This window comes from Aplidium turbinatum, chromosome 1 (genome assembly GCF_918807975.1).
Source record: "Aplidium turbinatum chromosome 1, kaAplTurb1.1, whole genome shotgun sequence".
In the NCBI taxonomy this organism is placed as follows: Eukaryota; Metazoa; Chordata; class Ascidiacea; order Aplousobranchia; family Polyclinidae; genus Aplidium; species Aplidium turbinatum.
The window spans coordinates 39075272-39219450 of NC_137472.1; the positions used below are offsets into that span (position 1 = coordinate 39075272).

At 36.4% G+C, this 144179-nt stretch overlaps 8 protein-coding genes and 1 non-coding gene across 9 annotated transcripts; 4 read left to right on the plus strand and 5 right to left on the minus strand.

Annotated features, from left to right (window-relative positions):
* Positions 1–8745: 8745 nt before the first annotated feature.
* Positions 8746–34551, plus strand: LOC145778576 (cytoskeleton-associated protein 5-like). Its single transcript, XM_082590096.1, has 43 exons — positions 8746–8879; positions 9052–9242; positions 13908–14111; positions 14232–14403; positions 16473–16608; positions 16888–16988; positions 17449–17565; positions 17822–18016; positions 18675–18839; positions 19062–19190; positions 19750–19875; positions 20042–20118; positions 20449–20605; positions 20771–20922; positions 21113–21239; positions 21481–21633; positions 21873–21998; positions 22465–22604; positions 23066–23240; positions 23823–23936; positions 24175–24306; positions 24443–24649; positions 24863–25048; positions 25174–25305; positions 25554–25703; positions 25919–26122; positions 26466–26601; positions 26835–27028; positions 27479–27660; positions 28729–28896; positions 29186–29294; positions 29561–29664; positions 30074–30182; positions 30417–30604; positions 30689–30758; positions 30902–30982; positions 31291–31434; positions 31589–31708; positions 31856–31945; positions 32261–32402; positions 32749–32837; positions 32975–33145; positions 33715–34551. The coding sequence occupies exons 1-43, from the start codon at positions 8823–8825 to the stop codon at positions 33841–33843; spliced, it is 6051 nt and encodes a 2016-aa protein (XP_082446222.1). The 5' UTR covers positions 8746–8822; the 3' UTR covers positions 33844–34551.
* Positions 34552–36305: 1754 nt separating this feature from the next.
* LOC145765546 (uncharacterized) lies at positions 36306–68859 on the minus strand. The gene is made up of 29 exons (XM_082577386.1): positions 68676–68859; positions 68056–68211; positions 67433–67583; positions 59196–59281; positions 58409–58576; positions 57387–57533; positions 56685–56816; positions 56477–56593; positions 51706–51822; positions 50271–50435; positions 50055–50177; positions 49111–49227; positions 48105–48221; positions 47231–47395; positions 47015–47137; positions 45883–45999; positions 44933–45055; positions 43478–43677; positions 43063–43279; positions 41106–41264; positions 40718–40917; positions 40303–40371; positions 39831–39908; positions 39374–39484; positions 39032–39146; positions 38749–38832; positions 38441–38571; positions 37536–37632; positions 36306–37457 (listed from the first exon to the last, which is right to left on the minus strand). Exons 1-29 carry the CDS (start codon positions 68857–68859, stop codon positions 37396–37398), a joined length of 3831 nt encoding a protein of 1276 aa, XP_082433512.1. The 3' UTR covers positions 36306–37395.
* Trnai-uau (transfer RNA isoleucine (anticodon UAU)) lies at positions 62223–62306 on the minus strand. The gene has a single exon. It is a non-coding gene; the product is annotated as a tRNA-Ile (tRNA).
* A 2176-nt stretch (positions 68860–71035) lies between the features above and the next one.
* Positions 71036–90918, minus strand: LOC145778878 (uncharacterized). The gene is made up of 7 exons (XM_082590472.1): positions 90743–90918; positions 79303–79496; positions 78893–78961; positions 76271–76385; positions 76061–76141; positions 75713–75837; positions 71036–72443 (listed from the first exon to the last, which is right to left on the minus strand). Exons 1-7 carry the CDS (start codon positions 90855–90857, stop codon positions 72363–72365), a joined length of 780 nt encoding a protein of 259 aa, XP_082446598.1. The 5' UTR covers positions 90858–90918; the 3' UTR covers positions 71036–72362.
* Positions 90919–98690: 7772 nt separating this feature from the next.
* LOC145765556 (uncharacterized) lies at positions 98691–102822 on the plus strand. The gene is made up of 8 exons (XM_082577394.1): positions 98691–98877; positions 99394–99413; positions 99777–99904; positions 100286–100411; positions 100769–101018; positions 101471–101622; positions 101738–101860; positions 102627–102822. Exons 1-8 carry the CDS (start codon positions 98691–98693, stop codon positions 102820–102822), a joined length of 1182 nt encoding a protein of 393 aa, XP_082433520.1.
* A 2077-nt stretch (positions 102823–104899) lies between these two features.
* LOC145765566 (uncharacterized) lies at positions 104900–108322 on the plus strand. Its single transcript, XM_082577404.1, has 6 exons — positions 104900–104907; positions 105380–105511; positions 105777–106026; positions 106585–106736; positions 107104–107232; positions 108051–108322. Exons 1-6 carry the CDS (start codon positions 104900–104902, stop codon positions 108283–108285), a joined length of 906 nt encoding a protein of 301 aa, XP_082433530.1. The 3' UTR covers positions 108286–108322.
* Positions 108323–112195: 3873 nt separating this feature from the next.
* On the plus strand, positions 112196–117860 carry LOC145781655 (uncharacterized). The gene is made up of 6 exons (XM_082593333.1): positions 112196–112641; positions 113396–113524; positions 115080–115329; positions 116051–116202; positions 116463–116591; positions 117400–117860. The coding sequence occupies exons 1-6, from the start codon at positions 112253–112255 to the stop codon at positions 117608–117610; spliced, it is 1260 nt and encodes a 419-aa protein (XP_082449459.1). The 5' UTR covers positions 112196–112252; the 3' UTR covers positions 117611–117860.
* A 3590-nt stretch (positions 117861–121450) lies between these two features.
* Positions 121451–121930, minus strand: LOC145765576 (protein CFDP2-like). The gene has a single exon (XM_082577415.1). The coding sequence runs from the start codon at positions 121928–121930 to the stop codon at positions 121451–121453; it is 480 nt and encodes a 159-aa protein (XP_082433541.1).
* A 3388-nt stretch (positions 121931–125318) lies between these two features.
* LOC145778657 (uncharacterized) lies at positions 125319–137325 on the minus strand. Its single transcript, XM_082590197.1, has 5 exons — positions 137125–137325; positions 131327–132241; positions 130647–130691; positions 128566–128650; positions 125319–125797 (listed from the first exon to the last, which is right to left on the minus strand). The coding sequence occupies exons 1-5, from the start codon at positions 137195–137197 to the stop codon at positions 125710–125712; spliced, it is 1206 nt and encodes a 401-aa protein (XP_082446323.1). The 5' UTR covers positions 137198–137325; the 3' UTR covers positions 125319–125709.
* Positions 137326–144179: the final 6854 nt, after the last annotated feature.

Genomic DNA, 144179 nt, shown 5'->3' on the forward strand with positions numbered 1-144179 from the left:
TGCAAGTAATAACTTTACTGCATGAGGTGGGGGTTACTAACTGGACACCTGTTCAAAGTGTAGGTGCATAAAACATGACATATAGAGCATATACTGTAGTTGGTAGACGTAATTGGTGATGGGTAGACTGTGATCTGCCATGAAATCATTGTCAAGGAAATACCAGCACACAGGTTTGATATGATCCATACTGCTGCATGTGCAATGGATGGTAGCCTACTGGCTTATCTGTAGCAAAAGTGTGCTGCAGGAAATTGCAGATACTGAACTTCATGACAAGCTCGCACTCGTTGGAAACGATAGTACTGCTGCAATGACTGGAAATGAACAATTGAACATGGAGCACTTCGTCATCTGAAAGAGCAACTCAAAAGACAAGTGCAGTGGGTTATTGGCTTTCTGCATTGCAACGATCTCCCTCTGCGACATATATTTACAAACTTAGATGGGACAACAAATAACCCTTCATCTTTTTCTGGAATCATAGGAAAGGAATTGGGAGCCAGCGTTTCTGCATAGAAAATTGTCCAAATCAAATCAATTCCAAATTTTCTGTGTTGCCCAACAGTGTGATCGATAACCTTAGTTCTGACTAGTATTATGGCTACAGAATATGTTGAGCTCTTCTGCTTGGGCATGTTGATGAAGACTTGCAATTTTTGTCAGTCGGGTAATTATGTCATTCAAGGTGGCAAACACTTGCTTGTAGGCTACTTAGTAAATACACATCTGCGATCAACCCTTTAAAAAGTTTCATGATCTTGTCTGAGTACTGCACCAAGGTTTGCTTCACATCTTAGTTTAAAATAAAACACCACAATTCATTATCTGATGAGTCAAAAAACTTCTTCAACATGTTGCAAAGAAATCTGTCCTTCCCAAACCAAGAAGTAAAAGAGATTTCTGGAAGGTTTTGGAAGCAATGCATTTTTTATCACCCTGAAAATGTCATTGTTGGTATGCTAGGTGATGAAGACTGCCAATTATAAAGAGAAGCAGTCCAACAAATCCATCCGTTACGTTCACAAGAACAGAAAAAGCAAAGCAAGAATAATGTTGGCTGCTCACAACAAGCAGAAGATGAAAATCAAAAGCTGAGAAAGGAAATTTCACCAGCGGTGCCACCTGCAATACGCAGATTACTTGTGCCATAGCTACTAAAGCAAAATCATACCACCAACTTGTGAAGCTTGGCTTAGTTCATAAGTCTGAGCCACCTATCATGAGATCGCTAACAGATCAACAGCTTGACAGTGTCATTGGCTAACCTCTGCGGCTCGATTATCCTTGCCACATCCAAGTGGTGGAGCATCATGTCAAGCTTGTGACTGAAGCAAGAATCTGTTGTAGCTTTTGGATGAAGGTATTGGCTGATTCGTCAGAAGGTGCAACCTCATCAACTTATGAAAGAATTCAACAGCAAGAAGGAATTCCCACAAGATTGACATGTTCACCATTTTGGTTGAAGTCTCAACGTAGTACTGGTGGCCTAGCACGTGCAGCAGTATGGATCATATCAATCTGCAGGGTTGCCAGATTGATAAAACAAAAAAGGCCAAATGCATCCCCAAAAAAGGCCAAATTATAGAAAAAAAGGCCAAACCTGAGGTTTTGTTCTCTTTGTTGAAATCAGTGGTGTTTTTGCACTTACTTTCAACAACAAATTAGATAATATTTACCCAGTTTCTATTGTTGTACATGTTATCTGTTAAAGAAGAATCGCTTAGTAAAATTCCTGAAAAAATACAATCCATAAAATACAAACAGATAGGTATGGAAACAATTACAATACAACTGAAATATGCATACAACATTAGGCTAAGCGTCATCCTGTAGACTAAAAAGCCATTAACGTCCACCAGTGAGACCCAGGTGACTAGTGAGAAGGAGTTAATATTGGCATATCACTTAATGCAATATGAAATAGTATATATCTACAATATTTATACCCAATATAATTACTTGTAGGCTACATTTATTATTTATTTGCAATCAGACTCAAAGTCCATAGAATTCAAATTTTTAACAGTCATCACACAAAATATCAGACTAACACAACATCAAGCAGGCTACATCAAACAACGTACAAAATACTGTTGTAGTGAATATAAAATGTAGAATTAAAGTAGCAATCAGAAGACATAACATTGCGCAAAAGTGGATTAATTGATCTTTTGCAACGTTCTACAAATGCATAGCAATTTTTTCTTAATAGAGCATCAAATGTTAACACGTCGTTCTGTACCTGATACACTCTAGCACTGTCGCATCTTGACAAATTGTGGATAATTATAAACCCTTATAAAACATTAAACACCCAACACTGCAAAATCAGAGAAATCAATTGCATTTATGTCCAACATCTTTCCACAATGAACAGTTGAACACTCCTTATTATAGGAAAGCTAGCGCCTCTGCCATTTCGTTACTGCTAGTTTCACCATAAACAATATCAGATGTAAAACGTCTTATCATTATGGCACTGCCATCAAAGTTTGTGCAACATTTTCCATTCAGCAGCCTGTCCGTTTGTATTCGCAAAATCGTTTCCAAAAGCTCAGTCTGCATTTTGTTTCGTGTTTATTTTCACTGCAGTAAGCAATGAAAAAATCCTCTCTACTACTGCATTACTGACAGGGATGCAGAGACATGTTAAAGCATAGCTAGCAAGGTCTTTGAAATGGCCATGATGTAAAGTCAAGTCAAGTCAAGTCAAGTCAATTTATTTTGTTTTAACAGCGCCATATATTAACAAATAATCAGAGTAAAATGTAATTGTCAAAACAATGCATTGTACAACTGTTGGTTAGATTATGGCGCAAACGCTTCACCAAAACTTTTCACTGTTGCTAGGGATAACCAAAAGAACTATGAAAACCAAAAGAAAAAAAGGCCAAACAAATGCCAATCGTGAAACTAAAAAAGGCCAAAAAAAGGCCAAGCGGCCAAACAAAAATTGTCCAGCCAAACACTTTTTAAAAAGGCCAAATTTCTGACATTTGGCCGTAAAAAGGCCAATCTGGCAACCCTGTCAATCTGTGTGCTGGTATTTCCTTGACAATGATTTCATGGCAGATCACAGTCTACCCATCACCAATTACAGTATATGCTCTATATGTCATGTTTTATGCACCTACACTTTGAACAGGTGTCCAGTTAGTAACCCCCACCTCATGCAGTAAAGTTGTTACTTGCAAGTGTGTGTATACATGACATGAGCACTATTTTGTATTACCAGTCCGCAGTCACACTACTGTACCGTTAGACCATGGTTGCCACTGCCAACATGCTCTCAATTAACCCTTGTATTCTTTATGTCATGTGTATCATACCATATATTATGCATACTATGCTGTATATTTATTGCAAATAAAATAAGCCAAAGTATCCAAGTTATCTGTAACCTGCATAGTGCATATGCAGTACACATTTACCCATTACCTTGTGCCTGCGCTACCGTTTTTGTCCAAAACATGGTAAAATATACATTTTTTGTCATAACTTTTTTTCTAGTGAGATTAAGGCAAAAAGTCCTCTTAGAGCAGATAGAAATATGATGATTCTGCATCATTTGATACCAAACTCATGTTCCTAGCACCAGCAGTTCCAAAGTTACAGCCGATTTGAGAAATTTGGGGGTACTCCCCCATAAAATGGGGGGTAGCACGGCCAATAGGAGGTGCAACTCCCCGAAACCAGTTTTGTTGTTGTTTTTTGCCAATTTGTCAGGGATCTAGACCCCCCTTTTTTTGAATTTAAAAAAAAAGTTTTTTTCACTCCACCCTATCCAACAGGGCGTCTTGTGGAAGAGCACCCAAGAGTGTTCCCTTCAAGACCATCAACACTTTTGATAACCTGCCAAGGTCGATAAAACAAAGCAACTATCTTTTTGTCTTGTTTTTTTTTATTTATTTTTACTCATATAAATCGTTAATTAGCGTCCGCGTTTTGTCGCTTCTACCTTTTTCTAGATCCCTGCTATGTTTGACATAGGTATTGTTTTTCGTTGCGGTGGTCAGAAATAAAAACAAACTGAATTACTGAACTGATGCAGTGTTGCCAACCACACTTAATGAATGAGTACCGATTTTTTTCTAAATGAGTACCAAATTGATAAACAAAGTACCAAATTTTTTTCACCTTTAAAAATAACAAATTTTTATCCACTTCATTAGCGCAGAACAAAATCATGACCATAATTCTTTCCATCGAGTTTTTTTTTTCTTTCAGACAGAATTTAACTTTTTGTGTGCATTTCGCTCTTATCGTATCTAGCCAAGTCAAATCAATGTGGATTGACAGGAAAGGAAGGTTACAAACTTTACAGGAGATGAAATCTTTTTTGTCTTTGTTATTTACCAGGCTAGATTCAGGTGGGCTGCACGACCAAGTGAATTCAACTTCCCATGTTTCAAATGCCTACGATTTTTATGATAGCATTTTGTGATAGCATTTGAAAATTGGTATCTTTATACAGTACTAAATTGGTAACCCTGCCTGATCGAGGCCTCCTAAAACGCTGCTCCTCCATAATATAACTCCGAATCACGTAAAAATCCTAAACATGATATAATTTTTACATAATTAAAAAGTTATATTTTATTTAAAAAAAAGTAGCCCAATTGGGCGCCAGCCAAGCAAAGAGCGCTCAACGCAAATTTTTGGCGCCTAGAGAAATCAAAAGTAGCCCAATTGGGCTTGAAAGCGCCCAATCTGGCAACTTTACTGGATAGTGAATGTGGATTTGATGAAGAAAATGTTTTTCTACCCTCTAGTGGCAGTGTTACAATAAACAAAAGCCAGAAACAAAACCCTCAAACCATAAAAAGGGGATATGCCAAATTATGTTCGAATCGGTTGAGTAGTAGTCAAGAGAACGAAACGAAAGAAGAACGAAAGAACATTTTTTAAAAGTTCATTTATTGATATAATTTTAACACAGCGCCCACTAAATGCAAAAGAGTTAATTTTTTCACAAATTATGTCACAAAACTGCCCGTGTGGGTGATCGAGGCAAACGTTGATGAAATTTTTCAAATTTTGGATTTGTCATCAACACAATGATCTTGTGATGAGTCCTTATTTTATGATTCATTAACACAAAACCAAAAAAAGTCAAGATGTTTTTGGGAAGATCGGGGTGTGTGCAACACCCTAACCCCCATTCCTTGCAGTGCTGCATTGGAGAGATTTTCTCCGCCAGAAAAGACGTGCTGAAGCCAGGGGTATCTAAAGAAGGGGATGCGAAGGCTTTTAATACGTCTGAAGTAGAAGGGCTTCTGTTTATCATAAATAATCTCTGTTTACCATAAAATGGCAATTGGCACCGATAGTAGTTTAATAAATCTTGCCATGATAACCTGCATTGCGCTATTAGCATCAGGCCTGGATACTCACGTGGATACGTCCTGGATACGTCAGTGAAGCAATAAACCATCCTGTTTATTGTTCAATTGTTGCTTTTTCTTTCAATTTCATCAGATGAACGTTGCAACTAGTGCTAGAAACGACAATTATTATTGAAGCCGCTGCGCTAATTCATACATTTTAATTTAACCAGTAAGAAATCTTCACTGGATCACGTGATCTATAAAAATCGATTTCAATTTTATCAGTAGGGTTGCCAGATTGGGCGCTTTTACGCCCAATGGGCTACTTTTGATTTCTTCAGGCGCCAAAATTCCGCGTTGGGCGCGCTTTTTTGGTTGGCGCCCAATTGGGCTACTTTTTTTACAAATATAATATAACTTTTTATGTAAAAATTGTATCATGTTTAAGATTTTTACCTAATTCATAATTATTTCATTGAGGAGTAGCGTTTTTGGAGGCCCCGGTCAGGCAGGGTTACCAATTTGGTCCGTATAAAAATGCTAATTTTCAAAAATGTGCATGTTTAGGCTTTAATATCTGGCAATCCTGGCAACTTAAGTGATCCAGGTTTTCATGAAAATGCAGTGGACATCAGTTCAGCTTGTTTTTATTTCTGACGATCACAACGAAAAACAATATATTTCAAACATTGCAAGGGTCTAGAAAAAGGTAGAAGCAACAAAACACGGACGCTATAACGTGCATGACGCCAAAGCAGGACAATCAGTTATGGCATGGTCGCAACACCTTAATAAAGTTTTTACGAATGTAGAAAGATGAGAAAAGAAAGGCTAGTGAAATTTTTTTTAACAGTTTATATGAGTAAAAAAAAGATAGTTTCTACGTTAATCGACCAAGGTGGGTTATCAAAACTGTTGATGGTCTTGAGGGGAACACTCTTGATGCGTTAGCTCATCACGAAAAGCAATTAAATCATTTTTTGTGTTGCTTGGTGTGGAACCGGTACTTGTTTGTAGTTATTTTAACAAACAGTTGAGTGAATGCATGGTTGCCAATCTGTCTGAAAGATGTGAAGAACTGGAAAAACACTTATAATTTGGGACTGATGATCAAGCGTTCTTGAAGAATTTTGTATAATAGCCTATTTCTTTGCTTGGGCTCCAATTTGGGCTCTATTTTAGAACCACAAAAAAATTGGGCTACTTTTGGGCTACTTTTTGCATAAGCTTGGGCTCTTTTTTATATTAACCTCTGGCAACCCTATTTATCAGTGTCAGAGTCAGTCAGCAGTCAGCACCAGGGATGTCAGATTGGAATAATTGATTCCAGATCTGGAATCAAAACGAACTGTCTAGTAGGAAAAAAAAATGTCTGGAATCTGGAATAATTTTTAGAAGCAAATTGGGATTGTTTAGACAAGTCTAGATTGTTTCGGTAATTGTCTTTTTTTCATTGCATTTAGTAGCTACAACGCGTGCGCATAACTTTCTGCCATAGTTCCGTCTCTTTGTTTGAAACTTTGTTCCTGAATTGCACGCTCTCTGGCGCGAAAGCCTGTCTGTGAGAAGTGTGACGCAACCTAGTTAGCTGACAGGACTTTCCGCACACTTAACACTGGGTTATATTTCCATGTATGTTAAGTTTACTTTTAATCTGTTATGTTTTTAGGTTGTTACAGAATACAGTTAAGTACCGGTACAGTACTTACTGATTTTCATATTTTGTTGCATCGAAGAAGTTGGATAAGAAGTTCAAAAACCCAAGCGTATGTGAAGTTTATTGTAGGAAGAATATGGCTCTACACAGTGGCGTATCCTGGTGGGTTGAGCAAGGGATTTTGAAGGGAAGCAATAAAGCTCGTGGGGGGTAAGAACGTTTCGAAGGCACGCGTATTCTAGGGGGTCCGAGGGCATGCCCCCCGGAAAATTTTTGCAAAATTACACTCAAATAATGGATTATACTGTAGTACTTTCTGGAAACACTTTTAGGGTAGGCTAATATTTGTATGTACGGTATGTATATGAAATTTTTTAGCAGACACCGTATACAGCGGTTAACTTATTAAAGGTAGCTCTTACACAAACGGGAAAAAACTGGGCAAGGCTTCTCAGCAGGAGGCAACCCTACGTACATTTTTCAAGAATTTTAATGATATAAAGAAAAAAACAGTTGCTTTTTCACTTGCTGTGTTCATTTGTTAGCATAGGCTACATCGTTTACACTGCCAACCATTTGACAAACTTTTTCAACAAGCACGCAGGCACAGATATAAAATTGGGGTGAACAAAGGCTACAAAACTTGATAAAAAATGTGCTGGCATCATCTTATCGTAGGAATATTTTCATTTCAACATGAAGATTCTCACCACTACTTATTGTAAGTTATATCATATTTACAACATACACTGCGTATTTAATGGTATTTTGTTTTAGACTTAAAATGAAATGTCTAGAATAAATTTAGAATAATTTAGAATCAAACTGACATGCAATCTGGAAGGGAAGGCTACAACTAATCTGACAACCCTGGTCAGCACTCAGCATTCAGCTACATTGTTGGGTACACTGAGGGCTTAGGCTAGGCTTAACGCTAAGTCACACGTCCGCGCTAAGAGTTGACGCCGAGATTCAGGAGGTTTAGTGAATGATGAAGTTATGTTTTGGGAGAATAAATCTTCCTTTTTATGCAACTACTTTGTGCCAAATGGTTTTGAACTCACACCACACCCACAACAGTTGGTGTCACAATTACCGGTACGGTAACCAATAAAGATCATTAAACATAGTTTGTGGGTATATATTATAGCCTTTCTTACACCTTTTGTCTATAAAGTGAGTAGAATTTTTTTTTATTATATTATTTTCTTTGCATATTTGAACTAAATCTAGTACAGTACTGTAGTTGAATATAAATTTAGTCCAAACGCTACCGTATGTTAGCTACGGTAGGCTACCATATTTATCTAGTTTAGTTTTTGAGTAACCGGTACTGTATAGCAATTTTACTAAACCAAATTTAGGGGGATGAGGAGGTGATGGTAGAGTGGTCCACCGGTCCAGTCACCCTCATATTTTTTTGGTTAAATCTGACCTGGAATGGTCACCATTTTTTCAACGGCACAAGTCGAAATACCAAAATGAAGGGGAAATGATGCACCCTACTATTTGGTTGAACATATGTACTTCATTCTCAAGTGATTGTGGGATTATCATAGGGGATATTTAAGGATCATTTGCTGAATGTGAGTTTGATTAAAAACTTTTAATTCAAGCATAGGCCTATTACTTGTTTTAAACCCACTTCATAGAATACAATTTTATTTAACTCAATTGAACATAATTTCAACAACTTAAGCATTTGACAAACCTGTGTAAACAAAACTTGCTTAAAAACCATATTTCCATCAAGGACAATAAAAATAAGGTATATATATATATATACTTTTGAGTTGATTAACTGCATTTTTGAAAGTATAATACCGTACTGCATTATGGCAGAGGAAGATGAATGGAAGAAACTTTCAACTGAAGACAAAGTTCAACATAAGGTGAGCAATGAGCATGGACATTGGACAATGTATAATGGTACATTGTTACAATAGTGAAGCTTGCTTAAACAGTTGTAGCTTGTAAGTAATGATAAACTTATTTATAAAATTATTTTGTGGATTTTGTGATATGATTTTATATTATTTCATGTTTATATTTTCTACAATATAGGCTTGGAAGGCCAGGGCTGAAGGGTATAAAGAATGCATACACAAATTTCCGAAGTATGATGAAAAAAGTTCGGAATTCGGCAAATACCTTGGTCTAATCAAAAAGTTTGTGATTGATTCTAATGAGTTGAATCGCATTCAAGGGTTGCAAGCCACTCTTATATTCGTTGAAAATGCCTCAGCTGCTGGAAAGTGAGAAAACAATATTTACATTTTTTGGTTTTAATATTTTTACTCTGAGGCTCACAAACTGTATCATATAGTGCAGGGGTCACCAACCTTTTTTGCACTAAGGAGAGCTGTGGCGGGCCGCACTAATAAAATGTTAGGAGGTTGACTTTTATGCTAGAAAAGACCGCATTTCGTACCCATTATCCAGCATTACATGTTGTTCATATTTATGTTAGAATACCGCAGCAACAAAATTAATCGAACAATGCTATTGCCAGGCCAAGCTCCCTTTACAACACTTTTGACTTTTTAACAATGCTTAACAAACGAGGCCGCTTGTTTTGCGCACTTATATCAAGGCGAGCGGTTTCATCAGAATATTCATCGCCAAGCAAGAGTGGTGTTGTCACTTCGCTTCACAAAAGATATCTTGCAATTAACAGTTTCAGTAGGCTATACAAGGAAATGTTTGACACATCGCAATACAGGCAACAATAGTGACCTGCAAACATATCAGCAAAAATAAGCTCCAATAACAGGGAAAAAGAAACCAGGCACCATGAAACAAACGCTTGTGGAAATCACCGAAAAAAACGTTTCTATCGTAATTCATGAACAGTCTTCCCTCTAAAAAAACAATAAGTTGTTTTTCATCCTTTTTGTGAGAGTCTATAAAACCGTTTTTCTTTGATTATAGACAACTGTCACTTGCGGTGCTTATCAGCATGGCAAGAATTGTTGATTAACAACATTTTGCAGTAGCCTACTAAGCTAAATATTTTCATAATACAAGAAGACAAAAGTCTTTAAATTGTATAATACATAATATTTTGCCAATTTATTATAAATTGAGTTGGCACACCAACCTATTTTGCCAACAAAACTTGCATAAACGGAACACTGCTCATGAAACACAATAACTGTGAAACCCACACTAGTGTTTACATGACATTTGCAAACTTAAAATAAGCAACCTTATGCTCGCAGACAATTTCGAAATTCGAAAACAGACGTTTTAATCAACTACTGGGACAGTGTGGCTGGACATCGCATTGGAATAACTTTAAGCGACCCCTGCCTAGAACTACAATCTGATTGGTCGGTCTGTGAAATCATATGCAAAGCGAAAATATGCTTCCCGGAAAGTATTTTTTGCTTTCATGCTGTTTAACTCCTCAAGAAACGTATTTTTGGTTATATATACTTGTATGCTGATACCTTCCGTGGGCCGCACGTAACAGCGTGGCGGGCCGCCAGTTGGTGACCCCTGATATAGTGCATATTATAATATATAGAAGAAGAGTAACCTTGAGTGAAGAGTAACTTAGTTTTCCGTCAAAATCCCGACTAGGTTTTGCCAAAGCTGAGCTCATAAAATCTGCGGACTTTACTAGGAACAGCACCTAAATGAATAGGCGCCACAGTGCTCTGCACCTAAATATCCAGACGCCACAGTGTGCGCGCCTATTTGACCGGCGCCTATTTGACCGGCGCCTAACTGTCTGCGCCTAAAAGACGTGGACCCCAACTAGGCTGTTAAATTATAACATTAAATCTTCCCACAAAGTTCTTATCGTTGCAAAAAGGAAACGAAAGATACATGTCTGGAATGTAGGACAAAAAAAAATTAATATTTCTTTTCTGATGATGTAACCTAGAAATTTGAGTTGCATTAAAGTAATGCTGTTCAATAATTTATTATCTTGATGTACACTGTTTTAAACTTCTGCATTTATGGTATGATAAACTGTCTAGTATATATATAAAATCTGGCACATTCTTCTGTAAAATCACATGTTAGCTGCCTAGTTTCAATGGAATGCCTAGTTTCTGCAGTAAAAAACTGTATCAGATGTTGAATGGTCTTGGACTCTTGGTCACATATAAATAATCTATCTATCTCCAGAATTTATTCAAGTTTTATTGTGAAAACGTCATGCAACTCAAAATAGTTAAGCATGGCCATTGGCGACTAATCACTTCTGACCTGACATGCATTTGCTTGTTTTTGTGTTTTTATTTCATTATTATTATTATATAATATATATATATCAAGTTTACGGTGATCAGCAGCCTGCTTTAGCGCTGTCTGTTAGGGAGGAGTGAAAAAAATAAAAATCACTAATTCAAAAAATGTCCCCTCTCAATAGTTGCCTTTGGTCCCAAAACTAATTTTAAAAGTGTTTTTGGGAAGTTGGCTCGAATACTCAGGTGACAACCTTGACGCAAAGGTCATGCGGGGATCAAATCCCATGAAAATGCCATAACTATGTGAGCGGTGATGCTAGGGAGCTAATTTTGATGCCAAAAGAAGTAGAATGTGCACTTTCCTATCTGTCTTAAAAGAAGTTTTTTTTCGAAATTTTACTAGATATATGGTTATTTTCACAAAATGTAATTGTCAGGTCAAATATGAATAACACATAGCATTATGCACAGTTTAACATCACCATTATATCTCTAACCAATGAAACACACATTTGAGTGGTTTTAGAGCAAGCACAAGCACAGGATGGTAACAACAAACAAATATGAAATTGGGTTTCATAATATTACAAAAGCCTAGACGACGACGTTAAATGCCAGTTTTATGCAGGGGGAAATGGTATCGGCAGGAGGACCTAAGATTGAAATTGCTTTTTGGTATTGAATTGCTTCATCAGTTTTCGTGACCGAATCTTTAGCCTGATTAGACCATCACGTCTGTTGAAGCCAGCTACTGCTGATGAAGCTTCGGCTACAAGCTTTATGTGGCGCTCCACAGCTTGATTGTGGCATGGGTGGTGCAATGGCGCATAATGAGCTTTTCTTCTCTGATTTTTCGATGTCGCAGTTACTCAGGTGTCGAATTTCTGGTGGTTTGTTGGTTTGGTCAGAATTTAAGTTCACAAGTTTGTAGTAAGATTTAGCATGAACGTTGATTGCTGGAACATTGAATTTTCTCACATGGACAGAAGCTATGGATTCTTTCCCATTAGATGGCTCGTTTTGGACTGGTGCTGCTTCGCTTTCAGGCACTTAATTTTCGATGGAAAATTGTTCAATGACCCCTCTCAAACTAAGGATTTAGTTCACAGCTAAAGGACGAACTGTCTCATCATCATCTGCCAACCAAGAGAATGTTTTCTTGGTGCGCAAAGAATGCATTTCGCTTTAAGGACATCCCAGTGCAATTTTCTTGACTTTATTGTTTGGAAATTTGACGACTCTTTGTAGATGTTGAAAAAGTTTTTCAGTCCATCTGTGATCGTGTGGTAGTGCTTGATTTCAAACCATGCCGGAAAGTAAACTCTAATGCAAAATTCTACAATTGTTGTCAATGTTGTGGCTGGTCGTTGTAGCGTACAGAAACATAGAAACGGGATATGCGACAGGCCAAGGTCAGCCACCTTGTATCTGAAAGTCCTCCAACTTCGAGAAGCTTGAGATCTTCATCAACAGTGCGCAACATTGTGGCCATGCAGATTCTGTACCCATAATATTCGTCGTTTAGCTGTGAACTAAATCCTTAGTTTGAGAGGGGTCATTGAACAATTTTCAATCGAAAATGAAGTGCCTGAAAGCGAAGCAGCACCAGTCCAAAACGAGCCATCTGATGGGAAAGAATCCATAGCTAGCTTCCATGTGAGAAATTCAATCATGCTAAATCTTACTACAAACTTGTGAACTTAAATTCTGACCAAACCAACGAACCACCAGAAATTCGACATCTGAGTAACTGCGACATCGAAAAAATCAGAGAAGAAAAGCTTATTATGCACCACCCATGCCATAATCAAGCTGTGGAGCGCCACATAAAGCTTGTAACCGAAGCTTCATCAGCAGTAGCTGGCTTCAACAGACGTGACGGTCTAATTAGGCTAAAGATTCGGTCACGAAAACTGATGAAGCAATTCAATACCAAAAAGCAATTTCAATTTTAGGTCCTCCTGCCGATACCATTTCCCCCTGCATAAAACTGGCATTTAACGTCGTCGTCTAGGCTTTTGTAATATTATGAAACCCAATTTCATATTTGTTTGTTGTTACCATCCTGTGCTTGTGCTTGCTCTAAAACCACTCAAATGTGTGTTTCATTGGTTAGAGATATATCATACTCATTATGCTGATTTCTTGTGGAGTGATTATGTTATGGTGATGTTAAACTGTGCAAGTGTGCATAATGCTATGTGTTATTCATATTTGATTTGACAATTACGCTTTGTGAAAATAACCATATATCTAGTGAAATTTAAAAAAAAAAATTTAAGACAGATAGGAAAGTGCACATTCTGCTTCTTTTGGCATCAAAATTAGCTCCCTAGCATCACCGCTCACATAGTTATGGCATTTTTATGGGATTTGACCCCCGCATGACCTTTGCGTCAAGGTTGTCACCTGAGTATTCTAGGCAACTTCCCAAAAACACTTTTAAAATTAGTTTAGGGACCAAAGGCAACTATTGAGAGGGGACGTTTTTTGAATCAGTGATTTTTATTTTTTTCACTCCTACCTACTGTCTGTTACTGCAAGCTTTGAAGTTATGTGGAGTTCTTTTTCCACTTGAAGTTCCATTGGTGGTCCACTCAAGTTGCCGCACTAGAATTAGTAAAGACCTGATACTAGAATTGCCAAATGACAACGATTTGTTAAATTTGCATGTATGATGCTTTAGAAATCACATCAACTGCTGTACAACATTTTCAGGACTTGTGGAGAAGTTTTAAGTGGAATTATTGCCAAGTGTTTCAATACCAAGCCAAGGTTAAGAGAAATGGGTATTGATGTTTGCCTTATGTATGTTGAAATTGATAAGAATGAACAAGTTCAAGAAGAAATGATGAAAGCATTTGACAACAAGCAGCCAAAAATTGTCCATGCTTGTCTTGATGTGATCACAAAGGCATTAAGGTTAGTTTCTTTTCTACTGATACAATATCACAAAACTTGGTATTAGTGATTACATCTACAAGCTCCAGTGTTTCTTGATTTCTCGACATATAGATATTTTATCAAGTTATTACTTTTCAGTTTGTTTGGATCAAAAGTTATTTCAGTCAAGCCACTGATTAAGCAAACAATAAAACTACTTGACCATCGGGACAAAAATGTGCGAGAAGCTGCAAAAGGTTTATTTGTGGAAATTTATCGTTGGATAGGGCCAGCTATTCGTGCTCCATTGCAGAACATAAATGCTGTTGTTGTAAGTACCGTATTAAGTGTGTTTCAATAATAGAAGATTTTTATGGGTTAATAATGACAAAATTTTTGAATTGAAAATAATATTGTATATACTGTATATATATATATATATATATATACTGTATGAAATATATCAGTCTTATGTCCTTCTGTCAGTGTTGTTTTCCTGACTGTTCAAAAGTTTCAGATGTTCAGACATTTTCAGATTGTTTGAAACTGTGAAATGTTATATTATTATATATATTAATATTATTACTTGTGTTCACCTATTTTATATAAATAAATGTATTGAGATATATTTAATAGCGGTGCAAATCATTAATGTGAAGTTTCATTTATTTGTCTTCATTACCTCTGTTGAAGCATAATTGAAACTGTTGTGGAATATTAAATGACACATTTTTTTTTATATATCATTACTTAATTTGACCTCCAAGCAGTGAAATCGCTTCCATGTCACCACAAACATCTAATACTTTGTATTGTGGCTTCTGAATATTTTATAAGATTACTGCTCTTTCACATAAATGAGAAGAAGACATTGTTCTTTTGCCTTTCAATGTATTACTTACACTTAAATCAAAACTTTAAATGCCGCTACAACAACACTGTGTTTCATTCATGTGCGGTATGTGCTTTTCGTTACTCACAGAATAGTTTCATAAACAAACTTGAAATCTGATCTCTATCTGCTACCACAATATGAGCTGGGCAAGAGACAATAGTCACTAGTCAGTTGCTGCTGTAGCACTGGTGGTGCTTAGTCTTCCACCGTTTCAAGACAAGAAACCAGCTAGTGACAGTATATACATTTAGAGCTTGCACCTTGCAGTCAAGAACGTTTTAAAGAGTTTATTAAATATAATAATCAGCTACTACGTACAACAAAGAGAGGTCCTTTTAAACTATTTTCTATAATAAAAACTTTTTTGTCGCTATTGTGCTTCAAGGTTTGCTGAAAAGAAAGTGTTTGTTAAAACCTGAAAGAAGAAACGAAGCAATTGTTAACCTTCTTGAATATGTAGTATATACCTTTCTTATATGCACAGAAGTAACAGGAGCAAAATGACAAATATTTGAAAAGAGATTATCCACATAAATAAATGTAAATAAAGCTTACCCACCAAGTTATTTTAATAGCAAATGTACATTTTATGTTAGGAAGTAGATGTTTTATGTGCTTTGATCAGCATGTATTAATAATTGTAGTTGATGAGCCTGTTAACTTCCGTAAAGCTTCGGTATAAAAACCAGCATGAACTTGACCAGTTGTAACTTGACCGTAACGATAAAAGAACACTCTAGATTTGCTTGGTAACTGTGACTAAAACGTATTTAAACTGAGCCTAAAAATGATAGAAAGTGATGCGGGAAACTTGGGGTCCGTTATGGCCATTCAATGTGTTGTTCCTATGAGCGAAGTTCACGAGACTGACTCACAAACCTTAAAAGATTCAGAGGTAACTTTTCACGAATCATCTATATCCGCTAAGGATGATGCTCTCAAAGTCCAGTACCCAGGCTCTGTTGAACAGAAAGTCACAGCTAAAGAATCCGCTTGTGAAGCCGCGGCTCGAATTTTGCAATTGGATAAATTTAGCAGCGATGGAAGCTCGTCCACTCAACCGAAATCACCCTTCGGAGAAAACGTACCTTTGACATTTTCGAGACAAAGTTCAAATGAAGTTAAAAGAAAAAAACAATCTAAGCAAGCGAATCTAAAGCCAGCCAGACACAATTTACTATGTGCAGCTTCAGGTCGCAAAGTTTCTTCACTGGTGTGTATTTTAACACTAAATCGTTGGGTATTGCCGTGTGATCACTGTACTTTACTTTCGTGCTGCTATTTTATTTAGTGGGTTGCTTGTGGTTTGTTTTAGTTCAAGATTCACTACCCCACTTGGTTATTGTTTTGTTTCTACGGACAAGTTAAGAGTGATTCAAGTGCAGTCGCAGAATGAGATACCTTTCTTCCAAAACCAACTTTTGAGCGAAGAAAGCAATTTCAATCGTTGACGGAAACTTCAATAATAATTTCATCTAAGTTACTCTAATGTTTCATATTTTAAGCTCAAAGATTTGGAGGATGAATGGGAAAAGGTTGGCCCAGGAGGGCAGTCAAAACAAACACGCTTTATGAGGTCACAACAAGATCTTCGCGAGAAAATGGAAGCAAAAGAAGCAGAAGCGGCAGACACAGGAGGAGGTTTGTTTGGAAGTTTCTTCACAGTGTTTGGCTTTATGTGCGCTAGGCTATTTAAATGCAGGACTTTTAAAATCGTTTATTGTGCTGATTTTCATTGTTTCGATGCCATTACTGATACAGTACTACATATTTTGTTTGAAGTTTTGTTGGTGGTGCTGATCTTTTTAGTGATGGTTGTCTTTATAACCATAACCAAATGCGGATTCACGTGTGATGGTCTTTTCCAAAAATTCGAGAAATCTGCACTTTGACCAATAAATGTCATGTTTGTGTTATCAGGAGATGCCGCTGCAGAAGAAACTCAAGAAGTTGACCCTTACGATCTACTCGAACCTGTGGAAATTCTATCAAAATTGCCAAAGACTTTTTACTCGCAAATTGTATGTTTTCAGATATGTGTGTATAAAATAAATCGCTGTCATAGAATGTTATATAGTTTGTGTGCTTAGATTGTGTATTTGTATAGTATTCTTTTAAACGTTTATCTATAGCAGCTGTCCTGTAGATTCTATTTTAAGAAGAACTTTCTGAGCATCCCAATAGGGGTGAAACAGACTATTAAGGTTTTTAGGAGAGCAGCAACTATATTTGCATTTTTATATATACGACATACGTGTAATACAAGTTATTTCAGGGTTACATCATTAATGAATCAATACACGTCGTACGATCGTACGGGTTAGCAGACATTGGTGATTCTCAAAGTTTATGTGAAAAATGTGCACTCTCTGTTTCCACTTTCGAGTTTTGTAATTCTTTGAATAGTAAGAATTCTTAGATACCTCTAGCAAAGAACTTAAGTTTTGTTCATTAACTAACTTCATATTGATTTCTCTTCAGGAAGAGAAGAAATGGCAGGAAAGAAAAGCGGCGTTGGAGGCTTGTGACAAACTGTTAACAGAAAATCCTAAACTGGCACCCGATGATTATGCCGACTTTGTGAAAGCATTAAAAAAAGTTTGTGATTATTGAAACAAGTCGTTTACTGATCTTTTATATCTATATATTAGCCTGCATCGTACAGAGAGTACAAACAAAAATTTTTCATTTTTACACGTCTACTGAGAGACTTTACTGTTGAATACACATACACAGTTCATCTAAACAAAATGACAAAACGTAATTGTGTATGGGTTAGTTGCATTAATTAACCTTCTGTGTGGTTTAGATTTTTTCCATGCACAAACTTACATTAACCTGTTTGTTTCATTAGGTCTTATCGAAAGACACTAACATCATGTTGGTGGCGATTGCGATCAAATGCATCGGAGCTCTTGCTAGCGGATTGCGCAAAAAATTTCAGCCTTACGCGTTAGTTTGCTTGGAAGGAATGTTCGAAAGGTTTAAAGAAAAAAAGCCAAACGTCGTAGCAGCTTTACAAGAAGCTGTGGATGCTATTTACCTGACAGTAAGTTTTGATTTTAAAGCTTGCTGAGTGTTAGTGCAGAACGTCTTGCTGACAAGAACAGTTTGAGTTTGCATCATGTTAAAGCGACGTTTCCGATTTTCTAAACAGTTTTATTATTGGTTAAATCTTCATTGCCTATTTGAATTCAGATCTTAAGATTAGTTTAACCAATTGCTAGTTCAAAGTCGTTACGAGATAATGATTCCGTAACTTCGCTGATTTGATTTGGGTTATTTTTTAATCGGCTGCTTGGCAAAGTAGTTTGAGCGTTTCTACCCAGTCAGCAAATCTGCCCTTTTTACATTGATTCAACGTTTGAAGAGTACATGAGTTAGTTTGGCGCTTACCCGGTACATGTTGTTGCATTTTTAAGACATTCATGGAATGTTTATTGTTTATATAAGTCCAAGAAATGGAAACGAAAGTTTTTGCTTTCCTGCATTCCAGTCGATTTAATCTGAATGTGCAACTACCACGCATAAACCTAGACATGACTCCTGAAAAGTGTTAGAATGAATGGTTAGAATGACGTCAATACTCATAAACGTCCGGGCGTTGTCTTACTAGACTTATAATACGGCAACGATTTCGTCTGCCAACATTTTGTATTTCTGTATGATATTACTTGTACGCACACACATTTCTATATCTTGTTCAGACGACCATCCAAGCTGTATCTGAGTCAATTGTGGAAGCACTAGGTCACAAGAATCCATCAATACGCGCTCAAGTTGGTCTCTTCCTGACTCGTGCCCTCGCAAAAACAAAGTCTGCTTCCATCAATAAAGCTCTGATGAAAATGTTCGTCCAACCTCTATGCAAGGTCTGTTGATATTAATATAAGCTCGTTATCATTCAAAGGTTGATTTTTTTGAAATTTTTGCAACATTTAGCATAAATACACACACACACACACACACCAGAACTCCAGAAGAATGTGCACCCATGGTTTCAACTCGTGCTCTTGTACATTACAACTTTTATTTTCGTGAATAACCGTTGAACTGAATGTTCAGCCTATTTTCAATTTCTTTATGTTGCTCAGAATATAGACCACAGCTCACCTGACGTCAGAGAGGCGGCGTTCCAGGCCATCGGTACAATGTTGAAGTTGGTTGGAGAGAGCAAGCTGCAGCCATTCATTGCTGATCTAGACAAGTTAAAGATGGACAAGGTGGTTCGAGATCATCAGTTTGTTTTTAATTGAAGCTTTCATAATTTTGTACATTATTTGCAATGCAGTAAAAATGTTACAGCACCTAATGTTATCTGTGGTAACCAGTAGCTACCGGATACCCATATGTTTGAGCCTGTTCTGTTTTTTTTTTGGTCATTTATCGGTCATTGACCGATTTTTTAGCAAAATGTCCGAAAAAAATATAGTCAATTCGGTCAAAATGTCCGAAAAAATATATAGTCAATTTGGTCAAAATGTCCGAAAAAAACAGCGTTTCTCTGCGAAACTTATTGTTGTAGCTAGTCAGGAAGTGCAAATTTTGGTTTGTATCAGCTACTTGAAAGAAAATATTTTCATCAGAAAAAATGACTGAAATAAATAAAAAATGACCGAAATAAATAAAAAAATGACCGAATTTTTTCAAGTCATTTCGGACAAATGACCGAAAAGTCTCAGCGAAAAAAAAACCAACCGAAGGTGGCGTGTGTGAGGATGACAATTTCGTGCCTCTTTCTCATTTGTGGCTTTTCAGTTTTGTTCGTTTGCTTGATTTCAGATCAACGACTGCGCTGGCAAAGCAAGCGTTGGTTCTTCTAAAGGTGGCTCTGCTGCTCCAACCACCAGCAAGTCTGACGTGAAGCAAGCTCCCCCCGAGAGCAAGGCCAAGCCAGCCAGCAAGCCGGTACTGTGCCATTTTCGATTTATTGTTAACGGATCAATGTAGTACCACATACTAGCAAAATTGGTAGTTGTACGTTGATTTAACGTCTCCAGTAAACAATTTGGCTGGCTTGGGCAAGCAGGTCTTACTCAAATAAAACATCTTTGTAACGAAACCGTGTTTTTAGAAACCTGTAGCTCGAGAAAAGAAAAGCTCAACCGATATAAAGACCGTTAAAGGAGGCAAAAAGCCAAAAGCCTCAAAGTAAGTTGAGTTTCTCTGATTTTGACGACCAGGTTTTTCACTAAGACCCAGCTCATCTAAAATCGCCATTTTTGTTGTGTGGCGATTTATTTATTTTTATTTCTTACGGGACCACAATGGTAAAAGATTAGTTTCGGATATTGGTGGCTTAAAAATTTCTGACATGAAGCCACTTGCAAAATTGATTCGTTTTCCATAAAAAAAAAAAATTCCCATGAAGTGAGCGTTTGATGATGATGGGTTATGGTTAGCACAATTCAAAAATCTTGTTGCCAAGAAGTCAGTGGGTACTTAGCTTAGCGTTTTGTTGAATAAAATGTCATTTTTTAGACCATCATCAACGAGTGTGGGTCCTCCACAAGAGGCAGAACTCAGTGATGAGGCGGCCGAAGATTTGGTTGCCAAGGTGATCACGGGAGAGGAACGAACGCAAATTTTGAACAACAACTGGAAGGAAAGACTGGCCGGACTTCAATCTACAGCGCAGGTTAAAAATCGGAAGTTTTCTGGAGCAAAAATTCACATTGGAATCCCTCACTTTCTTAAATTTGTACATCATATTTTGCTATTTGTTTCTGTCATTATCGAACATATTCACTGAAGTATATTTTTTATGAAATTAAGCCTTTCCTCATGAGAGTCTCGCTTGCAGAAATTAAAGTTGCTGGAAAGGAGTGACGTCCATTGCCAGGCCTTCGTTAAGTTACTGACTATCAAGCCTGGGTGGAAGGACAACAACTTCAACTGCATGATTGAAAAATTCAAGCTGTTAGCGTATTTGGCTGAGAGCGGAACTTTCAGCAGGTTCGTTGAGACAAATAAGAGCAAAAAGCATTATCAAAGTAACCTTCGACGAATTAGCTATGCGGTTATGAGTCGTTCAATACGGACAATTAACATGGACATTGGACATGCAAGTAGTTATTAAAATTTAAGTGACTGATAGATGCAGATCAGCAGAGGTAGTTGGATAGTGGATACTTTTCCTTTCTAGAACATCTGCAACAATATGTCTGCTTCCCACTGTCGACAAGATTGGCGACACAAAGGCGGGTGGTGTCGCGAAAGATGCTCTATCTGCCATGGCGGAGGCCGTGGGAATGCCGTGGGTGGCTGAACAGGTCGGTGAGAAGTATTGAATCTGAATTTGGTTATCAGTCGACAGACCAACTAAATGATTTAGTTTGCAACGAATAGATTTTTTTCTATTTTCTTGATTTCTGTGTTGTGTAGAGCGATATTCACGAAAGTCAAATGTAATTTAAGTGAGAATTTCAATTTCATATAATGAAATCTCAAGAGCACAGTTGTTCCGGGCGAGACTCAGTTTGCATGTCGGTGTTTTTCTGCTTCTTATCGCAGGTGCTAGAACATTCAATGGCTCAAAAGAATCCCAAAATCCAGAGTGTCGCTCTATCATGGCTGTCACAAAGCGTCACCGAGTTCGGAATATCGGGTCTCAACATGAAGTTGATGATTGAGAAGATCAAGTTCGCGCTTGCTGCAACTAATCCGGTAAGTGTTCGATGGAATCACTTGTTCCATCGCGCGTGTATGTTCCTCAACAAATTATAATTTTTGTGACCTCGAGCTGTCAGACTCCGCACACACTCATCTTTTCTCGTGGAAAAAAGAATGAGGAAATTCGCCTGCATTAAATATGCTATCTGTCGTACAGGTTAAACTGGCTGCGTGAGCGTGTGTTTGAAATGATATGTTGTGGAATACGTTTGCAGTTGTATTTTCCTTCACAGGCCGTACGGACATCTGCGCTCACCCTCATTGGAAGCTTGACACTTTTCATGGGAGAAAAACTGAGAATGTTTTTTGAAAGTGAAAAGTCAGCTCTTCTCCAACAGATTGATGCGGAGATGCAGAAGGTATTAAATGAAATTCAATAAATTAAAAAAAAACGCCAGTTCCTGAAATACAAACGAATTTATTTTCACATAGAATAAGCTTGTTCTATTTGAATAAGCTTAATTGAAAATGATCTAGCTGCTAGCTGTTCGAAATAGATTTTTAGATGTTTATGATTGAACTCTCGTGAAAATAAAATTGTTTGCATTACAAGACATGTAACCGAGTCGTTCATATCAAGCATTGTTGTGGATTTGACACCTGTCAGAAGATATTTTATTGTTTTGATCAGTGCCTGAGATTAGAAAAGTTATAATCTGTCTCGCTAAACTAATGTATTTGTTGCTTTTGTATATTTGTCATCTTTGCCTTGAAATGTCATAGCCTACTGAAAGGAAGTCAAAAGCTCTGGTGATTGTCTTCGCTCCCCACAAAGCTCATTGCAAAACAGGTCGCCGCTTGACTTGTTTTGTGTGTGTTGCTAAGGTCAAGGGTCAGGCTCCTCCTGCTCCAACTCGAGGAATACGAAAGCAGTCAGACTTGGATGACGAGGAAGCTGATGAAGAGGAGCCTGAGCAAAGTGGAGGTTTCAACTTTGATGACATGGTCACTAGGGTAGATATCAGGTGGGTACTGACCTTCTTTGATGACTAATGAGAATTTGAGTTGTTTGGCAAGACGTTTCTCATTGACTTGACTGTTTTATCATAATGCTCATGTCGGGATGATTACAAACGACGAGAATAGAGAAAAGTTTTTTTGCTTCGTCTCTGTTTTGATGTTTCACTCCCTATGAACACTTGTTGCCGTTTACTACTCAATTAATATTCAATTAGTTAAGTAGATTATGTAATAGATTGAGTATATTTTATTTGTTGTGTTGACGAAATAAGGTGTCGTGATATACTTAATTACTTATTATGCATTTACGCAGATAGCTGCTATGCTTTGTCATTGACTTGTCATGTATCAACAGCATTTCTCTTCTGTCTATTTCTGTAACGAATCAACAATTCAACATAATACAACAGAAAAATTGCTTGCTGGTGTCAGAATTTATTTCAACTTGTCATATTTTGTGTTTTAGTGGCAAAATTACCGACAATCTAATCGGCCAAATCAATGATAAGAACTGGAAGTTGAGAAAAGAAGGTCTAGAAACAGTTGCTGAAATTTTGAACGAAGCCAAGTTTGTTTCAGCTGAGCTTGGAGATCTTCCTGGAGCGCTGAAAGCAAGACTGTCAGATTCCAATAAACTCCTGGTTAGTATTCTATTTGTTTCACTGGGCCACCGCCACCAATCGTACATGTTGTGGTTCAACCTAAGTTAGGCCAATAAAAACATTGCTATCTGCTGCTTGCGTATATTCATTCAATCTATCATCAGTATTAGGTCAGTAGGTCATTGCATGAAGTAATATTGGTTGACCTAATGTTTATCGGTGGCTGACTATAGAAAACGGTAGACAGCTGTTTTGACTTAATGGACCCAGTAAGCGAAAATGCTGCAACCCGTTTTGTTTTTTTGTTAAAATGCCGTCTGCGATGGGAAATGTCACAGCCAGTGTCAATACTGCATCTACTTCTACAATTGTACATGGTTAGTAATTTGTGAATGTTGGCTGTACTAGTCAATGCTCATAATTGGACAGAAGTGGTGCTTTTTATACAGGTCAACGGCAACGCTGTTAAGTTATGCAGTTTGTATGATGAAGTTATTAGCCTGTATTGAAGCAGGATTGGCCCCTTTGCCTAGACGTAATGCCAATATACGGTCAAACCCCAACAAACTTAAAAACATGATGAACGGAACCATAACTGTTCATCTACTCATTGTTTTTCAGATCACCACCACCTTGAATATATTGTCGCAACTATCTACAGCTCTTGGTCCGCACAGTGGAAAGCATTTGTCTACATTATCTTCAGGCATTGTCAGCGTTTTAGGCGACAGCAAGGTAATATTGTCCGTCTTTTATTAGTATTTGTTAGTGAAATGAAATACGCTTGGATGAGGGTTGTGGCATGATTCTTGTTAATTTAAGCTCGATGCGCATGCTTCGTATAGTCTGATCTGCTTCATTCCGTTTCTTTCTTGTAGCGGATATTTAAAACATTGTTCATTTTCTGTCATTGTTACTGTGTTGGTATTTTGACTGTGTGCAGATGTAAGGTTTAGTGTATATTTTTCTCCAGCCTCAAGTACGCCAAGCTGGCATCAAGTGCATGGACACGTGGTTGGAAAATTCCAAATTGTCGATATGGTTGGAAGGCGATATGATGGCTTCCGCTTTGTCGAACCCCAAACAAACTTTGATAAGAACTGAGGTACCACAATTTCACTCTACAGCTGTATTGCAACGTTGTAACAAGGCTGCTGTAACACTTTGGTGGGGCTTTTAATCACTCAGTTATTAAACCTTCGCATATGGATAACGTAGACTAACTCTTTCACATCTCACAGCTGCTGAACTGGCTGAGTGAAAAGCTCTCAACGGCGTCGAAGTTGCCACCAAATGCACGCGAGGGCTTGGAGTTGTGCATACCTCACGTTTATTCCTGCTGTGAAGATCGAAGCGGTGAAGTTAGGGCCAAAGCACAAGCATTTCTCCCTTCAATGATGCGGCACTTGTCTTTCGACAAGATGGTCCGCGCCACCGGAAAGCTCGGAGTAAGTCCATGTGCAATTTTGTTGCGCACATTTCTTTCAAATTTATTTTCTGTAAATGAAATTTTTAGGATATCAAGTACAAGCTTTTATCAGCAAGTAATTAGCTCCAAACGAAGTGAGGCTTGCACTGACGTTTTCCTCCCCATCTATACAATTAGTGTGTTTGAGATTTATCTTTCAAATGGTTTCAGTGGTTGTGTACTGTCTTGCCAGGCATCATCCAAATCGACTGTAATAACGATGCTGGAGAAAGTTCGAGAACAGATGCCTCCACCTGCTGCTAAAGCGTCAAAGACGTCATCGAAATCGTCAGCTTCGTCCGTACAAGCTGACCCGGCCTCGGAACCTCCAGCACAGAGCAAGCAAGCTCAACCTACAAAAGAGAAGCGTGCTGCCGCGGTTAGTTCTGATGTTCTATCGCACCCTATCATACCTACTACCTAGTTTGCTGTTTCAATGTCTGATGTCATTAAACTAAGGTTGTCGTCAATAGAATTTTTTTTTACCTTTTTGTTTCATTCTAGAAAAAAGAAGACTCTAAAAAGCGAGCACCTTCTGCTCAGCGCAAAGGCAAAGTCGAGGAAGACACCACTCCAATGTTTCTGAACCTGTCTAATGGTAAAGAGCAGAGAATGAAAGATGAAGCAAAATTGAAGGTCGGTTTGTTTCTTTGTCTGCATGTGAGATCAAGGTGTATCGAGCCCACGGAAGTGTCTCTGTAATGGAAACTTCAAAATCAACAGATCTTAATACTTTATTTTATTCTAGCAATTATTTCCATTAATTATTTTACTGCGTGGCTGCGATTATTTCAATCAGCTTGGTTTCCCTCGCTCCAGTTGCCATGTCGCCCTCAGTGCGGCCTTGAGGGGTTATGCTAATACACCAGTCATTGCTTTTTCAGACAGTCAAGTGGACCTTCACTACACCACGGGAAGAGCTGGTCACTCAACTACAGCAGCAGCTTGCCACGTGCATTGGTTCGTCACTGCTCGGGGAAATGTTTCACGCCGACTTCCAGCATCACATCAAAGCTATATCTATGCTTTCACAGGTTGGTTAGAAAGCACTCGTAGAGACGCAAAACTGAACAACTTAAGACGTTACTTTTTAGCAATGTAATCCGAATGAGTTTTCACATCTAAGATTTTGTTATAAATTGTCATGTTTCAAATAAGTTTACAAGGAATGTATAGTTTTGTCAGAATTTCATTTTCGAGCTCCATTTTGTTTTGAGCTCGACATGAAATCTTGAACCCCCATTTTCAGGGATTGTCATCTGATTGGAATTCAACAGTGAACTGTTTGGACGTTCTTCTTCGGTGGTTCACTCTTCGATTTTATGATAAAAACACGACAGTCCATATCAAGTCGCTGGAGTACTTGAAAAGTTTATTCGATAAACTGATTGAAAACGACTATAGAATGAACGATTATGAAGTGTTCGCTTTCCTACCTCATCTTATCATAAAGGTGACCAACATTTACATACGTACTTTAAGTAGATTTTTGTTGACCCCTTTGTTCTGCATCGAATATAATCATATACGGCGAGATAATGCGTTATTTCTATTTCTTACATCAGACAAACACTTTAGATTTATTGTTGAATGATCGTAATAGCGATAAAATGTCATTGAGTTTTAATGTAGAAGCTTCAAATACACGAGCCGGATATTTTCTACTATCCGGCATGTCAAGCAGAGATACATTGTCTTCCGTTCTATTATCGTTATGTTTCTCTAACTTTATTCGTTCTTGTAAAGTTTTTGTAAGATTTTATAACTTTATAATTCCATCTTTATAATTTTTGTAGATCGGTGAAAGCAAAGACAACATTCGCAAAGCCGTCCACGGGATAATCAAGCAAATATCTTTGGTCTACCCCGCCAGCAAAGTTTTCAACTACATCATGGATGGGATTAAGTCGAAGAATTCCCGTCAGCGCTCTGGTAAACCAAATCTGTCTGCTTTGTAATTTAATGGTTTAAGTATTCATGATATAGACGTTGTTATTCTTGTTGTTTGCTGGCATTGCTTTCACGACAAGCAGCGTTCATTTGAATGATTTTGTGTGAACAAAATTCTACTATTTGTGCCTGTGCTTGAGCACTGGAGATTACTCAATAACTTTCCCCAAGAATCGCTCACTTCGGTGAGACGATTAACTCCTCCTGTTGTGCAGAATGTCTGGACGAAATCGGCCTCCTGATCGAGACCCACGGCCTGGTGGTGTGCCAGCCGACTGCTGCTAAGGCTCTAAAGGAAGTCGCCGCGAACATAGGCGACCGTGACAAGGGCGTCCGTTCGTCAGCGCTCAATGCGATTGTCGCTGCTTACAATGTTTCAGGCGACATCGTTTACAAACAAGTTGGTCGGGTGGGTAGTTTCGTGTATTTTTACACTATTTTGTGCTTTAATTTGAAGTTCATGTCGAATCTCTTTCGATATAATTCTCAAAGCAGATTAATACCTCATTAACGAATTCTTCCATTCTTCATGTGCAGCACTGGGCTAAGGTTTAGTAACGGAGTATGAAACTAAATTGCTTTGCGACAATTCACAAGATGTAGCAGAGTAGCTGCTGTTAACATGGTCATATTTCATTTCATTTATTTCCTGAATGTTTTTATTTCAAACCGTTTATTTACATAAAGTAGGTATTTATTAAGTTTAACAACTTTTTGCGTCAAACGTGTAATTTGAAGCAACTAGTTTGAGCACTCATGCTATGAAATCTGCTTCAAGCGTTCATCTGAAGGATGGAGTAAGTTTCACAATAACGCTGCTGCCACGCAATTTACTATCAAATGTCTTTTGTTTTCTCAGTTGAATGAAAAGGACATGAGTATGCTGGAGGAGCGCATCAAGCGATCCGGGAAGTACTCGGAACAACCCGCTCCTCGCATCCAGGAGCAGCCACCAGCCGTTGCCAAACCAACCAAGACAATAAAAGAAACGAGATCGATGCCAGCCAACATGGCAAAGCAAAGTGGGCCAACCGTCGACAAGTAAGTTGTAATTTATTTTACAGTTTACTGAGAATCAGGAAAGTTACCCGATTTGTAAAAGTGTGGTTGGTCAAAAGAAAATGATCGGCCATCTTTCTTTTTTGTTATTTTTTTGTTTGAAGCTATACCATCGCACTTTTGGGGCTTATAAATCTGTGAAGTGTGATAATCATTCGCTATCTCCGCTTGCAGCAGATTGCGCATCAACCAACATGGGTTATTTGGCAGGGTTCCATGTGATTTTACGAGCCGTACTGCTTTCATGCGTGCTCAAGGCAGATTGGAAGAGGGTGATATGTCACCAGATTATTACCCGATTTATCCTCACTGCGTTATGCAAGAAAGAACACAATCGGTACCCTTTTTAAAGTCTTTGGTATGACCCGACCTGGAATCGAACCCAGGGCTACCAGAACCAGAGCCGAAGGCGATAACCACTGAGCTACGGGTGCTGGTGTTATTGACTTCAAAACACATATATGTCTACCATCTTATTTATTGTTCTCAGACAGGCACCATTCATGAATGGAAGGTCTATTTGCTCTGTTTTTCATCCTTGCATTTTCTTGTTTATGTTTTTCATCGATATGTTATTAATATCAATAACTTATTATTACTTATGCTACAGTGAATAGCGGTGGGATGGCGCAACGGATAAGGCGTTGGCTTTCAAATTATGCAAACTTGGTTCGACTCCCGGCTTCAGCTGGTTGTTGAAAACACCGCTCACCTCTACACAGGGTGTAATAAATTGGGTGGGCGTAGTTGCTGAAGTAAAGGCGGCCGAGAGAAAGGAACTGGTCATCCTACTCTCGTTAGTGCCGAAAGCTTAGTACAATGAGAACCTTATCTTCTCATACCCGACACTTGAATCAAGTATGGGACCCCCTTTACATTGTACAGTGAATGAACTATTTTTACATGTACTATCGATGCTGATAAAAAAGGTCTTGTGATGTCGATTTGCTGATGGCGATTTAGCCCAAGCACAAACTGTTCTATCATCACAACTTGAAACTACATAAAACACAAACCTACTCGCTTTACAACTATATTAAACTTTAACAGAAGCAACACTCTAAGTTCAATGCGGGAGCTCCATTCCTCCTGCCAGCCATCAGATGACGGTCCTCTGATCCCGGAGCACATCACCAGAGGGATAGCCCAGTTGCAACAGATCAACGTCGATCATTTGCTCGATCCACTGCCAGTTCCAGAGTTCATCAAGGAACACGAGTACGTGTGAAACATTTTCAATCGATGTGTATTTCATCTGCTTTGAAATGAGTCCAGTGTTTAGTGAAGGGTGTGTTGTCATTTATCGTCGCATCAACGAAAAACGAGTGTGTTTCATGTGGAGTTTCTTAGTAATTGACATGCAATGGTATATCATCCATTGCCTTACAAAGTAAGTTACTCTGCTTGAGAGTTACTTGCAATTAAACGATTTGTATCTTGGCTTACTCTGCTCAGTCAGTGTAGTATCTTCGTTAACCATGTTTTAAAAATATCACTTCCTTTTCAGCCAAGGAACCCTGTTGTCTTCATCGACGAACGCTAGTGCAACCTTAGATCTCGTCATCTCCCAAGTGTCTAGTCCACAGCTTGACACAAGCATAACGGCCATTCATGAGGTAGGACATCCAACTACACTTGAGCGTTCAACGCATCCCTGGATTAGCCCAGTGTAAATTACATTATATTTAACGCTTGCCAAAAAAACTTGCTAACGCATTTGGTCTAGGCCTGTAACTTTCAAATGAAATACCTTTCACCATTTTGTAATACAATAAGTAATTGTTGCGTATTGCCAGAAATATAGTTCACGTTGTTTATTTTATTGTTGGTGATCAATGGTTTTTGTGGGCAAACTTATTTAACTGTTATTGACGTCATGCAGCTTTATGAAGTGTTGAAGCACAAGGAGAAGCTTCCGCTCCTGAAAGAAAAAATGGACCAATTGCTGACGTCATCCACCACTCAAGTTCGCATGACGTCAGATCGGTATGTTATTTCAAGTTTGTTTTTGAACGAAACTTTATGCAGTTTTAAGCATCATGTCATTTTTTACTTTTAGTACTTGAGAGTGAAACAGTAGGAACTGAGAATGCTCGGTTTAATCTGAGTAGAAAGTACACAGCCCAAAGTATGGAAACTAAATTCACGTTCAGTAAATTTAAACTCAATTTAAAGTTTGAAGTTATATCTATAATATCTACACGATTTTAACGTCTCTTGTTCCCGTATTGCGAGAGTTGAAGCTAACGTAAACCAACTAACTTATAAACTAATAGCCTACATTAAATTCAGTTATAAACTGAAGTTGTACTCTCTTGTGAGTTTGTAACACCCAGTCTCCCTTTAACTTTGTACAACGTTTACGTCGATATGACAACAGAGCTCCATGTTGCAGGTATCTCCCTCTGATTGTGTCCACGGAAAAGTCAGTTGATGGCGACAGTAACATCAACGAGACCAACTTCAAATCGCTCTGCAAAAGCCATTTTGCTTTCTTACTCGAGGTAGCCTACTCACATCTTGTTACCAAGAAATTCATTATATTGTTTGTTTATTAACAACAATAGTGAGGGAAGTTGTTTCCACTCCCAGGAAGTAGCTTAGGGTCCAGCAATGAAACTACTTTCCCGATGCTCAAGCGCATGGCGGTATACCTGAACATCTTGGCATAAGATGGATTTTATATACTTACCTCGACGTGCTATGTTCGCCAACAGATCCTCATCTGTCAATTGCAGATCTTCGACTACAACGTGCTTGCCTCCCAAGCGTCAGCCTACGCCTTGTTCGACTTCCTCCGCGCTGTTCTCCAACTGATGATCAACGACCAGTTCCGATTGCTCTCCTACACATCGAAGCTGACCCAGATCCTGAACATGCTCGTGCTGCGAATGTTCGAACATTGTGATCCGACCGCCATCATGTGGTAGGTGGTGTGCGTGGTAACGCTTCGTGTGGTGGCGCAATGTTTCAGGATGTTGCTAAACACGAACGATGTTTTTTTTAACAGCGCTATTCTCAAGACATTAGGAGATAGTTTGGATGGAGGGTCGAGCGCCTACGTGGACCTAGCTGTCAAAGTAAGTTGATATCTTTGATATATTTCTTTAAATGTTGTGAAGTAAAATCAGATATATATATACTAGTTTTCATTTGCTTTCAAAACGATTTTTATTATTTTTGACTTTACAATAGCAAAATAGCGTTTATTTGTACAACGCAGTGTATATGGAAGATTGGTCGTCTTATTCCCCAATTTCTATCTCCAGAAGAAGCAAATGGATTCACTCACCAACCGCTCAAAGTGAGTAGTTTGTAATTACACAATAAATACCTACCCCCATTTCAACGTGGCGTTTAAACAACTCCCACCCCGACAGCAAATCAGCCGTTTTTTACATTGTTTTTACTGTTTGTAACTGCCGTCTGCAGACGTTGAAACAATGTAAAAACGGCTGAATTGCTGTCTTGGCAGTGACGAAGGGTTGCTATGGATAAACGAAGAGTGCACAATGATTTGTGTCTTGATTTGCCTATGATTCTGCCAGGCTTTGAAAATATGGAAGTTGTGAAGTAAAAATTTTCTTCTTGACGACATTGCGTTCATCTCAGGTCGCTCCCACCCTGGCTGAGCTGGACAAGTGCTGGTCCGCCTTCCCTCGCGGACATGCAACGTATGTCCGACTAAACAACGATGTTCCTTTGCGTTCCATGAAGACTATTTTGATGATTATTTGCAAGCAACCGAATATCAACGTAAGTTTTAACATCAATCGACGCTGACCTGATGTAAAATCAGGCTTCGTAATGTAGTTCCGTCGCCAATTTGACAGACAAGTGTTGTCTCCATAATGTTTTTGCTTATTAAATGGTTCGAATATTTTGCAATTAAAATATCATGCATCATCAGATCATGGATGAACTTCACATGATATCCAACCCCGAGGCATCGGAAACTGTTGCAACCATCCAGAAGTTCCTCGGAAGTTCCGCATCCAAGATCCCACATCCGTCTTTGTCGGATAAAAAGGTGAAGAGAGTTCAATTTGAGCGCCATATTTTTTCTTGCGGATGTTGTAATTACGTTTCAAAGTTGAAAGGTAGTCACAGTTATGCAATATACTTGCATTGCCCACTCGTGTTTGAAAACGCGTAATAATTGAAATGTGTTATTCAGGAAAACATCGGCTCGGTGACTGGAGTCAGCCTTGAGACAAAACTGTCCAACATATTCAAGAAGATCGGCGACCGGCAGCTCACTAAGCAGGTGAGTGCAGCAGGAAACAGCTTTCATGTTATTTATCGGCTGCTGTTGGCGGCTATGCATCTGCAGGTTGCTTCAATGTCTTTTGCGTTACTTATCCCTTTCCATTTTCTGGTAATCGTGCTATGAGTATTTCTCTTCATCTATCAGCACGTTGTGTAGTTTGGTGCTGGTATATCGCCGCTTGTTGACATACAACGTCTAACACTTCGTGTCCACCTTTCTAGTTCACAACGGGCGTTTTCTGACCACGCAGCTTTATGTGGCTGTTGATGTTTGTGTGCTGTTCAAAGCTTACAATGCCATGTTTTTATGCAGGGACTGCGCGACTTGCACCAGTTCAAGCTGGACCATCCATATTATGACGTCGACCCGCAGATAGAAGGTTTAGAAGTTGAATTCTTCAGGGATTATGTAAAACGTGGATTGAAGAAAATCGAAGAAGAAAAACGTTCCAATGGTTCGAACCGAATCGTCAATATTTATCGCAAGTTTGGCGGAAGCCATTAGGCAGAATCTGATTTTCCAGCCAGCAAATCAGTCTTCGCTTGCACTGAATCAACATCTGTTAACGTCTAATCATTATTAACGTCCAATCAACGTAAATTGTAAAAAAGACTGATTTGCGGGCTTAGTGAGTTTAGCATTTGGCCAAAACTTCTTTTTTTACTTTGAACAACTGACCTTTATTGTAAACTTTTTAGTATCTTATATATTTTATTCCTTGTGCCTCCTATGCGTGTCCTGGAACGTTAACTAATTATTTAGATTCAGTGCTGAAAGTTTAATTTTCAAACTTACTTCAGGTGTCGACGTGAACGGCACTCAGAAGGCCATGCGACCCGCCTCAGCGCAGCCTAGTATGTCACGTCAAGAACACTTGGATCGGTTGAATGTAAGTTTTGATCACGTGATTGACTGAGGACTTGGACTACAGATTGCCGCCGAAGCGCTGAGGCTTCGTTTGCAGAAATCCTTGCATTCTCAATACGTTTTTCACATTAAAAGTTGTTTAAACGTAATGCAATGCAGAAACTTCGCACTACTTGTGGATTGGAGCCACTGAAACGATCAGAAGCGAGCAGCAAGCGCGACATCGATCCCTTCAAGTCGGATTCGCTTGATGCCGGGAATAAAGTTCTTTCGTCCACCACGAACTCTTTGAACCAGATTGGTCTTCCCGCACCTCGCCCTGGTATCAAGGTGAGGATATGAGGCTGTTATCAATCATGCATTGCCGGGAAAGTTTGATGATTATGCTGATTTCGTTTGTTTCAAGGTGCTATTTGTGGGTTACACAACTGCAAATGACTTACTATTTGCGATATTTTTATATGTCGTTATTGAAAACACAGGCTTACGTGTGTTAACGGATTAAAAGAAACATGATACAGTAGCCACTTTTTAACATTTCTAAAGTGTGTTGTGCTATTATTGTAAACTTGGTCGCTAGTCTATAAGACGTAGTAGCGTGATGGCGTGACTTTCGATACAAGCTCATGTACGCTATGAGGTGAGTAATAAACTTGTAGCAAGTTTCCTGAGACACCGCTTCTGATGCCTCGGCAAGGAATCGAACAAGAATCTTTTGTTTTAGCTACCCAGTTCGATGACGTTTTTACTACGGTCGTGGCTTTGTCATGTTGATTGACAGTTTGCCTGATTCCACTGCGAGCTGTCGAGCGGTGTATTTCGCGAGCCATGCATAATTTAATGGTGCTCTAATGAATACAAGATCCTGTTTGTTTTCAATGAAATCTTTTACTTTTCAGACCAGCCGCTCTGATACTTCCACCAATATAGCGAGCAACCCTAACGCACGCGCACCATCGAATTCAACGAGCCTGTTAGACCTTAAACGACGACTCGAAGAGATAAAACAAAACTCAGCTCGCAGATGAACAAAACTGTTGTTTCTTAGCCTGCAAGTCGTGACTTTGAACGCAGTCGATCGTGGAGCTGTCAGCTTGTGAACTTGCTGTTAAGCCAACGTATTAAGCTGTTTAATGTTTTATACCAAATGCCGAACACACTGCCGTATATTGTGTGCCGCAGTTATATTTCTATTGTTTTTCGTTTGCGATTGTTGATGGATGTTTTCTTGTACATCCACATTTTTGTTCAAGGATTAGCACAAATCTAAAACATTCATAAACCTTTTCAATTTTGCATTTACGTTGACTGAATGTAGATTTTCTAGAATATTTTGTATATAAAGCTTGTCGTGCTGTTTAACTGTGACCAAGATATGACACACGTGCTGTTTCGCTTTGCGCACCCAGCCAGCGATAATCCAGCAAATGCAAGTTACTTTTTTTTCATCTATTGTATTTCTGACGCTATGGCAACTTGCGTTTGTTGGAAATCTGACACTGAAGTTTTTTGATTGTCAGGCGATATCGATACAACGCAACCTACCGAATTTCGCAGGTTGCTTTTGCTTGTAATCGAAATAAAATACTTTTCTGCTGATCATTCAACTTGACAATATGTGGCATCGTTGCTCCCATCTGGTGCGAGCTCTGGCTCGAGGAAGCGAAAGGTTTTTGATGCAACTCGAAACAACAAATGTTCTAGAACTGAATATTACTTTACTTCCAACTAACAAAACGCTCATTTTACGTCGTTTCAACGTCAGACAAATGCATAAAGCACAAGTTTTGCTGACCCAGTTGCGATTTGGATAGATTTGCTATCAGCAACAGGGTTTTTGCTTTCGCACGTTGGAAAAGCCACATTCTCCACTTGGCTGTGAAGATGGGTCAGTAGGCCTAGTCAGTGGTAGCCACTTTAACAAGTCGAAATTCTGCCACTGAAATTGACTACAATGCAAGCGCCAACCAATCAGAAAGTGTTATAAGAGGCTACCGTCCAATTGTGACCCTTCTAGCACTCACCCAGAGAGTTAATGCTTGTTTTGAACTTTATTTGGTAATTACAGAAGAAAAAGAGCAATAGCAGTGGTGAGAATCGAACACGCGTCAATGAAATTATTACTTTCTATCCCTAACCCCTAAGCCAACCAGCTGACAAAAAATCCATCACTTAATTTGCTTTCTATGATCTTCTTTTCGCCATTTTTTACGTCACTTGAACCGTAGCTTATGATTGGTTGGCGGTTTCATTCTAGTCAATTTCAGTGGCAGAATTTCGACTTGTTAAAGTGGCTACCCTAGTCAGTAGTCACTCTCCGAAGGAAGGTCGATCGAAAAAAATGAAAGCTTGCAACTTCACCAACAGGTTACATAACTGCGGTATAAGAATATACCTTGATTGCATCCAAACAATAAAATGTAAATATTAAATACTCTAAGAAATGTAATATTTTGTTAGAGCCTGTACTTTAGGTTATTTATCAATAAATAATTCTTAGAGAAATAAAACAGAGTAACCTTAGCGGGTTTTACATACTTTTTTTACACACAAAAAATATAACATAATTAAAATAAACTCAAACGTTTTCGACACGTTCGTGTGTCCTCACCAGGAATTAAATCTGCAATGTACATAAAATGAAAAATCGTAAGATAAATTTGACTTTGCACTACAACTGTGACGACACTACAGACTGAAAAGCACAAACTGAATCAAATGATGCAGGAATGATCACGAGTAAATTATGCGGTGGGAAACAGATCACATGAGGTGTAAACTACAGGCATTTGACAAACAATTAAAACACACACAAAAGGAACGATGAGCCACAGGCGAAAAACTGCTGGTTGAGAGATGGATTGTAACGTTTGATTCTTAAGGCTTCCATGATCTTAATCTGAAAATCAGATCTGCCTCGAGAGATGACATTAAATTGGTCGATCGAGACATTGTCAGTGCACGTTTCACAAAAGGCGATGTGCTCTTTAATTGCACTTTTAGTTGTTAGGTTTGGGTTTAACTAAGATCATGGAAGCCTTAAGAATCAAACGTAACAATCCATCTCTCAACCAGCAGTTATTCGACTGTGGCTCATCGTTCCTTTTGTGTGTGTTTTAATTGTTTGTCAAATGCCTGTAGTTTACACCTCATGTGATCTGTTTCCCACCGCATAATTTACTCGTGATCATTCCTGCATCATTTGATTCAGTTTGTGCTTTCAGTCTGGAGTTTCGTCACAGTTGTAGTGCAAAGTCAAATTTATCTTACGATTTTTCATTTTATGTACATTGCAGATTTAATTCCTGGTGAGGACACACGAACGTGTCGAAAACGTTTGAGTTTATTTTAATTATGTTATATTTTTTGTGTGTAAAAAAAGTATGTAAAACCCGCTAAGGTTACTCTGTTTTATTTCTCTATGGTTCAACAAAGCAAACTCTCTACCAAAGCTTTAAACAATTCTTATTCGAATATAATTTTTGTCAGCAGATAAACTAATAAGAAACAAACGAATGGATTGTGAAACCACATAATTATGTATTATAAACTACACACAATATACATAAAAAGTACATTAAAACATTCAAGTAGGCTAACATGGCTAATTAGTTTGTGTAACGTATTTCCGCAAGAATGTTCATATTTATGATGCCTTTGTACAGAATTGGCATATTCAGGACATCGTAGGCTATAATTTTGGCCCGGTATCAATGACATTTCCGAATAGAACCTTTCGTCAACACAATTAAGGCAACGTAACGGTTCTGATCAGAGTTAGATCAGTTATATGTAGTTATCAGTTCAATTGCACCAACAAAATTTTAGTAATTACATTCTGAAACTTTCAAATTGCAGTTACTTTCAAATGAAATTAATTACACGTTTCATTTACAAAAAATAAATGTTGTAGGCTAATATCTACGTTCATCGATTATTTTTTATAGTTTGATATTATCAAATGCAAGTAGAACTGTATTTGATAAAGATAAAGTCGCAATGTAGAAATCCCTTTTAAACCCCAACTATAGCGGCTCAACAGAAAAGCTTACATGCGTGCAACCTAAATATGTAGGCTAGTTGTAATTTGGAGCAAACTTTTTTAAAACTACGATTACATAGCAAAAAGTCTCAAACACAATTACATTCAATTGTGATTGATCCAACTCCGGTTCTGATAATCACTCCCCTCAAGTCTGCAAATCTAAGAACAAACACGATACGGTACGTCATCAGGGTAAAGAGCTGGGTTAGTTAAAGCTATTTGAAAGATCCAGGGCGGGAGCGATTGGGGCGACCCCCCGTAAAACACAGAAAAAGTGACTTTATTTACGGTGTATTTGCAAGGTCGAATTAATATTTGTCTACACTACACGTTATTGTGTTTTATTGAAATCGCCAACCCTAAGCCTACTTGCTTGATCCACCCTTGGTTGTTAGGTTACATGGATGTGTACTGTGTAGCATAAATCTTGCTTTAAAGACATCCAGCTAAGGTGGTAGGCTATACATGAGATAAGTGTTTTAAATTTCTCTGTGGAAAGCTCGAAGACAAGCAGAATTGCCACTGAAGACTTTTTCTACATTTTAACTTCTGTCGGTATCTTGTTGCAGTGATCTGAATCAGGTTCTTGCGCAAAACCTAGAAATGCAAATGTATTAATTAAGGATTCATGAAGCCTTGTCATTACTGTATATCGATAATTCTTTGTCAGCTTACCGTCTTTTGCAGCATGAGCTGCTGTCACCACGTTATCATTTTCTGTTGCAGTTGGATCAGAAGGAATTGATTTGTTTTCTTCTATAACGATGCATTCCTAAAACAAAAAAAAAAGTACAACATCAATACCAGAAGCGCTTCAAGCAGCTTTAGGCGGTTGTCATCATTGTCTTCCCTAAAAATGTGCTCTTTTCATTGTAAACATGTTTTTGTAAGTTTTGTTTTGTTAGCAACAAAAGGAAAATTGCGATTATTCTTCAAAGGTATTATTGTAACTCTTGGGCTAGAAATCAGGGATATCTAGAGAGGGGATACGAAGGCTTTTATTACGTCTGACCATAGAAGGGCTTCTATTTATCTTAAATAATCTCTGTTTATGGTAAAATGACAATTGGCACATATAGTAATTTAATAAACTTTGTTATGACAAACCTGCATTGCACTATTACAACCAGGTATGGATATTCAATGAATGCTCATAATCACTTGTTAATTGAACTACCCGCATGCTTGCTTTACACCTAGCCAACTGCAAAGGTTTTGTCAAAAAAAAAAACAGCTAAACTGGTAACCTTTCAACTGTCTTTTCAAACAAGTAGGCCTATTCTTTTAATATGTTCTACATAACACTTGCTAACTGTCTTGTGTAGCTGAGTGTATCAGCTGCACTGCAAAACTTTCTGCGATTTAAAAAAGAACCGCATGTTTAATGCGGTACCAACTACCGCCCTTCTAGTGTCATGAGAATCAGCAATCGCTCTGAGCCTTCGTATCTCCTTCTTTAGATATCCCTGCTAGAAATATAATTAATTTTTACTCGTTCTATTTTTGAAGTTTAAACGTTGTGATTGTGAACCTATAGGCTACAGGTTAAAAAAAACAAATTTACAATTTAAAATACGAACCGTAGCGACAACTTCCTTAGCGGGATCTGCAGTTTCATGTTTTTGATAAACCACAACTTCGTAGTTGTCAATTGCAGAGGCAGAAGGTAGGTCACCTTGTTCTGCGACTTCACTTTTGTCTTTGGCATGTTCTACTGACAAAAATAGAACAATAATAAAAAGAGCTTCCTTTTGTACTTTAAGATTTTTACAGTTATAGTTTGTTTTTATGCCAGTTTTAACACTCTGCTGCTTAATTTAGTCATTTTGAAAAACTTTGTTTGATTTCTTGTTTATCACTTAAAAAAGAATTGTACCAGGTTTCCTACCATTGTCCGGCTCAGCGTACACACCAGAAATGTTGTCAGGTTGTATCGTAATTTCGGTTGTTTTGCTTTCTGATTCCAATTTTTCTGAAATTATTAAAAAAAGTTGTAGCCTACAACGTTACTTTCAATCCCAAAGATTAGATAGTTTTGAAAATGCCAACTTTTGATGACTGCAAATTAATAAACTAACAATAGGCCTACACTAACTCTAATTTGATAAAAATTTAAAAGTTATGCTGTTTATTTTGTTATTTTGTGGATAGATTTCTTTTCTGCATCTAACCTGTAGCATTGTGTTGAGTTGACACCAAATAGCCATCACTAGTTTCCTCCATCGATAATACAGGCTTAGTCTTGATACTTTCGCTTTCCAGACTATTGTTTTCTTTTTTCCCACCCTGTGAACAAAAGAAATGCGATTATTCACCATGGCCGAAATATCACGGGGTTGTGTTTAAAACCATCAGGCTACAACACTTTATAAAATTAACAGGTTAGCATTGACTGCATGCTTCCACAATAAATTTGTAAAGATGGCTTTGGCTTAGATGCATTTTTTTTTTTTTTTTGCAACGAACAAAGTGGTTAATAATAAAACCTGAATTAAAGCTAAAGAAGCTTATACCAATTTCACGTAGGAATTGACTACTGCATGTGATGGATGGTTTCCTGGTAAAGCAGGCTGTTGCTTTAAAGGAGTTTCGTATCCAAGATCTTCTTCCAAAATTTTGCTTTGCTAAAATAGCAAAGCAAATATAATTCAATTCGTCATAAAGTTGAAGTTATTTCACCTTTTTTTTGCAAAAATTGGTGACTACTGACTCTGCTTGCTTTGCTTGTGACCATGAAATTGGATCATCAGAAAATGTAAGTCCGACCATATTGACAACCTTTTTCATAATTTGATGTGGCTATTTCAAACGTTCCCATGATCACCGACTGGCTTAAAAGTAGAACAAACAACGACCTATTCTGTTTTGATGATTCAATACACGCAGGAAAGCCCGTTTTCATCATAATAGGCTAACCCAAACTATTTTTCCACAATTTACCTCCTTATTCATGACGCCACAGTAATTTACCTGTTGAGTCTTCATAGCGTCGTTACCATCATTCTTGGTTGTTTGAAACATTTCGTTCATGTCCAGATATTCACCGTCCTGTGTTGTAATTGATTAATAAATTGTCATATATAGGTCATCTTTTCAACATTTAATGATGTTACATAAATCGAAAAAAGAGAAATTCAGATTAGAAGAACTATATAAGTCTGGAAAATAGCCTACCCTTAAAATATTTTCTTACTTTCCAGTTCATTGAATCGAAAATTTTTTGAAAAAGTGGTAGGCTAAGAGATCTAAAAAAGATTATAACCTATAATTTTAACTTGAGGAGTAGTTTATAGACGGTAGATTTTAAGTCAAAGTTCTGAGTTGTACTGTACGTTGATTCCTGTATCGATTACCGCAAGAAATCTGAGTTAAGCCAAAGGATACTGAAAGGATTTTAAAGTACAGTTACGGTTGAAGTGATACGAACGAAAGAATGGATTACCTTTGTATACAACGAATCTTCCTTTGGATGAATCTCCATATAAACAGCGTCTCCTGTATCGTCTGCAATCTGCAAATGAAATGTTAAACAAATGATAGATATGAAGGAACCTTGGCCGGATGATGTGAATTGAGTTGAACTCGATTTGAACTGCTTCAGGTTGGCCAAAAAACTTTTTAACCCCTAACGTTATAATATACTTTTTATAATATAATATTATACTTTAACGTAATATAACAGTTTTAGAAAGTGCAGGTTGCGTTATCGTACATTGGTCTAAAATACCGATATCAAAAACACCTGAAGTGCTTAATAGATAGAAATTATGGACAAGATTAGGCTATAAGTTAGAGAAACTTTATTGAGTTTTGCAGAGGTAAAATAAACTTTGAGAGATTATGATATTGTCACTGACGCCATCTGTTTTCTTTGTGTTCAAAGAAGCAGGGTCAACATAATCGTGGTAAACTGGGAGGCTTCCTGGCTTTTGCGTTCTGTTGCTGCTTTGTACGTTTTGACGCCGTTTACAACAAACAACGACAAAGATAAGCACGATGAGTAGAGCAATCCCGCCAATTGCAATCCCAACGATAGCACCAATCGATAAGCTTTCAGCTGTAAAAAATATAAAACCATGACCACGTTGTCACTCTCAGTCATTTTGTCAAAATGTTTGTCAAACTAACATGTTGCAATCAACTTACTTTCCTGACAATATAAGTTACTGATTCTTGTAAAATAAGCTATACACGTTAAACACAAAATAAAGAAAAAAAAATATGCACTAAATTGTTCATCCTTGCCTGGAGGTGGTGTAACTGTGGGACAATTCAATTCTTCTTCACTGTCAGCAAGCGTACAGAAACAATGAACCGATGACAGACCTACTTCGACACAAGAAGTTGTATATCCCACAGGTGGTGCAGGACAAGCTGTTTCTTCATTGCATAAACCATTGGTGGCTGCGAATTTTATTATAAGTTATTATATTAAAACTGTTACAAAGTTCACATGTTCACTATTTTAGTGAACAAATCACTATTTTAAGAAAATGTTCACTGTAAACTATTTTGCTAATAGTGATAGTGAACATGTTCACTATTTTGACAATCAATTTTTGTCTACAAATTTGTCAATATATTTTAGCCAATAGCCATGGATTAACCAGTGACTATACACTTCTTCTGCTTAGAGAGTAAAAGCACATGAGTCTGGTGCTTTGAGGAAAAATCCCTAATATGCTACCCCAGTGTAATTTCGCCAAAGCCAGGCTTGGCCAGCACGAAGTCCAACAGTGGAGTGTACACTGTACAGCCTAGGTAGCTGACAAACTGAAAGCCACTAGCCTGAGCAACTAACAGCCTAGAAGTTTTGCCATTTAACTGTTTGCTTATAGACTGTGTAGGCCAGCTACTCAATCATGTGTGATGGGGCTAATAAGTTAAGATCGTCGCTGGAAAAGTGGACTAACTTCTTTCAGAAAGAAACTGCACCTAAATTGTTAAAATTTGTCCAGTATGCAATGTCTATCTCTGTATCTAATGCCAATGTTGAAAGAATTTTCAGTGTTATGGGTAACATATGGACAGATGAACGAATCCAGTGGCGTAGCCAAGGGAGGGGTGGGATTTACAACCCCCCTTGTCATTCTTTAACAATTTTCTGAGGGAGGTCCTCCAGACCCCCCGCCGCTCGGTGTCGCCTTTGGCGAAGACGCCGTCAAAACCCCCCCTTTCAAAATTCCTGGCTACGCCACTGAGCGAAACCGTTTAGCTGTTTATTCTGTTAAAAGTGAATTGTGTGTATTCTTTAACATACTTTTTAGCTGCTCTAGCTGCTCAAGCTTTTAGCTGCTAAGAAGATCAAGAAAGTAAAATTTTATTAATTTTCATCTGTGGTCTCACTTATGAACCAAATTGTTGCGTCATACAACATCACATAGCCTATTGTATTGCAACACTTTTTGCATATTATTTATGCAATAATTCTTTGCATATTTGGGCGTGGTTGCACTCATTTAGGCGTGTAGCATGCGTTAGAGGGTGCAATTGCGCGTATTTTGGGCTTTGGCATGTGTTTGAGACAGTGGCGTAGCCAAGAAGAGGGTTTTGGGGATTACAACCCCCTTTGACACGCGTGTGACGTCACTATATTGGGAATGATGCTTTCAGTCTCTATGTCTTTAAAACAAAGTTTGCCTAATTTTAAACGAAACTGCATTAAAAGAGCGAGTTTTACCAATACCAAACATTCAAATATCTCAGAAAACATACAGACATAGCTCTATTACCGAAAAATGCCCAAGAAAACATGATCTTATCCTTATGCTATGCCACCAGACAGCACCATTTTACAGGAATATTTATACCCACATCTTTGTTGAAAATGCTCTCAGAATGCACCAAATTTAAAGTCATTTTTCAAAATTTTCTGGGGGGGTCCCCCAGACCCCCCTTCACAATTCCTGGCTACGCCACTGCTTTGAGAACTTTGAGGATGCGGTCGCGCGCTTTCAAAATGTTCACTATTTTGAGGAAAAAAATCTGGCAACCCTACCCCTTGATCAAGTCGATCTGACTGACAGACAAATATTGAAACTAAATCTAGTTGTTAGCCTGTCTGCAGTCACCAAAAAAACACAAGAAATGTTAAGGTTCTTACTTTTCTTGTTACCACCAGGCACCAACTAGCTGTGTAGTTTTGAAATTAGCGAAACAAAATACACAAAAAATTCAAAGAAGAAGTCCACAACTTTGATACCTTGACGGGTTACTTCAAACTCTGGACTGACACCAACTGAAACCACTTTTGTTGTGGGTCCAGGTAAACTGTAGTTAAGAGCAAGAGCCCGTTCATTGAGGCTGCTTTCAATCATCGACAAGGTTGGAATCACAAAGTCGCTGCCTGTGTCTGTTGCTAGAAACTCAGTTTCTGATGCGATGATAAAGCTTCCAATTGTGCCGCTGACAAACCTCACCTAGAGAAAAGAGTGAAGTTCTTATTAAAATTGATGTTGACATTACCGTAAGAAAAAAAAAGTTTGTTTAAATATTTCCTGTACTTTAGAATGAGGTGTTCTTGTGTTCTGATTAGTTTCCTTTCATTAATTGCAACAGACGACAACAACCACAACTTTTTGTAAAGTTAAATGCCACCAGAAAAAGACTTCATATACTCTTTGATATCCATCCAACGTTCCCAAGGCAGGTGCAAGAAGATTCAGTTCCAACTCATCATTTATGGAAGTCTTTTGTCTGTCGGAAGTTGGTGTGAAGTTAATCGTGGTGATGATTGAGTAAAGAATAGAGTTATTTTGGAGTTGGAAAGGTGACGTTGTAGAGATCGTTGGTGATTCTGTTGTTTCAGGTTGAAGAGCTAAAACGATTGCATAGTAAATTTTCTTTTTGCGCGTCAGTTTAAACTGATGCGAGGAGGATATCGGTTACACTTTTAACGTCCAAAAAATATAAAAATATAATTTTCTGCAAGTGTTCTTGTGATAAATATAGTTGGGTAATTTAAATATTAAAACAACAACCATGATCTGGATGATGGGTGGACATGGCCCGATTAACCATAAAGCACACGAGGCACAGGCCTCAGGCCTCCTGGTTTTGGGGGCCCCCAATTTTTTTTTTACATTAGTACCGTAGGTAGTGAAAGTTGTTGTGCCAGTGTGTGCACAGTTGTTATTTTTGAGTAACGAATTCAAATTGTGTAACGATTTTATGCTAGCATACACTGAGATGCCCACCGATGCACAATATTATTATTAATGCTTGCATGGTCTTGGGCACATTTTCTACTTGGAAAGTTACTTGCTATGCTATATAGGCTTCAGTTGAGCACTGCTGCTCTGCATTAAAAACGTTTGCCAATAGGGGCCGCTAAGCTTAGTTGTGCCTCGGGCCTCCGTGAGCTTTAATCAGGCCCTGTGGATGGATGGTTATTTAGTTTTGTTTGGATGCGAAACAAAACGTACATGAGACAAAAACGTAAAGTGTGCAGTCAATGAGAGAGTGCGAAAGACCTAGCCATAAAAGGCGTAGGAGGTCGTCGAGTCTGCACTCTCTCATTCAAACAGTTATACAAAAGCAAGTATTGCGTTTTTAAATAGCAATTTGACACAATAAAGAAGAAGACGGAAGAACAAAAAAAAATACAAATACGGACTCAAGAAATGCAAAAAAATAAAAATAATCACAACATTGGACATAAAATCTTGCAGTGGATGTCGCTTCTATAGCTCTAATAAGCTTCTACTGTAAACAAAGCTTAACAAATTCTGAACCTAAAAAAAGATCTGTTTCCTCAACGATTTGCTAGCCTATTTGTTAGATTATACAGTTACGTGTTAAGTTTTTTTTAATGGTGTCTACTTTTTGGGGCCCAAAAATGTCATCGGTAGCGGGTCCAAATTTGTCTCTCAACTGCCCCACGTGTATTTCTCATTGTCATTCATAATGATTTGACGAAAAAATTTGCGAGCTCATTTGGGATCCATAAAAATTAATACGATTGAAGCTTTTTACAAAAGTTTGTAGCCTACATCATCAATTTGTTGAACTGGAGCAAGGATGTTTGAGTTTGTAAATTAGAAGTTTGACAACATTCTTCATCAACTTCCTACCTGTGCATGTAATGCCATCACCACTCCATCCAGCCTTGCATGTACATACAAAAGAACCCAAAGTGTTTGAGCAGTCGGCTTGTGGAGAGCAGTTGTCGATTAGACCAAAACATTCATCGATATCTGGAAAATTAACAATTTATTTATATATGATAATTGTGTTAATCAATAAAAGTATACCAAAGTAAAATTTCCTCAAAACAGTTGGCTAAGCACATTTTAGCAACAGGGGAAAAAGGCTTTGCTTGTGACTTAGGCAATTCATAAAATCTTGGATCAGGTATGGAGCTATAATGGAAGATGGCTCGGACTTCATTGGTTTTCTGACGTCAAAAAACAAATACAAGCAAGTATGTGAAATTGCTCAATTAATTATAAGTAAGTACATCAAAACCAAAAGCCTGTTAACCAGTGTGGCCACCATTTGAGGGCACCACGTATGCGTTGGCCCTCTACGCCCTAGTATGGCGTTCGTCTGCAGATCAAATATACGAAAGAAATGAGGGTTGGGATATTGATTGATCTTTTTTCTATTTCAAGTTTCAGTTAGGAATTTCTATTCTTCCACGAGTTTCAGTTCGATCTTATAACTCTGATTAAGAGTTTAATGTTTGGTGAGATCTCTGTTTGAAATTAAGTGCAAAAAAGGTTTGCTTTTGAAAGAAAGTATCACTTTTCTTTTTAAACTACAGGTAATTACGCTAATTTCTGCAAAAGAAGTTGGTTGTCAAAAGGAGTGTAATTAAATGACTTCCTTTCAGGAACCATGATGGGACAAGCAGAAAACGTATCTTAAAAACTGAAGTTTTATAAGCAGCCAAACCTGTGAAAAATCTTACCTTTACTTCAAAAAAAAACCAAAAAAACAACAAAATATTCACTGTTTGTTTATCTAGAAAACTTTATTTAAAATAGTTTTTTAATTATTCTTTAAATTCGCTGAATCTAACCTGAGCAAGCAAATCCTTCCCCAGTATATCCTTCGAAACAGAAACAAGAGAAGGATCCAGGAGTGTTTGTACAAGACCCGCCGACGCTACAAGTATCGGTTGCGCATTCATCAATGTCTGAAAAAATAAACTTTGTCATTTTTTTTATTATTTATTTTCTAAACTCTTCAAAGTATAACATAATTAAATAAATGGTTCAACAAAGCTTCTCTATGGTTCAACAAAGCAAACTCTCTACCAAAGCTTTATCACTCTTCAAAGTGTATTCGTTTGTTTAATTTCTCACAACTGTTTACCTATACAACCAAATTCACTTGCAGTGAATGCATTTCCACAAGAATAACCCGAAGCATCTGTTACAGTGCTTTTTTTTTTTTTGACGTTTTTTTGAAAAAAAAAAAAAAAAAAAAAAACTTGCAGTGAATGCATTTTCACAAGAATAACCCGAAGCATCTGTTACAGTGCTGAAACAATTGGAAGGATTTTCAGCGGTAGGAAAGTCAATGTAATCCTCTGTGGTTTCCAGAAATGCAAAAAAAAAGTAATGACATTGGACGTAAAATCTGGTAGTGGATGTCGCTTCTATAGCTTTGAAAAGCTTCTGCTCTACCGTTAGCAGGGCTTAACGAATTCCGAGCCGAGACCGGTAGTTAATATAAACAACGTGTAGGTATAATACAGTGTATTTAGGTTCAGTTCATTTCATTCTGGAAAAAACAGATGATTTTGAAAAAATATATGTTTCCTCGACGATACTATTATTAATTGTATCCTAATTAGGTATTTGCTAGTTTATTTGTTAGATTATACAGTTACGTGTTAAGTTTTTTTAATGGTGCCTTGTTTTTGGGGCACAAAAATGTCATCGGTAGTGAGTCCAAATTTGTCTCTCAACTGCCCCACGTGTATTTCTCATTGTTTTTCATAATGATTTGACAAAAAAATTGCGAGCTTAGTAAAATGCTAAATTAAACAATATAAAGCCCTTCAGTCATTTGGAATCCATTAAAATTAATACTATTGAAGCTTTTTACAAAAGTTTGTAGCCTACATCATCAATTTGTTGAACTGGAGCAAGGATGTTTGAGTTTGTAAATTAGAAGTTTGACAACATTCTTCATCAACTTCCTACCTGTGCATGTAATGCCATCACCACTCCATCCAGCCTTGCATGTACATACAAAAGATCCCAAAGTGTTTGAGCAGTCGGCTTGTGGAGAGCAGTTGTCGATTGTACCAAAACATTCATCGATATCTGGAAGATTAACAATTTTATGCAAGGCTAATAAAACATCGCATAACAGCTGCACGTAGATTATTATTTTTTTAATTTCTCACAACTCTTTACCTACGCAACCAATTTCACTTGAAGTGAATCCATTTTCACAAGAACAACCCGAAGCATCTGTTACTGTACTGAAGCAATTGAAAAGAATTTCAGTTGTAGGAGAGTCAACGTAATCCTCTGTGGTTTCATAAGGAGTTGCAGTTGAACTAGAGTCCTCGTTTTCATCTAATTAAAAGAGGTAATAAATTATGTTACTGATCTCTGAATTCTGATCTAGACTTGAAGAATTCATTTATGAGATTACTGAATGTTAAAACGCCATATCGTAATAAAATATACACAATTGTTCGCAAATAGCTCCGTTGGTCAAGCGCCGAACTTCATGAACATGAACTACAGAACGGCAAGGTCAAGCTGAGAAAGTTCGGCTCTCTAGAATCTAGATATACGCTTGACCAACGCATTTTAAGAACAACTCTCCAGTCTCCATTCAGCGGCACGCAGCATATGACATAATTCATAAACAATAACAACAATAAGGAAATACTCCACACTGTCAATCTCGGTGATTTGGCTTGGGTCAGTGGTTCAAAGTCTTTGCAAGTACGTTATGCAAAACTGCCAGGATTGAGTTTTCAAAATGCTTTCTCAGTCCGAGAATAACGATTCTTAACGATCAGTCAATCAATAACCAGTTTTTTTTTTCATCAAACAGGGAAACCCAATTTACTTCTTTTGTCTTCAAGTAACCCCTTTCGTGATCGCTGTGTGACAAATCATTCGTAAAAGTATTGAGTATTTTGATTAAAGCGCAACCCAATGAAAACACAAGTTGACAAGAATCTGGTTTTCATGAAACAAAATGAAGAAAAGATTGATCAATACTTATTATAAAGTGGTATAACCAAAAAAAATAACAACAAAGCACTCAAACCTGTGCAAGTAAATCCATCTCCAGTATATCCAAAAAGACAAAAGCAAGAGAAGGAACCAATGAGGTTAATACAAGACCCACCGGAAGCACAAGGATTTTCTTCGCATTCGTTTATGTCTAAAATACACTTTTGCATGCTTTTTCGTTTATTATGCCGACGAAATGATTACTTCAAAACAAAATTTTAAAGATACATGACCTAAAAGGCAACTTTGATAACTGTGTTAATCAATAAAAGTAAGCCAAAGTAAAAGTTCCTCAAAACAGTTAGCCAAGCACATTTTAGCAACTAGGGAGAAAGTTTTGCTTGTGGCGTATTTAAGGCATTTCATAAAATCTTGGATCAGGTATGGAGCTATAATGGAAGATGGCTCGGACTTAATTGGTTTTATTACGTAAAAAAAAATACAAGCAAGTATGTGAAACTGCTCAATTAATTAAAGTAAGTATAGCAAAACCAAAAGCCTGTTAGCCAGTGTGGCCACCATATTGAGGGTATGGTATGGCCAACGTATGCGTTGGCCCTCTACGCCCTAGTGTGGCGTTTATCTGCAGATCAAGTATGCGAAAGAAATGAGGGTTGGGATATTGATTGATCTTTTTTCTATTTCAAGTTTCAGTTAGGAATTTCTATTCTTCCACGAGTTTCAGTTCGATCTTATAACTCTGATTAAGAGTTTAATGTTTGGTGAGATCTCTGTTTGAAATTAAGTGCAAAAAAGGTTTGCTTTTGAAAGAAAGTATCACTTTTCTTTACTACAGGTAATTACGCTGATTTCTGCAAAAGAAGTTGGTTGTCAAAAGGAGTGTAATTAAATGACTTCCTTTCAGGAACCATGATGGGACAAGCAGAAAACGTATCTTAAAAACTGAAGTTTTATAAGCAGCCAAACCTGTGAAAAATCTTACCTTTACTTCAAAAAAAAACAAAAAAAACAACAAAATATTCACTGTTTGTTTATCTAGAAAATTTTTTTAATTATTCTTTAAATTCGTTGAATCTAACCTGAGCAAGCAAATCCTTCCCCAGTATATCCTTCGAAACAGAAACAAGAGAAGGATCCAGGAGTGTTTGTACAAGACCCGCCGACGCTACAAGTATCGGTTGCGCATTCATCAATGTCTGAAAAAATAAACTTTGTCATTTTTTTTATTATTTATTTTCTAAACTCTTCAAAGTGTATTCGTTTGTTTAATTTCTCACAACTGTTTACCTATACAACCAAATTCACTTGCAGTGAATGCATTTTCACAAGAATAACCCGAAGCATCTGTTACAGTGCTGAAACAATTGGAAGGATTTTCAGCTGTAGGAAAGTCAATGTAATCCTCTGTGGTTTGCAGAAATGCAAAAAAAAAGTAATGACATTGGACATAAAATCTGGTAGTGGACGTCGCTTCTATAGCTTTGAAAAGCTTCTGCTCTACCGTTAGCAGGGCTTAACGAATTCCGAGCCGAGACCGGTAGTTAATATAAACAACGTGTAGGTATAATACAATGTATTTAGGTTCAGTTCATTTCATTCTGGAAAAAACAGATGATTTTGAAAAAATATATGTTTCCTCGACGATACTATCATTAATTGTATCCTAATTAGGTATTTGCTAGTTTATTTGTTAGATTATACAGTTACGTGTTAAGTTTTTTTAATGGTGCCTTGTTTTTGGGGCCCAAAAATGTCATCGGTAGTGAGTCTAAATTTGTCTCTCAACTGCCCCACGTGTATTTCTCATTGTTTTTCATAATGATTTGACAAAAAAATTGCGAGCTTAGTAAAATGCTAAATTAAACAATATAAAGCCCTTCAGTCATTTGGAATCCATTAAAATTAATACTATTGAAGCTTTTTACAAAAGTTTGTAGCCTACATCATCAATTTGTTGAACTGGAGCAAGGATGTTTGAGTTTGTAAATTAGAAGTTTGACAACATTCTTTATCAACTTCCTACCTGTGCATGTAATGCCATCACCACTCCATCCAGCCTTGCATGTACATACAAAAGATCCCAAAGTGTTTGAGCAGTCGGCTTGTGGAGAGCAGTTGTCGATTGTACCAAAACATTCATCGATATCTGGAAGATTAACAATTTTATGCAAGGCTAATAAAACATCGCATAACAGCTGCACGTAGATTATTATTTTTTTAATTTCTCACAACTCTTTACCTACGCAACCAATTTCACTTGAAGTGAATCCATTTTCACAAGAACAACCCGAAGCATCTGTTACTGTACTGAAGCAATTGAAAGGATTTTCAGTTGTAGGAGAGTCAACGTAATCCTCTGTGGTTTCATAAGGAGTTGCAGTTGAACTAGAGTCCTCGTTTTCATCTAATTAAAAGAGGTAATAAATTATGCTACTGGTCTCTGAATTCTGATCTAGACTTGAAGAATTCATTTATGAGAATGCTGAATGTTAAAACGCCATATCGTAATAAAATACACACAATTGTTCGCAAATAGCTCCGTTGGTTAAAGGGATACTAAAGGAAAAACCTGGCTTGACGATTTTCCACGTTCTTTGTGTTTAACATGCTACCATAAAACGATTTTCAATAAAATTTTGCCCCATTGCGGTCTGACCACCATTGCGCGCGTGCTTTTGTCAGAGCTTTCAAAACGAAATTGGCCTGAGCAGCGAAGCGTGCGACTGTACAGTTACGTCACTAAAGACTATTGTAATCAGCTAATCACGCAATAGTTGTCACTGCGGGCGATTTGACTGTAGGCTATGTATGTATGTATGTACATCAAAACAACACATTTCAACATCAAAACATCAGACAGTTTGCTCAAAACATCAGATGTGGTAACATGGCTTTTGTTATTGCTGTCTTTACTGACGTATTCTCGAGCAGTGTTTGCACTTTTTGGTCATTTTGAAAAAAATGAAAATAAATGAAACATTGGACTTTGGGTCTTGCCAGCGCCATTAAAAACAAATTTTTTTCGGTAGTTTTTTTGAAATGTATTCTTGAATGTTCAGTTTACTCATTTTAATGCTTAATTCCGGTTTGAAATTTTCATTTAGTATGCCTTTAAGCGCCGAACTTCATGAACATGAACTACAGAACGGCAAGGTCAAGCTGAGCAAGTTCGGCTCTCTAGAATCTAGATATACTCTTGAGCAACGCATTTTAAGAACAACTGTCCATTCAGCGGCACGCAGCATATGACATAATTCATAAACAATAACAACAATAAGGGAAAACTCCACACTGTCAATCTCGGTGATCTGGCTTGCGTCAGTGGTTCAAAGTCTTTGCAGGAACGTTATGCAAAACTGCCAGGATTGAGTTTTCACAATGGCCTTCTAAGTCCGAGAATAACGATAACAATCAGTCAATCAATAACCAGTTTCTTTTCATCAGACAGGGAAACCCAATTTACTTCTTTGTCTACAAGTAAACCCTTTCGTGATCGCTGTGGGACAAATCATTCGTAAAAGTATTGAGTATTTTGATTAAAGCGCAACCCAATGAAAACGAAAGTTGACAAGAGTCTGATTTTCATGAAGCAAAATGAACAAAAGATTGATCGTAGGCTAGTATTCAATACTTTTTATAAAATGGTTTAACCATAAAAAACAAATCACTCAAACCTATGCAAGTAAATCCATCTCCAGTATATCCAAAAAGACAAAAGCAAGAGAAGGAGCCAATGAGGTTAATACAAGACCCACCGGAAGCACAAGGATTTTCTTCGCATTCGTTTATGTCTAAAATACACTTTTGCATGTTTTTTCGTTTATTATGCTGACGAAATGATTACTTCTAAACAGAATTTTAAAGATACATTACCTAAAAGGCAACTTTCATAACTGTGTTAATCAATAAAAGCAAACCAAAGTAAAATCTCCTCAAAACAGTTAGCCAAGCACATTTTAGCAACAAGGGAAAAGTTTTGCTTGTGACGTATTTAAGGCAATTCATAAAATCTTGGATCAGGTATGGAGCTATAATGGAAGATGGCTCGGACTTAATTGGTTTTATTACGTCAAAAAACAAATACAAGCAAGTATGTGAAACTGCTCAATTAATTATAACTAGGCATACTAAAACCAAAAGCCTGTTAGCCAGTGTGGTCACTGTTTGAGGGCACCACGTATACTTTGGCCCTCTACGGCCTAGTATGGCGTTCATCTGCAGATCAAGTATACGAAAGAAATGTTTGGTAAAATGTTTGTTTGAAAAAAATTGCAAAAAAGGTTTGCTTTTGAAAGAAAATATCACTTTTCATTTCGAAGTACAGGTAATTAGGCTGGTCTCTACAAAAGAAGTTGGTTGTCAAAAGGAGTGTAATTAAGTCAGTTCCATTCCGGCACCATGATGGGATAAATATGGCTTTTTATATGGCTTCTTATTGTCTCCAATGTATGCATGTCATCTGTGGGAAAATTATCATCAACGAGACATTAATCGTCTGCGTGTTGCCTTCAATAATGCGTTTAGAATTATACACAATTTGCCTAAACACTATAGCGTACGTGAACATCAAGTCTTGTGTAACATCATAACATTTGATGCATTACTTCGGAAATATATTTTTTCTTTTGTTGGAAGATGTGAAGTATCATCTAACTCTATTGTTGCCTCCCTGATGAGGTCTGATTGCCATCGTATATCAAATTACCGTCTTCATTATAATAATTCTATGTATGCTATTATCTAGTTTTGATGGCTGCCATGTCATCTGATTGTCTTTATCGTTCTGAATACTTTCAGTTCTTCTAACTTGTAACACTACCGTACCATTATACCGTCTGTAAACTTGTAACAGTAGATAGCCTATTAGTGAGATTTTGTGCATTTGCAGTTTGTGTATTATTTCGTTGTTTTGTTTTGGATATGGACAGCTTTGTCTGATGCAAATAAATTATTAAATTATTAAAAATAGAAAATGTATCTGAAAGGGTGCAGTTTTAAACAGCCAAATTTGTGGAAAAATCTAAACTTTACGACAAAAAAGCAACAACAAAATATTCATATTCTGTCTATCTACAAAACTTTATTTTAACCCTATTTCCTGTGGGGGGGGGGTCGGTGGGGACTTGCTCCTTTTCAAAGCAATATCATTAAAGAACTACGCGATCCACAGCTTTATAATTTCTTGACTTTTCCTAAAAATTATTCAAGTATGTATTCCGCTTTAAATGACGTTGCTATTGTCTATAGTTTTAGAGATATGGCATGATTTTCATAACATACTCTAATATTTTAGCTTGCTACTAGCTAGCCCTTTTGTTTTCAAATTATACGGATTAATAGGATTACTGAGCGCCGCCGTGCGTGGAACTGCGACGCAGATATCTCATGAGTTGGCTTTGTTGTAAAGCATTCAACCGTAATGAGTCCGCCCTTTGTTTGCAAACTCGAGTTTTGAGTTGCTTTGATTAATCTTTTAATTACATCTGAGTTGCTTTGAAATTATCAGAGAGCATCCGATAAGCTATACTGAAAAAATGTAATTTTACGTTGTTTTCTATGGCGAATACATTTTGTTTCTAACTTATAAGAAGAAGCAGTAGGAAAATTCTTGCCAAAACTCTGTTTATCTCATAAAACAAACAGACTGATGTGGTAAGTTTCTTGATTTCTTGTCGGAAAGCAAGGAGTGCGTTCTTGACCCGCCAATAAACTTTTCCATGTACCTGTACACTTATATTCACATGAATGTTGTGAAAATGTTTTATGAAAACGAGAGATTGATGGATATTGAAAAGAACTTGACACAGACTATCTAAACTGCTTGGCTTTTGTGGAAAAACACGCGCAGCTAAATTATTGTGCTTTGACAAGCATTGTGCATATTGTATCATCACTGAATCTTTACCTAAATGGTAATTTTGCAGTTGCTTGAGAGATTACAAAATTATTTTTTCTCTACGAGGATTGAAAAGTTTTGATATATCTCAGCAGAAACACTATTAGGACCAACTCAATAATTTCAAACTTTTCATTCAAATGTTGATCTTCAAAAGCTTATTTTCACAAAATGGTGTAGGCCTACATCTTTTTCTCCATAAATTTAGACGTTTGTGTCATTTGGAGCAAAGTTGTTTGTTGGGTTGAAAGAATCTGAAATCAATGCCTCGTTTGTGTAACGTATCGTAACGTAATCTATCAGTCAGCGCTTTTGTGCCTTTTTGTTTTCGAATACATTTCCGTGACAAAAGATTGGCTTTTGTAATAACGCCATCAACCATAGAGTTGTATTCTCTGACTGCATCTCAATCGCTATGCCATACTCAGCAATTTTTCTAAAGCATTGTTACACAAAATGCATATCTGACAAAAGAAGGGAAATACGTTGAATTGAATTATATTTTATACGGATCGTTTTCCTTGTCCTTGAAAAAAAGAAAGAACGATTTTTATCGTTTGGCATAAAAATATGTATATTGAGGTTCACCTTGGTTTGCATAATGAAAATCACCCCAAAGAATTGCTTGAAGTGATTTTTGCAGCTATTTGATCCTTCGCGATGATATCAATTATAGTTTCCATCAGATGAAACCTGTTCAAACTATTTTTTTAAAACTATGGTTCATTCAAGAATATAATACTTTGTAAATATAGCTTACTTCATTTTTGCGTTTTTACTTCGATGTTTTCACAAGCAAGACTTTACACGAAACAAGTTATTTGCAACGTGAGTTGATTGACCATAGTAGCCTAAATGGACCAATATGCTGTGGCCAAAACTTGATTACTTTTTATCAAAATGTTTGCACATTGGAAACAGCAATCACTTTGTTTCAAATCAGCAAATCACTTTTTGTCATTGGTTCAACGTTTGCAGACGTCTAATCTAATATACGACAAAATTGGTTTTCTGGGTCTTCGGTTCGGAAAAACATCATTATGATGTATTGTGACGTGGTCTATCAGCCAGCAGTAGTTTATGCGTCTTTTGTTTTTGGATGTGTGTCAATTACAAAAGATGGCTTTTGCAGTAACGCCATCAACCGCAAACTGCATCTAAAATGCTATTTCAAAATTTGAACAGAAAGAAATCTTCTAATGCGTAATAAATAACTTGACACAAAATGCATGTCCAACAAATCAAAAAAAAATGTAGAAAACGTTATTTTGCAAATCTAGTTAACAACATGAAAAAAAACACTTCAATCCTATTGACACAAACGTGCATTTTTAAAATATCAATAACCTTCAATTTTGCCCAAGGAAAAAGTCAACACTTTAGTGATTTTTTTGTTTTTTTACGACAATAGCATCGGCCTGAAAAATAATTTTTTCTCTTTTTCGTATCGTTATGCCACGACTTTGAGTTTGTCAGGCAGAACGGGAGTTCCATTTGGCAAACGACCTGTTCTATAACCTACCAACACGATTTGACTAAACGATTATTATCACTACATTTTGTCACAACTGTTTGCAAAATTGTTTCATTCAAAGTGATCATTGTTGGTAAGTATTGAAACATTTCACTTTGGAATGCATCGTGACATAGTTTATCAGTAAGGAGTTTTAGACGCTCTTTGTTTTTGGAGTGCATGATGGCCTAAAATGGAACAAGCTCCTATAGAAGCAAGTCACTACCTTTGGATAGGTTGTTGTTCAAATACCACGTGACATCACAGGCTACCTTACTTTTCTGTATTCAACCGCTACCCAGACAGCAAATCAGACACTTTTTACATCGATTCAACGTCTTTAGACGTTGAAATAATGTTAAAAACGAATAAATAGCTTCCTGAGATGTGCTGTGAAATACAAAGTGTTTCTTGATCATGCATAACCAAATTCGACAGTGCGAATGTGAAAAAGTTTGCTTGATTTAGTTCCAATATCAAGTAATGACAGTACGTTTGAAAAAGTATAGACTATAAACATGTGGCTCAAAAAAAACTTGAAATAGTTTTTTTGTGGTGATTTTGTCTCATTCTCTGCAAATGTTGAAACAAAGCAAATTTTTTTTACAATGCCTCCGGCAAAACAACAAGCAAACGCGAGCAAACCCAATTACGATTTCATTGAAGCGTGGACGACGTCTCCGCGTAAGAGATTAAAATCCACACAATGGAATTAACCCGTCACACTCAATTATAAGTTAATTACGAAGCAATTTCTCAAGTCAAATAAAAAAATATGACCAACCATCAAATTATTTGATTTTTCAAGTTGCGCTGTTGAACAAATTGCAAAAGAGTTTCGATGTTATGTTGTCAGATAAATTATCTACACCATGTGAAAATTTGATTGATCTATCTTGCGTAGTTTTTGAGTTACACGAACTCAAAGTGATAGTGTCGAACCGACCCCCCCGTCCGCAAGTCAACTGGCCAAAATACGTCACAGGATAAAGGGTTAAAATAGTTTTTTAATTACTTTTTAAATTCGTAATCAAACCTGAGCAAGCAAATCCTTCCCCAGTATATCCTTCGAAACAGAAACAAGAGAAGGATCCAGGAGTGTTTGCACAAGACCCGCCGACGCCACAAGTATCGGTTGCGCATTCATCAATGTCTGAAAAAATAAACTTTGTCATTTTTTTTATTATTTATTTTCGAAACTCTTCAGAGTTTATTCGTTTGTTTAATTTCTCACATCTGTTTACCTATACAACCAAATTCACTTGAAGTGAATCCACTTTCACAAGAACCGGAAGGATTTTCAGTTGTAGGAGAGTCAATGTAATCCTCTGTGGTTTCGTAAGGAGTTGCAGTTGTACTCGAGTCTTTGTTTTCAGCTAAAGGTAAAAATAATTGTGTTTGTGTGTCACCCTTCTTTGATTCAGATTTATAAAATTTTGTTATTAGCAGGGTTACTGACTATTATCACTTTCACAAGAGCAACGAAAACTCCGTGTCTGTGCTGTGGCAACTAGTTGAACGTTCAGTTTTTTTTTGTGATGTTCAAGTTAAAATACTCGGTAAGTGAAAATTTTTGTTAAAGTGGAAGGTAAGGCAAGGAAATCAATCATCGTTTCTACATTTATGCATATCATCTAAACGTCTTTGCAAAGATGCAACCGGGTGTTTTCGATAGGTGTCGAATCGATTTCTTTCTCAGTATCTTGCCTTGATTTCACAAATCAGCTACGTGAAAGACAAATTCTCAGTAGTACCAAAGTATTCAGATGTTGCGTTAAACTCAAATCTGCTTCTATTTTAGGGTAGTTAAGTTGAAATCCAAGTATCTTATTTAGATATAATAGAATACATTTGTTGGATAAGCCTGTTTTAGTTATATTAAAATCTGCTTGGCTACCTGTAATGATGGGAGACTAGGCCTACTACCTTTTATTTGAATTACTTACATAGTTGACATGGAAGCAGTGCAACATTATTCATCGAGCAGTTGTGGAAAGATTGAAAGAATGCTTGGTATCTATCCCAGGTCGCATACGTTTCACCATCACAAAAAATCAAACATTGATCCGAAACACCCTCCACTGCACAGCAATCTGTGCAAAGATCCGGTTTATTTGGGCAATATTTTAATGATAAAGTAGTGCAGTCTTGCAATTAATAGATAATGACGAGAGAAAAGTATTAGTTTTTCTTGAGCGCGTAACCAATGAGCGCGTAAGTTACATTACCTTCAAAAACAGAAACAGGTATGCAGGATTTAAAAATCAGCGAAAGAGACTTGAATGAAAGGTAAAACGAAACTGGCCAATGCATTACAGTAAATTTAGTCACAGAAAAAGATACAAAAACTAAAATATGGACGATGAAAAATAAAACCAAAAATGTAGCCTACTGCTGGCTCTAATACTGTAAAAGTAAAAATGTAAAAGAAGGGTTCGAGATAAAAAAAAAAACGAGTTAGATAATATTATAAAATGCTAGCATCCAACTTTTTGAACAAAATAATAGCTTATAGCAAAACAAAGCGAAGACATGTTGTTAACTTGTAAAAACAAGCATTATGCTAAGATTGCTAAGCTATTAACATACCGTGTAAGTTGCTCCTCTTGATCGATGTGGAAGATGCACTCCCTGAAGGTTAATACAGCTTTTACTACAGACTACATTTACTGTAAAAGCAATTATTTAACATTTTATTTTCATACGTTTTTGCAAACTTCATAAGCAGTTTAATGAGATTTTTAGTATTGTGTTTGTGCTGCCAACATGCATTCAATAGTTGAACGCGTTTTATGCTGTATGTTGCATGTGATAGATTTGCCGGAAACTTTCGTTTCATTCGAAGGGACATAATCAATTAGAACAATAAAAGATCTTGGGCAAAATAGAGTGTTCCAAACAAGCTCAAACGTTTCTGTATATATTGCAGAGGTAATAGTATTGTTGTTGTTTTAATTTTCTAACATACAATGCAAACATCGGAGAACAAGGAAAAATCCGTGGCGTTCAGTTTCATTATTGAGAATCTCATTCACAGAATCTTGAAATGCGCTGTCAAAAAAGAAATTTTCATCTTCAAGTTGTTCACAGATTGACATCATAGATGGTGAAATTTGAGACTCTTTTCTGCAGCATTCTGAAATAAAAATCCTTTCAAATACCGGTAGCCATTAAAACTCCTTTCTGTCGCTAGACAAATTAAATCTTGTGCTCACCTGTAACTTACGTTATTACAGTAAAAGGAAAACTTACAATTTTCTTTCAACAATAGTTGCTGAACACATTCTCACAATATTTATTATTACGTCTATCTATAAGTAATTAATGAAGTTACTTTCAAAAATTTTTAACAGCTCTTTGAAGGCTAAGTTAATTCCCTTTGACACTTATTTTGGTTAATGTTTTATTTTTACGTTTTTTGACACTTGCCGAAGGCAGACGCATAGCAGATTATGTCGTGAAAGCAACGCAAGAATAAATTGGAAAGCCTAAATATAGATCAACTCTCGCAAGAAAAAACTCAAAAAATTGCTCTTGCAGAGCCAAAGCCATTCCTAATCATTGAATGATTTTACATGCAATGTTAAACAAAACCGGTTGAGAGCTGAAAAGTAATTTTTCGAAATTAACGACGTTTAACGTCTTTGTGACGACGTTTAACGTCTTTGTGATGACGTTTAACGTCATTGTGACGACCTTTAACGTCATTGTGAATGACAACACATTTTATAACAATTACAAGAAAGTCTTCATACCCGTGACGTTCATTCTGTGCAGAGGAGATAATGCCAAGCTAGAGGTTCCAACCCAAAAAGATGAAAATGACTGTACAAAGGTGCCTCTAAAAATAACAAAATAACTGTGGATTTCGTAAACAAGTTAAAGTTCATACGTAACATGTAAGTGTAATTATAAATTTAGTTGCGGCATCAATACATGAAAAGTTAAGTAATAAGTTAAATCAGCGTGGTCCAACTACAGGCCCGCGGGCCGCATGCGGCCAGCGGATAGAATTTTTGCGGCCCGCGAGCTTTCACAGTATTGATTAAATTTGTATTTATGTTACAGAAAGTAATTTTAATTAGAACAAGTATAGCATTTGGACAAAAAGTGTCAAAAATTTAATTCAAAGTTGTAGACAGTAGGGCCTATACCGTTTCAACCTATCAGGTCTCGTCAGTACAACTGGGCTTTTTAAAGGCTGATATATAGCCTACCTAGTGTTAAAGGCTGATATATAGCCTACCTAGTGTTAAAGGCTGATATATAGCCTACCTAGTGTTAAAGGCTGATATGTACCTTATGTACCTAAACTTCCTGTGCAATCTTGCTTTCCTTACAGACATGACAATGCACATGAATGTGTTAGTTGTGTTTCTTCCACAACACTTGTTCGAAATATTTGTGGTGACGTACTTGTATTTAATATGATTATGTTACGCTAAATCCAAACTATCAAACAAATCTAAAACAATGTATTGCATTCTCTAAAACGCATTTGCAGAAAAATTATTATGACTAAAATATTCTATAAAATTATACCTACCTATAGTATTCTTAATATATATATATATATATATATATTGTATATAAGCTATTATATATATTATAGCATATTATACCTATTAAAATTATATAGAATATAGTAAAGTATATATATTCTAGTTTTTCTTGACAAATGCGTTTTAGAGAATGCTATACATTGTTTTAGATTTGTTTGATAGTTTGGATTTAGCGTAACATAATCATATTAAATACAAGTACGTCACCACAAATATTTCGAACAAGTGTTGTGGAAGAAACACTATTTTGGTGGACAATCACTGTGGAAAGGTGTGTACAGATATGTGACTTATCTAAAAAAAAAACAGAGAATGATTATCAAAACTGATTGATTTAACAATTTTGTGTCTGTGTTTAGTGGTAAGTATTACATAGATATACATTTTTTTTCTTGTTTTTAGGTTGAAACACAATTTTATGATATTTTGTACATGTCTTAAAAATCGTTTCATGTTATTTTCAAAATGTTACACAAAATTAAAGCTTTACATTTGAATTAATATCTGTGAAAAGACACAAGAGTGGTGATAAAATACTATGGATATGTAAAGACAGAAAGACTAGTTGGTATACTTATTAAGTTTTGATCCAATAAGATCAGCGAAAGACTAAAGAAGAGGAGTTTGGAAGAAATTAAAGCGGTTGTATTGTATGATTATGTGAAAATAAAGAGGATGAATCTACTGTTTGGAATTAAAAACTAGTACAAAGTGCATGTGTCAGTATTACGTAGACTAACCACAAACCAGAGAATTCTTAGTGAGATAGGGTTAGAAAGATGAAGCACCAGGAACATGCGACCAAAAGACAGTTCAAGAGGAACCAAACAATAAGTTTAGATGTAAGAGCAAGATAAAAGAGTTAAATGAAACATGGAAATCTTCACAAAAATATGGAAACTATTAAAGTATAGTCTTCACAAGCAATCTTTTGAAATGAGGATAAGCATAAAAGCGGAAAATGTTCAAAAAAACATATTTTTAAGAATTAAACATTACTTAACATACGACAAAAGAAAGTCTAAGCAACTGGTTCAATGGCGAAAAGACAATAGAAATAGGTGCGGATAATGATAAACAGATCTTTTCAATAAATTGGCGTCATTGGTTTGTAATTGTTACAAGAAACTGTCACACGTAAATGCTATAGTGTTATGCAACCAAGTAGAGTGTTCAAGTAATTTTCTTATGTTTAAACGTAAGTTGATGATAAAAATAAAACTGATAAAGTCGATTACAGACCAAACAAATATTAAAATCTACGAAAACAAAGTTTTCTGATGTTGTGAAACAAAATTTTTATAACTGGTTTGGTTCGTGGTTGATATACGTGGTCATTTAATAAAGCATCATCATGTGTTTTCAAGCATAGTTTCATCAAAACCGGTTTAGACTTGTTCAAAACCTACCATAAAATGTATCAGATTGATTGATTTTTGTTTAGATCTTACAAAACACTTAAAGTTACACAAAAAACGAAGATATATACAAAAAGTTGCCAAACAATAACACAGTGAAATAAAAAGAAAAGGAACCTTTGCATGATGGAAACAAATGAACATTTATCGAAAACTAAACAACTTTATTTGCCACAGAATCAATTTGAAACGATGTTGTGGTCGATTTAAAGTAAACTGCTGATTTCATATAAATAATGTTCAGACTTGTTTAAAAAACGGTTTATGTCGATTTTAAACGAGTGGATGGTGTTATATGGTTGGAAATAACTAATTGCTGTATATACAAACAAGTAAAATTTTATTGTTATGTGTGTTTAATTTTGGTTCAGTTTCAAAATTGACATTTTGTAGGCACAAACTTATTGCTAATCACGAAGGTTACACCATTCTAACTTGAGTTTCTTTATTTTTATCTGCCATTTTTATTATAAGTGAACTCGTGATAAGTAGATTGTAGCTGGAACACACGAAAAAAAACCTAATAAGTTGTTGCAAAAGTGTTGCCAAAACCTGATTGTTGGTCAGAAAATAGAAAAGTACATCAAAGGTAAAGAGATTTTTCATCGATTTATGTTGGAATCTGAGCAAACAAAAGGTGACTTTTTTAGACTGTTTTAGATTTCTATGTTTTTATGTGAAAAAAGTGAATCTTGTTGTAACTGAAAAAAAAGAAAATCACAACCGTGTGTACAAGCAACTGAAGGGATGTTAAGAAACAAAATAAATCGAATTATGCGTTAAAAATAACCCAAAATCAAAATACTAGATGTGGGATTTGAACCCACGCGGACGCTAGTCCATTGGTACATAAGACCAACACCTTAAACCACTCGGTCAATCTCGTTTGGTATAAACACGTGCTCAGTACGCATGACCCACCTAAAAATTGTTTTATTAGGTCTGTCTTAAACAACATAAAATAGTTTATTGCAATTTCATTTAAAAAATGTTTTGACAATGATAAAACAAAGACGTTTAAGAAATAATTCGACTGTGAAAACTCGTGATCATGAAATTATGTGATATAGCAGATGCTTAAGCTATTCAAACAAGCGGTGCTATTGTAGTTTATCAAAGGGTGTCATCCTATTAAAGGAAGCGATTAAGTGGTATGATACACCTCGTTAAACGGATTTGATAGGAATTAGGGAAATATGGGTTCATTTTTATACGAATCAATCAGTGTAACAGATAAATTTTGTAGTTTAGCTACGATACAAGACAATGTATTAGGCTAGACATAAATTAAGTTTTGTTTCCAAGACCTGCTTGTGTGCTTCTACCCAGCAATCAATTGAAGCGAAAAAATTTAGTTGTGGGTTTATACTCGTAAAAAAATGCTGGTTTAAATGTAACTCACTGAAATTAGGCTATAAGTAGATGTGGAAAAAATTATTACCCAAAGTTAGAGGCATATAGAACCTGTAAAACAATGCGTTGCTAAAAAACATCTTTTAATGTGATAAAGTAGTTTTGTATAGGCTACCTATTGGTTTTGTCCTCTTTTCCTTTTGTTGGTCCCAAATTCGTATGTTTACTTTGAAGTTTTCTACATGTTCTTGCCAGCAAAGAAAAAACAAATTGAATATATCTGTTGGAGGTTGGATGTTTATCTATCAAGTTAGTTATAATTACAAACAGTTTAAGCACTGAGCTTTATAAAGCTGAAAAAACAACTTGTTATGAAAGTCCATAAACAATATTGATTAGTTACTTATGCAAGTCAACAACGAAACCAAAGAGAATCTTGTGTTATAAACTACCAAACCTTGAATGATAAATTTACATCAATACTACAAAAAGTTTTACTCTTCAAAGCATTTAATGAAAACAAGTCCAACTTTGTAGCTTTCTTTGTTTCTTAAAAAAAAATCTTGTAGCCTACATTGGCTCCCGAGATTGCAAAACACAAATGTACCAAAAAGGTTTTAATAAAAAGGCTTTAAAAATGATTTATGCAATGTACAACTCATCACGATTTAAAAAAAAAATATTACGTTGTCATTTTAAAACAGTAAGTTTTAGGTAATCATTATCTTTACAGATAAATTGTATTACATTCTAATATGTTTGATAAAACTACCAGCATACACACTTTAGCATTTACAAAGTAAACCTTGCTTGTGTTTAACAAAAAAAACAGGAGGGTTGAAAATGTAAAAAAAATACTTGTGACCCAGTATTAACAAGACAACTAATACTTGTTTTATAAATGGAAGCATGGAATAGATCACGAAACCAACGGCTCAACAATAAAAATTTCAGAACAAAATGGAAGTGAAGCATTAAGTCAACTGTGTTGTCATTTAAATGTCTAATGTGACACATCGAAAGTGTTTGCAAATTATAAGTGCGCTTTGAGTAGCTACATTTTATGCTTTCAGGCACTCTGTTATGGTTGCTGGAAATACTTCATCTTGATTTTTTATGCTAAAAACTTTACAAACTGAATTGAGCAACATACAAAAAATAGATAAGCAGATGTATTATCTGTTGGAAATAAGAAAACAAAATATTTATCTAAGAATAATTCACGTTAATTGACAATAAGTAGTAATAAATAAATAAAAATTACGTTTTGTTTTACAAACTAAAAAGTAGTTTTGACAAATTGTACACTGAAAGTTTTGTTCTAATAACATACACACAAAAAATTATTTTAAATCACAAACTTAAATTTTCGTTTACAAACTGAACAATAATTTTAACAAAATCACAAAGTTTGTATTGCACAAACTAACAATCAAAAAATATTATTAACTAACTACAAACTTTATGTTCCATAATTCACAAACTGAAAAATAGTTTAGCAAATTTTATGTCTTTTCTATACAAGTCTAAAGAAACTACAACAAAACATCACGACCTTCAAGTTTCTGTTTCATAATTATAAAGTTTAAACCTGTGTTCAGAATCTTGTTTGTGTGTTCTTATTATTAAGTGTGATTATGTGTTGCAACAATTTGTCTCATAGTTGTTCATTTGGGTGTTCTCGTTCCATAAAAAAGAACGTTAAATGTTTAGCTGTTATTAGCACCATATAAAAAACGTAAAAGTTATTTATGCAAACACCAATGACAAAAGTTACATTGTTTTGACCAAGCCATTATTCTTACAATATTTAAGTGATAACTTACTATATCAACAAAAATAATTTCCAAGTTAGTTATATTTATCAAAATTACTATAAAGTTTTAGCTAACATCACTGCTGTAACGATCTTTATCAAACAAATGCTTAGCAAAATGATAAACACGATAAGCTACACAGATCTAAACTGAACACAACTAAAACAGGAGGTTCTATGTCTCAATTTCCTGCTTGTGTGTTGAGTTGTACCTTTATGTTAATATAATGGAGTATAGTGCAGTTGTTGTAAGCATCATAAAACAAAGCCGTAAATGTTATTCCTACATGACAAGCTTAAAGTTAGGTCATTTTGACCAAGCTATTATTCTTACAACCATTAAATGATATTATATCAACAAAATTAATTTTCCAGATTAGTTGCATTTATTAAACATAACAATAAAGTTTTAGTTAAAACCACTGTTTTAGCGAAACGTAGACCTAAAGAAATAAAGGTTTACCAAAACCAACATAAACCGAAACGAAGATTAAATGAAATGAAGATGACAAAATGCAGTATTATTAAGCTTTTGAACAAGTCAAAGAGACTAAGCACGCCTTTGACCATTTACCTTACAATAAACTAAAAGCAAGCCACTGATTAAAAGAATCAACATATAACGAAATTCACTAACCTATACAATCCCTCCCAAAAAAATAGTGAAACCTCATTGATTTACCGATATAACATACTCAGCAAGAACAAAACCCAGCATTTGGAAAGATCTGGAATCGAGCCGATAAACCTACCTAACTACCAGGATCAATAGTCAAAACTCTATTCTTACAAGCAAAACATCTTTGCGAAAAACATGGCTACACCCAAACCGACAAAAAATTAACAAAACTTTTTATAAAATTAACTTAATTAAACCCCGCATATTAACCGATCTATAAACTTTTGTCCTTTACAGTTATAAAATTTAAACAACATCAAAGAACCCACAATGATGTGACATCAAAAATGACTTTCCATAGACTAGTATACGAGGTATTAGGTAGGAAGTGCTAGGTTAGTTGTTTGGTAGAAGTTAGATTATTACAGTGATTGTCAGCAGTGTGTGTCTACAGTTATAAAATTTAAACAGCAATACACCATTATGATGATAAATCAAGAATGACTTTGTTAACTTTAATTTTATGTAAAAAGTTGCTTTGTGTATTACTAAAAATATGTTGGTTATGTTTTAAAGTCCTTTCAATGTCATTTGAAGTCATTGCAACCACCTCATCTCTATTAAAAATTATGATGCATTTGCATTGCATAAATCACAGCTTCGACGTCATCTCTCGTTGCTATTGCGTCCATAAATTGCTTGTTTGTTTGTATTATAAATGAAGTCAAATCTTGAAAGTCATTACGGACTATATGTTACAACTATAAAACATGTGTAAATAGCTCTTTCTTTTTGAAATGTTTCCAATGAACGCAGCTGACGGTCACTACCGTGACTACCGGTTTGCAAAGAAAATGAACTCTGTGTTGGTTTGTTGTTAGAATACCATAGCAGACAATTAGATCTTTTCGAAAAAAATACGTTTCTTTTTGAAATGATATTAAATCGAGAATGACTTTGGTAACTTTAATTTCAGGTAAAAAAGTTTCTTTGTGTATTACTAAAAATATGTTGGTTATGTTTTAAAGTCTTTTCAATGTCATATATTGCAATTATTGCAACCACCTCATCTCTAACAAAAATTGTGATGCATTTGAACTGCATAAATCACAGCTTCGACATCATCTCTCGTTGTTATTGGGTCCATTATTGCTTGTTTGCTTATCCTTGTTGCAGAAAATTAATTACAAAATAGTGTATGTATACCATGCGTAATAAACTGTAAAATTGTAAATAAACATGGTTGTTTTAGTCAAAGCGTTTGCTAAAGGGGTTTCCTTTGAATGTGACTAGTATTTGCTAAAAAGGGGTTGCTAAAGGGATGATCCGTGTTTGCTAATCTGTAGGTAATGCGTGTTTGCTAAAAAGCGTTTGCTACAAGCGTTTGCAAAAGGAATGGTTTGCGTTTGCTAAAAAGGGGTTGCTAAAGGGATGATCCGTGTTTGCTAATCTGTAGGTGATGTGTGTTTGCTAAAAAGCGTTTGCTACAAGCGTTTGCTAAAAGGATGGTTCGCGTTTGCTAAAAAGGGTTGCTACAAGTGTTTGCTAAAGGTATGGCTCGCGTTTGCTATTCTGAAAGATGGTCTGTGTTTGCTATTCTGAAGGGGTGATCCACGTTTGCTACAAGTGTTTGCTAAAAGGGTTTGCTAAAGGGGTTTACTCCTCTGAATGTGACCCGCGTTTGCTAAAAAGAGGCTTCTAAAGGAGTGAGTCGTGTTTGCTAATCTGAATGTGACCCGCGTTTGCTAAAAAGGGTTTGCTACAAATGTTTGCTAAAAGGGTTTGCTACAAGCGTTTGCTAAACCAAGGGTATAGTCATGCATCTAACACTACTTGCGGTGTGACATGTTTATGTTCCTGCGAGTGTTGCGCTGAGAAGCAGACCACAGACGCCATACTATCAAAAATTATGTCATCTTCCATCTACCAAATGGAGATGAAAGTACACGAATCTTCATTTCTTGTAGATGTATTTCAACTTGTATTTCATGATTGTCATGTAACAGTTCACATGGTTTTGTGAACATTCTCAATTTGACTTTGGAACATCAGTCAAAAAAGATATGTTCTGGTTCCCTCCGAATGTTAGCAATGTTTAAGTTTAAACCGTATTCTACTAATCTTGTAGCCTACTGGTCTACTACCTAAGTAATGATATAGATATGCATTTGTAACCTCAAAGCGCCGAACGTTTATACACTGATTACTCCACTAAATTATTTACCTAAAGTACAGATTACTGTTAGAAAATGGTGCTGTCCATTTGACTGTTAATCTTGGTTCAGGATTTAAATGCCATTGAGTGGTGTGACTCAGTGTGTTCCCTATGCCAGATGTATCCTGAACACAAAGCAATTCCCAATTACCGTAAGCAGCTTAACTATATTTTCAACCACGGCAAAAGTACAAGCGGTCAAAGAGATTCAAGAAAACAAAACTAATTATTTTACAGTTTCTTTTCAACATGATAGACTTGAGAAAAGCAATTAGTCTAATTAAAAATGGAAAATATATATCAAACTAAAAAAAAAATCGCTGAAAATTTCTAAAATCCAAACGCTGTCAATGACATGTCAATTTATCAATAGGCTATAATCGCTATATAAAATTGTTTTCCCGGCTTTGTGAACCAAAAACTGTTAGGAAATAAATAGAAATACTAAATGAATGCTAGCAATAACACTTCAACAAATAGACGAGCAATTATTGTCGAAAAGTTGAAGCCTGCCTCTCCTTTCTTTTATAGGTTTACACATCCTCCTGCTCACACAACGTTAGAGCATTTTAAAAATTCATTTTTGAAAAAAAAACAATAATTTGTCAAAATCAAATCAAAGTTGTTGCTACTTACAGGAACATTAGACGAGCAAGAATGAGTTCTTGATAAGCTAGCATTTAAAATATTAAATTGTCCAATGGGTTGTTCGCCTTCCAAAGTACGACCTTGAACATAATAACCAACAAACGGTGGAGGATTATCGGGTTCTTTTTCTCTTAGAGTCACTGCAGAAACAAATAAAACTGCAAATGTGTATTGTGTATGGGTCAACTTACCAATAATAAGTAACAAAAAGATAGCCACCGCATCCCTCAGTATAACTCACATTGCAATAGTGAAATATTAACGACGTTCATGTTCTGCTGCAACAAATAAAAAACCTTTTTGTTTTCCAAAAGTGCTGAATTATAGACTTCGAACTTACAAATTTTCATTTTTTTTTTAATTGAAAGTTAGATTTGTATTTCAAGCCGCAAACAAAAACTGAGGCTACCAACTTCTGCTTCCTCCGACCTCACGTCAAGCTAAGATTTGTGTAGTCAGATATCACATGATCTTGTCCAGAATGAGAGTCGGTTTTTAGTAGAGTCGGAAGTGAATATTTTTGAACTGATTCCAGTGATTTGTAATTAAAACAAACAAATTTAACACCTTCGTTAGTGGTTTACAAATAAGCCTATTTACTTACACTCAACATTTTTGCCTGGTAAATATGTCAGAAAAGGAACATATAAAGAATATGGGTTGAGATTCGTTGGATTGGGAGGGCTTCCATGTTGAGGCGTCATATCCTCACATCGTGACGTTGGTATGGCGCCAGTAGAATAAGCTTCAACTTGAGATATCTCGATGTCTATTATTGCGACAAACATCGCAAATAAACTTATTTTTGTTTTCATATTTTTCAATCGAAAGCTATCGACTACATGCAAAAGATCAATTGCTGAATTGAATATTGAATTTAAAAATTTTAGTTCAACAATACTGAGTGTTTTATTAATATACTGTAGTAACTGTACTAAGTGAAAAATATACACCAGGCTAGACCTGGTAGCTTTGAAGTTCTGGTCATAAAAAGTTTATTTATAAATACTAACTTTTCAGAGTTTAGTATTTTATTGAGAAGGTAGCCTATTCATAAATTTATCTGTAACTGTATATCAACAGTTTATAGCAAGCTATCATTGATTATTGTTAATCTCTTTATTGTCATCCTCACAGTGGAAAACACCTTCTCTTTCATCAAGCAACAATGAATCCTATCTACTCAATCGCTTTTAACAAACTTCAAATTATAGCATAAATAAATTTGCAGCTAAAACAAACGAATTGCTATGAAGACAATGGCAGTAGGCTACATATTATTATGAAGTATAGTACCAGAGTGAAATCAAAATAACACTTGAGAATTGGCGTAAGGGAAAAGACATGGGGCTTTAACAATGCTAAAAAAGTTAAAAAAAAAACAACTTATGTATTCTTGGATGCAAATGATAAGCGAAATCAGCATGTCTGTTCAAAACTGAAAGATAAAAAAGAAATTGTAAATTTTATCGTCTTCTTCAATGCTGCTCTTTGAACCAGGTATAGACGCCTCATACGAACATGTGGCCAGGTTTTATTTTATACGAATTATGGATTCATGGGAGATTAGTTATACTGTATATTGGAAATATAACTTCATTACAAGTTACTGTAGTATTAAAGTAGCTAGTGCATTGCCGAATGCTGAGCTATAAACTTTCTTTAATTCTCATATTTAGGCTATATACTAACTTTCATTTTGAATGTTTTTTTTTTAAATTCGAGCAATATTTCATTTCGTTATAAGCTTGCAACAAAAATAAACTCTTGCGAATCTTGCGTATTCTGTAGTGGAATATAATCTATTCAAGACAGAAATATTCTACAAATTTCTTTGTTTACATTCTGTTTTTTTATTATGCTTTTTATGAAAGTATCTCATTTCATTTGAAGGTGTTGTTCACGAAATAACATTTTATTTCATTCAAACGGAAATAAACTCAAACTAGCTGATCTCTGTTTGACTTACTTTATTGACCTCTCTGAAATATTACCATCCACACTATCTCATATGATCTATCTTTGTCAGTTTTAATTTTCAAGATATTTTTTTTCAAACATTAGTTCGAAATCTGTATCCTGAAAATTTCATTTAGGCTATTAATTGTTTTTAGTCTTGTCTTTTATTGCTGTCCTTCGTCAATCATACAAAAGCATTGAAACCTATCAGGATTGGAAGTAGTGTCTTAGGCTATATGCAATGGAGAAGCTCCTGGTACATTTAAGTAGCTTTCAAGACGGATGAAGCGAATCCAAGCGTGATGTTTGGCGAAACATAAACTGTACTTTTTATTTGAAGCTATTGCTTCGTATTATAGACTATGTTTGCAGAAAATTAGTCTCTGACAACACTGAAACGTTTCTTTGTTTAAAGTTGTCGTTTTCATCAAATTTCAATACAACTAGCTCTGCAGTAACACGAGTAAACTTTCGTTTTCTGCTGATTCAAACAATAGCTTTGAGTGCAAATGCAGTTGCCTTTCAGGTAGCTAGTAAGCCTTGAATAACTTACTGATAACTTGAAGTGCAAGGAAGACGGTCCTAGCCTACGTTAATTAGCCTACTCCTTTAGCCATAGCCATTAAACTATCATCGATACTATCTTTTTATAACATAGCTAACCTACAAATATTTCACAATAAACCTCTGTAACCGGTACAGTTTCCTTGACTGACTTATTAATTGAAAACGCATTGAATTTGCACTCGAGATTTGCACCTAAAACGTAGTTTTGGCTACCTTTTGGCGAAAATTTTCCTGGATACAACCCAAATTAGTTTTGTGCTGTATTTGTTAGATTTGACGTAGTTTCAAATACTTCAGACTATGACTTTAAAATCACATGACAAGATGAAACTGATATTTATGCTCGAACGGCACCTGGTGAGCTATAAGAAACTCAGTTATGAAATGTTCCATTGTTCCGTATCGGTGAACATGAACAATTGATGTTTGCTTTTGCTGTTTAGTCTTACTTATTCACAAAAAAGGTACAGCCTTAAAGAATTTTATCACAAAGTATAGTCTTGCATCAAACCTTTTGTGAAATATCTTGTTGTCAGATATTACGTACGTTATCTTAACGTTTCAAAAGGCAAGGAATTTTCCATTCTCCTTCATGCACGGCAAATCAGTAGCCTACATTGTAGTCAATGAAGAAATTTTTTTTTCAGTATTGACACGAAATTCATTTAAACGATTAATGGCAAACTTATTTCGTGCCGCTTAGTTCATGATTTTGTCTTTTTTAATTGAATTTCAGAGAATTTGAATGTTCACAAGTTTATTATGTGATGGCTTTGATTAGGTCAAGCTACATAACTTTCTTAAAACGCAAACATATACACAGAATAAATTTACAACCAAACCTAAACGCGTTGTGAAAAGTTGAAAAGTTGTGAAAATTAAATTTTAATGTTGATTTACGTTTATTGTTTTATCCAAATCAAACAAGTGAAATCTAAATGAAAGCAAAGAAAATAAACAAATCTTGACTTGTGTTACTAACTACTGACACCTAGCAGATGAAATAATTGACAGACACGAAGCTTAACAAATAGAAACTTTTCTTTGTCAATCTCTGTTATCTGGTCAATGTCAGCGGTTGAAAACTTGTACAAGTCTGCGAAACTACCCGGATAGCTCTCAAAGAAGCTTTCTCAGTATTTCTTTCTCATCGAGTATGGAATTGCCTTTAAGCTTTCGGTGTTGAGAAAGTTTAAACGTGTATCTTGCATGGTACAGAAATTCCCGTCGTGCGCTGTTTCACTTCGAATACAAATTGATAGAAAATAGACAATTCCGCTTAGAAGCGAAAATCCGACATTGAAATTGTTTCATCATTATAGACGACGTAGATTTAACATACCCACAACCACAACTCTGTTCAATTTTGTATTTTGCGATTGAATTAAGATGCTTTGCTCATTCTGCTCAGCACCAAATTCCTTCTCAACAGAAAAACCTACCTTGTTGCTGATGGTCTATGTGCGTTACACACCTGATGCAAAGTCAGTAGAGACTGCTTACTGTCTTAGCCTTAGATTTTTGAAGAATTAGTTTCAATTTTGGATAGAGTCATACCGAAGACTTTAAACCAGACCAGTGGTTCTCAACTTTTTTAGGCTTCAGCACGATATCAATAACAACGTTGGGTTAGTCACAGCAAATTAACTGTTAATAAAGTTTTTGTATTTTACATTTTTTCATCATCTTTTGTGATGATTTGGATCGATGTTCTGCTTCTTGGACGGAAGTTAAAAATGTCAACGCGAATGTGGAAAATCGCTTTTCATGAAATCTTTGGCAGGTCGTCTTCTTTAGCTGCTGGTTGCACACTAAATAATGAGTCCTTTTTTGCAACGACGCATTCCTGAAAAGCAAATCATGTCGTAGAAAACTAAGAAGCATTTTCTAGATAGTTGCTTGCATTGGGTATCTGTTGAGTGGCTACAATCAACAAAAAAGCTAAACAGACTTGCAATATTCTCCTTAATTAGTACCACATTCAATTTGGATACCCCTTGTTCAATAAACTTTATTAACAAAACTGGTAAAAAAATGTTCACTAGACTAATGAGGATAAGATCAATGCAACGGCAACAATCTTCTTCACTTGGATAGTAGGTTCATACAACGAATGCAATGATCGAGTAAAAACTAAAAAAAAAACGATAGTTTTTCATTGCTTCGTTGGTTTTACCCTGAAAATGTTGATAATTTATAGTAAAATTTTGCGCCCTAATAGTTAGGGCCGTAGCAACAAAAAACGTGGCTCCCTCCAAACATAAGTCCGGGGCCCCTTCCAACGCAGAAACTGGAATGTGGTATTTATTTTACACAACATGTAGGGTTCATATTATGCATACACAGTAGAGGGCACAGTTCCGCTAATTGCGAAGCTAACGCTTTGGTTAGCGAATTAGCATTTTAGCTAATATTTAGAAATTTTAGCGAACTCTTTAGCGAAAGTAAATTTATTGGAAATCCGTTGATTTCTTTGTTGAAAGCTAATTTTTACATTAGCTGCGCCCACTACTGTGTATACATAGGTATACAGTGACAGTGTGGACATAAGTTATATTCCATAATTATGCAAAGCGCTTCTTTCGAGCCTTGTTCTGCGCAAATTGTAATGGGTCATAGTCCAGGGATTTGGCAATCTTGTTTTAGATGGTAATTGCAAAAGCAGAAAGCCTGTCATCTGCCACGGTTAAGCGCAGGATATTCTTGATCAGTTTCATTCTGCTGAAGGTCCTTTCAACGCTGGCGACAGTAACTGGTGTGGTCGGTCAGAAGAATTCTGATGCAAATGCAAAGATTCGGATATTTCTCCTGAAGGCTGTTCTTGTACGTTAAAAAAATGCTTGCCGTGACAAGTCCTCTCTCTTTCTCGGTAACATAAATAAAAGGATTCAATTCCATTATTAGTTCGTTGGAATAAATGTCTAACATTTATCTTTTAATTTTTTTGCAGTGATTGTCCAGTTCCATTAGTGAATACAATAATTTCCTGGCAACAAGACTTCAACAATCGGAAAACTTCACTCTGCCAATCTCGGTACCCGGCCCTGCGTCAAGTGCCTCTATAAGTATACGAAACTACCAGGAATAACCAATCAAGGCTTTGCCAGTCCGAGGATAAAGATTCAAAACCAACCAACCCAACCATTTTCTCTGAGACACTTCTTCAGGCTGCTAGCGTTGTACAGAAATTCAAACAACTTGTACTACCACTCCACGAGTTGGTTAAAGCGCAAAGAAACAGAAGACATGGTCTGATCAGTGAGAACAAGAAAAAAATGGATTTGAATTTTTCTTCAGCAGAAAGACGACTCGAATCATCAGCACATTCGTAACCAAACATTCTCTTCCTACGTCGTACCGTGTTTTTTGAAAACACCTGCTCAATACCAATAAGCTCTGCTATTTCGCGTGCGTTGGTGACCACGTGGTTAGCCTATATCCTGTATTTCGATAGTCTTCCAAAAACTTCGGCGGAGGGGCCCTCATGTGTTGCGGGGCCCCCTCCGATCGAAGGGTTCGGAGGGCGGTTGCTACGCCTCTGCTAATAGTAAGCCTACTGTATATATAAAGATTCAAAAATCCTCTAAAAAATCAAGTGTGAAATTTAAAAAAACTTTGTTTTGCAGGAAATGTATGTTCTACATTAATATGAAAATTTGAAAGAAAAGTTTCTTTTTTTCTTATATGATTATACCAGACATATTCAACACCAGTGGCGGCTCGTGCCATGGGGCTGCAGGGCTGCAGCCCCACCTGAAAGAAAGAGAAGAGGGAAAATATCTTTTCCTCTGTGTTTTTCCCACCCGGATACCTTTTTCACTTAAGAATTGCGGATCGATAATTAAAATATTAAAAGTTTCGTTTGGCCACACCGACTTTGGGCAAACTTATCTGTCGCCCGAAATTCTGGATTTCTAGCGCTCTGATTGGCTAACAATGATCCTTGAAGCTCCACCTTTTTTGGTATTTTAAAGTAATTTTTGAATCTGTTGGAGCTGCATGGAAAACAGCCCCACCTAACCGAATACCTTACAGACTTTTTAAAGTTGGTTTTTATTTCGCAGAGTAGCGATGAGCCATAAATGTAGACGTGTTAGCTGTAGAGTTAGGGTATTCAACAGGTTATAGGAAGTGCTAGTCCAGCCTAGGGCATCTCAAAATCACTTGAACCTTGTATGTAACGGCTAGGCTAGTCAAGACTAAGCTCAATAGTAGCCTAAAGTTTGTCTCCAAAGCAATACTGTTAGTCTTTTTTAATTACAGCTTAGGAATACATCAACTTTTCAACAAAGTTTGAATGCATTTTTTCAATATTTGGGGTAAAAACGTGTGCAGAACGCACCAAATTCAATGTGATTTTTCAAATTTTTCTGGGGGGTGACTGCGAAATCGTTCGCCTTCGGCAAACTCAGCGACGGGCTTCGCCCCCCGGACTATTTATTGCAGCCCCACTGCTTACAAACAGCACCAGCCGCCACTGTTCAACACCACTATGGATACTTAACAAACCACAGTGATTTAATTTTAATGTATGTGGTCTGATGTTTTTCTACATCCCAACACTGTTAAATATCCCCACCATCTGATTTTAGTACCCTCTGATGGTATTGAGGTAAACCTTAAGGACTTATGCTCTACAAGTATGCACAACTGCTAGAATTAAGCTTCCAAAGCTTTTTCCGTTCAAGGATAAAGATTCCCACGATCAATCAACCAATCAGTGACCTGTATGAGGCAGCTAATGCGCCATTTAAAAAATAACATAGTATATTATGTATTTTTACGTAAACTCAAGGTTTTCATTTCAATTAAACAAAACTTTTGTCGTCAAAGTTTTTTTAGATACAAATAAGTTGACAAAGTTTTCTATGTCATTCTACTCTGATGATTTGAGTATTTTTTAGGGATTTGAGGGATTTGAGTATTTTTTAGGGATTTGAGTATTTTTTTAGGGCGGCAATTTAGGGATAAGCTGTTGTTTGCTGTATACAATAAAACTAAAACGTCTAAATATTTTAAATACTCTTTGGATACCATAACTGCTTTAGCCATTATGATATTTTATGGAAGACAACGAATCTGCTATAAAATTTACAAACTACAAATTGTACAAACCACAGCGACGATTTCATCAGCGGGTTGCTCACTTTCTTGATAAACTACATCGTCGTAGTTGGCAGTTACAGAGACGAAACTTTGATCATCCTCTTTCATAATTTCACTTTTTTTTTGTGCATTTTCTGTTGAAAGAAGAAATATCAGCGTGGGTATCAAAGAAGGAGGATCAATATAACTGGTGAAGAAGTATTAGAAAAAGTGCTTTCATATTGTAATATTTTCACAACTTTAGCTTGTCTTTTTTATAAAACTATATACATTTTGTGAAATACAGCCATTTTGGAAAACTTTCTTTTAAGCCTTCCTTCATCGCATCACGCAAAAGTAGAGTTTATCATATTGTACCATTCCCTGAGCGAATGTGAACGTCGGAGATACTGTAAGGTTGTATGGTCATATCGGCTTCGCTTCCTGATTCCAATGTCTCTAAATGCATTTAAAACATTATTTAGCCTAGTATTCAACTCCCATTTAACATCGTCAAACCATTTAAAAATTAAACATTTATCAACTTTTATTTTACGTTGGATGCAGTGACTTTTCTGTCGATCATACCTGGAATATTGCGTTGGGTCACAATTAAATAACCGTCACCATCTTCTTGCATCGATAAAAGAGTTGTTTTATTCATGTTGCCACTTTCAGCATGATCATTGTGTGTTTGTGCACCCTGCGAGTGATGTTTGTGGTGTTTATAATACAGGCTGCACCAGTGATTTTCAACAGGTAGACAATATGGCCCAGTGACGGACCATGACTCTATTTATAGCGAGCCTCAAAGCTTGACAAAATTAAAGCAAGTTGAGACCAAATTGTCACTACTTTTTTCCATCGTTGGTAAATTGTTTGTTTGTTTTCTTGGCCTGAAGATATTTACTGTATTTTTTCAACCCTTAACAAAAACAATGTGACATGGCCATCTGGAGATGCGGCCTGATTTGTCACATTTTGCAGATTTTGATTACAGCTACTGCTAGTGCTTGACTGACATTTTTTGAGATGTTTTTACTTTTTGTGGTTTCCTAATGACATAAAACTTTTTTGTTGCCTTGGGGAAGCAGTAGCAAATGAGAAAAAGTAAGTTGAAAAACGCAAAATCAGACTGTTATTGAAAATTAACAGTCTGACTAAAATCTTAGAAATCAAATTTTCTTTGTTTTTCAACATGTGAAGATGTTAAAACCTATTGTGTCATCTGGGGAAAAGAATAAAGAAAGCGTAAAAATATAATTTTTAGAAAAAATTATTTAAACTTTCGCCCAAAGTTAGAAAAACCTGGAAATTTCTGCAAAATGTGACAAATCAGGCCGTATCTTTAGGTGGCCATGAATGTGATAAGTTATTACTTGAAACACAATAGGCTACTTTGGCGCAAACGATCTTTGATTCATAAATTGCTTCAAGTTGATTATGAACTCTCGGATCGTCGCTTTGCCTCAATATCACAATTTATAAAGCGGAAATTGTTTCTTCTATCATTGCCGTACTTAGTTCCAAGCATTTCGTCTCTTGTATGAAAAGTTTACAAGATTCTCGGTCTTTTGCTGTGTGTTTTAGGTCTATGTTGGTGTTGTTTTTGTTGGTATGTTGGTTATGAGCATTTTATTGCTACATTTTGATCAAAGTAAAGGTTTTGAATAATACTAAGATCCTTATTGTTAATTTCAATGTCATTTATCACCTCCAGTATTTCGAAAGCTTTCTCATAATAGTAATCAATGAAAGCGATGAAAAGATCTTTTTTCCTGATTGTTTCTAGGCTAGGCTTTCCAAGATTGTTTCTCGGCTTCTCAAAAAATAAACTAGGCTATTTTACAGACATTTCACAGTTTTGGATCGTTTTGCTTCTTGTCTCGGATTCGTTTCGATTTTAAAAGTAGCTTTGTTTCGTCGACAACAATAAACAAAGAAAAACTTAATTTCTTACTTTCCAAACGCGAAAAATGAAATAAAGCTACAGGTTAAACTGGGAGTGACCTGAGCCATGGTTATTTCCAAGAATCACAGCGGCATGTATCAATTGTTATGGTTAAGGCTGCATAAAACAGAAACACTTCGAAATTCATCAAAATAAAGTAAAATTCTGTCTCTTTTGTAAAAAAAAAATTCTTTGTTGATTTCGTTTTGAGTTGATTTCCCGATAAAGATTTTACAGTTGTGCAGTAGGCTACATTGAAAAGTGGTTGAACACACTCTCTTTTAACAGCATTTTATGCAGCGTACAGTCGAGCGTTTTTGTAAAAAGAACATGCGCGGCCTTTGACATGAGGATTAACAGGCTACTAAATTTGCTTCGGAATGGCTTATCGAATCTGACGGTTGATTGTCCGGTGAAGTTGGCTTTGTGGTTGTTTCGTAACTAATGTCTTCTTTAAAACCTTCGTTTACTAAAAAAGGAATGTAGGCCTAAATAAAAAGCTGTATTCAGTTAGATTTATTTCATAATACTACCCTGATTGAAAGTTGCAGAAATCAAGTCATTGCGATTCTTAAACTATTGTATTTGATATTTATTTTGTGAAAGTTTGATAACTTTTTTTCTGATCATGAGGCAACCCAGTAAACATTTTTCCTTGGCCCAACGTAGGGTGACGGTTGTTCGGGTTGGCTGAGGGTATAGTGTAGTTTTGCCAACTTATGAAATATTTTAATTGAAGATACCTCCGAGGAATTGTTTAAGTTTGCTTCATGGTATTCCTTTTACAATTTTAATGGGACAATGAAAATGCAAAAAAACTTAAAATTAGGAAGTCGTTTTTGCCAATGTTGGTGTACAGTTGTACAGAACGTTGGGCCAACGTCATTATTTGCAGGCGAACTACGGTAACCCTTCAATTTTTTTACGCCTTTGGACATTAGCAGAATTTTTAGACTGGCTGCCAAGATTATAGAAAATCAAACAATAAGTTTCAAAAATTTCAAGAGACTTGAATAACGCAAAGATAAGTTGATCATGTCCCACAAAGGAACATAACTGAACCTTTGTCCAATTTATTTGGTACATTATTCAGTATCGTAAATTATCGCGTTTTTTCAAAGGTGTGCAATCTGTATTAGATGATGTATAATTAATATGATTTCATCATGATGAGTTATCCATGGATAATGATCAAGGCAATGCAAAGGATTTTAGATTAAAGTTACGGTTGAAGTGATGCCCACCAAGAGATGAAATACCTTTGTATAAAATACATCTTCCTTGTGGTGTATCTCTTCGTAAACAGTGTCTTCAGTATCGATCACAATCTGCGAATAAGAAGTATTTAATGAGAATGTTACTAAGAAGATTTGTTGATGCAAATGTGAACGTTCCAAACCGTTATTCAGTTATAAGGCTTTGCCAAGGAACAAGAAGTGTGTTATTGCGTGTTTTAGAAATCTTATCACACTTTTTTCAAAGATACGTTAACTACGATTGGTAGCCTACTTTAAATTATCTACCATGTAAAAAAAAGTTGAAAAATTAAGACTGGAAGAAAAAGTACGTAAGTTTTAGTTTGATAGAGATCATAAACAATGAGTTATGCAACAATTTTACTAAACTGCGTACACATTAACTTTTAAATAATCGTACATCTCTTACTTACGCCATCTGCTTTCTTCGTGTTCGAGAAACCAGGATCAACATAATCATGATTGACTGGGATGCTTCCTGGCTTTTGCGTTCTGTTGCTGCTTTGTACGTTTTGACGCCGTTTACAACAAACAACGACAAGAATAAGCACGATGATTAGAACAATCCCGCCAAGGACCATACCAACGATAGCACCAGTCGATATTGCTGGGAAATAATTTTGAAAAAAAAATGGTGACTTTGATTTTGCACTTGATTTAGGCTAATTCCGGTCTGCTGAATGCAAAAATGCTGCCAGTTTTCTTCCATCACGTCAAGTTTTTGCTCTACAGCATACATCCAAAACATGCAACTTTTCACGACTTTAGCGGTATTGTTTTCCATACGTAATAGGAATGCACAAGCTAATCATATAGTAAGTTATATACAAGAAGGGTCAACTGAATTATTAAGCAAAAAAGGCACAGGTATAGATTTAGATTTATGCTTTTTCCCCCATTTTTGGTTGGAGGATGCAATCATCCCACGAAATCGTCCGTGTTATAAATAACCCGGATTCTTTTTGCTATATTTGCGGCAGTTTTACTATTCCTAGCCAAAGAAAAGATGTTAGTGCATTTGTCAAACAAGCCTAGTTTGCATACAGCACTTTAAAATAAAACTTGGTGATCAAGATAAGTCTTGGGCACCACACAAGGTATGCAAGCAGTGTATTGAGAGTTTGCAGATGTGGACCAAGAGAACACGTGACAAATTGGCATTCGGTATACCCATGCTTTGGCGAGAGCCTAAAGATCATTACACAGACTGTTACTTTTGCTTGGTGCAAACGTCAGTGTATATTAAGAAAAAAAACGTAAAATTGAGTATCCAAGTCTTCCATCAGCTATATACGTCCAATGCCTCATTCAGCTGAAATCGCCGTTCCAGTTTTCTTTCAAACACCTACGCTCGAATATTTGGATCATGATGAATGTCTTAGTGATGACAGGCCTAATGATGAAGATTTTGAAATTGAAGATGATTCAGAACGTGGAGTATTCGATCAACATGAGTTGAATGATTTGGGATTTAGAAAAAAAAGCTTCTGAACTCTTAGCATTCAGACTAAATCAGAAAAATTTACTTGGAAAACGAGCGAAGGTATCTACTTTCGATCGAAGGAAAGTGCGTTTTTACCGTACTTTCGAAGTGACAGTAGCTTTGTGTATTGCCATGATATACAGGGTTTACTGGAGGAGTTGAGAATTCCGATCTACAACTCAACTGAATGGTGAATGTTCATTGACAGCTCAAAGAGGAGCTTAAAGGGCGTCCTTCTCCATAATGGCAATTTATACGGTGCAGTACCAATCGCGCTTTCAGTTAGTCTTCGTGAATAATACGGAAACACAAAAAGAGTCATTGAATTGTTGCAATATTACAAGCACAATTGGATCATTATGTGTTGATCTTAAAATGGTATGTTTTCTTCTTGGTCAGCAACACGGATACACAAAGTACCCCTGCTATTTGTGTATGTGGGACAGCAGAGCTCGAGATCAGCACTGGGTGGAGAGGAACTGGCCTCCGAGATCCGACCTTAAACCTGGTGATCCCAATATTCTTCATGAGCCACTTGTTGACAAACAGAAAATCATTTTCCCACCTCTGCATATAAAGCTCGGCCTAATGAAACAATTCGTTAAAGCATTAGCAACTGAAAGCAACTGTTTCAATTACCTCGTTTTGGTTTTTCCTGGCCTGTCAATACAAACCATGAAGACTGGTGTATTTGATGATCCACAAATTCGGCAACTCATCAAAGATGAACGTTTCAGTGCTTCAATGTCAGACTTGGAAGAAAATGCGTGGTTATCATTTAAAAATCTTGTCAAGGGATTTCTTGGAATACACGGACAGAGAATTATATTGAAATTGTTCAGAAGCTATTGGAAAGCTACAAAGAACTCGGCTGCAACATGAGCATCAAGATGCATTTTTTGCATAGCCAGCTTGCTTTTCCGGAAAACCTTGGCGCGGTCAGCGATGAGCAAGGAGAAAGGTTCTACCAAGATCTGAAGGTGATGGAGGAAAGATATCAGGGACGATGGGACTTACATATGCTGGCTTACTATTGCTGGAGTATTAAGCGAGACTGCCCACAGCTTGAACATGTCAGGTAAAGCTACAAGCGTAAATTTTTGCCCTAAAACTTGCACTTTATTTGTCCGGCAGAAACAGTATCCGTTAGAACAGAATAAAGCTTAACAAATGTTTATTTGAAAACTATTGTTTGGACTATATCAATAAGTGGTATCGATTTAAGAAGCATCCAACGCATATCAACTGGACCTTGTTAAGAGATCAAACAATTGAGTACGAGGAAGTTAAACGGAGTTGGAAAAGCAAATTTATCCTCCAATGGCAATGAAGGATGAGTTGTTGCAAGCTGGTTAGCATCATCTTCTTTTTTCCGGTCAGTAATGCGTTTGTAGAAAGACTTTTCTCTATTGTTTCGGCTGAGAGGCCAAGGAAAGGAACAAACTTAGTGAAATGACGATCAAATCCCTGATACAAGTAAAAGTAAATCTAAACCTGAACTATCGTGAGATCCACAAAGTATTTTCTACAAACAAGGAGTTGCTAGAACAAATTGTTTCTGGCAAAATATGGCATGTGGTATGTCAGGGCGCGTATAAATGCCAACATTTGTTTCAAAACATTCAAAACTTTTGTTTCGTTTGAAAATTTAATTTTTCGGTTGTCCTTCTTTTGGGGTCCATGTCGAATTGTCGATGGCATCCCTGAGTATATTGTATGGTATCTCTAGGTAGACATGCTCCACTGCATTATAATATGAAAGGATAATAGCAAAGTTTAACATTTTTATATGACAGATTCTTGTTGAATGGAGCGTTTGTTTCCAGGGTATAAGCACACTATAGTTTGTTTCACTTGCTAAGCTTGTGTGCCATGAAATTTGCTTTTGGCTTGAAAATATTCTAAGTTAACATATCTAAATCCAGGAACTTTTGACGATAATGATACTTCATCCAGGCTTATAAGATAATAACTTGATCAAGGTACCAATGAGTCCCATAAGTTACAAAACAAAAATTAAAAAAGCAATAGATTTCCAATCAATATGCAGTGGTTTCTTGGTTTTCCTGCCCCTTGGAAACATTCCGGTCCTCTAAAATAATCTCTGGCCAGGGCAATGGTAACTTTAAAGTCCCCTTTCAACGCTGTTCTTCGGACACAGGCATAAAAGTATTTTGCAAAATCACTGTTTTTGAACCAGTATTTTAAAAACAAATTGCAGTAAAAATAACGTTAACTTAAATGACGTCCTGGTAATGAAAATCTCAAGATTATCACTGGCATGACCATACTATACCACGCAATAGCGCAGGGCTTCCCAAACTTTTTTGCTCGCGACCCCTTTTAATCTCCTAAATTTTCCGCGACCCTTTACAGTTGACATGATAAACAGTGCGAAATATACATTTGTGATATTTATTAAATAGACGAGTCAATATATGGAAAAAAGGCACCTAACCCCAAAAAAATTGATACAAAAGGTTTTTCAACGGATTCTGTTACCAATGGGCATACTAAATAACATACTAAAAGTCTACCAAAATCGGACCCCCAGAAAGAGGTCATTTTCAAGGAAATATACGGCATATTTCTAAATAATTTTGCGTATTGGGTAGATGGTGGTATTCATGTTGTTATTGTTCTTGTGTTTGTGACATCATAATCACATGAATGCGTGCATAGTCGCATCACAATGCAAATGAAGTTATCGTTGTAGAAACGATTTATGCGATCCCTTTCTTATTTTGAATGTTCTTGTTTTGCGTTCATGCTTCAGTGAACTCCAGCCGCATGAGTTTTGAATCTTCGTGTTTCATTTATCGAAAAGGTTCTTTTACGTTTCGACTAGAGCGGTGGACGGGCATATTTTTTCAATAATTTCTTTCTGATGATGGTTGGCTTGTGTGCGTGGATTACAAGTTAGTGTTTTGTGTACTTGAATAAACATTGGTCAGCTTGAGTCAGATGTGATGAATTGAGGCCTAAATGGTAGCCGTTCCTGTCGAGCAAAATAAGGCACAGCAGTGGGATGCAGGGTCCGTTATTGACCTTACAAAAATCGGTTGTTACAATCGTTGTTAAAGTCAAAAAGATTTATTCAGGCAAAGTCACTCAGGGCTGCCAGAGCTTGTTTTTTTAATGCACTTCTGTGGTTTTATTTTTGAGTCTGGGGTTTTTGGACCAAAATTTATAGGCTTTCATTTTGCTATTTTTTGGATATTTTAAGCGATAAAACGCTAATAGTGTTAAGAAAGTTAGTTATGAAAAAAGCAACATTTTTTCGCGCCATCGACGCGATATTTGCTGCATAGTTTTATTTTGACCCTCCTGGAGCAACATGCTAGTTGCAAGAGTTTTGCCAGACGTGCTATTTTCCCGCCGACTTTGGCTAGTTTGGCGTTTTTTGTACACAATTAAGCGGTATTTTCGGTTGTCGTTCGTAGTGGGCGTTGTCACTGGTGTTGTAGCCGATGATAGTGTGAACGTGCACAAATATGAGACTGTTGGACAAAAAATGACAGGACAACCTGCATTCGCATACTCATTCAGTAGAAAGGATAAAGCCAGGACCCTTGGGCAAAAATCTGCTATCAAGGTCGCTCCTGATCGAACCATTGATACTGCACTTCTTTTTCAACGCTTCATGGTGGTCTTCCAAGCTGGACATCTATCACTGGAGGAAGTTATGTGTTACGAGCTTAGTCCTTTCCCTCCTGCTCTCTTTGAATCGAGACATGTATTCCGAAAAACTGATAAGCCACAGTTAGCACACGCGATCTGTGATCACGCAAGTAATGCAATCCTGTAATTCTGTGCCAATTCAAAGTCACGCAAGTAATTCTGTGCCAAAAACGGAGTGCCACGTACTTGATGGCGGTTCACTCCTTCACCGCATACCATGGCAGCGTGGACAAAGCTATGGTGAAATAGCACAGTCATATGTTGATTTTACCATCCAGCAATATGGATCCGGTACGACCATTGTGTTTGACGGCTATGGAGAAGGGCCGACCATTAAAGACAACATGCATCAAAGAAGAGGACGTAATCTTCATCCCGTTGTCAACTTTACAGCTGAGACTATGTTCACAGGCAAGAAGGAGGAGTTCCTTTCACAAGATGCCAATAAACAAAATTTGATTTGGATGATAAGTGGTAAACTTCGGGAAAAAATTGCACCGTGGTAAATGCATCTGGGGATGCTGATGTAGAAATTGTGAAGGCCGCAGTGGAGACATCTCTTCTCCAGACAACAACGCTGATTGGAGAAGATACCGATCTCCTTGTGTTAATTGTTTACTATGCACAAGAAGATAGTGAGGGCCTTTATTTCAGGTCAGACAAGTAGGCTACAAAGCTGATGGCAGTACCAAAGTATACAACATCAACCGTTTGAAAAAAATCTTTGGACATGACATGTGTTTTGAGTTGATATTTATCCATGCCATGACTGGTTGTGACACTAAGTCTGAGATATTCGGTGTTGGCAAGAAAACTGCTTTTCGGAAACTTGTGCATGGAGATCCTGTTCTTCGGTCTTGTGCTAAAGCATTCACTGCCCCAAACCAGACCACAGAGATAATCGATGACCTTGGGTGCCAAGTAATGGCTGTCTTCTTTGATGGCAAGAGCACAGATTCCCTTGCGACAATGCGATACAACACCTTCAGCAAGAAAGTTGTCTCTGCTTCATCATTTGTAACGCCCGAGAGTCTGCCACCAACTGAATCTGCTACCCAATTTCACTGTCGTCGAATTCACTACCAGATAATGGTCTGGATGGGAAAAGCAGAGAGTATGGATGTCATGACTTGGGGGTAGAACCTGCAAAAGAATCGGCTCATCCTACTTATGTCAAAAATGAAGGCTGCTCCAGACAGTCTCTTGAAGGTCATTCATTGCAACTGCTCCACTGCCTGTAAGACACTCCGCTGCTCCTGTAGAGGATACGGACTACCATGTACCGCTGCATGTGGACCATGCCAACTGCAAGAATGTGACAATTCACATAACAAGTTTCTTCTAGACGAGTCGGAAGATGATGAATAGAGACAGCCGTAGGCAATAAGACAACAAACGGGCTGATCACCCTGGTTTACGATTTACCTTTGTAGCCTACTGTTGTAATTCCAATGATTTTCTGAATGTGTCTGTGTCCAGACTTTAATGGTACGCCATTCTTTAGAACAGATTAATCCCCTGTATTCATCTACTGTAGGAGGCCAAGTATGAGCCTCCTGTTGGTTGCAGTTTTTCTTAGATGCCTGTATTGATAGTACCTGTTATGCCGCATGTAATATGCTGTTATGATGATTCCATCTTATTAGGGGAGATTGGGGATACTACGGACGGATTTTCGAGTGTTTTGTTTTCGAAAATATGTTTTATTTTAAAGTGTACTGGAAACCGTTTTGCACCAATACATATGGAATTTATTCAGATGAAAAGTGAGGAGTTAATTGTCTCTGAAAATTGTACCACTATTCGGCTTATCAAGCTGCCAAAAGTATAGAAACTGAAATGTTGGAAAACCACTTTTCTCAAGCTCGTGTTACATAATGGAAGTCAAGATGATTTTGTTTGCGGTTTATCTCAAGCCTCAAGTGAATTTGCTAATATCGTGCTCTGCTCTGTCTGATGTTGGCCTATTGCTGCGTCCGAAATGTCCCCGGGCTCCCCCAGGTCGTATATTATATACAAATCATACGTATCTCAGTAGATAATCAGCCTATCGAAAGTTAACCTATTTAATTCGATTCATTGACCCCGAAAACCTAGGGATAGACCCCTAAACCGCCTTTCTAGCTTGAATAGCAATTGAGATATAGGCAATGTAACATCCCGGCGGCCATCTTGGACGCCATCTTGAAAATGACCCCTTTCTGGAGGTCCGATTTTGGTAGACTTTTAGTATGTTATGTAGTAGGCCCATAGGTAACAGAATCCGTTGAAAAACCTTTTGTATCAATTTTTTTGGGGTTCAACCTTATATTGACTCGTCTAAAAAGGCTTAATTCGAACGAAACTAGAATAGCATCAAGCTACCGATACTCGAAACCTGCTACTTTACACGTAGCCTATTGGAAATAAAACACAACCGAAAATACATTTATTTGTTTGTTTTTGTTTGTTTATCTTTATCCTGCATTGCGGGAAAGCGGACTTGAGCGCTATGCATCGATGTACGCCTTCCGACATACACCTGACCCACGCTGCAGCCGACGGCAATGTCAGTTTCCGGTTGTCTACTCTACTTATGACTTAAATTTGGTAGGCTACTACCCATTACTCGAAATCGATCACTAGGTAGAGGCAATTATCGTTAAGTTTCTTGCCCAGAGAAACAACAGCTAGTGCGGGTGGCTGGAGTCGAACATGCAGGCTCTCGCCTGCGAGCCCAACGCGCTAACCACTCGGCCACGGCCACATTTAGTGTGATGAGTGCGACTACCGGTCCTTTCTGCTGCAAAGCAAATCTAGTCGTTGCTCAATGTTTGTTACTGCTGGTCTCAAGGCGCTTTCAATCTTGCTTTGTCTGGAACGGTATTTTCTTGCTATTGTCGTCAACTTTGATAACGTTAAAGTGCCTCTGACAGGAAAATAAGTTTGCTAAATTTACCTAAGATACCAAAAAGATGACACTGACAAACTTCCCTGACCAACAAATCGTAAAAATATCAACAGGCTACTAAGTTACACGCTTGCAAACTTTCGTTCACTTTCGGCAAATCTGGCACTCATTCAATTGCGAAAATAAAAACGGCAACCTCGCTGTGACGTCACCATGGGTGGGAAGGATACATTCTTTCTCTGTGGTTAGGTGGTAAGGTATGGTACGACTGCTCCAAAACGTCAATGTGTGGGCTCTATTGGTCTAAAGCATGTGCAAAATGAGAATTACCGAAATGAAAAAGTCAACTTATTATTACTATCAGGTTTAGATCAAATAGATTGAGTTTATTTTTATCAAACAGCATCTCAATTCAATTGAAATTGCAGTTTTTTTAAACTCTTGTAGGGCTGCAATTTGGATAATTTTTTATTTGTCCTAATCTGGCTATAACCATTTGCAGTGTAACAGCAGTATCTCACAGACAGTACCCTTAATTTATGGTTGAGGTAATGCCAGGAAATTGCTGTTTATGTGACAGAGTCAGTGACAAAGACGTGTGCTATCTTTTCATGCTTTCAAACAAAACAAGGTGCTGAGAAGAAAATAGTCAAAGTTTTCTTCAAGTGTTCAAAAGTGGGATGGACCATACAAAACTAGTCGTATATGTTCTCTTCACTTCAATGGAGATGATTTTGTTAACACCACCAACCCGATTTGGATCTTCTCAGCAATGAGTGGCGTGCTGGGAACTGTAAGTGGTGCGTTTGCCACAAGTGCGAGTCTATGTCCCAGCCCAATGAATGTGTAGGCTATGTTGCCATGAAGTGCCACAGAAGAAAGAAATTTTGAAGAAAGACGCATCTAGCTGTGTTACCAATTTGATCAATTTTGAGGCACACTTACATCCTGCGGTTCTGAGGACTTTTTTTATGAGGAGCAGGAAGAACTGGAGAAAAAGCAATAAACCGAAAGGAGAAAACGGAGACCTACCAAAAGAGTAAGGATGCTACATTAGGCTAAGAATACCTTCAACGCTAAAGAATGCACACTAAACGAAGTGATTTTATTTCCTTGCAGGCAGTATCGGTAATTAGTCGCTTACAGGCATGTAGCCTATCGGAGTGGATACTACGAGGTGGTGCTCTCAGAAGCAACAATCGGATTGTGCTGCCGTCATGCATTGTTTGACGAATCCGAAACAATTTTAAAGTCCAGATGGCCGTTACACCGGATTTCAATGGCCAACTGAAGGCACATTATGAGAGAGCGAGAGAAATTTTATTTATTTATGAATAGTGATGAATGATGATTCGTACGATTTCTTTATTTTTCACTTCAAGTATATTTTAGGTTTTGTGGGAACATATCCAGTATAGTTTTATTAAACTGCAAAAAACAATAAATCTTCGAAAAAAGCAACCGCTTGTACCAACTCCGACCAAACTGTGATCCACCAATCACATCTAGAAAGCATTTGTTTTATCCGTCGCTAACGACGCCCACCCACGATGACGTAACACCACCAAAGTCGTCCCAGAGCAGTGAAATATGGAGTTTCGCCTGTGGTGGCGCTGCGGAACTGTCGTTTTGTATAAATTTCGCCCTAACCAGTCGAGCTTCGAGGTTAAGGTTAAAAGTTCGCTTAGCATAATTCTGCGCTAGAAAATGCTTAGAAAAGTTACTATACTTGGGTCCAACCTGGCTTAACTCGCACAGACGAGACGCGTGAACACAAACGGCAGGAGTGCACTGTGCAGTCACCGCTGAGTGAGATAATTAGGCCTATAATAGATATTCCACTTTAACCAGCCAAAAAGTGTGAAACTTTTTCCAGAAAATTCAAGTCGCAACGTAGAGTCAGAAAATAGATCAGCATGTTATTCCTGAGATTTTGAAGAGAGGTGCTCGGTATTTTGTTATTGTATTGCAAATAGGTTTTGGATCCAATCTAGTTTGGCATTGTTTAATTCTGGAAGAAAACAGCCTACTTTTAAAACTGTTTCAACAGATTCGACAATTGGTCTATCACCACAGGCTTAAACATTTGTTTCCACATCGTTGTTAGTCTAAAACTCTGCAGTAGATGAAAAAAATTCAAATGAATCATTTTCAACTTCTTCTTTCTAGATGTTTAAATTTTTAACGAACGCTTCAAGTTTTTGATTTCTTGATTTCAATGTAAAAACATTGGTGTTTTTTCCTTAGATGGATAAATTAAGTTCTTTCCATTTTTCAAGCAAATCTCACAAATAGCATAATTTTGAAAGTCAGATGTCATTGCAAAAATGATGGACCAAGTTTGATTTTCACGACTTCATTTTTCAACGTTAATAGCATTTTTTAAGTTTTGTTTTCGAAAGCCATCTTACTTCACAATGCAGTAAAAGGGATTTAAACTGAACTCTCATTACATTTCACCATATAAACTTGCAAAAATATGGGTATTAAGTGCGCGGCTCTTATTAAAGTTAATATTTTTACAGCATCTTTGCGCAAAAGCATTTCAATGAGAATATATTCTTTTTAGCTATTAAGGTCTCGCAATGAATCATAGCCTATAGTGTGTAAGTAAATGCAATATGTGTTGGCCTATCACTGGCAAATCGCACTTTTGCATGAAACCCAGCTGTATGTGCTGTCATTGCAGAAGCTCCTTCAGTAGACATGCCAACACAGTCCTTCCAAAATAGCTCCACGTCCGTGCAAAAATTGACGAAAGTATTGTTATCGTTCGATTTTTTTAACCAGCTTTCGATTGATTCGATTAGTTTTACTTTTGCAATATTTAGCTACTAGTTTTTTTGTTTGTTTTTCTTTGTTTTTCATATCTTTATCCTGCATTGCGGGAAAGCGGACTTGAGCGCTATGCATCGGTGTAAGCCTTCCGACGTACACCTGACCCACGCTGCAGCCGACGGCAATGTCTGTTTCCGGTTGTCTACTCTACTTATGACTTAAATTTGGTACTACTCATTACTCGAAATCGATCACTGGGTAGAGGCAATTATCGTAAAGTTTCTTGCCCAGAGAAACAACAGCAAGTGCGGGTGGCTGGAGTTGAACTTGCAGGCTCTCGACTGCAAGGCCAATGTGCTAAACACTCGACCACTGCTGCCGACGCATGCATGCATGCATACTGCATACTAGCATGCAGTCCTCAAGCTAGCCCACTACCAGGGCCAGGTCTATTTAAGCTACGCAGAATCTACAACTCAGTTAAGAATAATGTTTTGAACAGTTACATCAGTTTTAACAACTGCGTTATAAAATAAACGTCTGAAAAGTACCATAGGATAATATGCACTACTTTATGTAATATTGGTATTCTCTCTGCGACCCCTGAAGTTCGTTAGGCGACCCCTTGCGGAGTCGCGACCCCCAGGTTGGGAAGCCCTTCAATAGCGAATAGCCTATACGTACAATATATTCTACAAGGTGGTCACGTCACGGGACAGTGCACTATTTTATAAAACGTTGATTTCAAACCTTTCTTTATTGGAGGGAAACCTCCAAGGCTTTGAGAATAATGTGCTGTTCAAAATATGTTGAAAAAACTCAAAGCAATAAACATAACAAGCATAATACACTGCTTCTTGACAACAAAAACACTTCATTTAAATTTATTGTTGTTTTACACGGTTTAAACCTGTTAAATAATTTTGCAGGAGTGATGTCCATGCAATAACGTTCAACTTAAAAAAATTCTGCCAAAAATTGTTTGGTAGATCTAATAATTAATTAATTGAAGCGTACGAACCAGTGCATGTTGCTCCACTTCCAACGAATCCTGCAGGGCAAAAACAAGAGGTAGAACCATCACTGTCGATACTACAAGATGCATTTGGGTCACATTCGTCACCGCATTCATTCATTTCGTAGTATTACACATTTAGTCACACAAACAAAGTTGGTTTAAATTAACTAAGAAGTTACATAACCTAAAACACAATAAGGTTAACTCACAAAACTCAGCAAACAACACTTCAACTAAAGGTTAAACTAAACAAAGCAACTGCAGCTCAGTACACAAGACAGAACTCAACTGTGGCAAACAAAGTAGCCTATGCGTACAAAGTAATTAGCGTCAGCGCAAAGCGCTTCAGGACAGAAACGTCCGAAATCGAGTATCACATTCTTCCTCCTTAAAATGTTTCGCCAAATTATTATAGTCTTAAAATTACAGGTAATTAAAGAGGTTGAATCGGTCAGGAGGTATTTTCGTTCTTTCAGAGCGCCGAAGCTTCGTCTTTCCTCGGGAGTCGTTTTCAACTTGCGTAGTGGTATCTGAGGGACTTGAAACAGTAGGCCCACTTGATGGATTTTGCTTGCTCAAAAACTTCGTCGATAAAAACGGGGCTTACACTCGCAATAAGTTTTAGAAGATCGGATAACATCGCTAATGTGATCGAGTGAGAAAGGTATATTTAGAATTTTCACAAAGTGGGCCATGCGCGTGTCACCTGAATGGTGAAGAAAATCATGTAAGCTTTTCAAGGTATTTTTACTCAGTGTCATGCATTTAATACGAGAAAGTGTGTCAGCTGGAACGTTTTCTTTCTCACAACTATAGGTGATATTGAAATCATAAGTACAAAGTTCAATGCGCCTTCTCATGATTTTATCGTTCTTAATTCTACCCTTTGTGCTGTGTGTCAACTGTCAAACATGTAGGCAGCTGACTTCTGGTCAGTAGGCTAATTAAAGTAAATGGTTTGCCTGTGAGATAGTGTTTCTATTTCCCAACGGATTCAATAATGGCGGCTTCCGTGGCATCTTTTCACAATTTGGGACTAAGTGGGCAAATTTTCAAAAAAGGGCACTTTTAGCTCGCAAATTTTTTAAAAAGGGCATTTTTGCGCGTAAATGATGGGAAAAAGGGCATTTTTTCCGAGCGTAAAACATGTAAAAATGTGGATTTCTCAGGAATATTGTGGGTAAAAAGACATGTTATACTTAGGCTAAACTTTTGAGACCTATACAATTGATTCCTATATTCATCTCCGCCCACAATATTTTATAAATAATAATGTAACCTAATAAAATTTATAATTAATTAAACTACCATTCAACGTTTTATAGGCAGAGAAAACTTTTTCTCAAACCGTAGAAAATTTCATTATCACATCACCGCTTCAATGCGTGATGGAAATCTACAGATAAATCTGCATCAGGCATTGCAGAGTGCAAAAAACAGTGTTGCAGAACGCGTTTTCGAATATTAAATTCTCATCAGTGTAACTACGTTTATGAACGCAATAACAACGGTTAAATTTAAACTCAATACAATACATTAAAAACATTATAAGGACATATTCTCAGTGTTCAATTGAATATTAATAAATCCAGAGGCATCAGAAAATCACTTCCCGCATGCAATTCCAGACCGACATTACTCGCTTAAGGTTTTTTTTGTTAAACCAAACTTAATGTTCAAAGAAAAAAGCCATCACAATGAACATCTACCGAAGTATGCTAATTTACAGTACTTAGATAAGCACTGAAAATTAATAGACGGTATTGTTATTAATATCAATTCAATACGATTTCAGTGATTATAATACAATGTAATACATTAGCGTATCCAATTAATTAGCGACGACCTTTTAAAGTACACGTTAATTCGAACAGAAATAAGAATTTATCAAAAGTTTCAGTCATTTAAGAAGATTTCACCACCGGTTACAGGACCATCTTTGCTTGTTTCCTTGACAGAGTCAACTCTGATTGATCATATACGCCTTGGAGAGTAGCTAGTTGAGAAAATTCAGATAATATGCAATGCCTGATGCAGATTTATCTGTAGATTTCCATCACGCATTGAAGCGGTAATCTGATAATGAAATTTTCTACTGTTTGAGAAAAAGTTTTCTCTGCCTATAAAACGTTGAATGGTAGTTTAATTAATTATTTCTGAAAGTTCCTTGGTTTCATATTATCTAATAAAATTTAATCTAGCAACATTTATTTGCAGAGATCTCTTGTACTAAAGTAAAAAGAAACAACTATGATAATATATGATACACAACTGCTAAGATAGCCTATTATAGTGAGTTGAATCTTTGCATTAGATGATTCTAAAGAACTGGTACCGGTATTTCATTTTGATGAAAATCAGGCAACAAACTTTGGTAATTCAGACTTTTAAAATCTCACACAAAATTGGAAGTAGCCTACTCACAACACAAATTGATAATCTGCTTGAATGGAACATTAAGGATATTATAAGTAAGGTCAAAGGTAGGTTCATAAGTTCTAGATGTATGCTGAAGCTTTCCATTTAGCTGTTCATTCTTTAATTGCCAAAGAAATAAAATAGTTCAAAATGTATTTATCAAAAACGTTTCTTGGTCACTTTTATAATCTAAAAAGTTCAATCGAAGAAAGCAGCAAAGTTTTTTTCCAACTGTTATGCTATGCCTAATAAAAAAATATTTTTGAAATAAAAAATAGTGCAAAACTTGTTATATGCAGCTTGTCCTGTCACTTTTCTTGTTCTTTTGTCCTGTTGTTGTTGTTGTCCTGTTGTCCTTGTTCTTTTGTCCTGTCTTGCAAATCATTCTCCATGTCTTTTGGAAATTTAGAAGATCATGTTGCAGTTTTGACAAAGTGCCGAGCAGTCCGTACATATTATATAATAACAATAATAAATAGGCTAACAAGCAGCGAGACATCAACAAGCTGATAAAACATTATTGCTCAGTCCGGCATAACCTGCTAATTCTAATGCATCATCACTAGGGCCCGCAAAAGTCAATAAAGTCAAAATTTTTTAAGGACCTCGTCTGTCCACGAATCAAAGAATAAAGTTGTTTTCAGCACCTAGGGGACTGTTTTTAAGAAGTTTATAGGACAAAATAAAGTCAAAATTGACATTAAAGTCAAAATTTTCAATAAAGTTAAAATTTGTCAAATTATGGCTTTTGACAAACTTTTTGTGTTTCTTGAGAGTAAGTTTTGTCAAAGTCCTCCTAGAAGCATTGTAAATCATGAACTGCGACACAATTAAACCATATTAACCCATAAAAGCAGGAAGTATGTTGCAATGCCCACTTGGATAACTTTTATCGCAAATTGTCCACTGTTATTCATTGTCACGTATTTAATTATTCTTGTAAAACACCTCCTCTTCACAAACGTGGTCTTTTCGAAGATCAACAGTTTGGATTTTGGGGATAGCCTACTGACATTCCGTACTGCAAAAATGCCAAAGCAAGCTAAATGGTCTTCAGGAAAAGTTGGACAGATTTGTCGAGATTTTCCTGATGAATTTAATGCAACTCCCGGGGGTAATTTAAGGCGCAGTTTTTGCGAGTTTATAGTGAAGTGCGATAAAAAGTATTTTGTTGAAAGCCACAGGAAAAGTAAACGCCATTAAGCTGGATTGGAGCGACGACAAGCATCACAATCAAACCAAACATTTGTTGAATAAACCCCTTTTATTGATCACGTTTGGGTCTGAAATCGACATAATATTATTTTTGGGCAACTAGTAGGCTATCAATTCAAGGAAGAACTGTGGTCTCTACAAATAAGCAATGTCGTTAGGTCAAAGTAAAGTCAAAATTTGATAAAAATATACTCAAAAATGTTTTTTTAGATCAAAATAAAAATGGCTTTATTCGTTACACATAGGTTACCTGGAAAGAACAAGAAAATTCACTTGCTTTAAGCCAGAAAGAAGAAAATGAACAGAGTTACAAAACGAAATCTACTTAAAGGGGAACTATAGGCTACTCAATTTTAGCTCTAAACAGTTAAAAATACAAAAATACGACGATTCCCATCGTACCCAAACATATTCCTTATTTTTCGTTAAGAAGCAATTGCCGAATCAATTTTATCAAAATTGGAATGGACTACTTTGATGACATAGGGGCATAGCCGTACCAGACCAAACCATTTTGGGAGGGCAGAACGTAAATTTGCCCAAATCTGCACGCTTTTATAGAAATTGCCCAAATATAATGTATGCGGTGCATGATAACAGTGAAAAACTAACATAACAAGATCACCAGCTAGCTAGAATTTCTTACCAAAGTAATCAAGATACAACAACTGAATTCATCTTTGAAGATACGCATGCAGCTTGCCAACATTTTTTGCAACCAGAAAAAGCAGGTCAAGTTAATGCAAACAACTGGATCTGTCTCCACAGAACAAAAGTCAAGATGTTAATGAAAGTAAGTGGAGCTACCATGTTTTACACAAGATCTTGCAAAGCAAATATTTGCCAGCTTGCATGGCAGGTTTTGAGTTTGGAAAGCTTTGAAATAAATGTATATATTATGATTGGTTTGAGATTATATATTTCAGAAGTAGCATTTTAAATGTTAGTGAAATTAACATGACTCAGCTGCATAAACAAACTAAATATTTTATTTTTATTTTGGGGCGCAACTGCATCATTTTAATTTGGGTAGTTTTATAAAAGTAACTAAACAAAGCTAAGCAACACCACAACATTAACATTACATTTAACAGGTATAACATTTTTTTGTTAAATGTTGTGGTGTTGCTTGTATAGCTACATCCGCTTATGGTTGAAAAAGTACTGTAACCTCTCCACCCGAATTGTTTTATAAAAGTATTCACCAGATTAATATAAATTCATATTTTGTAGTTGCCCAAATCAAGATGATGCATTTATGGATATTATGAAAAAAATAAGAGACTTTGTAAATTTTGATGCCGAGGCAACTGCATCATGCCAATTTGGGCAGTTTTATAAATAGACTATGATCAGATAATTTCATATTTTTTTGTTGTCCAAATCTAAACGATACAGTTATGTAAATGGGAAAAATTAATAAATTTGTTCATTTTGTGGAAACTGCCTCACACTAATTTGAGCAGTTGCATAAACAGACTAATCAGTTTCATCAGATAATTTCATGTCTTCAGCTCCCCAAATCAACACGATGCATTTGTGAAAATTAATAAAATTAGCTATATAGCAAATTTTGCATTTTGATTTGAGCAGTTTCACAAAAATATTAGAGACATATTTTGGTGGCTGCCCAAATTGGCATGATGCAGTTGGTTAAATGCATTTCGTACTACAGTTTGATCACCATTACCATTGATCAGTTTGATCACCATCACCATGCAATACAATACATCAATGTGCCAAATGAAATATTTTGCGGCACATTTCTTGTGCAAATAAGAGGCTGTACTTAGTTTGATAGGTAAAAGATATTAATTTATAGTTTTTCTTAATTCATGCAATTTTGTAGCTTTTCATATAGCAATTTTTGCCCTAATAATTGCAAGATTTTGCCCGAATTCGCGATGTTTTAAAACAACAGGGGGAGCAGCTGCCCCCCCATTGCCCCCTGGCTTGTACGGCTATGTATAGAGGTAGGGTTACACTTTCAAGTCAGCTTCCTGGGTCAATGAGTATTAATAGTAAAAGCTGTGAGAATCACGAAGTAGTTGCGTTAGCAGGCAAGTTTCGTTCCTAAGAAATGATGTAGATGTAGGCATCTAGTGATGTCACCCTATGTTGCTATAGCATAAATATATAAAAATAACTGCAATGAAATATGACGAATTCCAACGTTCGGTAGCGCTGATAGATCACAGAAGTGAAGTGTTCCATAAGAAAATAGAAAAACTACAAATTTGCTTTTAGATAAAACTAGAATCAAATTTAAACTAAAATTAAGTCTTAAAAATTTCCCACCTAGTTTCAAACTAGGAAGGCAAAGAAAGGGCTAGGGGGGAAAGCGAAGGGACTAGGTGGGCAATCGCCCAATCGCAAAGTCACTAACTTATACAAATCTTTGAATATTTTACAACGTGAAGATATTTAAAAACTCGAAATTGCCAAATTTATGCATAAAGTTTCCAATAATAATCTACCACCAGTATTGCAAAATCGTTTTATAAAACTTGATAATATTCACTCGCACAACACTCGACAATTAAATAAAATGAAGTATTTTCTTCCACAAATAAACAAATCCGTGGCACACAATCTTCTGACACATCGGGGTACTAAATTGTGGAGTGAATTGGATGAATGTATGAAAAACAAACACCTTGCTTTGTTTAAAAAACTTTATAAAATTACCTTGTTAAATTCTTATTAAATAGTTAAAATTATTCAGTTTAATTATTTTATCTACATGTAACCTCGTATTTGTGTACTTTGTGTTCTTACCCGATATGATTCATTACTATGCTCATGTTTTCGTAGCTGGTCTTGATTCATTTTCCTACAAAATTTCATATGTTTCATTTCGATTTCGAAGCTAATGTTCAATCATGCTGTTTATTGATTTAGCTAATGTAAAACTTGTAATGTTTAACGCTGCAATGTATGATGCCTGATGTCAGGCAGCACCTTGACTGGTTAACCGCAAGGTTGTTCGGTGCTGCCAGACCTTTCTATTGCTATATTTTGATTTGTATGTAATTGTGTTTTTTTTTCTCGACTCGTATTAGAAAGGCAAATAAACAAACATCTCTCTCTCTCTCTCTCCCTCTCTTTCTAATTTGATACTGATTTTTAGTTAGTAAATGATTACTTAGACTACTGAAGGTGGTAATTTATAGTATTAGCGGTATTTGTCGCATTAAATACACGTTTGTATGAGTATAGCCATTCTTTTCATAACCAGTAACCACTGGTAGGCCTACAGCGCGTTTCAAATTGAAGAACTTTTCTTCATAAAGTTTATCGCTGTTACAATAAAAGTAGGCTAATCATTTTATTATTATGTTTGGCATCTGAAAGTGATTTTATTTTTGGCAATAATCTGACAAATGCGTAGGATTACACTTGCTGATTACAACAGCATTTAATTAACAGCAGGTTTTTGAAATTCAGTTTTATTTGGAAATAAACTGCTTAAAACTCTCGCTTGTTTGTACTTGAACATTGCATCTGATTGAACGTGAGCTTTTATTTTGCTTTGAACTCTTAATTACTACCATGCTCAATATTATTTTTCATTTGAGTTGCCTCGTATCAATAATATTTTGAAGTTTCTGGTAGGAACTCATTGTTTTAACTACGGTACTTCACTAATGATTTTTTGCAATCCTCTTTCATGGTTGTGTTCTTACAGGTATGCAAGACTATTTAAATGTTTAAAACATCTCACCAAACGCAGTGTCTGGAAACATTCTGCATTTTCCCGTTTCTATTCATGTCCAATGTCAGTCAAGCGAATCCAGCCATTCAATGTCAACAAACAGAAAACTTCATTTGTTTCATTATGCAGACATTTCTTTACCTCAGTGGTCCATACCTAATGAGCCATTGCACCAGAAATAAAGCGAGAGAAAAATAGTTGTGTTAGGCACTTATTTTTGGTTCAGTAAGATAACATGATTTTTCTTAAATCACTGCATGTTTTTAATTTACAAATAACTACTGTACATCAGTTAACACCAAATTTCGCACGGTACCTCACATTCCACTGCTATTTTGGAGTAGGTTCAAATGTGAGATGTTGATTCAAAGCTGATCGGTCTATCTGTGTTTTCTCATCGACTCTTGTTCTGGTGTGATGATATGGCTGCCAATACAGCTAAAGGCATACAGTAAATGTTTTATCGCGCCGTTTTTTCAAGGAAGCTGACAAATAAAACATCTTTGCGCTAATTGGGCGAAACATAAATGGAAATTTGAATAGAAGTCAAGTACCACCAAACCCCATTTATTCATCTCCGACGCCGACACCTGCTCGTCCGGAATGACGCTACTGAAACAGACACTGGCGCACCGCAATCGTCTTGGTACAGGCGTTGGGCTTTTCCGCTCAACCATGCGCCAATGGGAAATATCTTCTTCATCTTCTTGTGAATGTGGTGCTGAGGAACAAGCCGCAGTCCACATTATCAACAATTGCACCATCCTCAGGCCACTTAACGGAGTGGAAGGTCTGCCTGTCTTGGATGATGAAACCAAAGACTGGCTGATCTCCAGTAACTTACCAGTGTAGTTTGAAAACATGGTGAACTTTGGAGTAATAAAAAGCTAAACTCTCGGCCCTAAATGCTTATACGACGAAGAAGAAGGCATTTTGCCACACTTCCATAAAAAGTGCCAGTTTTCTAAAATTAATAGCCTAATGTTGTATTTTTGTGATTGCCATTTTCTTGTTTTTGAGACGGCTTGATTCCCACTTTCAGCTGGGTCGCCGGTGGATTGCTTATGAAGACAATGCTGGATTGCTTCTTTTTCCTTCTTTTGTGTGTCGTTTCAACTGCTGTCTCACTGCATCTTCGAAAAAGCAATAACTGAAGCTGATCACTTCGTGATCGACATTTCAGACCGGAAAACAAATGAAAGCGTGTTGTTAACATGTAGTCATTTGCTGTTGCATGAAATGCAGTCTAGAAAAGATTTCGTCACATGTTGAGCAAGCGTAAAGTTAGCTTGATGTGCTATTTTAGACGAAAATGCAAAGTTGCAAGTTTGTTAATTTCTCTTTTTATAGTGTTGCTACTCAACATAAAAAGCATAATTATTTGTGATGAAAAAACCTCAGTTAAGTATTTCAATGCGTGGAGGTTTTGTGATGGTAGCAATAAACCAACGACAATATCAAAGAGTAGAAGCCAGTCAACTCCATGTTGTGCTATAAAACGAGATAGAAAAATTTCAAGTCATTCAGAATATGTGAACAAAAAAATTCGAGGATTATCAGAAGCAAAGAGGTTAGTTTTTGTCAAATAACAGTCTTCCGTACAAGCAGTTTGTGTTATTTATAGGCTACTACTACTTTTGACACTAGTCATGTCTACTGATCATTGAAATTGAAAGCTTGTATATTCAGCCTTCAACATTAGTTACATCTATCAGGTCATCAAAATTGCCAAGCATTGGTACTGAAGAATGGATGTCGTGTAAACACATCAAGAGAGCACTTCGAAAAGCAGCAGCAACTAAAAAGGCCGAACATCAGTACGACAAAAGAAAATGTGAATGATAACATCTTAATTACTTTCGATAAACAAAATGTATCATTTAACGTCGCAAAGATTATAATATTGTTTAAAATCTCATTTACATTTACAATTTATCCACCTACAGCTTGTCATTGTCCAAAGATTTAGGTCGATGAGATCGAAATTGATATGTAGCATAGCAAGCTTAGCAGTGTAATTTTGAGATTCACATGTGTTAATCTTACTTCATTTTGTGTCAAAGACGTCAATAATAATTTGTTGGAAAACGATCCAGGTTTTAGACTAAAGTTACTCTGGCCCAGATGGAACGCTTTATCCTATTATCAGTAAATTTCATTTGCCTGAACTATCTGGTTACAACAAATTTTATTTGCAGGTCTGAAAATGCCTTTGGCAATAAAGCAGTTTTTCTTTCTACTGTAGTAGATCCATATGGAAAACAAATTCAAGTTGTCATCAAATCTGCTTTTATTCACAAAACCTTAAAGAATGGCAATTTTACGTAAGCAAAGTCAGTGTTCACCTTTCAACTCGTAGTAAACAAAGAAATGAGTCAAAGCTCTTAGTGTGTGAAATCGATAGAAGTACAAAACGCATCTTTGAGCTCTTTGAGCACATCTTTCTTTGCGGTGACACTTGTTGAATGAAGCGATGTTGCAAAAACCTTGGCAGCGACCATGCCATATCAGACTTTGTAAATGACGGCTTTGTGCAATGGTCAGGAGTGACCAAGCAGGATTTATTAATTAAAAAATAATTCACCTTTCTACTAAATCACTGATCGCCCACAATAAAATATTGACATTGTGTGTAAAGTAAAATTGCACGACTTTATCGAGCTTATTATCGTTCCTTTTAGATATCACTCTGCTTTACGAGAAGTTAAAAACCTTCGTAGGCTGTTATCATTGAAATGGATTGGTGCTCCATCTTTATTTGGAGTGTGCATATCAACAAAAAGTGTCATCTATGTGGTTGAACACGTGCCGGGAAAGCCTTTGTGCAATGGGTCTGGTTACGACAGGAATTGCACGAAGCTCACAAGTTTGATTGAGGACCTTCACAAAAGGCCTGGTTCTAAACTAGCAACATTAAAATTTTTATCCAAAGTAAAAGCTAACTCCAGATGTGGATATTGGTTAAAATTATTCTTTATTTCTATCAAAGTAATAACTTAATCGTGTGAATTAATGTATTATCAATATTTGTTATGTAATTTTTTTGGCATTCGTCTGGTGACTATGTAGCTACAGTAAGTTACTATATTATTCGCTGTCAGTATTAACAGTGTTAGCACTAAAGATTAAACAGTTTAGTTTTCAAAACATTTGATGAACTCTAGTTTAGTTTGTTTCAATAAACGTAGAGCAACTACTGTACAGTATTAGTGATGTTTCAGGTAATTTTTTTGTTACATTTTTTTACATTTAAGGCATAGCGATCTACGGTAACATTTGCATGCTAGCGCAATAGACCATGACCAACATAAGTAGACCTTGCTACAATAATTTTAACAGAAGCTTTACGTATGAATTAAACTCTATTTAAATTTATATTTCAGATCATCTGCTTTTTTCAGCAGTTTGAAAAGCATAATGTGCTTATGGAAGATGTGTCCGGAAGCAATGTATTTTACATTCCGGAGACGTTGAATATATTTGTGGTAGATGTTGATTCGTTAATATTTTATGGAAATGATCTATTGCTATCAAGGTAGTATTTCTATTGTGGGAAAAATTATTTGTAAATTTGGAATCAAATCTAAGTCTAATTTTTCCAACTAAAAAATTATAAAATTAAGCTGGCTTAACCACAATATTTTTATCAGAACATCTTGCAAAAGCAATGGAGGATGTCCATTATTAACTGGGTATTTATGGAAAGGTTTTCACGAAAGCATTTACTCTTCTTGCAAGGAATTACAAGGATATTGCGTGAATGCAACATGCAGGTTTGGTTAAAGTACAATAAAACAAGATTTGGAGCAAATCTACATGAAAAGCGCTTAAGAAAAGCATTCACTATCCTAACTCTAGTGATAAGGATAGTCTATGCATCAGTGCCACACTGCCACACACTTACAAAAAAGCTTTTGCAACAAACACATAGATAATTTTTGCCCACAAACAGTGTCGAAAAGGTTATTCATATTTTTTAAAGCTTGCCATGGCGGATCCAGGTGAGAATGTAGCTTTATTCACGGTGTATTTGCAAGATTGGATATAAACATCATTGTGTTTAAATTGCACGTTGTAAGGTTGCTTGCTGGATCCGCTTCTGAAAGTACATGAATCACACAAATATAGTTATTACTATCTGAAGCCTTTACAAATTGTTTCACCTAACGGATCATCAGAAGGTCTGAAAAAACATGCAACCAGTTAAGAATCGATAATTCTGAAAAGATATTAAATATTACAACTGTAATTTAATCTGCCAAAAAAAACCTCTAAACCTGTACTTCCTGAGAAGATATTAAATATTACAACTGTAATTTAATCTGCAAAAAAAACCTCTAAACCTGAATTCCTTCTGATGATCCGTTAGGTGAAACAATTTGTAAAGGCTTCAGATAGCAATAACTATATTTAATTTAATTCGCTCTGCTTTGCCTTTTTGCTTGGCATTGAGCACTTTTTGTAGTATTAATAGTTTTCATTGTTTTGAATCGCACAAATGTTTTTCAGATTTAAAATTTTTTTTTTACTTTGTTGCAGAGGAATTGATTCTTCTATTCACACGTGCGCAATCGGACAATGGATAGTATCAGCGCTACAGAACTTTGTTCCCGAACAATCAGTGCACACTTGCAGCAAAATAGCTTCATGCATGACAATGGGACTTCCACAAAATCGGTGTTCTCTGCATTCTGCTTGCAAACAAATAACAGCAGAATTGAATCGTTTTAAATAAAATTTACAGAACGTTTTAGTGTAAAATATTACCAGCTAATAGACTGTAGCCTATAGATTACTCAAAACTGACTACAACTGTCCTTAAGGCTTCAGGCCAGCGGTTGGTGTACTATTGGTCAAAACCCAAAATTGGGACTCCTAACCACTTGGATGGATAGCCAGTTTAACATCTGGCTTGAAAATAGCTCAACTGAACAGAATTGCTATGTAGCCATCGCTCTTCAATGTTTCAGCTATCCAACCGCTATTAAAGCGTTTTTAATATGACCTGCTTCAAAGCAGTCTCAAATACGTCGATTACGAAGAGTAATTATAGATGGAATAAAATAAAACGAATATATCCGTAGCAGTTAGCGGATGACAAGTGCAGAAACCATTCTAGCGTTTTCTCGTTATACCTGTTTGCAAGCACAAAAAAATGATTTGTAAAGTTGTCGTAAAGTATGTATTGTCGAAACATGCTATGGCAAGCAACTAGCGCTACATTAACGCTAAATACATTAACATTAACACCGCAACTTATTAAACCTTAAACTTTAATGGTCAAAGAATTTAAATTTCATCAAAGATTTTAAAATAATTTGGTTTCAGCTTTGCACAAAGTACAAATAAAGATTAATAGGAAATAAAAAATGGTCCCATGTCATCATAACATCACACTTATGTAAACTTTCGTTTCACCTAAATCCATCATAATTTTGCACGATTCCGGCCAATTGATGAATAAGTGGAATAATTGGCCAACGCGATAAAACACGCGCGACAAGATATTTTGTAGCCTCTGGCTGCCTACGAGGAAAAGCAGGATTGCGTGATATTAAATTATTTTGTGTCAACTAATTTCTTCCACTGAGCGTATTTAGCAAATCGTAAAAAGGTAAGTAAAAAATCGAATCTAAGAAAACTTCAACAGAACCTCTTATTTTTGAAAGTGTCGTAGCTGCTGCTGTTATAGTAGGAAAGAATACCAACGCAAGGCAGTTTGAATTTTACATAGGCTATATGGTTACATGTGAGCTTCGAAGATACCTATGTTTTGCCAGTTGCTGCCTATATATTTGCAGCGCAAGATTGACGTCAAAATAGCTTTAGGGAACTGCCGCAGCGTAAGGTAGTCTATGTGGTATCATATTTACGTAAGAATAAAATTGAACTACATATAACAAAAACTTAGCCACAACACCGCAACAGCACCTGGTTGTGGGCGTGTAATATGCAAATAGTAAATGTAGTAAAACGTAAGTTTTCATTTAGCGCAGCCACAAGTCGTAGCCTAGCCGATATAGAGAGGCAGCCGCGTACATTAGGCTACAGTCTTTCTTAAACAAAGGCAAAGTCTTAATTGTAGCTGCACTTATAAGTTTTGATTTTTGTCAACAGTTTTGTACTGTTAACAAAAAACATTTTGTTGTGAACGATGTGTTGACAAAATCTACGTTGACACAGACTATAGTAACAACACTTGCTGAGTGTAGGTTGCAAAATGTCCAAAGTAAGAAAACGTTTTCTAAAAAAACTGGTGTATTGGTGCTTTGGCGTAGCAACAGCTTGTTTGATATTTTTGAATAATGATAAAAATTGTCAAACAGAGGTACGTGTCACAATACAAGACACGAAATTACTGCACGATTATGAATGGACAATACAACAAAAGTGGAAGCATTCGTCCTTTCAAGGTTTTGATCGTACTCAGTTCTCTGCTGAAACTGACAAAGTGTTCATAAAAAAACAAAAACAAGAAGTTGAAATTCATTCAAGTGATTTAAAAAACATTGATGATGAATGGCTCAGCTGCAATGAGATTCAACAAATTTTAGACAGAGTCAAAAAGAGTGCGACTGGACAATACAAGTGAGAAAAGCAGTATTATCAATGAAATTCTTTTTTAACACAACTGTTACTAGAAGGGGCTATTTTCCTCCGTTTTACATTACGTTTGAAGCATTACAATGGAGACATTTTGCTAAATGATAAGCTTCTATGAAGTTTCCATGTTTATTCTTCTCGCATTGCCTAATCATGATATGAGTATTTTTAACAAGCAACACGTGCTCCCAGTATGTATTTTGTCATATATGACAAGGTAACTTGCTGAAAGTAGCTTTTGGTTGGGACTACCAACTTTGACAAATAAGTAGCCTATGCCTTTACTAATCACTCTTAAACTGATTTCATTGGATTTTCAAATAATAAAATATGACTTGGTCAAGCAATAGTGGTTTAACTATCGTGTGTGCTGTTAGCACTATTGCAGATCTTAGACAGCAAATCAACTGTTTTTTACAATGATTTAACGTCTGTAAAATCAATGTAAAAAAAGCAATCGATTAGCTGTTTGGGAAGTTATTGTTAATTCAGTGTCACTTACAGTGAATGAAACAGTTCACAAGCAACACTTTTATAGTGGGCACAGAAACGTAAAACTGACAACCTTAATAACTGGGCTCATTCCTTTTTTTCAAATACTTCAGTTCTTATCGTCAATGTCAATGTTATGATTTTCCGGGTCCTGTCTCATTTGATAAGACAGAAAAGATTATTTGATTACTTGACAGAAAAGAAAATGAAGACGATGGAAACAAAGCGGTTTACTTTACCACTATATCGAACCCAACTGATCACCGCATAAAAGTTGTTGTGAAACATGCCATGTTGAAAAATGCAAGTTCAGAAAGTGAAATGTACAGGTACATAACTAGCTTTCCCTTAACTTATGTTTGGGGAGTTAAAATTGAAACTTTGATCAAAATTTGATCGGCTGAAACACTGTAGACCTAGCTAGGAATAGCAAGCGCAAAAAATTGTTACTTGTAAAAAACTCTGCACATCTTATTTTAGAACTTATTTATGTACAGGCCACTCTCTAAAAATGAATTCAAACAATATTTTGAGAAAAAGAATATTGAAAATAGTCTGTGAATGCACATTAGAGTTGTAAATATTTTCACACAGATATCATTCTGCACAGAAGGAAGTAGAAAATTTAAGAAAAGTAAAGTCATTAGGATGGAAAGGAATCCCAGAGCTATTAGGGGCCTGTGTCTTTAAGCAAAACATCACATACGTCGTCACACAAATAATTGGGAAACCACTTTGCACTGGCACGGGAACCAGCTTGAGCTGTGCAATGGCTCTCGAAATCAAACGTTTTATAGAAGAAAACTCTGATCGCAAATTCGCAGCTCTTGTTTGGCTATCGAAAGTAAGTTTATTTCATGATTACAATTGTAAGCTGTGAAAAGAGTTTAAAAAATGTTTAGTATTTTGTGAAGATGTTTTTTCAAAGCTCATTATAAGTAGCCTACTCAATTCACAAACTTATTTGGATTTTTAGCAATAAGCTTTTAACGTCGAAATTCTGTTTTTTATGTAATGTGCAGTAGGCCTATATTTTCATGAGCTTCTGGTGTGTCGGTATTGCGTTATATATGTTGTCATATTAAAGATACTGTGAATGTGATATAAATTAAGTAAAGCACTGATCAATAAATTATTCATAGTATAGTACAAGATAAATCTAAATTCAATAAAAAAAATTAAATTGTTTCTGCGTCGTAGGCTATCTTGTGAAAGTTCATTTCCTGTGAACTTCTTTAAATGTGATAACAAACAATTTGAAAATAATAAGTAGAATAAGATTGAAATATGAAAAATTTGCAATGTACAACATTTGAATCGTTCTTTTTTTTTGCAACAATGTTGTTTCTCGCAGTTTTCAAAGTAACTTTTATCATCGCTGATTGACTGTTTCTTGTGTTAGGTTTTATGTTTTTTCAAGCAATTTGAAGAGCATCGAGTTTTCATGGAAGATTTTTCAGGAATCAATTTTTATTTCTCTCCCGAGACTTTAGATTTGTTCATTGTTGACGTTGATTCCTTGTTATTTTATGGAGATACTCGCATGTATTCAAGGTGTGAAAAGTATTTTTCTCGTTATATAGGAAATTTTTTAATCAAACCACTCAAATGATGACAGAAAAGTTTATTCTATGTGACTTAATCATGAATTTTATCGACTATTCATAGTGCAACTACAACAATAAGATGATATCATCACCATGATCGATCAATGGCGTATTAGGGCATACATTTATTTTAACACAAATTCTAGAGTCTACGTTTTCCAACATATGACACAATTATTTTCATTTCAAAATACAACCATTGCTGTTGAATCGAGATGAAAAATCTTTTTTTCAAGCTTTGTGTATGAAAGAATAAATAAAATGTAATTGCAATGCTATTATAGCGTAACGCTTGAAATGATTTTTATTATAAGATCGTCATGCCGAGAAAATTTCGATTGCGTTCGGCCAAGTGGAAATTTGTGGAGATCCAACGCTTTGAATTACAAGATTTATTTCAATTGTAGTGAACTCAAAGGATACTGCTACAACAACACATGCAGGTTAGCATAACATTCTTGAGTTAAAGCCTACAACAATTACATAAACTTGGTCACTGCCCATTTGTTTTGAAAACCGTCAGCAAATCTGAAACAAGCCGTAATACAGTGGTTCTTAACCTATAGGAAACTACCTCTATAAACGTAATTTGAATTTTTTCAAGTGGTAATTTAAATAATCGTATCATTAGTATTACATTTAAACAGTTTTAATTTTTTTGGATTAAAATGTAGCAGGGATGTAGCCATGGGAAGCTTGAGGGGTATTCGCCTCTAATACTTTTATCTTGCTGTCCTTAAAAATAAATATGACTTTGACACTAATTCAGGTATAACAAACTTAAAAAGTTAATACTGACAATTCATCGCAGTCCGTTTGGGTGCACAAATTCGTCAATTCATAATGGGGCACACTATAAATTTTTTTGGTAATTTAGACTTCATGTGCATGACTATGTATTGATACTTAACAGTCCGTTTATTGAGGTCTAAATTGTTTGCATTTAACTTTAACCTAGGCCTACCTTTTTTTTAATTGTTCCCCTACAGTACCACAGCAAAAAGGACAAATACTTTCGTCAAATGTTATTTTGATCAACTTGAGTTGGGATCAATTAATGCGGACTAGTTTATAAAATATTAATGGTGTAGCTGTGCAAACAAATGTAAGGAGTTTTGTTCTTTCATGTCTAACGTCAGCTGAAGCTTGAACTACTTTTGCTTTCATTACCCTCAAAATCCCAAACCTAAAATTTCTCAATATGGTAAATTAACCTCTAGCTTCCCTGTGCAATCATGAAACAAATTGTTTTATTTTTCAGAGGATATGATTCGTCCTTGCATACGTGCGGCATTGGCAAGTGGCTGGTGTTGCCAGTGCGTTTTTTCATTCCTGAACAGCTTGTCGACGAATACAAACGTATCCGCAAATGTATGATGGAATACTTCCCACAAGATCGTTGTTCTATTTCCCAAAGCTGTGATGCCGCCAACAAGATGCTTGCAAAGTTTCAAAAGCTTAAAAAAGCTAAAAATTTATTAAATATTCTTGTATGATGAACTTCCACCGTTAGTTTACCGTTTACCTTTTATACTTTATACGATTTACTCATTTTTTTCTTGAGCTTGAAAACACTGAATCGAATACTTGTTCGTAGCCAACTGAGCCAACGCTTGTTCGTGAAAGTAAAAAATTCTTCAAAACACGTTCAAGTATTCATCATCGCTGATTGAGCAATTGTCTTCTATTGGAGGATGCACTATAGGCTATTATAAACAGTAGGCCTATTGGGTGAAAACACGCCAGATATTTGAATTTCGAACTCACAACGATTCTTTTGATTACTCGTCGTGTTCTTATAGCTCAGTAGCCGCATGCGGGAAGCGCTGATAGTTCCATTTGTTATAGTTCTATTTAAAAATGGATTCAGGAAACTTAGTCAAGAAGAAAAGAAACTGATCTCTCTCCACCTTTTAAAATTATTTCTCTTTGTTTCGGACAATGATCTTTTTTTTTCAAGGATCTATGCATTCAGGAGACACACCGAACAAAATTAGCCAGGTTCAAGATATAGTGCGATTTGTTTTAATTAAGCTTTCGCCACCGCGAAGTCGACTTCCTCATGTTGATTGGTTTTAATATTTGTTCGCTTTTTTTCTGCTCGTGTATTCCACTGTTGTTCGGCCCAAGAAGCACCTTCACTGAGGTGAAAACTCTGTTAAAATAAATGATCACAAGTTGCTGAGCTTTGATTGTTTGATTTAGGCCAAGTGACTTGGCCTAGTTAAAGATTTGTTTTGTTTTGTTTTATTTGCGTTGGCGTGCATTTGTATTTTTTGCTTATGTATGATTGGTTTTAAACGCAATTGCTTTTTATCAGTGCACTCTTTAAATTTGAAATTGGCTACGACACGATAAAATGGCTGGGAACCACTCAGGGAGTCCTACTGTATACGTGTTATGTTTTCTAGGATATTGTCATAAACGAAGTAATTGTAATACTGTGCCGCAATTAAAGTGATTCAAAGTAAGTAACGAGTGTGCTTTCAAGAACGAATTAGCTTGTCCAGTCAATAATTTTACCGAAGACAGCAATTATCTTACAAGATATGTTATATTTTAGAACGCCTGAAAGAAAAAGAAAAACTTGATTTTTACTCCGAGAAATACAGAAAGTACGGCACTCAAGACGTCATCGTTATAATTGCCATTGAATTGCTTTATTCTATTTTTCCAAATAAGTTTGTTGAAAGCAAGGCGACTACTGTCAAAGTTCATCGACCATCAGATATCAAAACGATTAGCCAATGTAGCCTACTTCCAGAACAGCATAAGCCTAAATTATGTAGCCTACGTAAACTTATAACAAAACCTTGTAACCTTTTTACATCAACAAAGAGTACCAGCGTGTTTTTTGCCACAGACTGTTCCAATCAAACTGTTTAGGAGTAGGTCTGTCTGAAACAAGTTTTTTGGTAGCATTCAATTTGAAACAACCTTTTGCGCACCACACAAGAAATTTTTGTAGTTTCAAACAAAGTTAAGACAAAGCAATCACTATACATTGAAATTAAAGGAACTTTTGGTTGGGAAACTTTCGAAATACTTTTTGTTTACACTAGTATGAATGAGTAATATTTCAATTTGAGACGAAATTTCAAAACCCTGGTTTCCGATATTTGAGAAAATACGATTTGGCACGACATTAAACTTATTATTGCACAACTTCAAAAACTACTACTGTTCTAGGGTCAATTAAATGTAATTTTGTAATTTTGTTCAATAAAATAAAAAGCAGCGCAGAGAAACGACCATAGAAAGTCTCTAAGGGCTGCTCGTTAAGAATACAGCAAAATCACATGTTTAAAAGAAACTCCTAGTGGATGGAATAACTCACAGACAACATTCCTACAAACTGTTACTCGGTGACCGAGTCTGCGCCTAAGGTTCAAACCCAATGCTAGTATAGGCTATGGGAAACTGCCAGGATTAAGCTATATGGACCTATCTGCAGTGTTGGTGATAAGCTGAAAGCCACATTGCAACACTTTTTAGATTTTTATTATCATTATTACCCAATACCCATACTTCACTTTGCTGCAGAAAAGGTGAGGCGGCAAGTGAGTAACTGAGGTGTTTAGAACCTTTGAAAGCTCTGCTCAAAGCAGACATAGCTAATTTGTCACAGAAATATTCACAGGAAGCAATCAAAACTTGTCACGACTATATCAGTCGCTATAATACGTTGCCTATGGCTATATTCACTAAAGAAACACAAAATTACTGCATTTCAGGCAAATCAGTGACTAAAACTACACTGGATATTGTTGAAAAGCAGAGAAAAGTATAACCTAACCAAGCATTTTTGAAAACTTGTATTTGTTTCAGCTGAAGGACTATTTAGTGCAGAATATCAGCTGAAGAACTCGATGTCAACAAGATTAAAACATGTTGAAATGGCACAGTGCCAATACACAATCAGACAGCCTATATTTCAAGCATCTAGTTTGAATCAGATTGGTATTTGCAGTGGATCAAATGTAGGCTACAAAAATAATCATAGACCAGGGTTCAATTGAACAATGCAACTAATTGAGTCGCAAATGAACGATTATTACTATCTTATAAAAAGTTTGAACAGACAAGTGCAGTGAAACAACAAAACACTATTGATTCATGTATTCGTCTGAAGAATTGATGGCGATTTTTATTTTTTTATGAACCGTTAGGTTAAGTGTTGATATTACAGCATAATCTACCAGTCCTCAAACTATCAGAAGTGTTACGTAGTTATCAAACGTTTATCATACCAAAACAAGATGAATTTGCCAAAATACTTTAGGGGGCAAGAGACTAGATTTTTCACCACACTAATTTTTTTTTCGAACCTTAACTTGCACATTGTCCGTTGTCTCTTAGAATTTAGCTAAGTTGAAATTCTGGTGTTCCCCATTTTTTCTAGGCCCTCTACTGTGAGCTCACCAGTAGGCCTAAGTAAACCACCATTAACTAGGCTACATTATACCATAGGTCAGTGGTTCTCGACCTTTTCAAGAAGCTATCCCAATTGAAAAAAAGACTTAGCGTTTACGTGCGATCCATTTTGTTTTCCGGTATGGAGAAAAATCTTTGAAGTTTACTTACTCATAAATCGGATTAAAATCGCAACCATAGGGTAAGTTGCGGGGTCGGCTAAATTTTGTCTGGGTTTGCGATAACTTACCCTATGGTTGCGATTTTAATCCGACCCACATGTGGCATCGCGACCCACAGGTTAGAGACCAAGGCCATAGGCCCTCTGTTTTTCTGCATTAGCCTACTTTTATTGAACAAAGTTGGCTATCGCACACCGAACTGAAGTGTAATCTACTCTCTTGTCGTACACAATTATGTGCTGTTGTGGAATATAAACGCAAAGCAAGAAGGAATTATATGAAAACGTTATTGATTCTTAAAATCGGTCTGCATAATTACACTGAAGCAAGTTAGATAGAACCCAAAATATGTTATTATTATATAGGTTACTTTACGCACACTTTACTAGTTTACTACAAGTAAAATTGCTTTTGAAAAAAACAGCTATTTCACAGCAATAGCAACTGATACAATAACGTAGTAGAAACTTTGCTTGGGAGGTATCCAAGCAGCAAAGTCCCAACGTTTCCAATAGAGATTGCAAATAATCACGTATTTACGTTGATTGAATTGTTGCAGTTAAGAGAAATATGTTAGCTAAGGTTTGCATGAGGTGGCGAAAGATTCAGAGAACAACACTCTTCTCGTCATCAGCACTTCTAATGACACTGTAATCATAACTAATCAGACTGTATATCACGCTGAAATCATACAAATGAATGAAGAAATTTGTTGCTTACTTGTTTTACAGGTCTGAATCGGATATTGGGTAGATCTTGTGTCATAACAGTTCAGTATGATTTTACTCCATTGTATTTGTTGCACGAAGAATGTAAGTTGAAATGAAATGGATTCATGTGGCAAGTAATACGCTCTGGTGTGTAAACAATGCGAAACTATTGCATCGCGAAGGCTTTGTATTGGAGTGTTGGTGTAATGACAGGATGTTTCATAATTCTATCGTTCCGCAAAACTTGTGACAAAAGCACTCAAACAAATGGAAACAGACCACGCTGGATTGCCAACGGACATCCTGAAGTTATTCTTCAGCATGATTTGACAACACCGAGCAAGAATGCCAAACTTATTACTTCGCTAACTGAACGAAACAAATCAATTGATAAATTCAAAAGAGAAGATTCGTTCGATAGCCGTCACGCAACAATGCATTCTGGTGGACGTGGACAAACCAAACCGGTTGTCAGCGAGTGGCTTAATTGTGGTGATATCTACAGAGTTTTAAAAGTTGCTAAGTCAAAACAAGCAGGTCAATACCGGTAAGGGGTTTACGTTCAGCTAAATTGTAGCAGTTTATTTTTTATATTGGTCTTTATCTGGAGACAGAAAAAATACCTCGTTGAAATCGAAACATTTTTGGTTTCACATCCAAAACTTCAAGATTTTATCTTATTGTACGCTACAAATAACAAAATAATAACATGCACCAATATTAAGATAACATTTTTGTGACACAGTTTACGTTGAGAAAGAAATAGAATAATTCTCTTTCAAGGTTTCATGGTATTCGACTGTAACTCGTCAAACCGGAATTTTCTTGTTACACGCTCCAGTGTCACATGTCCAATTGTCCATCATTAGCAAGTCGCTTTTGCATGGAGTTATCAGGCGCCGAAGCTGCCATTACGACCTTTGCCTGGGTGCTGGAAAGTCTGCTGACAAAAACACAGATTTTTCCTATAAGTAAACCTTGTGAAGTTGTGAAAACAAGATGTATCTAACTTGCTTTTCAATGCATTGCATATATTGGCTTACTTTTGCAGATTTAAACAACGTAATAAGCCTAACAGTTTTTTTCTATATATTATTATGTCTGTTTGCATATATTTTTTAACATAACTATGATAAGATGTATTTTTTTTAATGATAACAACATAAATAAGAAGTGTATGTTTACATATGTATATTACTAACACTGAAATATTAGCTATATTTATTTTTCTTCTAATTATAAATCACCTTAATCTATGTTTTATCGTCAGCAAAAATAATATTCGAAATTGCTTTCTACAGAAACGAAAACAAGGACGGCAATAAAGCGATTTATTTCACAACACTTTTAAATCAAACTGGTCATCATATCCGTGTCGTTGTCAAACACGCAACATTGCGGAATTTCAGCACAGAAAGCGAAGTGTATCGGTAATATATAAAATGACTCTGACCGCGGTTGGTGATGAGGTTAAAACCTTTCATCGAAATGAATAAGTTCATATTTTAAAGATAATTTTATTGTTGATTATTACCGTATTTTCCCAAAGACTTTCTTTTACTTGTATTTGTAACGGTGCTTTTTTTTGAGAGTTGAGAAAGCTGCTTGAGAAAAACAAATTACGATGTTTATTCTTTCAGTTATCATGCAAATGATGCAATAAAATGTTTTTTTCATAGTTCAAGCAGCCACCGTAGTTACAGTACAAAGTGTCTACGTGACCAATAAGATTTAATTATTTCATGACGACAAATTTTTGATTGCACCTCTAATTGAAACCAAATGCTTTCAAACTTTTGAATAAAAAGACAAACAGAACTTACCTTGTGTCCAAAGTAAATTGACTGTGATTACTGACACACTGAAATCATCCAACATCAAAGAACAGGTTGAAGAAACGTCACAAACCAATATCGTTTTTTTATCCCTGGAAGCAGTGATTTCCAAACTGTGGTAAGTGGAAGTCTTCCAGGTGGTACACGAGAAACTCACTCAAGTTGACAATATTCAGTTAAAACAAAACAATAGAATTTGCGCGGACTTTCAGATTACACAATGTGCATTATTGTATCACAATTAATTTTATTTGGAGAGGAATTTGAGTATTTATGATGCAGCAACTAAATCAGAGGTTCTCAAACTTTTTTCGTTGCAACGCCGGTGGACGTCGCTAACGCCAAACTTTAGAAGTTTGAGCGTTTTTCAATGCGTTTGGCAAGCTACTTTGACTTTGGTATTTTGATATGTTTTTGGCATTTTTTACATTTTTACCAGCATTGTAAATCGTATAAAAAACTTTGTTGTATCAATGCGCAGTAGCCTATTTACAATAAAGCAGGTTTGAAAACGCAACTTTTCCTTAATTTTGATCATGCTTTTCATAATATTGCATTATGGACTGATTTTGTAAACTGCATGATTACTACTATAGCCGAAGGTGTTGCGACCGTGCAATATTTTGATCTGAAAATGTATTAAAGAAACGTCATATTTTTAAAATTTGAAGTTAAAACCGCCAACATGGCAATCCTGTTTGCCGTGCAAGATAAGGCCTATGCGTTTGGCTTCCAGTCCAGTGCCTTAGGAAAGGTTTGCTAGACTTGCCATGCGACGTACCAAGCGATATCCTAGTAGTTTTTATTTATTTGGTCTTCTACTTATGCGACAGCTAAACAGCTTAATTACACTTAGTCTGATATTAACAATCTTTTTGTGAGCCCTGTGCTGATATTTGTTAAACTTTCTTGCATTTTATTGCATTTTTTTGAGACTTTCTGGATGTAGGTGATACGCGAACACTTTACGAAACTGCTAAATGGTACGCGAATAGAAACTAGAAAAAGTTTGGGAATCACTGCTTTAAAGTTAGTGTTGTGTGTTGTATGAATACGGCTGAATAAAACGGTATCCTATTATAACCGATTCAAACTAGACTCTAACCAAAATATCTTAATTCATTTTTTTTCTGAAATTGCCTTCTTCTAGATATCATTCCGCTCAGAAGGAAATTGACAACTTGCGAAAACTAAAATTGTTAAAATGGAGAGGAATCCCTGATTTGCTCGGAGCATGCGTCTACCCAAGCAATGTCACGTACGTGGTGACACAGATACAAGGAAAGCCTTTGTGTAGTGGCAATGGTACCGACCAGGGCTGTGCTATGGCGTACGACTTTAGAAAATTTATTGAACGAAGTCCTGATCCTGGTTATTCCACCGTGCTATGGTTGTCAAAGGTGAGTCATAAAGTCGTTTTGTTTGATAAATCATACAGATTTGTTTCCATCAATCGACTTGGAAGTTTTCAGTTTTGAAAAAAACAAAAGTGCTCAATAGATTATCGTAGAAATAAAAAATCTGCACCGGCGACTCCTCGTCGTTGGATTAAAGCCAGACGAAGAAGGTGAGACGAAATAACTTCGACCAATTATAGTTGTAGCCTAAATTTAAATACAGTAAATCTCGACTATAGTGACACCTGAAGAGACCTCTTTGAAAAAGTGACACTACAAATGTAGTCACAGTCGAAGACACTGCTGGATAGCCAAGTTCTATCTCTAGTTTGATAACATTTATAGATATAGATATATGCCACTATAGGATAGCAAAATGTCACCACAACTGAAGTGACTAAAGCATAGCCGGAATCTACTGTACTGTACTAAGAATTTTTAAGTGCACCTTCGCCGTTGCACTTGCTTTTACGTTGAGTATGAAAACAATGCAACTGTGTAAGCTATTGTAGTCTTCTTTGTTAATTATGAAGCAACATGCTTTAAAGTCGTAAGTTACCCACTAAAAGTGTTTTTGTTAAGCTTTGTTTCCCAATGTAATACTTTGTTAGGCTTGTTACAATTAGAAAAACGATTCTTTGAGAGTTTTATTACATTTTGCCAAAATAATGCAATATTTTTTTGGATACTAACTGATTTTTCAACTAATTCTATATTTTGCCAGGCCTTTTGCTTTTTCAAGCAATTTGAAGAGCATCGAGTTTTTATGGAAGATTTTTCAGGGATCAATTTTTATTTCTCGCCCGAGACTTTAGACTTGTTCATTGTTGATGCAGATTCCTTGTTATTTTATGGAGATGTTAGTATTTATTCAAGGTACTGTGCAGTTTCTATTTAAGTTAACAAACTTACCGATTTTGTTGGGCAAATTAAAAAACATAGCCTAGTATTACATTGTTTTGTGTTTGTAATATTTTTAATAAAGATTATTGTTCGATGAAAGCCTTTCAAGATTTAGAACTAAATTATAGTTTGTTTTACTAAACATATATTTTAGCGAAGTTAGTTTTGCTGATGATCTGATGAAGATGACGAGCGAACATGTGGCTATCATTATGATTTATTTTTTGTTTTAGATCTTCCTGCAGAGAACATATGGATTGTTCGAGACCAGGTGGAAATTTATGGCGTCAAAGTGCCCTTAATCACAAGATATATTATAGTTGTCGTGAAGTTGAAGGTTATTGCTATAACAACACGTGCAGGTTGGCAAAAGTTAACAATAAACTAAGTTAAAGTTGTAGGTTATACACTACATTATCCTAGCATAACTACCACAAGACATTATCAGAATAATAATTTTTGTGGAATTTATTGAAGTAAGTAAACAAAATCAGTCAGATTCGGAAACTTGTATAATTTATTAATAAAGCTTTTGTCCCCTTAAATGCAGAATCTTTATTTAAATATATTCTATTTGAATAAGATACGAAACCGTATTTACGGTGACGAAAGCTTATCAATAAATTATACAAGTTTCCGAACCTGACTGATTTTGCTTGTTCATTATATTTGATTGTTTGGTTGTATCCTAAATGAAGGAAGTTGTATAATTTTTATCCTCAATAACCGAGGAACCAGAACAGAGGTAGAGAGACATCAGCGTCGATTTCATTACTAATGTATTGAAAGTTTCGATGCTATATTTCTTGCGCTAATGTTGGTCATGCTCCATTTTCTTTTCAAGAGGTGCCAATGCAGGTTGCTATACTGCACTGCTGCACTGCACTTACCAACTTCCTTTTTTGAGCTGATTTAGCAATACCGTTTGGTCATTTCTGTTGATATAGACAAAATTATGTTTGGTTCTGGGCCACAATTATTTCTGAAAGTAACGGTACTGAAACCTGTAGTAGTTTCTGGGACTGTGATGATTTCGTTGTGTGAAGTCGTTATTGATGCTGTTTTATTGCAATTTTCAAGCTTTGAAAGCACATAGATACCTACGTTACTTTTTTTACAGCAGTATGGTTGAAAGCGATTTTTTCCCTTCAAAAATGTGCGTTTTCACAGGGGGTACGATGCAAAGCTGCACACTTGCGGAATTGGAAGATGGTTGATATCTCCTTTAAGAAATTGCATACCTTTAAATCTATACAAAGATTTTATCGAATTAACTCATTGCACAATGGAAGTACTCCCTCAAGATCGATGCTCACTGGAGGATTGCTGTATAGAAGCGACATCGATGCTGGAAAAATTCAGAAATTCAAAACTCAATTAAAGCTTTTCTTAACTTTGCTAGACAATTACTGTAGCTTTCTTGTTTTACAAACAATAAATAGAATGTAATATGAAACGTGTTTGCAAATTACATCAGAAGAACACATGAAAAATGAAAGACTTAAACCAGGGATGTCCAACCTTTTTGACCAAATGGCCACATTCACTTTACGAATGATTGTTGGGTTGGCCACGAGAGTTTACTGCTAATTTGTATTCTTAAAAATGGCTGGTCTTATCATTTCTAATTAAACCCGTCACACCAAAATTCTAATCTTAGAATTGTGTATTATCCTCTATTACAATTATAAGAACAATAAACATGCCAAGATATAGCGAATTCAACAAAGTTTTTACTACACGTCGACATTTCAGAAGATATTTTACTGATAAATGCGTTTTGCGCGAGTCTCTGATATCAGAAGTAGCCTACCTCAATGAAGCAAGAAATATTACTGAGTGATTGACTCTTGATTGAAGCACGAGTACGACTGTGTGGAAAGGATGTAAACGTAACAATGTTGCAAATGTGATGCATAACAACGTGCATTGTGATGCAATACAATCAACTTGAACAGTTGTACACCCCTGCACTATTATACTGTGCCAATTTCTCTGAATGTAAATTCGCCATAAATTACGTAGAAGATTAAGTTGATAATATAAGTCATTTAAAAAAATGTGGCTCCTTGACTTTAAAGGGATACTAAAGGAAAAACCTGACTTGGCGATTGTACACGTTCTTTGCGTTTAACTTGCTACCATAAAACGATTTTCAATAAAATTTTGCCCCATTGCGGTCTGATCAGCATTCCGCTTTTGTCAGAGCTTTCAAAACGAGAATGGGCGAAGCGTGCGACTGTACGGTCTACGTCACTATAGACTAGCAATCAGCTGATCGCGCAATAGTTGTTACTGTGGGCAATTTAACTGTATAGGCTATGTATGTATGTACATCAAAACATCAGATTTCAACGTCAAAACATCAGACAGTTTGCTCAAAACATCAGATCTGATGTTAAAACATCAGATGTGGTAACATGGCTTTTGTTATTGCTGTCGATAGTGACGTATTCTCGAGCAGTGTTTCCACTTTTTGGTCATTTTGAAAAAATTAAGAATAAATGAAACATTGGACTTTGGGCCTTGCCAGTGCCATTGAAAACAAAATTTTTTCGGTAATTTTTTTTGAAATGTATTCTTGAATGTTCAGTTTACGCATTTTAATGCTTAATTCCCGTTTGAAAATTTCATTTAGTATGCCTTTAACAATTTCAGAAAAACACACCTCAAAAACGAAACATTAGCCGACAATGCCAAAAGAAGACAAAATCACGAACTTTACTAAAATAAAATACCTCGAGGCATTGAAAAATCCGGCTTTGTGGTGTTACCTTCTAGTTTCAGAGCTCCAAGATTAAAGATTTAAACGTATGAAATCATCCAGGGCTCAAAATTACATCGTGGACCAGCCTTATCAAACCTACTGGCAGTCAGTAGGCTATCTAACCTCGTCGCCATTTCACGACTGTTTCGTGTTCATCATCAGTCGTCATCTCCGCCTGTAGCAGATTGCGCATCAACATGGGTTATTTCATTTGCTTCCAAGAGTGGCGATTTTGAGCCAACTCGCTCAGTGTCGCTAAGTTGAGTCTGGTCCATGATTGGATATTGTCTTGCCATCGTTTTGGTTGTCTGCCACGTTTTCTTTTTCCTTCTACTTTGCCTTCTGTGCAAACTTTGCTGATTCCGTATTGTGATCGTTTAGTGTGGCCGAACAGTTTTAAAACTTTTGATTTTATTATTGCTGCAATTGGATGTAGTTTTGTCATAGTTAAAAGATCTTCTGTTTTCGTGTGGTCAAGTATCTTTTTCTTGGTCATGCTTCTCATGATGTGATTTTGGAAGGTAGTGAGTTTTTTCATTGTTGATGATGTCCAATTTACGCATTCTAGACTGTAGCCTACAGCACGACTGGTAAAACGTAGGTGTTGAAAATTTTTGATTTCAGTTTGATGGGGAGTCTATTGGATGTTAGAATCTTTCTGTTCTTTTCAAATGCTGCCCAGCCTAAGCCAATTCGATGTTGCGCTGCAGTCTTTACATCGTTGATCTCGGATAGTCGGTGGCCAAGATATATGAATTCTGGTACTTGTTCTATTTGTTTTCCGTAGATAGTAAGATTGAGTGTGTTGTTAGTTTTGTCGGTTGTCATACATTTGGTTTTGGACACATTTATTTGGAGGCCGAATTTAGCAGCATTTTTTGACAGGGCATCCAGGTATTCCTGCATTTTCAGTTTAGAATTATTCAAAATGGCCATATCGTCTGCGTAGCTTAAGTTGGATATTACATGACCGCCGATGGTGAATCCAGTGGTAAACTCATTTTCTGTTTCTGAGATTGTTGCAGCAGCTACGATGCAAAACAGGATAGCAAACACCTTTTATAATATCGATTGGTCTGGTTGTTCCGATGTCTGTTTTGATTAGTACTTTCGAGTCGTCGTACGTTGCTTTCAAGAGGTTGATGTATTTTTTGTTGATGGAAGTTTTATCCAGAAGTTGCCAAAGGCAGGGTAATTTAACACTGTCAAACGCTTTTTTGAAGGCAATAAAGGTGATATGGACGGGATTGTTGAATTCAATAGACTTTTCTGTAATTTGTTCCAGCGCTAAGATTTGCTCGATTGTTCCTCTTCCTGGTTGGTAGGCTGCTTGTGTAGGGGGGAGGGATGCATATAGGTCATTTTTTACGCGTGCCGCAATAATAGTGATAAAGAGTTTGTATATATGACTGAGTAGATTTATTGGACGGTAATTGCTCCAGTCGAGTCTACTGCCTTTCTTGTAGATTAAAATTATTAGAGCTTCTTTAAAATTGCTGGGTATCTTTTTGGTTGTTAAGATAAAATTGAAGAGGTGAAGCAATGCTGTGATTAGAGGTTCTCCTCCTGCTTTGAGATATTCCGAGTAAATGCCGTCTATACCGGGACATTTTTCATACTTTAAGTTGCTTATAGCATTAGATATTTCGCTTCTTTAAATTAATGGATGTGATTTCGTCAGCGGCATAGTCATCGATGAGTATCTGTTGCGGGTTGTCATGATAGAGTTTTTCATAGAACTTTGCCCAACGTTCGAGGATACAGCTTTTGCTCGTGAGAATGTTTCCTTTTGCATCTTTAATTCTCCAACTGATGTTTTAGGTTTTGTTTTAAGTTTTTTTTATGGCAGCATAATAGATTTTGTGTGGAGGTAGGGTGTTGAGTTCATCAATTTTATCTTCTAATTGCTTTATTTGGTCTTTTTTCACGAGCTTCTTCGACTCAGATTTAGCGATTTTGTATTGTGTAGATGAGGATCCATGTTCTTTTCTAATTTTATGTTTAGTTGGATGGCTTGTTTAGTTTGTTGCGACATCCAGTTCGGTTGGTCTTGTTACATTGTTCTGGGAAAAACAACTTCTGATGCTTTCCGTAGTCCTGCAGTTATAGCTTCTTGTATGGACTCTGGATCTGTCATTTGCTGTAAAGTGGCATATCTGTTTTGTAAATTTACTTGGAAGTGTTCAGCGACTTCTTGTTGTTTCATAAGGTGGGGTCTCTGGATTGTTTTCTACTTCTGAGGCCAAGCTTATTCTGAATTTTGTACGTATAATTCTGTGGTCTGATAGGTCGGGAGTGTTCAATGTAGAGCTGGCCAGGACGTTAAGTCTAGAGGGCGAGATGCGTGATAGGATAAAGTCTATTTGTTTTTTTGTCTTCCCGTCAGGGGAGGTCCAAGTAAACAACATGTTTATTTCTTTTGGAACCATGTGTTAGTGACTTGGAGGTTGTTTTTTACGCAGAACTGGCCCAGTAGTTTTCCTCTTGTATTTCCGAACGCCAGAGTGTGTTTTCCAATTGATGACGGGAATGTTTTATGTACAGTAGTTGACCTAGTTTGCAGTTGAAGTCTCCAATAATGAAGGGGTGATCTCTTTTTGGTACGTTGTCAATGATAGCTTGGATTTTGTCATATAGTTCTTGGACTTCCTCATCGCGGTGGGATGAGGTAGGGAAATAGCACTGTATGAGAACTAGTTTTGAGAATTTTCCTTGAAGACGCAACACAGCAAGTCTGTCAGATAGGTTGGTATCCTTCCACAAAGAGAGCAGTACCAGGAAGCCGACTCCGTTAGATCGAGAGGTTTCATTACTTGATAGGAACAGTTTGTGATTAGAGGTGTTATAAATTGTAATTTGGCTTTTCATGACTTTGGTTTCAGCTAGAGCTAGACCGACCACATCCCAATTCACATTTTCGAGTTCATGTATCATTGTTTCAAGTGCGTGATTGTTTAAGTTATTGATTGTCCTTGGATTGTATGTGCATAGGTTGAATATTTGTTTATTTTTCTTCTTGTTACCTCTGTTCCTTGTCTTACATCAGTCCGAGGCTGTTGTTGTAAACCCCTGGTCGTAACTGTCACGTCAGTCCGGGGCTGCTGATGTAGTCTCCTGGTCGACATGCGAGGATCCGGAGGTAACCTCCTCTTAGTTGCGATGCTATTGGTTGACATATTATTCCATGTGATTGATTTCACAAGCCGTACTGATTCCAAGCTAGCTCATGGCAGGTTAGCAGAGAGGGATTTGATTTTGTGTCACCATCACTAGGATAGGATATTGTCTTACTGGACTAGAGGACTCTCCTGCCGTGGTCAAGGGACTACGTTTTGTCTGGCCTCTACCTTTCGACCAACCTGGCCTGGGTGGCCCTACCAGGAGCAGATGCTCCCGCCAGTATAGCTCTAGAGGTCATCGAGACACTGAAACTCTCTCACCGCGTTAAGGTAGTAGTCCAAGAGAGAGCTTGCTAAAACCTTTTTGTATTTACTATTAAAATATTTTTTTGAACAAAGCGAAAGTAGACTACTTACCTTGTCTACAAACTTTAACAAAATAAATCATCGTTTTTTTTATTTTTTTTATTTAAAATAGTAATTAATTTCAAATGATCACAGCCAAAACAAAACTTCATAATGGGATGTAAATTGTAAGCTTTTAAATTTTGAGCTTCTGTAGAAGCATCCTATCTTTATTTTTTCTTTCCTAAGCGTGCAACACGCACATACAGCATAATATGTTATGGTTTGAAAAACGGTATTCCAATTGCAGATCTTCTTAAAGTAAATCGTTTTTGTTCATTTTTTTCATACTTCTTCCCTTCCTGGAAAACTTCCAAACATAAGAAAAAACAACAACAAGGAACTGATAAAGACTGCTCGAAATTTGTTGATGCATAAGATGACTTTTTAAGGATAGTCACATTTGCATATTCCCAAAAGGTTTCGCTGCTGTGGACAACAATAGTAAATCTTTACAACGATCATCGCATCGTTATCTTGTCTCTTTTTGCTTTCTATACACCTGATATTTTGACTAGATGTAGCGCGGGAACAAAATTCTGTAGAGTTCGATTCATTCTGTGGCACAGAATATCCAATCAGTGTGTTTTTGATTAGTGCATATTGCCGAGCATATACTTTGTGAGCAAAATGTTGACAGAAATGAGACAATGTATGTTTTTGAAACAAAAAGTAAACTAAAATCAAAACCGATATTTCCTTTTACGTAAGCAAACTGTTTTCATAACTCTTCATCATAGTTGGAGATCAACCCTATATTCTCTGAAGATATATCATAGTAAGATTCAGGGCCTCTGAGAGAAAATTTTACTAGGGGTACGAAGAGTCATTCCGGGACCCCCTCTCACTTCGGACCCTCTTTGTCTTGGACAAAACGCGTGATGTTTGCTTAGGTATATTGCACACCATACAACATTTTACTGCATAATTGGACATCTGTGCGCAATAGTAGGCTAGTATCAGGCTGCAGTAAAACTATTATCTAGTGTTTTGTGTTGTGCAATGTGCATATCATGTGATCTGTCCCACGCCTATTTGTGTATTCTACATTGAATTCGTGTGTCAGTTGTTGATGGTGCTGTTGAGAGGTGTCGCTTGTACAGCTTTAATGCAAAATTTTCAAATTCATTTGTTTTTTTCTCTAAGATGTAGTAAGCTTATATAGTTATTCCTGATGAGGACACTATGTGGTGTCGAAAACGTTGGATTTAATAGTTTTTTTTTTTTGTGTGTGTAGAAAATGTTAAATACGTTAACGTTACTGAGTGTTGTGCGTACGGTAGCCTATCTGGTAGGCTACAACAAGTCAAGCTCTCTACCAAGGCTCAAACATAAAATTTTGTTAAAACATAATCAAATTAATCATCTGACCAATAAACTTTCTTCATTAACTTTTGCATTCACCACATGCTTAGCAGAAGTGAACGAAGTCACTTTTTTTACTCCGGCTGAATTCCTGCTTCGACAGTATTCACTCCGGCTCCTGCTCCGAAATTCATTTTGAAGTGAAATAAGCGTGAAACTACCGTTTTCAAATAATTTTTAAAATACAAAAAAGCCTAAAAATACCCGTTTTTTTAAAAAAAAACTAGCGGGTTGGGCTTTTTAAAAAAAGCACTGGTTTTTCTCAACCCTGCCTTTGCTACACTAATGCCCCCCCCAGACAAGAGAATAACCAACTTTTATGATTTAATTTAGGGTGTTTTTAACAAAACATTTTTGCACGTATAGCATTAAATCCCCACTTTGGGCCCCTAATTTGCGCACAATTAATTCAATTACCTTTCCGAGCCCTTTTTCTACATTACGCCCCCCCACCCCCCCCAGGACTAAAGAATAACAACTTTTATGCTTGAATTTAGTCGTTTAGGATAGTTTTAACCAAACAATTTTGCGCGTAAACTATAAAATTACAATTTCGGGCCCTCCAACAATCACAGTCCTGGGCCCTCAAGGGTACGCCATACCCTCCGTACCTCCCTCTCTTAGGCCTAGGTAAGATTAGCCTACCAGTTAGGTTTGTAGACAGCAGTGTCGTCAAAAATATTATCACAAATAAGTCTAGACCTTATAGTTGAAATATGCACGCTGGAAGAACTTAAAATCAGAAAAATTACCCAACTGCAATTTAGCAACTTCTTAAGAATAGCTCAAAATGGTCGCATTGATATTTTTTGTTATGGATAAATCATTCGTAACCTAATTTGTATCGCTTCAGATTTTGGGTTGGAATGTTCACTTTCGGCCCAGATGTCGTTTAAAAGCCATAGCCTACTTATACCTTTCTTAACTACGCAGCTAACAGGAACTTTTTTAAGTGTAGGCCTGCCTACGTTTTAGAAGAAAAAGTAGTTTAAAAAAAGTCCAAAATGTAACTATTACAGGCAAACAAATAATTTTGCTCACAGTAGGCCTAATAGTAAACTGAAACAAAAAAAAACTAAAAAAAAAGAATTGTTTGGATAACTTTTTTCGTAAAACATGAAATCACAATGTTATGTTGCAAAAGATTTGCGATGATTGATATGTTAATGGAATTTTGATATGTTATGTCAGATTAAAATAACTGTCCAACTCAGAAATCTAAAATGGTAAAAGTAATTTACAAGATTAAAGTTTAAAACTGTGGTTAGAACTGAGATCATTTGTGGACCCACGCAAACGTTATTGATGTATTGGGGATAATTTTTAGGCTTTCAACTGCATTGATGTGTAAATGTTAGACAATCTTTTTTTCAGTCAACCCTTTTCACTATTGCAACTTTGATTGCCTTTTGTTCTACGCAGCACACAAAATCTCCAGCACAGAAGCAGTATTTGTATTGAATTAAGTTAAAAGTTCAATTACTAAGCCTACAAACAATGCAATCAATTTATAACGTACATGCGGCTTCAATACCATTGTATAGCCTACATTCAACATTTTGACGAAAAAAATTAAAAGAAAGATCTAGTTACTAGTAGAAATCATTGCTGTTTAATTATTGTCTTGACAAGGCTATAGATAGGAAATAGGCCTATCATGTGACGAAACATGCAGAGTCTCCGTCGCATGGAAACCGCTAAAAGCTAAGAAGCTGGGCACCTTGCAGAAAATTTCAAGCGTGAAATCAAATACAAGTTGATTTGTATTTTAAAATAAAAACAAATTGCATTTGAAGCTGAGCAATTACGTCACACAATTGCTTGTCACAGATTGTCATCGTCGTATTTCGATGGTGTAAAAGAAATTGGATTTCCAAAGTCGCCTGGTTGCTGATAATTCTGCTGGCGCTTCCTGTAATGTAGTTTGTTAAATGCAACGTGATCACCTTATGCAACGTATGTTTTCATTCATTGTTTCTAGCTTTCAACTTCATAACAGGCTATAACACACAGATATGAAAGCATTTGGAAATCATCATGCAAACGCCCAAAGTTGCAATAATAAAAAAGCTATAAAAATACTGATCACAATATCTGCTACTTCGTGTTGAGCTAAAACATCACTTGTTTGTTTAAAAAACTTATGCTACAATCACACCTTTTTATGAAGCAGGAACGCTTATTTATGTTAGCCATAATTAGGGGGGGGGGTGAGGTAATTTTAATATCAAGTTTAGCACTGGTTTTAGAATAAAACAGGAAATTCTTAGGCCTCTGGGAAACAAATTAAAATTTTCGTCCGAAAAACCTCCCCGAAAATTAGTTTTCGCATTTAATTGCCTTGTATTGCATTGACGTCACTTTTTATGACATTTAAAGTTTAAATATTATTTGCTACTGTACTAAAACACGTTTATAATGTTGCAAGACAGCCGCAAACAGTTTTTCTGGTCTGAGGTTTCATCGCAAAACATGGTCAAGTGGTCATTTCGATTTGTGCGCATGGCTACGCGCATGCGCAAAAGCGTACCTACAATACACATACTCTGTATCTAAGAAATAAAGAATAGGCTACCACATCAAATTGATCCAAGGGAATTGTACAATGTACACAATACACTTAAATTTATCAATTTAGTGCGGTAGCCTACTCTATAGGCCTACTTCTTTGATTAGTATTGATCGCATACTACGCATCCATTTGGATCATCGGTAAATTCAAAAGATCATAGAAAAGTTCATTCACAAGGTTTCATTTTCGAATTTTGAAGGATATCGAGCTGGCTAAATTAACAAATAAAATAATGTATATACAAGTGCAACCATATCCACTTGAAATCCATTTCAAAACTTTTCAAGAAATGAAAGAAATTTTCGGCTAGGCGAAAAACGTTAGCTTAACGTTATTGTTTTTTTTGTTTTTATACTGTTAAATGTAATGTTGTTGCTGAGTTATGTATGTTTATGGTTTAAAAAAGTTGCCTCTTTACCCAAATTGTCTCATAATATTTTTGTGCAAAATAGGCTACATGTAAAAGTCTACTCCCGATCGAAGTCCCTGACGGTAACATGTTCACACTACAGTAGGTCTAGCCCAGTGGTTCTCAACCTTTTTTCTTTCGTGGCCCATTTTCGTAGCACAAAAATTCTTATGGCCTATTAATTGTTAATGCAAGAAAAAAAACTGCAAAATAGATTTAAAAACAAAAAAAAAACAGCACAAAATGTTCCAAAACAGATATTATACCGTACGTCAATGAGAAGCGTGCTCCTGAACGTTATAGACCAACTTGTAGTTACAGTGGTTCTCAACATTAATGCCGTATTCCTTCTTTGAAAGACACAAGTAGCCTATTGTCAATTTCTCTCCACAATAATTCACAAAAAAATACTAAAAACAGATCTGCACATTTCAGGAGGCTACCGTTTTCAGGAGGCTACCGCTTTGCATGCAGTTTCTCCCTCCCGCAAATGTTTCTGGCCCCGTACGCTTATGATCGCACCAGCAATCCCTGATCGAGATGGATGAACATAGCCTGATGATCACACATATCTCACACTTCATTGGAAACCACCAAATTAAAAAAACATCAAAGTTACCGCAACCTTATCTCTTCAACACGTTTAGAAAAGATAGACAATTTGCAACAACTGCAAAAAGATTAATCATGGAAAAAATTATGTGCAGCATCGGTATCACTAATTATTTCAACCTGATTAAATAAGATTATACAAAACCGTTATTTGGTTTGCCTAGATATCTTTCATATGGAATGTTTATAACTCATTATGAGGAGACTGATAAAAGGTGATGATAAAAAATCGATCAAGGCTACCTTCAACGCACATTAACGCAGTGGTTCTCAACCGGGGTTCGCAAAGCGATTTCAGGGGTCCGTGAAAGTTTCCTAGTTAGCAGCACGATTGGTAAATTACAAAATTTAACAGTTAGTTGTGCTTTGTTTGTGTATTACCGTAATTTTGTGTATTACCGTAATTTTCAAATTGTAAAAAATCGTATACATGAGTTAAATTTTTTAATAAGGCTATATGTTAGCTATGTTTAACTTAATTCTTTTGAGACAGCGTATTGTTGATCAATGCTTAACCTAAAAATGCAAACGTTAGTCAGCACTCAGCAGTCTATCAACACTCACAGTTTTGCCATTACTACGATTACAACAAAATATTGATTACAAATGAAAAAATGGAGAAATTCTTTGTAACGGTCGCAAAAATTCTATTAATTTTTGATACAATTTGTAGAAAAACATTAAATTAGCATATAGAATACTGATTTTTGATACTATGTGCCAACATACAGTACGGTATAACATAACTTCGTCAATGTCATCAATCGTCATAACTGCGTCGCGAGTTCAACAAATTTTTCTAAGTGTGTCACTTCGAAACTTATGAAACATTTAATTCCGTTACGAGACGCGATATACCAAAATTTCAGATAAAAATTGTAAGGGGTCCCCAACCGCTGTGAGGCACTAAAAGGGGTCCGTCAAGACAAAAAGGTTGAGAACCACTGCATTAGTGCTTAAATAAAAGATAGCCGGTCTTAAACATTTGATTTTGTTTCAAGTTTTAACTCGATGTTTGTTGTCTTAATCGAGATAGTGAAAAGCTGTCTGTTGAAGTAAAATAAAAAACTTGCCCATTTTTACTTACTTCTTCTGCAAGCGCCTCGTGATGTAAACGATCAATATCACTGCCACCGCAATGACCAAGATAGCTATGACGGCGACGACACCAGCTGCGAAGAAAGCATGGGGTTCAGTAATTATGCTAACTAAGCTACTCACCGATACTATTCCGACATTCCGAAGAACCCCAACATACTGCTTTGGAAGCATAGAACAGATTTATACTAAAGTTTAAAACAATAAGTATTGGTTTCAGTTTGGATCAGTGGCTTGATATGGATCAGTAGTTTAAGATTTGTGGTGGTATGTTTATTGTTTTAGTATAATTTCCATGTAAACAATCAATCAAGTGGTCTCGCAAAAAAAAAATTAAATGAGGTCGCAGAACAAAATTATTGAGAAGCCCTCGTGCAGTTAATTTTGCTATGTTATTTCATGCGTTTTTTAGTATCTGAAGTCTGTAACCTATGGGCTGTAAATCGAAAGATAAACAATAATGTATATCGGAATACACTACCTCGAAAACACATGAAAAAATAGCCATAAATGTTGTTCCACTGTGTACCAGTGGTTTACAGGGGGAGATCGGAGACCAGTGGGACGCTTTGCAAGTTGTATACTGTGGTGAACGTAAATGACTGAAAGTTCGCGTGTGGAACGAGATACTGGTCAATGTTGTTTAAATCACTTTGATGGCGAAATTTGTTGTGGTACAAACATGACAACAAAACGAGTTTTTTCACTTATTTAAGTAAACAAGAGTGGTCAGATTTCTTTAGTGTTTTTGATTGAACATTAACTTTGTAGGAAGTAGTTTTTAAATTGGTTAATCCTTATAGCTCGTACTTCCATTAAGCAAAATATGCAAAGTTAATTTTTTTTAAGTTTTAGACTGAGAGACAAAAATATTTCAAAAAGAGGTTCAGGCACCAGTAGGACATTTTGTTCAAGGACCTGTGGGACAGTATAAACGTATACATACATATACAACACAATATGATGATATCGACAAAGCATTCTCTTCCAAAAAGTTATATGATATTTAAACAACTCCATTGTGTATGCTGTTTTGTTTTCAGTACCGTACTGTAATGTTTGTTTTGTAGCCTAAGTTTGAGAGCTTTGCTGAGTCAATCCATTCAAACTATTTATTTCAACGTTTCTTTGATGTAAAGTTTCGAAACAATGCCTGTAATACACAAATGCATGTATGAAAACAATGTAAAATCACTGTTTTTTATTTGCAACTAGTTTTTTGATGAACTAAACGTATTTCTGAAGTGTTCCACTGTTTCCTTAGGTTAGGCACGAGTGGGACAGAGTAGTACAACTTTTAAAACATTTAAAACTTCAAAATAAACATCAAAACATCAATTTTTTTGTTGAAATGATTTAAAGATGTGATACTTGAGACGTTGAATTTGAAAGTAAGCAGGTGAAACTACATGTTTTATCTTCTTTTCTGCATTCTTTAATTTAATAGGAGGGAAGATGTTTAGAACCTGCCTCAGCAAGATATATTGCAATATTCTACGTATAAACATCGAGTGATACAGATTCGCCTCAGGCCAGAAATGAGTTGTATTGCGAGTTGTCATCAATACAAACTTACCTGGCTAGTGAAGGTGAAAGTAAAAGATTAAAAAATCTTAATTTTAAATAAAATTCTTGTATACGTAACGTTATATTTCATAACTACATAGCTAAACTTAGATCATTAAAACGCTTTTCTCGAGTTGTCCTTGGACTTCCTTCTGAATAAACCATGAAAAGCGATGGTTCTAGGATTATGCTGATAGATCAAAAGTCCATTGGGATGAAAGACTTTGCATACAAGGCAAGTGCAAAGTTAGAAACATAATGCAAGTTTGGAAGCCGCTCAGGAAAAAGTGACTTGAGCTGGACAATGGTAGTTTATACATTATAGTGAAATTCAAATGGTGTGACTTTAGTTTGAATGTGCTGATACAGTTATCTTGGCTTACATCTTATTACAAAGATACGTTCTATATGGGTGTTAAGCTAAAAGTTTCTAACTGATTTCTGTAGAAGGAAATAATTGAAAGTAAAAACTGACACAAAACTCAATCAATCAAAACGAGTTACCTGATGGTCCACTACTTGAGCCGTTGATATCCGGGGTGTTCCCTTCTGAAAACACACATTGAGTAAAGAAAAAACTTCATTTAGTTGTGTAGTGTGGTTAGTCTACTTGTTTTTTGGTTGAATATTACATACATCGTTATGTCCACAAAATGCTTGGTTACAAGATCAATGAAACGTCTTAATTTAGCAGATACTTACACACAGTGCAATTAAAGATCGTGTTTAAGACGATAGTACTTGCTGTAACGTAAATTTGACTTCGGAGGATTCATTTGAAATTATTTGAAATTGTCAATCAGAATTTAACAAAAGCAGTTTAATATTAATCACAGTTATTAGTTCTTTGTTTGGATGTATTAGATTACACTATTTCTTGATCAGGACATGACATTTTGCCAAACACATTTGAGTTTAATATGCATGTTATCAGTTACTTTGTTACTTTTATCATCATAATCCATTGTCGGTTTGTTCCCCACTAGTGGGGGTGGCCGATACTTTGTTACTTTTATACTGTTTGTAAATAATGTCTTTAAATCAAACCAATCTGTTCTCTATCACCTGTCTGTGGCATTCTAAAATTAGTTTTTTTTTAAAGCTAGACCTACTGTTGTGGTGACCTCGGTAAATACTACTCAAACAACAGCTCAATGAAACTTATTAAAATGTAAACATATTACTTGGTGTTTCAGATGATCCCGCCGTTTCAGCTGGTGATTGAGATGATGCGGGCACTTCACCTGGTGATGGAGTAGATGAGGGCGTTTCACCTGGTGATTGAGTAGATGAGGGCGTTTCACCTGGTGATTGAGTAGATGCGGGCGTTTCATCTGGTGATTGAGTAGATGAGGGCGTTTCACCTGGTGATTGAGTAGATGAGGGCGCTTCAGCTGGTGATTGAGTAGATGAGGGCGTTTCACCTGGTGATTGGGTAGATGAGGGCGCTTCAGCTGGTGATTGAGTAGATGAGGGCGTTTCACCTGGTGATTGAGTAGATGAGGGCGTTTCACCTGGAGATTGAGTAGATGAAGGCGCTTCAGCTGGTAATTGAGTAGATGAGGGCGTTTCAGCTGGTGATTGAGTAGATGAGGGCGTTTCACCTGGTGATTGAGTTGGTGTGGGCGCTTCAGCTGGTGATTGAGTAGATGAGGGCGTTTCACCTGGTGATTGAGTTGGTGTGAGCGCTTCAGCTGGTGATTGAGTAGATGAGGGCGTTTCACCTGGTGATTGAGTAGATGCGGGCGTTTCATCTGGTGATTGAGTAGATGAGGGCGTTTCACCTGGTGATTGAGTAGATGAGGGCGCTTCAGCTGGTGATTGAGTAGATGAGGGCGTTTCACCTGGTGATTGGGTAGATGAGGGAGTTTCACCTGGTGATTGAGGAGATGAGGGCATTTCAGCTGGTGATTGAGTAGATGAGGGCGTTTCGCCTGGTGATTGAGTAGATGAGGGCGCTTCAGCTGGTGATTGAGTAGATGAGGGCGTTTTAGCTGGTGATTGAGTAGATGAGGGCGCTTCAGCTGGTGATTGAGTAGATGCGGGCGTTACATCTGGTGATTGAGGTGCTGATGGAGTTGCTGGTTGCGAATGAACACCTGCATTTTACGTTAATAAAGAAAGTGATAAATTTGAAGGAAAAGTTTGATATCAAGAAATTTGGGTCTTCTGTAAAAGTTTAATTTCCGTTTTTTATTTATTTCTTGAGGTCATGGTTTATAGCAGTGGCTCCCAACCTGGGGTTCGCGAACCTCTTGAGGGTATGTGAGAAAGCATATGGGGGTCCGTGATTACCTAAATTTTGAAACAAAAACGAAAAGCAATCTTTTTACTTTCATTTCTCTCTTTAAATGCAAATGTATCAAGCTCAAGCCGCGGGAATAAACTGTACCGGTATGCATTAAAATAAATCTATGCTGCTGTGAAGATGTGAGGGAAGTAATGGGGAGAAAAAAGTCGCATACAAGGCTTGGTGCAGAAATAGATCAGAAGAAACTAAGCTCAAGTACAAGCAATTGAAAAATCGGACAAAGAGAATAGTTGCAAAAGCTATGAAGAAAGAAGCTGAGCAGGAATTGACCAAATTAAAAAACAGTCCTAACGAAGTATATAAGTTTATGAAGGTTATGAAGCGGGATGGGAAAGATGTAGATGGTGGACGATGTATTAAAGGAAGGGCTGGAAAACTTGGTTTCAGTGAGAAAGATCGTGGAAGAATTTGGAAAGAACATATGGAGATGATAATGAATGAGGAAAACGATTGGGATCAAAATCTGGAAGCCGACGTGGTAGCAGGTCCATTAAAGAGAGTTACTCGAGAGGAGGTGACGCAAGCAATGATGAAAATGAAATCGGGGAAGGCTCCTGGACTATCTGAAGTCACTGTGGAAATGATACGCGCAAGTGGAGAGACAGGACTGAAAGCAATGCAGGAAATCAGTCAACGTGTGTTAGATGGAAAAGGAATGCCAAATGAATGGAAGATGAGTGTGGTGATACCCATCTTCAAGGGAAAGGGTGATGTCATGGATTGTGGGTCATATAGGGGAATAAAACTGTTGGAGCATGCAATGAAGGTAGTGGAAAAGGTGTTGGAGAATAGAATAAGATCTGTGGTGAAGCTGGACGAGATGCAGTGTGGATTTATGCCTGGGAAGGGAACGACAGATGCTATTTTTATTTTGAGAAGGTTGCAAGAGGAATATCGGGACAAGGGTAAGAACTTGTACATGTGTTTCGTGGACATGGAAAAGGCGTTTGATAGAGTTCCAAGAAGAGTAATGGAATGGGCAATGAGAAAAAAATTAATGCCAGAAGCTCTCGTGCAAGCCGTAATGGGTCTTTACGACGGTGCAAGGACGAGAGTTCGCGTTGGATCCTCTCAGACGAGTTTTCGGTGAAGGTCGGTGTACACCAGGGTTCTGTCCTCTCTCCTCTAATCTTTGCCATTGTGGTTGATGTGATTACCGAATGTGTAAGAGAAGATTCATTAATGGAGATACTGTACGCCGATAATTTGGTTTTGTTGAGTGACACAATGGAAGATCTGAGAGGTAGATTTGAGAAGTGGAAGGAGTCGTTTGAATGTAAAGGTATGCGTGTGAACATCAAAAAGACAAAGGTCGTAATAAGCGGAACGGAAGGGAAAATCACAATGAGCAAAATTGACCCATGTGGCGTCTGCGGAAGAAGAGTGATGGCAAATTCTGTTACATGTACGAAATGCAAGAAATGGGTGCATGGAAGATGTGCAAAGATGAAGAGAGTGACATGCAGATCTGGAGATGGTTTTGAATGTGAAAGATGCAAGAAGATTGAGGAAGGAATGATTGGTCCTGTTGAAAAGCTGAATGACGAAGTTGAATCAGTAAATGCCTTTTGCTATCTAGGAGATAGATTGAATGCCAGTGGTGGTTGTGAAGCGGCAGTGACTGCAAGGGGAAGGTTTGGTTGGGTGAAATTCAGAGAGTGTCGAGAGTTGTTATGTGGTAGAAGATTTCCGTTGAAAATGAGAGGAAGAATTTATACTAGTTGTGTGAGATCTGCAATGCTGTAGGCCAGGGTTGTCCAAACTTTATGGGACGCGGGACGCATTCGGCAAGGAAATTAGATCGCGGGCCGCAGTTGACATTTTTCCTCTTATACACTGTCTCACCGTACCAGATGTAAAGTAAAACACGTACATGTGTAAATGAATCTTTATATTTATCATAAAAACATATTGGGGAATAGATTAAAGAAGCTAAAATGTGAATACCACGAATAAGAGAGTTTTGGAAATTTTAAGCAACGTCAGTAGACCAGGAAACCTTAAAAATAACTGACAAGTATGAATAAGAATAAACCATAAATTTATTCGTAAAAAATATTTAATGAAGTACGTAAAACGGTACAGTTTACTTAAAATTCAGTGAGATGGGTGTGCCTGCATTTTGGAAGCCAGCTCCTTTGTGTCAATGTCAACTGAGGTTAAGGCTAAACGAAGGCAGGCTTCGAGAGATGTTTGTTTAAGTAGATTCCTCTCTTTGGATTTAATCGACTTCATTGCGGAAAATGCTGCTTCACAAAGGTAGGTACTGCCAAACATTGACAGCAAGTGCAATCCAAAACGGCGTAAATTAGGATAGTGCTCTTCAGAAAGAAGAGGCCAAAATTGAGTGATTGGCAGTGTAGCTTTGCTTAATAAAAACTGGTCACTTTGCAAGTCACACAATTCAAGCTGCAAATCGTCATCGGCTTCTGATATAGTTATAGTCAGCGGAGCATTGAATACATTGAAGTTTTTTGGATTTAGCCATCAAAAGTGATACATCATAAGAAGCAATGGTTGTAGAAGACGATGGCTTCACTAATTGAAACATGTTTTCTTGACGCTTACGCAGGTTTGATTTGAGATCATTGAGTAGGGCTCGCCGCGCCTCACCAGTGTATTTATCATAGCCAGTGACATGAAGAGTGCTGTAGTGTCGTTGTACATTGTACTCTTTCATAACAGATATCATTTCATTACAAATTAAACATAAAACTTATATGCGGATTTTTATAAATTTACCATTTTAAGGTTGTTTTTCTAGGGTCGGCTTATATGCGAGGATATACGGTAATTTTTAAAAGTTTTCTAGAAGAGGCGGCGGGCCGCATTGAAGGAGGTCGCGGGCCGCATGCGGCCCGCGGGCCAGGCTTTGGACAACCCTGCTGTAGGCCTACGGAAGTGAGACATGGTGCTTACGGGAAAACGAATTGGCGATTTTAAGAAGAACTGAGAGAGCGATGGTGAGAGCAATGTGTGGTGTAAAGCTGATGGACAAAAGGAATACCGAAGAACTTATGAGCTTGCTTGGGTTGAATGAGAGTGTTGATAAGTTGGCAAAAGCGAATGGAGTGAGGTGGTATGGGCATGTTTTGAGAAGGGATGAAGATGATGTTTTGAGAAGAGCGCTGGAGTTGCGAGTGGAGGGTCGTAGAAAACAAGGAAGACCAAAGAAAACATGGAAAAAGCAAGTTGAGGAAGAAAGCAGCAAGGTGGGCTTGACAAGAGAGGACGCGCTAGACAGATCGATGTGGAGGCAGGGTGTGAAGACCATTGCGGCACTTGGAGGTGAATCCGGCCACCCTCGGTAACGGGGACATCACCGGATTAAAACTGGACTACTACTACTACTGCCTACAGTGTGTACATTGACCTTAAACTACATCTATCACAACGCATGTCGGTTTGAAAAGCAAAAGGAAGTCCTCTCTCAAAATTGTTCAAGAGGAAAAGTTTTCTATACGGCATGGCCTTCTTAGCTGATATTTTCGGTCATATTAACAATGTTAATCGTGGCATTCAAGGACCAGGTGTGACAAAAATTGATGCAGCTGAAAAACTGAAAGCGTTTTTAGCCAAGTTGCCGGTTTAGAAACGTAGATTGGAAGCAGGTAAATACGTTAACTTTCCAATGTTAGAAGATCTTATCTTGATGGATGAAGCTCAAAGAGAATGTACTCTTTTGATCTCTATGAGAGAAGAACTTTGCGCACACTTGGAAACCCAGCAAATCTCATTTCAACGTTATTTTAATTTAGAACACCTGCCGAACGAAGTTGAAACATGGATTCGAAATCCTTTTCTTTTTGACTTGAACAACATTAGCGATGACGATCTCAGTAAAGATGACCTAATCGATTTGAGATCAAAAGAGTTATTACGCAATGAATTTCATTCAAAAACTGTGGAAGAATTTTGGTGCTCACAACTGCAAACCTACCCATTCTTGGCAAAGCAAGCGATTATTGTTTTGTTACCATTCATAACCACTTACCTTTGCGAGGCAGGATTCTCAGCTCTTGTTACAATAAAAACTAAACAATATATGCTTATTGTGATATCAACCATGCACCAGAAATGTCACATAAACACGTTAAAAATAATACAAAATTTGCTTTATTCAACGCTAATGAAAACAAAATTGGGTTGGGGACATTTTTGAAATAATTACATTTTGAACACTTGTACTGTAAACCTAAATAAAAATTGGTCATTCAAACATTGTGAAGTCCTTTCAAACATTGTGAAGTCCTTCTGTGCTCGGAGCTTCTCTGACGTTCCATTTTTGTTTCGAGTAAATGCGAAACGAAATTTCATTTATTTTGAGATGAAACCAAATTTTTTTGCTGAGCAACTTAAGTTGAACCAAAACCAAGATATTATTGTAAGTATATTTGGTTTGAACAGTTTCCTTAATGGTGTATTTTGATTAAATAGTATTTGTCGATTTTGAAAAAACGTTGGTAAGATGTTTTCCTGGCAGAAAAAAAAGAAATGCTATGAACCTATAACACACAGTGACCTTTTAGAAACAGGCGAAAAAAAACATGAAGCAATACAACATTATTGCAATGGATTTCACTCAGATGATTCCACAGTGCGAGCGTTTTGAAGACCGGTTACAAAGAACACTTGCATGCTACATCTTGCTTTTTTAGTTAACATACTTACCTCTTATAACGAAAACAGCTAAAAAGACGATGAACGATTTGAAAAAAGTGGATTTAGAGTGTTTTCTTTTCATGTTTGATCTCTGCAATGATGTAGGCCTATCTAGGCAAAAGCAACTATCACCTTAAATAAAGATATCTTGTGGTTACAACATGATAGCCAGGAAAGAAGAAAGCAAGAGAAGACAACTCATGTCAATGATATAACCTGTATAAATAAAAAAATGAAGTTAATTTGGTGGTTGTTTTCTGGAAAAAAATTTGTCTTTCTTACATCTCCGGGTGATATGAAGTATTTCCTCTGGTTGCCTAGAGTAGATATTATGCTTTGAGAATACATGTTGACATGGCCACCTAAAGATACGGCCTGATTTGTCACATTTTGCAGAAATTTCCAGGTTTTTCTAACTTTGGGCGAACGTTTAAATAAATTTTTCTAAAAATTAGATTTTTACGCTTTCTTTATTCTTTTTCCCAGATGACACAATAGGTTTTAAGATCCTCACATGTTGAAAAACAAAGAAAATTTAATTTTGTAAATTTTAGTCAGACTGTTAATTTTCAATAACAGTCTGATTTTGCGTTTTTCAACTTACTTTTTCTCATTTGCTACTGCTTCCCCAAGGTAACAAAAAAGTTTTTTGTCATTAGGAAATCGCAAAAAGTAAAAACATCTCAAAAATGTCAGTCAAGCACTAGCAGTAGCTGTAATCAAAATCTTCAAATTGTGACAAATCAGGCCGCATCTCCAGGTGGCCATGATGTTGACAACATGAAAACTACTACAAAGCTACGCCATTAAAACAGTCTTTTCAAAACTGTGTATGTGGTTCAAGAACAATGATGGGTAAATTTAAATGAGTATCGATTACTCAAATAACGAACTTTCATTGTAGTCCTCACTGATTGAGCCAATTGCCTATTGCGGTACCATAAAATAAGATGATCTGCTGACTTCTGTCTTTCGTTTTTTACAGAAACTATAGCCTATATCGATTTATTTTGCTACAGCTGAAAGTAAATCGTCTTTTTCCAGCAATTAGTCTAGCGGGGCAGTAAATGGTAATAATCAGATGACCACAGATCAAGTTTGTTACGTTCACTGTTCGCACCCTTATCACATCATTGTTTTTTAGTTTCGAAATCGGAAGTCGATGTCTAAGTAACTTCGGGTCATAACAAGAAAAACAAATTATTTCCTTTGTTTCGAGCATTTAAAGAGAATGTCCCCACTGATTGATATAACCCCGTCCCCTGCTGATAATTTGTGCCATACACAGAGTTTTTAGGCGACTGACCTCAACTGACTGATTTGTAATGGCAATTGTGTTGTTATTTGTGAACGCCGCTTCGTTTAGCCATTTATTTGTGCGCCAGCAAAATCTTGCCTTTTGTCTACTCTGTGTTTCTTGACGTTGAATCAACGTAGTTAGAAGTTTGCGCCGACAAAGGCGGCTTGTACATTTTTATATATGACGCTATCATTCGAATCATTTCTCTTCTCTTTTCGTACATATATATGACGTCTGTTCTTAGCGAAATTGATAATTTTAATGTTACATTAGTTAACTACAGTACAGGAGCGTACCAGTTCTGTTGAGAAGTGATTTAAGTTAGTAGTTATAAGGATCGCCCGACAAAATTTCGGTGAGTGTATTTTGCTATTTCATTATTGTTTTATAATTATTGATCAACAGAGCACATTTCGATGAAATGTTTAATAATGTGGTTCTCTGAAGTAACACCGATTTGTAGACTTGCTTGTCGTTTTATAGATTCTTTGATTTGAACGTGTTTATAACGTAATTTTAAGCGCAATTATTTCATGTTAGTAGCCAAGGTCTTTTCGTTACAGAAAGACCGTGATCAACGATAGAAGATAACGACACGAGGGTCGGACTGTCTTGCTATTTTCACGCGTCCACGATATACTGGGTGGTATCGTTTGTACATTAAAGTTATCATTTGTTTTATACTTCTCATCTATGGGTGTGAGTTCACGGGCGGAACTAAGAATTCATTTTCAACACAACAAAGTTGGTGCCACGATGTTACGAACTTAGACTTGAGCAACTTGGCCTTGCTTACTGAATCAAAATTTAAACTTTCAAAAGATATCTTTGAACTAGATTAAAATTCGATTGAGTTTACAATCCTGATTCAAGTACTTTGTCCACTCATGGCATTTTGTCTTTCACCATCAACGTTTTTCTGGACGAAATACACGGTAACCTACTCTGCTGCATCAACGTATCACCTGTTATAAGATACTACGTGCCAGACTGCCAGTACACCAATAAATGGGAAAAGGTAGCAAAACTTTGAAATGGTGAAACACGATCTAGTTGTTTGTGTTATAAGGTACTTGTCTGTAGCTGCCACAGCGAAAAAAATCACAATAATAATAAACAAGAGAATTAGACTTCAAAACTAAGCGAAACTTGGCAGTATTTGTCATTTTCATCAATGCTCTTTATAATCTGTTCATCATAACAGCTCACCACACGTGCAGTCAACAAGCCATATACTGTGTAGGCTAATCTGCAACGTGAAATCCTACCTTTTATGACTTGCCAGTGACTGAACTAAAATAATAAATCTGCTTTTTGTCTATAAACTTGCTATCTTGAAGACATTTCGACACACACTGATGATAGTTACTGTCATTTAGTGCTTTTCACACTGACCAATTCTTTCAAGGCAAACTGAGCTTTTCTAACCATATCGGTGACAACGATTTGCTTGCTGTACTTCAAAATATGATTCAATAATGAATAACAAAACGCCTTAAGCCATATTTACGCTAGTCTTCACATCAAGGTATTATATGAATAGAGTTTCCATCTCACAATCATTTTTTAATTATTGTATGGCAATTAAAAGTGTTTTTATTTTTCTTCTCTCATACAAATAAGTCGCTTTTTATCAAAAGCAATTTTATTGATTGCTTAATTAAACAGTGTTTCTTCTTTGAAGTTATAAGGATAGTGGGGTAAATTCCAAACAATTTTGCTTATCCCTGTGGACCTCCACAAACAAGTCTAAACAGTTTCAAAATAAACGCTTAGGAAAAAAACGTTTGTTGTTGTATGCAAGAATATTAGATTGAAATCCTTCTGATGTCATCAAAAATTATTTTAAATTCAATGTTGAACCGAAACTTGAACTTTCCAGAAACCTATCTGTGGCATAGTGATAATGGTCATTTACCAAGTGTGAATAGAAAACAAAAAATTGATATTGAACACAAAATATGCAGAAAACTACCAAATCGAGAAAAAATTTGTCAAAAGAATTTTTCACCGAATTTCGTCTGATTCTTATTCTTAGCTTTTATTCTTTTTATTAAGTACTGTAGTTTCAACTTTCACTGGATTCAACTTTTATTGCACCATATGAATATTGGCTACACATCTGGTAACATTGGTATTACAGTTTGCTGACAAAGCGGTTCAGAAGTCTCATGTTAGACAAACTGCAATAAGGACAGCATACATTTTTACATTAATGTTAATGTAATTTTATATGCTGAGATCCTACACAATTCTTGGTCTGGTTGATTTGCTGCAATAGCCACTTCACTTAATCAAAGTCGACTAGAGTTCAGTTGTTTTTCTTATCGCCACTTTAAACTTTTAAAACATCTAAGAGTGGGTCAAAAAACCAAACATGTAAACAAACTTGAGCCATTTCCTCTCATAAGTCAACATAAAGAATACAGACCAGGTAAGTTAAACTTTTTGATTACTAACACAATAACACAGAAGGCTTCTTCAATTTTGTAATAGCAACACTGATGAAACTAAGTTGAGGCATCAAATTGACTTTTGTTAGACACACATCTTAAAGGTAGCTTAATGTTTGTAGCGGTCACTAATTACTTTGCACAGTACGAGTTGTAAAAATGCCTATATTTAATAAGTTGATTTAAATTTCTAAGTGATCTTGATCTTGTTTGACTTTTAAGATCACGTTCACACAAAAAAGTGATCTTAGATCAAATTACCGGAATAAAAGTGATCTTCAAGATCAAGATCACGTCCATCTCTGGTAGTAGCTAGTATTAATCAAGCTAAACATTAGATAAGAACAATGGTGGTCCTGATGTAGGCATTTATAATGACTGCTCCATCAATGCCGAACTGTGTGATTGAATGAAATAGGCTGCTGATATGATATTGTATCAATGTCAGACATCCTCAAATGCAAATCAACAGCTGGTTAAATACAAGTTACTGTATTGATTAAAAATTTTCCTTGTATAAGCTACCTGAGACCTACATTGTTTTAGAACACATTTGATTGATTGATTTGGTCTTAATTCTAGGACTGGGAAAGTTTGTTTGAGAGCTTAAACCTGTCAGTTTCGAGTACTTGTAGTTGTAGGTTCATTGATTACATTCACATAAAAAATATCTTTAAAACAAATGACCATTCTGCTATGCGTACCCAAACGTACACTATCTTTCACTTACCAGCCGTGAATGAAACTTTAACGAACTCACTTTGAACAAAAACTACCTGCCACGTACATAGCCAAAGTAAGTTTGACATGTAGTAGCCCACTCGCTTGATCAATGAAGCGCACAACGCGTAGTGCTCCATTGTAAAGTCGTATCAGTATTGAAAGTTCTCTTTACGACAGTTTGAAGAAAAGGATTTAACAATATACTGTAAACATTGAGCTTGGCTAAGCATGGCAGATCTTTGACAACTGAAGCAATGTTCCTCAGGTAAAAAGTTATTGGAAACACTGGGCTAAACAACTTTTTTCGACAACGATAAAAATATGAATTCCTAGCGCTCTAGTTAATTTCAAACTACCAATAATTTCAGTATACAGAATTTTTTTATGAAAGAGTTAGTTGCATAATTTTGCAAATAATGAAGAGATAAAACAACATTGTATTATTATTATAATATAGGCTAAGTGTTTTATTTTACTATTTGCAAAATTAGAAAGGCTAGGCTATAGCCTACTCATGGCCACCTAAAGATACGGCCTGATTTGTTACATTTTGCAGAAATTTCCAGGTTTTTCTAACTTTGGGCGAACGTTTAAATAAACTTTTCTAAAAATTAAATTTTTACGCTTTCTTTATTCTTTTCCCCAGATGACACAATAGGTTTTAACATCTTCACATGTTGAAAAGCAAAGAAAATTTGATTTCGAAGATTTTAGTCAGACTGTTAATTTTCAATAACAGTCTGATTTTGCGATTTTCAACTTACTTTTTCTCATTTGCTACGGCTTTCCCAAGGCAACAAAAAAGTTTTCTGTCATTAGGAAACCGCAAAAAGTAAAAACAGTTTAAAAAATGTCAGTCAAGCACAAGCAGTAGCTGTAATCAAAATCTGCAAAATGTGACAAATCAGGCCGCATCTTTAGGTGGCCATGGCCTACTCTACTTTATATAAGCATCAGACAATAAACTAATATTATAAGTCTAAAAGTAAAAAACTTTCTGTAATACCTTGTGAACAGAAGCTTATTTCAATCAATCTATTACAATCTCAACACCGGTCATTCCTTACTATCGCCCCTAAATTTGTGGTAGCCTACAATATCCCGAGTGCATTGATGAAGGGTGGAACTTCAAAAAGACCTGTAAGAATCGTTACAGCCTCTTGACCGACGAGTCTACTGCAAAGTTATCACCACCTGACACGAGCAACGTCGACGAGGCATACCAGGATTTCTGCAGCGACATATATCTGCGGTAAAGGCCACGACATCACATGGTTGTCAAACTAGCTAGGGACCATGTTGGGACTCCGAGTGTGAGTCTCTATCGCTTCTACCTGAATGCTACACCTGAAACTGCTTCTTGCACTGCCGCCATCAAATTACTTGAGAGGCAAGATGCGAAGAAGCGTGAAAGATAGAACAAAGCTGTATAAACCATCCACTGCTCACACTCAAGCGCAAAGCATAGGGCTACTGCCTACATTGTAGCGATCCATTATTTCAACATATAAGTTTTCCTGCCTTTTACTAAAGTGAACTACTTTAACTTAAATTTATTTCCTAGTGTTTCTGTAATTTTCCATGTAATCACGTCGGGGTCACCAATGTGGTAATATATTATCTAGGTCTGCATTGTTTGTTTATATTTTAAATTAATATTAAGGCTATATGAAATTTCTATCTATCTAATTTATCTAGTTTGGCTATCTGACTCCATGAACTAATTTCCACACAATTGTTATTCGAATTATAATTTTAAGTTATCACAAGGTGTTCATATAATATTGTAGGTCTATAACACAAATTGAATTTAAACATTACAGAATAGTGAAATTGCAGAACAGTAAAACATTATCACGAATTATTACATTTTAACTAAACAATCAATTTAATGTTTTCTGAGAGCTGAACTGGTCTAACTGAGCTCAGCTTGAGCTGGCCCGATTTGATAGAGCTCTCGTCAAAGGGCAAACAAACCCTTTTATTTTCTGTTCCCTTTTTTCTATTTACTTCGGGAGCAGTTTACATGGAAGATTACAGAAACACTAAGAAATAAATTTAAGTTAAAGTAGTTCACTTTAGTAAAAGACAGGAAACTTTTTATGTTAAAATAATGGATCGCTACAACATCAGCAACCTCGCTGGGCATTTAGCAAACCCTCCTCATCAGTGCCCAACTTGTGTGGATGACATCGCCTCTCAGTTAGTGCAGAATGGGCATACAAGGTGAAGAACCGTAAGGCATTTCACCTTGTCGCAAAGGAAATGGCTGCCTTATGGCGAGTAATTAAATGTTAAAAGTGCTCCCATACTTGATTCCGCGTGTCGGGGATGAGAAGATAAAGTTTTCATTGAACTAAGTTTTTGGCATTAAGGAGAGTAGGGTGGCCAGTTTCTTTCTCTCGGCTGCCTTTTCTTCAGCAATTATTCCCACACATTTTATTACACCCTAGGTGGAAGAAAGTGGTGTCTTCAACAACCAAGAGTTTATCCAGGTTTGCATGTTGGTAAGCCAACGCACTATCCGCTGCGCCATCCCAAGGCGATTAGAAACACAACAAAATCAAAAAATTCTGCCCACTCCAAAA

Excerpts from the sequence above, each read along its gene's own strand:
- LOC145778576 (XM_082590096.1), top strand. The coding sequence starts at position 8,823 with ATGGCAGAGGAAGATGAATGGAAGAAACTTTCAACTGAAGACAAAGTT. Across the intron at positions 18,840-19,061 it reads TCGTCCAACCTCTATGCAAG|AATATAGACCACAGCTCACC; the intron begins GTCTGTTGATAT and ends TATGTTGCTCAG. Across the intron at positions 20,119-20,448 it reads AAAAAGCCAAAAGCCTCAAA|ACCATCATCAACGAGTGTGG; the intron begins GTAAGTTGAGTT and ends GTCATTTTTTAG.
- LOC145765546 (XM_082577386.1), bottom strand. The coding sequence starts at position 68,859 with ATGTTTGTCGCAATAATAGACATCGAGATATCTCAAGTTGAAGCTTAT. Across the intron at positions 41,265-43,062 it reads GTTTGAAGTAACCCGTCAAG|CCACCAATGGTTTATGCAAT; the intron begins GTATCAAAGTTG and ends TAAAATTCGCAG. Across the intron at positions 40,918-41,105 it reads CACAGTTACACCACCTCCAG|CTGAAAGCTTATCGATTGGT; the intron begins GCAAGGATGAAC and ends TATTTTTTACAG.
- LOC145778878 (XM_082590472.1), bottom strand. The coding sequence starts at position 90,857 with ATGAATGAATGCGGTGACGAATGTGACCCAAATGCATCTTGTAGTATC. Across the intron at positions 79,497-90,742 it reads AAGTGGAGCAACATGCACTG|CAATATCGACTGGTGCTATC; the intron begins GTTCGTACGCTT and ends ATTATTTCCCAG. Across the intron at positions 78,962-79,302 it reads ACACGAAGAAAGCAGATGGC|ATTGTGATCGATACTGAAGA; the intron begins GTAAGTAAGAGA and ends TCTTATTCGCAG.
- LOC145765556 (XM_082577394.1), top strand. The coding sequence starts at position 98,691 with ATGACGCTACTGAAACAGACACTGGCGCACCGCAATCGTCTTGGTACA. Across the intron at positions 98,878-99,393 it reads GCCACTTAACGGAGTGGAAG|ACGAAAATGCAAAGTTGCAA; the intron begins GTCTGCCTGTCT and ends GTGCTATTTTAG. Across the intron at positions 101,019-101,470 it reads CATTAAAATTTTTATCCAAA|ATCATCTGCTTTTTTCAGCA; the intron begins GTAAAAGCTAAC and ends TTTATATTTCAG.
- LOC145765566 (XM_082577404.1), top strand. Across the intron at positions 106,737-107,103 it reads GATACTCGCATGTATTCAAG|ATCGTCATGCCGAGAAAATT; the intron begins GTGTGAAAAGTA and ends TTTTATTATAAG. Across the intron at positions 107,233-108,050 it reads TGCTACAACAACACATGCAG|AGGATATGATTCGTCCTTGC; the intron begins GTTAGCATAACA and ends TTTATTTTTCAG.
- LOC145781655 (XM_082593333.1), top strand. The coding sequence starts at position 112,253 with ATGCGAAACTATTGCATCGCGAAGGCTTTGTATTGGAGTGTTGGTGTA. Across the intron at positions 112,642-113,395 it reads AAACAAGCAGGTCAATACCG|AAACGAAAACAAGGACGGCA; the intron begins GTAAGGGGTTTA and ends TGCTTTCTACAG. Across the intron at positions 116,203-116,462 it reads GATGTTAGTATTTATTCAAG|ATCTTCCTGCAGAGAACATA; the intron begins GTACTGTGCAGT and ends TTTTTGTTTTAG.
- LOC145765576 (XM_082577415.1), bottom strand. The coding sequence starts at position 121,930 with ATGATACATGAACTCGAAAATGTGAATTGGGATGTGGTCGGTCTAGCT.
- LOC145778657 (XM_082590197.1), bottom strand. The coding sequence starts at position 137,197 with ATGAAAAGAAAACACTCTAAATCCACTTTTTTCAAATCGTTCATCGTC. Across the intron at positions 132,242-137,124 it reads AGCTGTTTTCGTTATAAGAG|GTGTTCATTCGCAACCAGCA; the intron begins GTAAGTATGTTA and ends CGTAAAATGCAG. Across the intron at positions 130,692-131,326 it reads GGGATCATCTGAAACACCAA|AAGGGAACACCCCGGATATC; the intron begins GTAATATGTTTA and ends GTGTGTTTTCAG.